This window comes from Euleptes europaea, chromosome 8 (genome assembly GCF_029931775.1).
Source record: "Euleptes europaea isolate rEulEur1 chromosome 8, rEulEur1.hap1, whole genome shotgun sequence".
Lineage (NCBI taxonomy): Eukaryota > Metazoa > Chordata > Lepidosauria > Squamata > Sphaerodactylidae > Euleptes > Euleptes europaea.
In genome coordinates, this window is record NC_079319.1 from 60921313 (window position 1) to 61065491 (window position 144179).

The following is a 144179-nucleotide window of genomic DNA, read 5'->3' on the forward strand; positions in this document are numbered from 1 at the left end:
AAAAAAATCTGTTCTGGGAAATCAGTCATCTTTTAAACTCTTAATAAAAGGAAAATACCCAGATGTGAATAGTATTGGGTTTTATGCAACATGGTTGATAACAATATTTAAACTGAATATTAATTCATTCTTTAATCTGGTCCATTTTTACTCTTATTTTACACTCTGCCTATGAGAAATTAATTGGAACTGTAACACATTTCTCAATAGTTTAATAAAAACTGACATTTAATTGTGAATAAATGTTGGCTGTTAGAGAAAACTATATTTTAGCATTGATCAATTACATTTATTTGAATATAAGAATTTTGAAAATAAATAATTTTGTTTAGGTGATATCAGTTTTCCTAATGTATAGTGTGGCTCTGAAGCAACAGACAAGGTCAAAATTATATATACATTTGGATACACCTGAAGAAATGTAGGATAACAAAAACCCAAGATTAAACAGTGTTCATAAAAATGTTTTGAAAAGACATTCCTAAAATTGGTCTCAGGGACATATGGCATTTTCTTCTGATTTTCCCCAATATTTCCATCCAGGTTTTCCAGGTTTCTAAAGTGATCCATAGTTTATAGTAAAATTATACAAAATTATGTTTCCGTTATAAGACACAATATATTTATATTAAATCTGTAATTTACAATTGTACTAATTAAATTGTAATGAAAACAGCCTTGTAACTAGTAGGGTGTCTTCAATTGTGCAGAATATTTACGACTAACCTTTGTATGTTTTTAAAATGCTGATAACATAGACTTCTTTTCAGCCTAGTACCAGTAGCTAAATACCTTTTTCATAATGTGAGAGTCCCATACTTGCTGAGGTACAAAAAATGCTACCCTAGCAGTAGGTACACAGTGACACAATTTCCTGATCCTGACCTCTTTCCTTCCAGTAGAAGTGGGCTACCTCATATTCTAATACCAGTTGTTCCTCACAGTACATTTCTGCTAAGCATAGGTCAGAAATACAGTTTCAACAATAAAATTTTATTAGGATTTGGCAGTAATTTATTATGTATTGGAACTCGGTTAAGCAGGAAGAGAACACTAAAGAGGAAATCCTGAGGTATATATGAATGTGTCATAAAATTATTATTACTGTTATTGTTATTAACTTTTTTCTTTTTGATAAAGGTAGTTACTTGGTTTAATAGATTTATGGTTTTTCAGGCTCACATATATTTGTTTGGTATTAGGACTCTATTATGTCCTTTTTATTGGTATGATAATGAATTCTTTATGGTTAGAATATAAATGTACATGATTTCATACAATTTTTTAAAATGTGCTGTATTTCAAAAGTGCTTGCTGTCTACTTCTCTCAGGCGCCATCCCCCAGCCTGCTTTGATAAAATAATACTGGTTTTGTAACTATTTTCCCAGTTGTGTTGTGACCATGGATGGTTCCTAATACCATTCATTATTTACAGATCTATCCATGCTTTCTTCTTGCTTGAAGCCCAGTGGAATAATGTCATCATAATTTGTATCCAGATCAAGTGAACTTGATCCCAGTGAGCTAAGAGATCCAGCCACTGACCCAGCCCCTTCAAAAGCATATGTCTGAAGGGAATCGTAAGGGGGAACATCTGGATCTGAGTTGGCTTCTTCTAGCTTTTGCGAAATGAATTCCCGGAACACAGCGCTCTCAGGGCCGACTTGCAGAGATTGCCTGTAAAGGCTCTGAATTTGTGTTGTGATGTTTCTCCGAGGCTTGTGTTCCCTCAGGACCGAATGGTTTCTCAGTGTTGCAATATCAAAGGCTTCAGTGTCTTGTTCTCCACCTCCTTCATCATCATACTTAACAATGTTCTCTCTGAACTCTTTGCCTTTCTCATGAAATAGAGATTTCTTCCTCTGCTGCCTGAAGGCCAGAATTGCCAGAACAAACACTGACAAGCAAACAAAAAAAAGGGGGAGAAAGAACATTGGTAAGGGTCTAAGAACAAGAAAAGTAAACCATACTAATAGCGATGCCACTGCAAATTTGAGGTCTGATCAATGTTACATGTGAACTGTAATTAGAGGGCATAAATGCAACATCATGTTGGCTTCAAAGGGATTTATAAATATGAAAAGTGAAAGGAACTATTTGTAAGGCAGTAAGAACTTGAAATGGTAAAACCACGTTGCCTAACTGTAGACTCAAAACATTTAGCACATAATGTACCAAATTCTGTTAAAATCTCAGACCAAGATTTGGAGAATGCAGTATAATTATCAATTTTAAAGTGTAAGCTTGTTTGAATCCAGTCTATATACAGGTGTTACATCTTTGTATATATATTCAGCAGTGGCCCCTTCTATGGTTCAGTTAAAACATGACTAGAGGATTGTAGAGCCCCTCCAGCAAATGGGAGACTGACAAAACAGACCTCTACTCCTCCCACACAAGCATTTGCCATGTGCTGCCTTTTATCCCCCACCCCCATGGGATACCATGAGATTAACTGGTCACTTCAGGGCCAAGAAGTTAAAGCGAGCTTTGGATAATCTGGAAAGGTGCAGCTGTGATCATAAAGAGAGAAATAAAAGTGTCACATTAAAGTACAGAATACATAGGCCATTGATGCATGGCTGTTTCCTCGTGGTCATCCCGCCGACTACTTTGGGACTTTGATAATGCATGTATTTTCTTACCATCAGAGACCCTCCCAGTGTGTTTCTGCACATTTTGCCCACGTTTGTTTTAGCCAGCATCCAGAAAACATGGGCAAAATGAGCAGAAACATGTCGAGAGCAAGGCGACCTCTGACAGTCAGAAAATGCATGCACAATCAAATCAAAGCCCCAAAGCGGTCAAGCGGGGTGCCAACGAGGAAACAGTCATGCATAAAAGGCCATAGACTACTGCAAGCCCAATGAACCAATCAGTGCTTTTGCCTATTTTCCACCTCACTTATGAAAATTCAACAAAAGGCAAAAAAAAAAAAAAAAAAATCCAAGGTAAACATAGGACACAACTAAGATTTCTATTGGTATTGGCTAAGATAATTCTTATTTCGATTGATTGAAATTACCCATCTCTGGGCACTGTTTTAGTAGGACCCTGGGACAGATGAGATTGCTCAAAAGAATGCTACACAATTGGTGGCAAGGATGAGAACAATATGAATTAACATCTGTGAAATGTCAATGGAGAATCTGAGCAGAGTGAATGGTTGCTGTGCACAATACAATCATACATGAATGAGGTGTGTGAGTAGTATGAACGAGTTTTGTGTGCGAGTGACAGAGACAGGGAGGTAATGGGCAATGAGCAAAGAGAGTACTGCAAGTAGGTAATGGACAATGTACTAATGGGAAAATTTCAAAGTTCCCTTGGGCAATGCAGTGAGAAAAGGTAATGGGCAATGTACAAATAGAATATATTGCAAGTATTTATCTCTAAAGCCAGCATGGTGTAGTGGTTAAGAGCGGTGGTTAGGAGCGGTGAACGCTAATCTGGAGAACCGGGTTTGATTCCCCACTCCTCCTCATGAGGGACGGATGCTAATCTGGTGAACCAAGTTGGTTTCCCCACTCATACACATGAAGCCAGCTGGGTGATGTTGGGCTAGTCACAGCTCTCTTAGAGCTTTCTCAGCCCCACTTACCTCACAGGGTACCTGTGGTGGGGAGAGGAAGGGATGATGATTGTAAACTGGTTTGATTTTTCCTAAAGAGGTAGATAAAGTTGGCATATAAAAACCTACTCTTCTTCTTCACTTCCAGAGGAATTAGGCAAACTCAAGCATGCATGCCAAACAGTGGAAAACCAGCCCATTTCATTCTGAAAGCAGGATTGGTTCTTTGCCCAAGCAATTAAGGTCGCCCCTTAGGGACTGGCGGCATCATTGGCTCTATAAAGGAGGTGGTGGTGGACAAGGCTTGTGTCTGTTATTGCCTCCCACATGTGCACAACAGCCAACCAAGTCCAATGTGAGCCCCTGAGCCACTGGAAGCACCAATGAGGCTTGGCTTGATTCCAATGGCTTGGATCCACTGATGTGCAAGCAGAAACTGCTTTCTGGATAATTCCACTTGTGCAAGATCCTGTGCAATACGTAGATTTTTTTACTCCTTGTTATATTATAATGCCCAGAAACTGGTTGCACAAGGTCTTGCACAAGTGAGGATAAATATGACTTAGCACAAACAGTTACCACAGTCTTTTTCTTACATTTCCGTTTGCACAAGAGCTGTAGCACAAGCAGAAATGTTGTGCTGCATCCAACTCAGTGTGTGTGGTGAAGTACAACTCTCATCTCTTCCCTTTTTTGTTGTCATACCACCATGTTTCCAGGTATACATTTGATGGGGGGTACTTGGGTCAAACTGGTTGACTATCACCAATTTAGGCAGACATATTTATTCAAGTGGAATGAAAGCAGCTAACTCGTTTCCTTACCTAATATAATCAATGTGCAAGCCACCACTGCAACAAATGCTTCCACACTGATGCCCAGGGCTCCGTATCTACAGAACTTGAGATTGGCTTTAGTGTCACAGTCACACACAAGAACTGTTAAGGTGCTTGTGCTGGTCAGGGGTGGAATTCCATTGTCTGCAATTAGGATCGGCAGGGCAAAAACGGACTGCTCTTGACGATTGAAGCCATTTCTTCTGGTAAGAATTCCAGCTGTATTATCTAAAAAGACAAGATGCATGCATCACTTACAAATCTTCCCAAGTTCAAGAAAATATTCTACCAATTCATATTCAGTTGGAATGTATTCTTATTTATAATGACGAAATTGTGCATAAATATATAGAGATAAAAATCATATTTACTACTTGGGTTAAGTTTTGATTAAAACAACAGAGAAGGATGTTGAAATGGCTCTTCCAATACTGGGAAACTACACATTCCATTAATATAGCACTAGATAGAAATGATGTTTATCTGTACCCTTCAGCATACTAAATACTGGCCTTTAGGTACTGTAACTATATACAGTGGTATTTGCATCCAAATTCCCTCACACCCTTGTGATGGTGTTTTGACATACCTCATTCCCTACACTGGAGAAGCTATATTCATTGGCTGTGACCGTCATAATGCACAAGTGGGGCCTAGGAGCACTGCACAAGAAGGTTTTGAATGGTAGGGAGGGTAGTAAAAGTAAAATGAGGTCACCCATAGAACAGCACTGTAAAGGTTTCAGTGGTGGTTCCAGAAGCATCCGTGCACAGTTGCAGAAACAAATTAGCATCGTAGAGTGCTCTGAAATGTATACTTATGACTATTTATGTCCCATCATATGTGTTTTGCTGCAGATGCTACTTCAAACTTGGGTAGGTTACAGCTCCCTAGCTGCTACCAACTCTACAATTATATGCTGCACCACAGCTAACACATTTATCCATGTATAAAATTGGATTAAGATATTTATCGTTTTTAAAGACTTGTGTTAGAGCCATTAGAGCTAGCAGACTGCAGTTTGGATGTGAATGGCAATGGACATGATTTGGCTAGTTAGATGTGGTGCATGTGCACACTGTATGTTTATAGGGTAGAGCTGTTGGATCAAGGTTTTTAAAGGATCATTGCACAATGTGTGTTTGTGTTGTGCTGTCAAGTCGCTTCTGACTTATGGCGACTTTATGAATCAGTGCCCTCCAAAATGTCCTATCCTTAACAGCCTTGCTCAGATCTTGCAAATTGAGGGCCGTGGCTTCCTTTATAGAGTCAGTGCATCTCTTGTTGGATCTTCCTCTTTTCCTGCTGCCTTCAGCTTTTCCTAGCATGATTGTCTTTTCCAGTGACTCTTGTCTTCACATAATGTGACCAAAGTACAATAGCCTCAGTTTAGTCATTTTATCTTCTAGGGTCAGTTCAGGCTTGATTTGATCTATAACCCACTGATTTGTGTGTGTGTTTGGCAGTCCACAGTATTTGTAACACTCTCCTCCAACACCATATTTCCAAGGAATCTACTTTCTTCCTATCAACTTTCTTCATTGTCTAACTTTCACACCCATACATAGTAATAGGGAACACTATGGCATCAATTAACTTGATCTTGGTTGAAAGTGACACATCCTTATACTTAAGAATCTTTTCTAGCTCCTTCATGGCTGCCTTTAAAATTCTCAATCTCCTGCTGATTTCTTGGCTGTAGTCTCCCTTTGGTTGATGATAGAGCCAAGCAAAAGAAAGCCTTGAACAATTTAAATTTCCTCATTGTCAACCTTAAAGTTGAGTAATTCTCCTGCAGTCATTACTTTTATCTTCTTGATGTTCAGCTATAGTCCTGCTTTGGAACTTTCTCCTTTAACTTTCAGCAGTAGTCATTTCAGATCTTCACTATTTTCTGCCAATAATGTAGTGTCATTGGCATATCTCAAATTGTTAATGTTCCTCCCCTCAATTTTCACCACACCTTCATGTAAATCTAGTCCAGTTTTCCTAATGATATGTTCTGCATACAGATTGAAGAGATAGGGAGATAAAATACATCCTTGTCTAACACCTTTGCCAATTGGAAACCATTCTGTTTCTCCATATTCTGTCCTAACCATGGCCGCTTGTCCAGAGTACATGTTGTGCATCAAAACAATCAGTTGTTGTGGCACTCCCATTTCCTTTAAAACCAGCCATAGCTTTTCATGATCCACATGTCTTTGCTATAATCTATGAAATACAAGCTGATTTTCTTCTGAAATTCTCTCATATGCTCCAGTAACCAACATAAGTTTGCAATATGATCTCTAGTGCCTCTTCCTTTTCTGAATCCAGCTTGAACATCAGGCATTTCTTGTTCCATAAATGGTAACAGTCTTTTTTGTAAGATTTGGAGCATCACTTTACTTGAGTGAAATCAATGTGATGGTCTGATAGTTGCTGCAAACTTTGACATCTCCTTTCTTGGGAACTGGGATGTAAATTGTGAACCATTGTTTTGTTTTTTTATATTTGTTGCCATATTCTTGTAAAGATATTGATGGACTCCATTTCTGTGGCTTGGAATAACTCTATTGATATCTCATCTGTTCCTAGTAATTTGTTTCTCCCAATTGCTCTCAGTGCAGCTTTCACTTCACTTTCTAAAAGGTTCTTCTTCAAAAGATTCTTCTTGGAAGGAATCTGTCGTCCTTTCATCTCTTCTGTATAGTTCTTCAGTGTATTGCACAATATTCAAGTCACATTAAAGACTTGCTGGATCAACCTGAATTGGCTTAAATCCTTCAGCGACAGTAGATGATAATAAAATAACCATACATGACATAGACGTTCTTGCAACCCCCCTGTAAGATAGGTCAGTACTGTCTCCAGACTAAGGATGGAAAGCATAGGAACTCAGGGTACAAGATGGTGGCTTTCATAAAGCCACTTATTACTGGCCAGACCAGCCTGAAGTCTAAAGGTGTAATTTCTTATTCAGATTACAGTGAACTTTCCAAAAGTTAGCTGTATTGATTTATTCACCTAGCCAGAACATTCAAATAATTAGCAAAGTCAATATGAGCAATGTATACTTCAGTTGAATTTGAAATAGCTCTTCTTCTAACTCTCAAATGGCTGCCTTTAAGTGGTCTTCTTTCCTACAGTTTCATCAGTTGTTGAACTTAGGTTTTCCCTTCAGATTAGTTTCGATTGGTGTCCCCCTGTACGATTCTTTCTTAGCCTCTAGGATCAATACCAATGCTGCATAACATTGCAACACAGAAAAGTCATTCATATGATGTCATCAGTATGTCGATGAAAATAGTGTAATGGGGAACAGGAAACAAAGTTAAATAATTGTGAACTATGCCTTTGTCTATAACTTTGCTTTAATAGAGCTAAATACAAGTACAGACTTTTACATTAATATTAAATGTTCATTTCATTTAAAAACCTGCTCATTTTCTCCCCTTTTCTAATATTACCAGCATTTGGCAGTTTAAGAGATAATGGGAAAGTTATCACTCCTACAATGTGCCATACTTAGAAAGCAATTATTAAGAGATAAAATAGGATTCTGAGATTGTTCTGAGTATTTTTTATACTTCAGAGTACTATCCCCAGATATATGAAAAAGCTGTTCAGTAACTGCTATCAGTGCTTTTTAAAAAAAGCTTAAGATCAATGCTGGATTAGTCCAACAGTCTGTGTACTCCAACTTCCTACTGCCTACAGTATCCAGGCAGGTGTTTCTGGCAAGTCCACAAGTTGGACATAATGGCAACAGCCTTCTCCAACCATTTGATCCATGTATTCTCTTCTACTCATGGGGGATCTATCTATTTATCTGTCATATATAACAGCCACTTATAGGGCTGTTGAAAAAAAATTCGGTAAAATTCAGATTCGGCAAAATTCAGCCCGTTTTGATTCGGACCATGCCGAAGTCCGAACTCCTCCGCTTCGGGCGAGATCCGGAGTTCGGGGGAAAATTCCCCCCCCCCGTGCGCGCCTTCAGGGGGCTTCCCTGAAGGAGCGCGGGGGGCCCTTTAAACAGATCTGTGCCTCCCAACTGGGAGGGCTTGGAATAGGCACGCCTCCCAGCACGGGGGGGGGGGGCTTGGAATAGATTTGTGCCTCCCGGCTGGGAGGCACAAATCTATTTAAAGGCCCCCCCCGCGCACCTTCATGGAAGCCCCGTGAAGGCGCGGGGGGACCCCGAATCTGCCGAATTTATTCACCAAACCCCCAAACTCCACGAATTCGGCTCCCCCGTTTCCCGCCTTTTTTGAGTTCGGTTCCTCCCGAACAAAAAAACAGCCGAATCGGGGGAAATTCAGCTGTTTTTCAGTTCGGGACGAACCGAATCGACAGCCCTAGCCACTTATAGGCCTGTTTCACAGTTCTATAGAAATCAATTATTGATTTCAATTATTGAATAGGCCTAGTGGACTTGGCCTAGTGGAGCCTTAGGAGTAAGATTTGGGGAGGGGAGAGACTCCGATGCCATAGATTCCAATTGCCAAAGTGGCCATTTTCTCCAATTTTCTCTATTGGCAGGAGATCAGTTGTAATAGCAGGAAATCTCCAGCTAGTATCTGGACGTTGGCAACCCTAATTTCATATGACATAAAGGATTTATACAGATATAGGACTGGTGTAGTCCTATAGTTAACCACTACACCAGCGTGGAGTAGTGGTTAAGAGCGGTGATTTGGAGTGGTGGAGTCTGATCTGGAGAACCGAGTTTGATTCCCCACTCCTCCACATGAGCGGTGGAGGCTAATCAGGTGAACTGGATTTGTTTCCCCACTCCTACACATGAAGCCCTCTGGATGACCTTGGGCAAGTCATGCTCTCTCAGCCTCACCTACCTCACAGGGTGTCTGTTGTGGGGAGGGGACGGGAAGGTAATTGTAAGTCAGTTTGATTCTGCCTTAAGTGGTAGAGAAAGTCAGCATATAAAAACCAGCTCTTCTTCTTAACATATCTGTATGTTTCTGGGAGTGGCTACAGTTCTATTCAGTGGCTATACATTTCTCTGCAGTACAGTTCTATACAGTGGCTATAGTGAGACTATATGTGATCATCAGTAGACAATAATCTTAGGAGTTTCTCATGTTCTACAAGAAGAAATGAGAGCTGACTAACATGACATGAGGGGAATAAACACTGCAAATGAAATTTGTCATGTAATTGCTATGCAGTGAGCATTCATCAGAAAAATTTCAGAAACTGGTGGTGTTGGTAATATAGAGATGCATTGAAAGCAAAATTCTCCTGGAGTTGCATTGAAACCAAAAGAGTCAGCACTATGCAAAAATGGTATGGAAAAGTAGGCTTGTTATGGCTGCCCCATAATTTTGAAAAGTTGCCCGTTTATTAGCTAAAATTATAGTAGTAGTAGTAGTAGTAGTAGTAGTAGTAGTAGTAGTAGTAGTAGTAGTAGTAGTAGTAGTAAACTTAATTTATTGTGGTTTTTATCATATTTGTTTCTTTATGCTATATACCAACATTATATTAAGCAAGAACCTGCACTCCTTTTCTCAACAGATTGGGGGTATTATTAAAGACAAAATATTCTTTTTCTGGATGAGACCAAGATGAGCAAATTTTACCCACCAGAGGGTTTGTGGCATACTTGAGTGCTGGATTTATTACCTTTCTGTCCTTCTGCTTCTCCAAAAAGTTCAGAAATAGCTTTACAATGATCCTACGGGGCAGTGAGAGGATGACATCCTAAAGCAAAGGTTTAAATGTGGCGTTCCCAGATCTAAACCCCACACTTTAATGACTGAACTTCACTGGCTCTCAAATTTGCTTTCTACTTGGTATAGATAATTATATGAAGGATGAAGCAGACTAATAACCAGTGTGCTTAGGTGAACAATTACCCTTTAAAAGAATAGTTCAAAAGCATGTCAACCTACTTTGATTATCTTTGACTGCAAAACTGGTGCTGTTTGTGGTGGCTTCAGCCAAACTGAAGAAGAAATGATGGTGTTCCACAGGACTGTCTTTATCCACTGCATTGATGGTCTGAATGAGCTAACATTAAACATTGGAAAACAGTATGTTTAGAACCAAATACTATTGTGCGCTTTTAAATACAATGGGCCACAACTGCATGTAAAACATTCTATTCAATTAACAAGGTTAGAATTTTCCTCTTTCTCTTTCAAGGGCAGGAAATTTGTAGCTGCTTCTACTAAAGTACATTACTTAGCGCAATCCTGTCGGGCTTGTTGATTTTCCATTGTCTTACAATTATGCCACTTGATTTTGTATTGATTGGAAGGAGATAAGCACTACATTCTGGGGCTAATGCAAATGGCTTCTGGGATTGAAATGCAAAGGTTAAATAAAGTTTCCATAAGCAAAAAAAATAAAAAGTATAAACTATTCTGCCCTTCTTTTGTTCTCCAAGGTGAAAAGTATATCATTCTGTATTTGAACACATCCTTCAATACAAAAACCTATTTCCTTCCAGCCCACAAACATCATAGGCATCACTCAAGTGATGTATTATAGTTGCCGTGACCGCGAGATTGTGACAAGTTCATGTGCTGAATTGTTGATTCTTGGAGATTGTAACAGATTGATTATGGAAACTGTTTGTTATGTTTTCAGAGAAACAAAATAGCCTGCGTTTCCAAACACATCGAACTAGATTGCCATTTGTAAGAGAACAAAGTCAAAATTACCATCTTTGCATTCAAAAATCATAGATTCTGTCTTCTCGAATAAACAAGGAATGTTGTAGTTGTTATAACGAGCATTCGTTCCACTCACAGAGGGTAAATATTTGTTGCATTATCTACTGATGCTGTTCTGCAAATCATATGCTATCAGTGATAGCATTCTTTTATCTTGCTCTTTCAGTTCAACATTATCTTGCCATTTCAATGCAAAGGCAGTTCATTGTTTCATTAGCAGGGTAAGTCTTCTAAACTAGTCTTTAATGGCTAATTATTTGGGGCTTAAAATAGGTGCAGGGTCAGAGAAGCATATACACTGTTACTGAAATTGCTTTGAGATTAAGCCATAAGCATAGTTCATTTCAGTGACGCTATGGGCTAGTGGAGGTTTTAGAAAGATCGCGAGGCCAAGGACTTACCACTGGCTGCCTTTGCGGGTGCAGGGTGAAATTTCTGCAGAGGAAATGGGGCCTAAGCAGCCAGGTAGGTTTCTCCCAGCTGCTTCTGCACTGCCCACATACTGGTTGCATGGATCCACCCCCTCTCATCTGGCAGCCTATTGCTGTGGCGGGGGGGGGTCTGCTACTCAGGGCTGGGGGTTGGGAGCATGATGCAGGCATGCCTGCATTGCTCCTGCCTCCTTTCTATTTAAGCCCTCTTCCAATCGATGCTCAGCCTTGCCTGCTGGCATAGCAGATATCCACCCTCCCTCCCTGAGTTCTAATGGTCCGTTCTGTTCTTTCGGCACAACTTTTGGCAGTTTTGGCATTGGGCTGGAGCCATTTATGGGTTGGGTTAGGGTTCACTGTTTTGGGGAAGTCAAGTCCTACTGCGGATGGCCTTGGGGGCAATCATTTGGCTCCTCTCCCAAGTGGCAAGGGTACCGCTTAGAGGTATGTGCCCAAGTGGAACCACTAATTTCCCACTCCGGTTTGCCCCCCCCCCCAATATTTGGGTTGGGGATCATTCATCGGCCAACAGGGTCGTCGCTTGATGCCTTGATTCATGCCGTATGCTTTGCCAATGCTCCATCTGCTGTAATCAATAAAACTGTGGCCTTTGTTAACCCAATTCCTGTTTTTATGTTGTTATTACCACTCTTCATTTCCATGCAGTGCTGCTCCTGCCCTTAGGACTCCAAATGCTTGTCTTAGTCACAGCTGAAAGCATAAATTTATTAACTGCTGTTTTAGTTTTTTGGTCAAGTACAAGTTGTGTACTTGTAAGAGCCCCGTGGCGCAGAGCGGTAAGCTGCAGTACTGCAGTCAAAAGCTCTGCTCATGACCTGAGTTCGATCCCAACGGAAGTTGGTTTCAGGTAAAATGAGGACCCAGATTGCTGGGGGTAAAGGGAAGATGACTAGGGAAGGCACTGGCAAACCACCTCGTAAACAAAGTTTGCCTAGGAAACGTCGGGATGTGATGTCACCCCATGGGTCAGGAATGACCTGGTGCTTGCACAGGGGACCTTTACCTTTTTTACAAGTTGTGTACTAAAGGTGTTTTATTGCACCTGTATCACTTGAACCAATATGTCATAATCGTAACAACTAGCTCTCTTGTTTAAGTCTGCTGATTCTTCAAGCAGTTTTCATCAGGTTCAACTCTGTGACTTGGATCCAGATTATCGTTTCAGACACCAATGCTAGTTGAGCTGTGGCAACTTGGGAAGCTGAAGCACAGTGCATGATAATGGCATTGTCGGCACCTAGCAGAAAAGTTGCATATGAAAGGCAATATAAGGAGTTTTTGGTTTTTCGCACTGGGGCAGGTTTGGAGCAAGTTCGGCTTTTGCTGGTTGCACATGTTGAGAGGTTTATGATATTCCTCAGAGAGAAAGGATTAGCACCCCAAACCATTAAGGGTTATCTAGCAGCCTTGCATTCTCTGCACAGGCAGAAGGTATAAAGAATACCTGCAGGGACTTTAGGATTCGACAGATGTTGGAGGGATGGTCTCGAGAGGAGCCTAATATTAAGGATTCTCGGTGACCATTCTCATGTGAGGTTATGAGAACATTGCTGCAAGGATATAGGGTCAGTGTGCCAATCCAAGGGAGACAGCATTGTTTCAAGTGACAGCACTGACAGCAATCTATGCCACATTGAGGGTTAGCAAGCTGGTTGCCTCTCCGTGCTGGGACATGTCAACAAACAGCCCTTAGGGTGAAAGACCTAGTGCTTTCCACAGTAAAAGTGATGCTAGTTATATGCAAATTAAGACAGACCAACATGGCAAGGGGTATCACATGAGCTTAAAAACTGCCAGGGAGCCTCAGCTATGCCCACTGAGGGCACTGACTGCATTTGTGAGAGTCAGAGGAGATTGTCCAGGCTACTTTTTCCAGCACAGTGATGGGTGTCCATTAACACAGTTCCACTTTTGGTCTGATACCAGGAGCATTTTGGCAGAGGAACCCATTAACCATACATAACCCCATTGTTAAGGAAAATGGTTATTTGTAGTCCTTCCTTCCTTCCTTCCTTCCTTCCTTCCTTCCTTCCTTCCTTCCTTCCTTCCTTCCTTCCTTCCTTCCTTCCTTCCTTCCTTCCTTCCTTCCTTCCTTCCTTCCTTCCTTTTTTCATTCATTCATTTGTCCTGTTAATGATGGGAAGCCCCATATCTAATCAATGCATCTCTGTGTACCTTCAGTTCAGTTCAAAAGTGAATGTTTCCATAGTGCACACACACCCTTCAGTTTTTCAACAAATCATTTAGATCTACAATATCTCACTGATAAATTATTTTATATATATATTTAAAACAGTTCAGATTTGCCTGAGTCAAAAAAGAGGAAAAAATGGTCCAGAAAGTTTTAGTTTAAAAGGTTTTACTTTTTCCTTTGTAATGTTCCTAAGCTTGCTGAAATGTAAATTAACAAAGGACAGCATATCTCTAGGAAAGCTAGAATCTCAGTTTGAAAAACAAAACGGTGCACTAATTGTTTCTAAATCAAGGTCTAGTGTCTGCATGTTTCATAATAAAGCCAAGTAGCAAACACAGTTAGATTTTGTGTTTGTAAGGCAGGATCAGCTGGTTTATTGATTGTGCTGAAATCTAATTGCCAAGAATTGTGTGATATCAAGGCTCATTAATCTGAAAACTGTAATAATCTACACGGCAGTGGGGAACACTAATAACTCAGGAACTTGGCAGGTAACTATTTACACAGAGAATTTATTAGTAGAGAAATTCAAATATTAGAATTGAGCAGCAAATTACACTTGCTTGGGGACTGTAGACTGGCTCAGTCAACTGAGAAACTCAGAGGCTCCCTGACCTCAAAAGGCAAGACGAAGAAGAAGAAGGAGGAGGAGGAGGAGGAGGAGGAGAAGGAGGAGGAGGAGGAGGAGGTCAACAACTTCTAGCAGCCCATTCCTGAGGGGGAGGGCTGAGCCAGTGGCTGGAGGCAGCGCGGCCGCACTGCCTCCAAACCAGGATTCCCTCCCCCCACTGAAGCCGACACTTTGCCCTTACCTGCAAGCCCCATGGAACTGCTCCATAGCATTCCACTGGTCTACGCCACCTAAAAAGGTGGCATAACTCCAGGTAAGAGCAACGGGGCATTCTTGTCCTGAAGGGGGGTTAGGAAGCTGCCTAAAGGACAACGGCACAGGGAGGTGCGCCATCTGGACACCGAGCTGGTGTCTCAGGGCTGCTCTGTCGCAGAAACGCAGGAAGGCTGGTGTGAGTGCCCCAACGGCAGTGTCCGTGCCATTGTCAGCAGCACAAGTAGCATAGGTGCCAGCACTAGCGGCCCGGATGCCAGCACAGGCCCTTGTGCACCTCCTGAGGACTTTCACCCTCCCAGCACAGGAATGGGCTGTTGGTGTCTTAAAGTTGAAAACTAATATCTTATTTACCAGATAGGTATGTAAAGGTATGTACAGAGGTTTACCAGATAGGTATGTACAGAGGTAGAGTATCCCTTATCTAAAAGTAAAGGCAAGCACCGGATCATTCCTGACCCATGGGGTGACGTCACATCCTGACATTTCCTAGGCAGACTTTGTTTACGGGGTGGTTTGCCAGTGCCTTCCTCAGTCATCTTCCCTTTACCCCCAGCAAGCTGGGTACTCATCTTACCAACCTCAAAAGAATGCAAGGCTGAGTCAACCTTGAGCCGGCTACCTGAAACCAACTTCCATCGGGATAGAACTCAGGTTGTGAGCAAAGCTTGGACTGCAGTACTGCAGCTTACCACTCTGCGCCACGGGGCTCTTCCCTTAACTAGACATCCCATATCCAGACTGATCCGAAAACTGGACCCTTCAAGACGGCATGCAGGCAGATCCATGCTGCCTGCTTTCAATGCCTGCTTCCTCTCACTGAAAAAATAAAATACAGTGTACGCTGCATCGTAGGTGGAGAATGAAAGTCTGTCATTGTTTGTCTGTTTGTTGTTTGTTTTTGTTATTATTTAACAGCTGATACAGGTATTCTGATGAGATAGTTACACCTTTGCTTTCTGATGGTTCAGTGTACACAAAATTATTTAAAATATTGTTTAAAATTACATTCAGGCTATGTGTATAAAGTGTATATAAATGAATTTGGGTCACACACACCCAAGTTACCTCATTATGTACATGCGAAAATTCCAAAATATTCATATATATATATATACATATATATATATACACACACATACATATATGTGTGTGTGTGTGCGTGTATGTGTATATATATACAGATGTCTTCCACCAATTTTCATCTGTACTCAAAGTCTCTGTTTCCTTATTCATATTTATCATTCACTACATACAGATTACCAGTATTATTTAATTTATTCAGATTGTCCCCCCCCCCAAAAAAAAAGATTGTACTTGAATTATGTAGAAGTTATTCTTCAGGAGGCTTGGAGAGACTATTTTATAGGTAACTAAAGGCAAGTAAGCAACCTTCCTTTTTGCTGTAATTGCTGACTATTTTATTTTATACTAAGTGCTGGATAACTGTCGCCTTGCTATTTGTGAATTAAAGGTCAGAGAACACAAGCTCATATACTTTAGGACCTAATAAGTAAATTGGCACACAAAGTCCTACATCAAAGTCAATTCACTGGTGATCTTCATATTATAGATATTTGTGCTAGAATAAATATGGATTAGAAATGACAGTACTAACCAACATATACGTGAACTCAGAAGTAGTATTCATGAGCTGAAATCTGTTTCTCTCGCTTCCTGTAAAGCAAGACTAATATCCAAAAGAGGCTGAGCAGACGGTTGCCCAGGTTTTCTTTTAGGTTCGGAAGTAGGGATTATTTTGATTAGATCCAGTTCTCTGTCCTCCATCGAACACCTTAAATCTACCTTTTTCATGCTTGCCACTGTTCGCAGCCATTTTTTTCTGTTTCATGCCTCCTCAATAGTCTCAAGCCAACTACTAGGCATTATGATATCATAATAGTTGGTAGTCAGTCAGATTTGGATATTTTTGGTGATTACAGTCAAATGAATCATGTCTGGAGAGTTAAGCATATGAAGCTGCTTTATAGTGGATCAAATCAATGGTCACTAAATGGATTTAGTGCTTAATGTTTAGTAAAAGAAGAAGAAAAGTTGGTTTTTATATGCCAACTTTCTCTACCACTTAAGGAAGAATCAACCCTCCCCACAACAGACACCCTGTGAGGTAGGTGGGGCTGAGAGAATGTGAGTAGCCTCAGATGGCTTCATGTGTAGGAGTGGGGAAACAAATCCAGTTCACCAGATTAGCCTCCCCCGGGGAATCAAACTCAGTTCTCCAGATCAGAGTCCACTGCTCCAAGCCACCGCTCTTAACCACTACACCACACTGGCTCTTTATAAATATAATATTATAAATATGAATAGTTACTGGTATGTTGATATATTGAGATGAGTTTTAATTAAAATGTTAAGTATATTTTACATGATGACAAACATGTTTCTGATGAAACAGAAGCTGGGCATCATTTTAGTAAGTCTTTCAAAATGTTTCTGTAGTCGGTTTTTTAAATTGTCCTGTGCATGGTTTAACAGATGTGATATATTTGAAAGATCCGTGTTATCTTTCATTAATTTTGGATGTAGATTTCACAGAAGTCACAAAATCCAAATAAAGGAAGAATAAGGACACAGTCATTTACTTGATGTAGATACAGAACTTTTCAAAAATATTGTGCCAGAGTGATGCACACTGAGTGAAATTAAGTAAAAGCATGTTTCTTGGGTACTTTACAGTGCTACTCTCTCCTCATGTGAGCTAAAGAGGTGGCTGTATCAGGAGGTTTCTTTCTATTGTTTGTTGTGACAGGGAAGTGTAAGATGCCTTGAATTATACCCATGGGACCCAAATCTCTGGGAAGAACACTCTTTCCCAGGGAATAGAGTAATAAGCTGCTTAAATTGCCAGCTAAGAGGAGATGAGTTTCCTGCAAGGAGATAACAGTTTGGCCACCTGCCAGGAAGGGGCAAGATGGACGGCTATTTGGACAGCCTGAGCTGGGCAATAAAGAAAGGAGATGTGCTCTCCAAGTTGATTGGAGAAAGAAGCGTCAGGTCCCCCAAGAGACCATCACTCCCCAAACTGAGGGCTGGGTAAACAGACTCTGACCCAGCTAGGGCAGGAAGGGTTAAAAGATTTGAACATTCTGTTAGTGGCAGGCAAAGAGCCGCTCAAGCTGCCGAGGAACAGGGGAGGGAATAGAGGGGCATCTACTTCTACTTCTTAAGTTCCAAATGACTTGTGTTCACCCCCGGAGAGGGATACCAAAGGTAACATCTGTGTCTCTAAAGATTATAGCCCAAAGGTTTTTATTTTTTCTTGTACTGCAATAGTCCTTCCATACTGTGATATCATTTCCCCCTATGCATAGGGTTGCCACCTCCGGGTTGGGAAATATCTGGAGATTTTTGGGGCAGAGCCTGAGGAGGGAAGGGTTTGGAGAGGGAGGGACTTCAATGCCATAGAACCAACCATTTTGTCAAGGTGAACTGGTCTTTGTTGCCTGGAGGTCAGTTGTAAAAGCGGGAGATGTGAACTGATCTCTATCGGCTGGAGATCAGTTGTAATAGTGGGAGATCTCCAGCCACCACCTGGAGGTTGGCAACCTTACCTATGTATACTTGTGCTAGAGTGTAAAGCAGTGTTGTAGTTAATAAAGATCTTTCTCATTCAAGAACTCAGACTGTGTGCAAAAAGCCTCACCCCAGTGTCTAACATTTCGCTCATGCTTATGCGACAACTTCCTGGCTAGGATGGGTTGGAGAGCAAACAAGGAGAGGGGAGTCGGTTGCTAGGAGCATCTTCACTCCATGCACATACATAGAACCCAACCAGTGCTACAAACTGATGGTAAACAAAAAAAGATTGTATCATTTTAGGTGGCGGGCAGGCCAGAGTACCCAGTGGGAAGAAGGGGAGAAGTAGCGGGATTTCCTTTCTCACACAGGCAGGAACACCGACCCCACTATAACATCATCAATGCAACATAAAAGAATATGGAAGTCTTAGGTACAATTCATCTGTTTGCAATGCAACCCTAAATAGGTCACTCTGCTTAAATCTGCACTGTTAATCTAGGGTAGACCAGGGTCTGGCATGTTGGTCTGCAGTAGAACAGCTAGATATAAGTCCCGTAGCACCTTAGAGACCAACACGCTTTTGGGGGTGTACGTTTTCAAGAGTTAAAACTCCCTTCATCAGATGAATGTATCTGATGAAGGGAGCTTTGACACACAAAAACTTATACCCAACAAAATGAGGTGCTACGGGACTCATATCTAACTGTTAATATAGGGTTAATAAAAATGTTAATATGGAAAAAAATTCAAAGCTCCTGTGGGGGCATTTTTGGAGGTAGTGTTTCCAAATCTTCAGGGTAGCTTCAAAGGACTCTCTTTGCATCAACCTCAAAGTTTGGTGAAGATTGGATCAGGGGTCCAATTTTATGGGGTCCTTAAGGGATTGTCCCCCTTCTCAGGGTCCATATAAAATTGGACCCCCTCACCCCCTTTGGGACCCCATAAAATTGGACCCCCTGACCCAACCTTCACCAAACTTTGGAGTTCATGCAAGGAGAATCCCCTGAAGCTAACCTGAAAATTTGGGAACTCTACCTCAAAAAATTCCTCCCACAGAGCTCATTAAAAAAAAATCCCATAGCGAAAAGCCTGGGGAAAGCTGAAGCCAAAAGAGGCCAAATACCTCTTTGGCTGATTTGGTGATCGACTACCCAGCTTTGGAAAGGTTTTTGTATTCAGTAAAACCTGAAACCCAAGAGGGGCTTGACAACCCACCGCCCACCTTCCCGGGACTCCCGGGAAGAGGAGGGGGGGTCTTTAAACCCTTCTGTGCTGCCTGCACAGACAGCACAGAGGGGCTTGACAACCCACCGCCCCCCTTCCAGCTGGAAGGAGCAGATCTGTTTAAAGAGCCCCCTGCGTGCCTTCATGGAAGCCCCGTGAAGGCCCGCGGGGCCCCCAAATTTTCTCCCGAACTCCAGATCTCACCCGAATTTCAGGGATCCAAAGCGGGGGAGTTCGGACTTCGGCACCGCCTGAATTTAAAAGGGCCGAATTTTGCCAAAGCCGAACTTTCCTGAATTTTTTTTTCAACAGCCCTACACACACACACACACACACACACATGAGCTCTGCTCATGACCTGAGTTCGATCCCGACGGACTCTGCACTCTGCCAAAGGCCCATCTCCTCGGGTTGCGATGAATGATCAGCACAGCAGCTTGTCAGCCACACACTTTGGGTGCTTTCATATATCCTGAATAAATGCACTTTCAATCCACTTTCAATGCACTTTGCAGCTTGATTTTACTGTGTGAAATGGCAAAATCCACTTGAAATGATGGTTAAAGTGAATTGAAAGTGGATTGAAAGTGCATTATTCAGGATGTGTGAAAGCACCTTTTATCTCTAATTTGGAGACTAGCATACACATCAGGTAAAGATTAGCAGTGGGCTGTGTGATGGGTATCGTGTGATGGGTATCATGTTCAAGCCTCTAATTTGGAGGCTAGCATACACATCAGGTAAAGACTAGCAGTGGACTGTGTGATGGGTATCGTGTTCAAGCCACAGAGGTGGCATGTACATGGAGAAGAAAAGCAGAGGAGAGTGAGGAAGGAAGTAAGGGTAGGTGAGTGGACCTGTCCAGAGCCCAAATTAATTAGGAGGACTATGTGCACTTTGGCAAGCTCTGGAGATGTAGATCGTTTATGCATGGATACTTTCACTCACAACACACACCTCCTGTCTGTCTCTGTTGTTCCTTGGAGTTATGCATGAGTTTTCCATTCATTAGAGATGACCTCACTGCCAGCTCTCACAAATCCTGGGACTTTCCATTCCTTTGTTAACCCAATTCTCCCCTCTCCCCTGAGCTCAGCCCAGGTGAAATCCCCGTGCATAAGGCAAAGCACAGGACACACAAGCTTGGTTTCTCTCACAGTCAATCACAAAGCAGTATGTAAAGAGGCGGGGATTCAAATGCTTCCTGCTTCCTTGGAGCTCTTTCTAAGCAGAAGAAAACCTTTTTAAAACTGAGGCTTGGATTTCTCCCACCCCTCCTTTCAGATTGTTCCATTTTTGGGGTTTTGTTCTTAAAATGCTTTTTTATGCAGCAATTGGGTTTTTTGGGGGGGGGGGACTTTTTCTCACAGTAAGCTCTACAAGTAAGCCAATTACAAAGCAGCATTTAAAGGGGCGGGGACTTGATTTGAGCTTGGAGACTGCTGGTGCATAGATTCCCAACAGAAAAGTGTGGGTCCAGCGAGCAACAAACCTCACGTAAAACTCAAATTCATAAACGACCGCATAGGGCCTGACTGCCCCAGGTTCCAACTCTGTTACCACAAGAAAGAACAAAAATAGGCAAAACAATTGAGTATTATGCTAAGTATATTATCTAATATTATTTCCCTATATTTATGAGATATACCTATCAACCATACAGCGATCTTACAATGATGAGAAGCAGTGATAGAGCAACATTCTGAACAGTTATTACATTTCCTACAATCAACCAAAGATGTGTTAGATCTCATCAGAGAAAAAAGGAATAAAGTAAGACATGCTAGTCTTACCTGTCCAAATATTGCATTTTCACACACGTATATTTCATAGTATTCGGAAAGTTCTGGTGCATATTCATTAACATCAACAACATGGATAGAAAAATTCACGTTTGATATTTGTTTGGGGTTCACTGAATGAAAAGGAACAAAAATCAGTATCAACGTATTGCACTAGATTCTACGGCAGGTGATCGGTTGTAACAGTTGTTACAAAAGCTCACTTTTTGGCCAATAACAGCAGATAGGCAGCCAGGACTAAACTAAAGGATGATGCTGGACTATGACCCACATCACACATCATTCCTCTCATTGCAGATGTGACACAAAAGAAAAAGACATATTGTGGGGCGTTTGAGTTATGGTGTCAAAGCTGCCCATATAGAACAGTGCAGGAAAGACTGCAGAGAAAAGCACAAACTCTGTTTGTGGAACAGCACATGCTAAGCATGCATGATGTCCCTGGTTCAAGCCCTGCATGAGGTTAGCTACCAAACATCCCTAGAGAAAGCTCCATGAGTAACTGAAAGTCTGGCGCCATCAAAACAAGTCACTGGGGACAGGCCACTCATGTAATTGGCTGCCCAAGACTCAAACGACTTGGCTTAGCCTCTTCCCATGTAGTCATCCCTCTGATGCACATGTATGATTCATTACTGTTGCCTGCCTCATGTAGACTGTATGGTTTATCACGCACCAATGATTAGGGGTGTTGTGAACCGGCACGAGTCTGACCCAGCTCCTTGCTAGAGCACCATTGTGCAAACATCGAAGCCCTTCTCAGTGTGAGTCCAAGGCTGAAGACAGCTAAGGTTAGTAATGAGTATGGAGAGGGCATAGATCCTATCTATCAAATCCCATTAAAACAAAGCATCAGGCAAGCCAAATGAATAGGGCTGCCAACTTCCTTCATCCATCAAGGCTTCTGAAAGCTGCATTGGAAGACCACTGAATCATGGGTAGAGGTATTCCTGTCACTGTTTGCCCATGATAGGTACAATGGTGGTTGTTAGACATCTGTCACACTGCTTGCAATGGTGCAGGAGCCAGGCTAGAATGGGAGAATAGGCAACAACACAGCAGAGCAGCCACACACACACTAGTCATTGCAGGTATTAGTTGTTTTGTACTGTTGATTGCTGGCTGGTACACCACTGGTAAGGTTGTCAACCTCCAGGGACTAGCTGGAGAGCTCCTGCTATTACAACTGATCTCCAGCCAACAGAGATCAGTTCACCTGGAGAAAATGGTCGCTTTGGCAACTGGACTCTATTGCATTGGAGTCCTTCCCCTCCCCAAACCCCACCTTCGTCAGGCTCCACCCCAAAAATCTCCCACCGGCGGTGAAGAGGGACCTGACAACCCTAACCACTGGACTATTACTAGGCTCAGGAAAGAAACACTATATTTGTGTTAAATAAAATTGCTTATAATACAGGATGAGTATCCCTTAACTGGACATCCGATATCCGGACTGATCCAAAAACTGGACTGTTTGAACCAGCATGCAGGCATTACTCACCGGCCCTCAGCAGTGCCATTGGTGGTTCAATGTACATAAAATTATTAAAAATATTGTTTAAAATTACATTCAGACTGTGTGTATGGAGCATATATATATAACATAAATGAATTTCGTGTTTAGGCTTGGGGCCCATTCCCATGAAAATGATTATGCAAAAATTCCAAAATATTCCAAAATACGGAAAGATCCGAAATACGGACCACTTCTGGTCCCAAGCAATCCTAATAAGGGATACTCAATCTGTATATTAGATTCCTACAGTTAAAAGATACTTTGTGTTTTTTTTTTCGTGCTGGATATTTATTTGCTTCATGTGCAGCCCGTCTTTCTTGCTGAGACTCAAGATAGATTATACAATGCAAAAAAATGCAATCAAATAGAGTGATCAATCAATAGGATGAGGATTACCAAAATTAGAAACAATCCCAAAAAAATCAGACATGATATATCATGAAGAAGAGCAGAAAATGGAATTATAAAAGTAGAAGAACATAATGTGTGTACAATAGACAGTGGAATCGTTTACAGTCCTGATCCCTTTGTTTTACAGTCTGCAGAATAATATTTTTTCTTTTGATATAATTTATTTTTTGAGCTCTCTTTACTCTGAATGCCCCAACTCAAAACTTTGAAAGAAAGAGCATCAAGTTATCATTAATGGATCAGCTGGGGTTTTTCCTTTACTCTTGTGTGGGTAGAAATAAATATTTTGACACCTGTTGTCCACACTCACCATTGGATATTGTGCTATCAATGTGCTATAGCAATCACTGTATTCTCCCCACAGGAAAACCCAGCAGCAAATGATTGCTGTAGCAATGTAGCTGCTGTAGCGCAACTATAGCATAATCTCTAAGGATGTGCAGATGCAGCTATTCTGTATTCCTCAGTCATAAATAAGCATTTGAAAAAAATCTTCTGAATCCAAAAGAATGGTAACCAATCTGCAATTTGAAACAAACTTGACAGATGAGATCTATATAAGGGGTGCCTTCCGGGTTTAATTGCAACTATACAGAAGTCTGACTGATTTAGGCCCTGCTTTCACACTTAATTTGAAGCATGGGTTTCTGACTGGTGTTAAATTAAACCCAGTAAAGAAAAAAAATCTGCTGTGAAATTAACCAAGGTCTAATTTAACATAAGATCTTCTACCAGGAGAGCAATTTATATGCCTTAATAATGCGTAAAAAGTTAGAGATCCCATTCTGTTACATTTCTCTCTCTCCCCATCTCTTTAGGCACTCTTTTATGAAAGAGTACAAGACCTTGAAGCTCAAACGCTATTTTGCTTCCACCAAACTCCTCATTTGAATAATATTCCATAATGTAGCGAGCAATAGCAACATAATGAGAAAAGGGCATATACACTCTCCGTTTCGAAAGCAGGGATATTTGCAAGATAATTGTAATGAAGGGATGCACTGTCTCAACCAGAGGGTGTCTTAACAATTCTTACTCACTTGATTCAGTGGCTGTAACGATTACATAGTGCAACGGTGCTAACTCTCGATCCAACGGTTTATTTACAATTATTGTTCCATTCTGTGCATTGATGCTGAACAATCTCTTTAAATAATTGCTGGAGACAATAGAATACCTGCATGACAAAGTGGGGAAAAATGTATGAGGCTTCCTCATGCACCAAAAGATTCCTTCTGAAAGAAGGAGATATAAACTATTGCCATCTGGAGAGAATACTCTCTTGAAATGAATATGGACGTGTGCTCCACAACACAGAAATCATGAAAAATGTACACTGATAAACATTTAAAATTCACTGCTGCCTCGATCGAAGTGCTTCTTTTAAGAAAACTAAATATGCCTCAGTCCGATATTAATGTGAACCGAATCTAAAATGCATTATTCATTCTTATTTCACAGGCAGGCTCATAGCAGGTGAATGGTTGGATGGAAAAGAAGCAGCAAAGGGCTACTAGTGAAATGTCTAACACCAGTGACTAAGTTAGAATGGACCAGTACATTTATTTCATCACTGGCTTGTTCCATGCCAAAAAAGCAACACCGGGAGGGGTGGAGTAACAAAACACCAATTTAAAAATGTTTTCTATTCCAATTCTATGTTGTTTTTTTACAGGAAATATTTGTAATGAAATGGAAATGGGTCTGCTTTTTAGAAAGTGCCTCATAAACCAGCAAATCATACCAGAAGAGCTAAAAAATCTACAAAAATCTATCCAAACATTCATGTCACAGAGAGGCAGTATTGTGTAATGGTTAGAGTGCTGGACTAGCACTGGTAAGACACAGGTTCAAGTCCCCAGTCTGCCCAGAGGCTCACTAGGTGGCCTAGGACCTGTTCCATCTTCTTTCCACCTAAACTGCTTGCAGGGCTGTTGTGAGGATAAAGAGAAGAGTGTAAACCATAAAGGCTAGATAAAATCCCCAAAGTTGCTACCTTGGATGCTTTGGTGATCTCTTATGGTTTTTATGAGTTGTATTGTTTACTGTATTTGGTTTTATATGAATTTGTTATACATTTTAGTTGCCTGGTGATTTCCCATGAGATGGAAAGGCCTAAGAGAAATGCTTTAAATAAACAATACAGTCTGTTTTCGAGCATTATCTTTCTTCTATGGGTTAATGGGCCCAGGAACTGGTTGAAAGGCTTGTGATACCATTGGCCTTGCTGAAGCTGAGTAGATCTGGGAGACCTCCTGGGAATATTAACTTTTATTAAATAGTTTTCTTTCTTTTTTAACTTTATGTTTCACTTTGCATGACAAAATCCTTACTTCTGTATCCTTACTTCGGCTATTTTCTAGACCCAAATCTGCAGCTATACCTTCTAATCCAGGTTCATGTGCTCCCACCCCTGAAAGGCTTGTTCCATTTTCCTTAATGGAGACAGAATCTTCAGGAATACATGTTTTGTACACAAGAAGCTCTATTGAAGTGAATGGGGAAACTTAGAATGTGTATGAGGTCATGCATTTCATTTGGAACATAGCTTTCATTGTGATGCAAGACCCTATGTTTCTTCAGCATTAGATTCCAAACTCACGTCTTAAGGAGTTTTAAATGTACCTGATTGGACTGTTGGCATTATCTGGATCTCTTGCACTCACAGCCCCTACAAATGAACCAACCGCCGCTCCTTCAGAAATTTCCATTGCATATTCCTTTGAGGTGAAAACCGGAGGTTCATCAGCATCCTCCACGCTGATTTTAACATTAGCTGTGTCTTCAAATGGCCCATCTTGTAGGAAACGCTCATCGATGTGTCTGTTGATACCTTTGACCCTAATATCATACCGACTTCTGTTTTCATAATCTACTCTCTGTAGAGAGAAAAAGTAGAAAGTGGAATATTTCTCTTTCAGCATTAGGAAATTAATTATAGATCAATGATGAGTGGGAGATTAAAGGCAAGAAAGAATGGTACGCTTCTTTGGGGACTGTTTTGAAAGTAGTTAGTGCTACATTTTTTTCCGTGCTGTAAAAACATGTTAATTATTCATCTGTGCTCTTCTTGAGTTCAGCATTACTACTAGGGTTGACTTTCAGGGCTTCATGGTATCTTCCCATGTCATGGCTGAAATATCATTGTGGCGGATGCAATTTTTCCTTGGTCACTTTCTGGATGATTTAATACTGACTGCTGTGTTAATGCTTCTTGTTTTCCAGGTAGACATTGTTCTTTGACATCTCACTGGCAATTTTGATTAAAAAACTCTACTGAGGAAATAGTTTCCTGAAATGGTCACTTAGCGATGGACTCATGTTTTAAGGAGTCTTAAATGTACCTGATTGGACCTTTTGCATTATCTAGATCTCTAGCACTCACAGCCCCTACGAATGAACCAACCACAGAACCCTTCAGAAATTTCCATTGTATACAAGTACCTTGGACCCTTGTCTCCTATAGAATTCCAAATAAGGGTTATAAGTGCTTGGCTGTAATCCAAAACATTCTTATGTGGAAGTAAGCCCTGTAACTGATGGGTAGAAATGAAGTGATTGCAGAATGGGAGTAATATGCATGCTCCAGCTAACTCCCTATAATAAGAGAGCTGCAGCTTTCTGTACCAACAGGAGCAGGGCCGGAACTGGGGCGAAGGGGCGAGGAGGGCAGCTGCCACCCCAGTGGCATGCAGAGAGGGCAGCAGAACTGCCTCTCTTATCCGGCCCGCTCTTCCTGTAGATGAGGCAGTTCTGTCGCCCACTCAGATGCCACGGGGGCGGCGGCTGCCCTCCTCACCTCCCCCCTTCCAGCTACAGCCCTGAACTGGAATCTCTGAATTGACTTGGAGAGGAGACCTATATAGAGTTCATCACAGTAGTCTAGTCTCCATGTTACCATACTGTGGGTTCAGGGGGCCAGATCAGCTGTTCTAAAGAAGGAAACTTATGGGCTAGACTGAGTTGGAAGAAAGCTTTTTTGCAGGTGTATTAACTTGCTTCTCCAGCAGCAATGCTGGATTCAGTATGACTTCTAGGGTGAGTCGGAAAGGGTCAGCTGAGCCCCATTGAAAGTGGGAATCCCAATGCCATTCAAGATATCCACCTCCTCAACTAGCACTGATTCTGTCTTGTCCCCTGGAGCTCCTCCCTTCCTAAACCCTGCCCTCCGCAGGCTCCACCTCCCAAATCTTCAGAAATTTCCCAGCGCAAAATTGGCAACCTGAATGTGAAGTGATTGTAACTTCAAAAAAGTAATTTGTTATGATACAGAGCATATGAAGAAGTGATACCCGCAATACATTATAATGCCAACAAGTATGTCCTGGACCTATGTTTTGTTTCTAACCAGAAATATATCTAAATGAAAAAAGGCTTCTTGAAATTAGAGGGAGCTACAAGTGGGGGCTAGTGAAATTCACAAGGGAGGATACCATCTCCCCTCATCGCAGCTCCAGGCCCCCTCCCTCCCAGCACCACTCTCTCGCTGGCTCACCTGGAGCCACTCGCCCGGAGCCAGAGGCCCGTGAAACTCAAGTGGGAGGGATATCCCATTTCCCCCTCCCCTTGCTCACCTTCCAGCCCGGTTGCAGCCAGACACACTTGCCAGCAGCTCCTGGGCAGTGCTGCCAAGGAAAGGCCCGGAACAGCTCCTGAGCTCCACCCCCACAGCAGCGCAAAAGCTGCTTACCCCATGCCCAACTGGGCCAGCGGAGGTTGGGGTTGGACTAGATGACCCTGGTGGTCCCTTCCAACTCTATGATTCTATAATAGGTTGGAGGCAGCCGCAAACAGTAGATGCATTCTCTATGCGTGTACAGAGAACACTTTTTTTTAATGGTGGAATTTAACCCCACCTCCAAGTCTGTAGAAACATTTGTTTGAGGTGAGTATGTCCCCTATCTACAGATTTAAGTATCCACAGGCAAAGGACATATTTTGGAATTAAATATATAGATATCCAGGTATCAGGTATGAAGTATCAACATTTTTTCTTAGCCAACTTATGACAAATTCATATTAAAAGAATAAAACCAGCTTTTTCCTGCATGCCACAACCACTCCAAGGTTCTATTTTAGGGGGAATGGGCACTGGAAGTCCATGATAGCCTCTCATCCCTTTTAATTTATTTTAATAGTAGCTGCAGCAAGCAACATATGGGATTGGGACCACTGTGCTGGAGAATGGTTACCTTTTCCTCTCATACTTTGGTCCCAATAAAAACCCTTCACCCAAATGTTATTTGTACCCACAGAGGAAAACATATGGGTGTGTTTACCTATCACAATGAGTAGCTGAAGGGGTTAGGAGATTTTCACAAAAGAGCTCTGAATTGTTCCCCCAGGGCTCATGGTTTTGCTCCAAGTTGGCCTCCTCACCCCTGAAACTGAAATGATTTAAACGCTCTTTAAATTTTAAAGAGAGAAGTGATTCAAGCACAGTCTCCAGTATCTGATCTAGTTTGGCCCATAGAAGCCGGCTTTTATATACATGTATAGCTAATCATGAGCAACAAGCAACATTATAACAATCAATGTATTTGACCATTCTATTGATTCCTAGGTTATTTCTTTGTTAAGTATGCATTGGCATCTTACCTTCTTTAATATGACAATTCCTTCTTGAGTCTCGTTGTTGGTAATGATGTAAAAGATGTGAGAAGCATGTCCTTCTATTTCATAATTCATTGCTGCATTATCTCCTAAGTCACTGTCTTCCGCCAAGAGTTTGCCTACAGTGGTTCCTATGGGTGCTGCCTCAGAGATATTCATATGATAACGTCCTTAAAGAAATGACGATCAGTATGGCGACAGTCCCAACCAACTCTTGAACATCAACACAAGATCAACTAAGAATAAGCCACTCTAGATTCCGAGGGTTAATTGGCCACACAAAGAATTACAGTTAATTAATGTTTCTAAGCTCCTCCCATGAATGCCTTTCTTTGGTGATACATGGCCTAGCAGGTTTCATGGATTAGTTCATGGACTTCAAGACAACATATTGAGACTGTACTTTTCTTAAGTTTTTTCATGTGTCTGAACAAAAGGATCAGGGCATAAACTAACTAGCATTATTTATCTGCATAGCCAACACATTTCTCAGCGTGAGCCGATAATTCTCCAAACGTACTTATTTGTGTTTCTATTTGGAAATATATGCTGAACTTCTTTGGCATTATTCAGGCTGCTTTGGCTCCACTGCCATTTTCCCCTTCCCTCCCCCCCCCTTACTTAACTGCCTCTGACAGAAATCCAGCCTGCGCCACTTCTCTGGAATCTGGAGAAGGCAGCAAAGGCTAGATTGCTGTCAGATCCACACACACACACACCCAGTCTTCTCCAGTCTCTGGAGAAGGCTGGCAGGGCATATCTGAAAGATCCATTCCCACCCCCACCCCCCGGTATTTGTTGGGTTCAGGTTTATCAAACCCAAAATATTTGAAAAATCCCAGGAAAAAATGGGTGCACACCCCTAGGGCTGAGCAACATCTTTCCAAACCTGGTATTGGCTGTGTGGTGCATCAGTTGTGGGGGACTGGGTTGGGCACCTCTCAACACATTGAGTGCAGGCAATGATAAATAAAGCTGTCAAAAGATGTGGGCTGTGTTTGGCGTCAGGGTGTGTCTGCTAGAAAAGGCAGCCACAGGCAAGCTGCTTTAGCACAGCCTGCCCATTTAAATGTGTTAGCATATTTAAATGACGAAGACCGATTTAACTATTTAAATAAACTAGTTAAGCCCAAGCTCTTGTCTCGCATCTTCTTTGAATGGTTGCCTGGGTCAAATAAGCCCCAATGAACAAAGTGGGACTTCCTTCTGGGCTATCAAGAAACTTCACATGGATAGAAATGGATAAAAAGTAATCAGTCACATCCATGTTTGCATGTATCATGTCATAAGATTTAATAATTGTGCTGTGATCCATCACCCAGCCTGTTTTATCAGGCATATTCTCTCAAGAATTCATTTTAGCATCTACTAAAAAGCAATCAAACACAGAAAAACTTGGTTCTTGTAGGTTATCCGGGCTGTGTGACCGTGGTCTTGGTATACCAAGACCACGGTCACACAGCCCGGATAACCTACAAGAACCAATGAACTCTTACCGTGAAAGCCTTCGACAATATACAGAAGAACTTGTCTGTAAGGTAGTAGTTTTCAAATTTTCTGTTATATGGGAACATTTTCTGCGCCAGGCTGTCCTTTGGAGCAGAGGATTCTGGGAAGTTTTTTTTAGGTAACATATGCACTCAGTTTGTTGGGCTTTAACCATCATACTGCATGACTTCAGAGTGTCCCCTTAACTGAACTCAACAATAAATAGCCTGCAGCTGTCCACTGAAGAAGATCGAAAATAGTGGGATGCGTGTCTTTCAAGGATGTTTATCTACTATTACCGTTCCTGTTGAGGAACACCTGGTGAATTAAGAAAGAACCACAGAGTTCACTGGAACACAATTTGAAAACCACTACCATGAAGCAGAAACCTCTGAGCAGCCAAGTATGCCTTTGCTAAACTAAAGGCATATTTCTCTGAGATGTTTTGCTTCCTACTTATTTGTTTGTTTGCTTGCTTGCTTGTTTGTTTGTTTGATTCCCCACTCTACCCGGCACCACCAGGCTCAGGGTGGCTTCCAATAGATAATGCAATAAGCATAGAACACATAAATATGACAGTATTTAAATCATATAATAAAAAATTAAAAACCCAATTGAACAAAGATGGTGCCCTGTCTCAACTGGACAGCTCCTATGATATGTCCTTGCCAAGGAAGTTTGCCAAGGCCCATCACCTCCAAAGCCCAACCAGCCTAAGTCGGGAAGACACCGATGGAAGGGATGGAGGAGGAGCAGAAGAGGGGCAAAAAAGATAGGAAGAATAGGAAAGGGAAGGGGAAGAAAGTTGGGAAAAGGGCAGAGGGGCAGGGAGGCCGGTCAAATGATGAAGCGTTGCTACTTTCAACCGTATGCCTGGTGGAACATCTCTCTTTTACATGCCTTGTGGAAGTGAGTTAGGTACCGCAGGGCATGGGTCTCATTAGACAGAGAGTTCTGCCAGGCTGGGGCCAGAGCTGAAAAGGCTCTGGTCCTTGTTGAGGACAGCTGGATGGTTTTAGGGCCAGGGCCCACCAGCAAGTTGTTCTCATCTAGCACAGTGCTCTCTGAGGAGTGTAACAGGAGAGAACCGGACACACCACACACCAGGAGTGGAGAAAGAGGAAAAGATGCTTTGGGCAATGCTGCCATTGGAGCAGCTGAGAGCAGAAGGCCTCTTAAAGCTGTTCCCTCATTGTTTGGCATGCTTTTTTGCTGCAGAGCTGACCACCCTTCCCTCCCTGTGGCAATGAGGGATCAGCTTCAGGGATAAACAGTAATTATGGGGTCTCTATCTGATGTTCTGCTCACTTCCAGATTAGATTACTATAGTGCAATTTACATGAAACTGCTGTTGAAAACTATTTGGAAACATCAATTTGTCCAAAATGTGATGGCCACATCACGGTCAGAGGCTGGATACAGGGATAGTGCTGAACAATCTGCACTGGCTGTCTATCTAGGGTTGCCAACCTCCAGGTACTGTAATGAAAACTGACACCTCTGTGTACACAATCGATAATGCAACACAGTAACACAGAGACTGGCACAATGCAGCAGATCAAATAAATATAATAAGCACAAATTCAAGCTAACAACCACTGGTCTGAGTATGCAAAAATAAAGATGCAGTACATTCAATATCACATCCAAAAGACCAAATAGGTACTCAGTATAAATGAAGTTTCTTTCTTATAAATGATGTTCCCTTCTTCCTGACAGGAGAGTATGCCAGTCACCAAATAAGACGATGCCTTTTCTCGAGAAATCCTCATTTCGAATATAAAATATTCTTCCTCAGTTCCTCATAAGGAAACTCTCCTAATGTATAATAAACAGTAATGTAATACTAGGCTAATATACTAGTGAAATACAATGGAAAACCTTATATACAAAATAAAAAACTCACCAGCATAATGTTAACAAATCATGCAGTCATAGCAGTTTACAGACCTCTTGCCTTGTTTCACCGCAGGATACAAAATTGCAAAGGTGGATCCTAATCTGATTCTATCCCATTTAACATCAAAATGGGTAACAGGTGTGGAGGCACCCACAAGCTGTTAAAGGTACATGCTGAAGTTAACAAAGGGTCAAAGGTCTAGATGATATATTAAAAACTAAGTCTTCCTGTGTCGGTATTGGCGTTTCTGAAAAAAATGCTGACCCCTATTTCTAGGGCGCAATGCATAGCTCCTGCTGGAGCCTGGTCTTCTGGTAGAATCACTGGTGGTCTCCCCCTCAGAGGATCGATCTTCCCCTCCCTGTTCTGCTCGACCCTCTCTGGGTCCAGTATTAGACCCATGAGAACGAGGATATTGGAGCATCGAGCATGTATACGCACCAGGGTCATAGAGACTCCACTTGTGGAGCATTTTTGGGAGAAAAAACACTCTCAGAATGATCTTTGTTATTTTGTGTTATGGCATCTTAAATCCAAAGCCTATGGCCGGGTGGATGTGGAAAAAATATTGTTACAAAAGGAGACTTTCTTCATTCATTTATTTGATACTGTTATGCCCAATGGCTTGAACCTTACTAATAACTTGTCTTGTTTCCTCAGATGTATTTCTCTCTTTGCTGTGTACTTTTTGACCCTGCATCTTTATTTTTGCACACTCAGACCAGTGGTTGTTAACTTGAATTTGTGTTTATTATATTTATTTGATCTGTTGCATTGTGCCAGTCTCTGTGTTATTGTATTGCAAGCTCCAGGTACTAGCTGGAGGTCTCCTGCTATTACAACTGAACTCCAGCCAATAGAGATCAGTTCACCTGGAGAAAATGGCCGCTTTGGCTATTGGACTCTATGGCATTGAAGTCCCTCCCCTCCCCAAACCGCACCCTCCTCAGGCTCTGCCCCAAAAACCTCCAGGTATTTCCCAACCCAGAGCTGGTAACCCTATGTCTATCTGTTTCTGAGCACAATCGAGAGTGCTGGCCCTTACTTGTAAGGTCCTAAATGGCTTAGGACCAGAGTACTTTGAAGAACCATCTCTTCCCTTATGGTTCAACCCACAAGTTCAGATGCTCTTCTCAAGCCATGCTCTCTGTGCCTCCACCTGCAGTGGTCAGGTGGCTGGCCACCAGATGTAAGGCTTTTTCAGTTGTGGCACATCACTTCTGGAATGTCCTGCCCCTTGATGTCCACCCTGCATTCCTTTAGGCACAAGACCATTTCTTTTTATCCAGGCTTTTAATTGAGGAGTCCATCTTTTAAAGCTGTCTGGAGGATTGTTTTATCAACATCATTTTTAAACTGCTAATGTTTTATGCTGATTTATTCTGTAGTTGTTTATGGTTTGTTTTTATGCTTTGGTTATATGATTTTATGGTACCATGTTATTTTGTGAGGTGCCTTAAGCAGGACAGGTGGTATATACATTTTCTAACAAATAAATAAATTTATGTCAAATGTTGTCAAAGTATTGCTGATTTCCATATGTAAAAATACACAATTATCCCCCAAACTTAGACATTGCTTTTTATAAGATTGGAATCCAAGATATTTTCTACTCACTGTGTGGAAATCGTGGAGGGTTGTCATTAACATCTGAAAGGCTGATAGTTACAGTTGCTGAACGTCCACCCTTTTGACCAATCATGTTTTGGGCTTGGATGACAACAAAATACTGATCTATAGTTTCTCTGTCCATTGGGGAAGATGTTCTTATCACTCCTAGAAAACATACAAATTTAATATGTTAAAAATACTTTCTTACAATGACTTTCCTCCTAGAGTGTCATAAATATGGCCCTTCATATTTCCCAACAGGCTTCCACATGTGAACTATTCTCTGGTTGCATGTAAAAGGTAAAGGTAGTCCACTGTGCAAGCACTGGGTTATTATTAACACATGGGGAGACATCACATGACAACGTTTACGAGGCAGACTATGTTTATGGGATGGTTTTCCATTGCCTTCCCCAGTCATCTACACTTTACTCCCAGCAAGCTGGGTACTCATTTTACCAACCTCGGAAGGATGGAAGGATGAGTCGAGCTGGCTACCTGAAACAGACTTTCGTCGGGATCGAACTCAGGTCATGAGCAGAGCTTTACTGCAGCTTACCACACTGCACCATGGGACTCTTGGTTGCATGTAATCCCACGACCAGTAAGAAAAAAATGGCATACATGGTACCCCATACTGGGGCTTTGTAAGCACTAACTGGGGGAAAGAAGGTCATTTCTAGTTGATAGCAAAGCAACCACCAGTTCGCCAGGAAGATCCCTGTGGATTGCAGTGTTAATCATTTGTGAGAAATTCTAAATAGGTTTTTTCTTTAGCAAACTCACTTGCCCTTTGCTCTCATTTCAAAAGTTTCCAGAACTCATGGGTTCAAAGGAAATCAAGGACACTGATCCTATATTCTGCTGTTGATGCTTAGCAGACTACAATGATGTAGTTAGTGTGTGCTGGACTGCGACTAGACTGTTTGGTTCATTTTGTTTTAACAAAAAATAGCTTTGAAAGAACTAATGTTTGAGTGGAGGAATGGAGAATGGAGACAAGGTGGAAATGCTCTTTCTCTCCAATTATTTTTCTGCTTTACCCCCACTGAGAAAGGACACCTCTGTGAAGAGAATAATTGGTATCCCCCCCGCTGCTTATCTGCTTAAATTGACAACTATATAAGGTTGTTTTTGGTTTTTTAACAATGTAGAAAGCATTGACTTCATGATATCACTACTCTGAACTACAACTATGAAGCTTACTAGATTGCTTTGGGTAGATCATCATCTCCACCAACAATCTTCATTGTTAGGACAAACTGCACTTTTAAGCTCTTTGGAGAAAGGTAGGATATATAAAATAATGCATAAATGTGATAATTTTCAAATGCTTTAAAAGTACCACTTCAAAGCAACTTTTAAAACATAGGAACATTGATGGTTCTTCTCCAAATATCTTGTTCTTTTTTCTTATAATGAATAGGACAAAAGGCAGTTTCTACCAAAGGATAGGTTTAGCCATCACAGTAGAAGCCATCTCTTAACCAGAGGAGCAATTGTCCAATAAAAATGGTCTGTTGGACTGAAAGTAATCTTACATTAGTGGAAGTAGGGGAAATTTTAGACCATTTCTACTCCTATTGTGGACCTCATCTCATGTGAGAATCTTGTGATCCCTAGGGGAGTGTCCTGGGCTGCAGCAGGAAGAGGGAAATGGGGGGGGGGGATTCGTCTGTTGGGAAAATGGGGGAAAATCCTTCCACAGTAATGTGCAAATACCAATCATCACAAATATAACATTGTCAAGGATCTGTCCTGCACAATTGCTTTGAAAGTGTACCTGGTTTTATATAAACTCTTATAACATCATAATTTCAAACTGAGATGGCCATTTTCTTTAACTTTTTTTTTAACCTAAATGGTTCTTTAGTCATACTCTAGTAGCTCTGTGCACAATACCCAACAATACCTGTTGTTCTCTCCACAGAAAAGTAGGGTTGTCCTTGAAGAATGCTGTAAAATAGGCGGGCACCTGTTTGGTCTGAAGCTGTAACCTGAATCACAGAAGTACCTGAGGAAACACAGTTTCTTATTCGCTTTCAGATCATGTTTGTCCAGCATATTAAAATAAACCTATTCTACAGTTTGCACATTTTTCTCTATAATACATTCTACACAAACATACCTGTTTTATGAGCTACTTTTTATGTATGGAAAGTCTTATACATTTCTCTTTTATGGTATACCTTTGCTTTCTCCATTCTCTCAGACATAAAGAGGAAAACCTGCTTCACATCACTTCTAGATATGTATGAATAGGCCCCCTTTCTGCTTTTATTTTGTTTTGCATACTGCAGTGAGTTCAAAAATGTGTAAATTTGATTGTAAATATTCTGGACAAGGAAACAGAAAATGGTACAAAACAACCTCGCCATTTCAATTTGCACAGGGCAGAAGTGCAATTGAAAGCAGATTTTTTTCACGTCACAAAGGTTGTGCTGCAAAATTTGGCAGCACCCCAGTGAAGCATGATCTGACGGGTGCCCAACAGGCCTTCTGTGGGATCACTCATCGTTTGTAATCATTTGTCTAAACATGGCTCCCTAATTATGAGAATGCTGGAAGTACGGAAAGAAAATTTCCATCTGGAAAAGGACTTCCTAGATTTTATTTAGTGAGGCACTTTGACATAAACGATTTTACATTCTTCTCCTATACTTCATTTATTTTTTAAATGGTTTTATAGTCCCCATTGTTTAAGTAATGTATATTTTTTAAGGTCTGGGTTTAGGCTTGGCTCTCTTTCACTTTTACTTTCTCTTTCTGTCCTCTCATATAACTCTTCATATTTACATCCTGTTGAACACAACAATTTCACTGTTCTGATGCTTGAGTACCTATTCAATTCCTGTACCCCTATATTTCCCTCAACAAATTCTAAATCTTGCTTTGGAAAAGATCTGGGTTTTTGTGGTTTCTGGTAGCCTAGCCAGCACAGTGTAATAGTTAAGAGCGGTGGTTAAGAGTGGTGGATTATAATCTGGAGAACCAGGTTGGTTTCCCCACTCCTACACATGAAGTTTCTGGGGTGACCTCGGACTAGTCACAGTTCTCTTAGAGCTCTCTCAGCACCACCTACCTCACAGGGTGTCTGTTGTGGGGAGGGAAAGGGAAGGTGATTGTAAGCTGGTTTCTCCTTAAGTGATAGAGTAAGTCGGCATTTAAAAAGCTCTTCTTCCTCTTCTTCTTCCACTTTGAACCTGCTTGCATGCTATCCAAGCAAAGATCCCTAAAATCACATCTTCTGCTCCCTCCAAGCTAGCCAGGCTGTGGAAATGGGAATAGGATTTCCCCTAACACTGAGCTTAATTCCCCCAAATTGGTTGTAGTTCTGTATGAGTGTCACAAACTCAAGTTAGAGAGTCCACACATGTCTAAGGATGCATGAGAAAGGGAGCTCATTCGGTAACACAAGGGATTTTTGCTTTTGCTTTTTTCTTGATGTGAAGGTAAAAAATGTTTTTACACTTTTGTCCTGGCTCTGAGAAGGGTGATGGAAGGAAATTCATTCAGAAAGGTAGAGTCCCCCCAATAAACTTACTTACCAAAAGAACCCCACAAAACTACTCCCACATTGAAGATAGCTGGTCTCTAATGGCAACCTTTGAGTCTTATCCTTTAGAAATGATTTAAACCAGTCCTCAACAGGGTGGCATGATCTACTGTATTAAAGGCTTTGTAGAGATTCAACAGTAACGAAAAAGCATGGTCATCAACTAAAGCCACCAGAGTTGCCCCATAGCCCAGCCTGAGATCAGAGCAAAAAGGGTCCAGAGCACATGAGTTATTCAAGAAGACCTGGAATCGGCCACTGCTCTCTCAATCACTTTGCCTAGAAAGAGTAGATTAGAGACTAGGTGATAACTGGCCACATCACTTTTGCGTAGGGATAGTTTTTAAAGTAGTGGACAAATAACTGCCTCTTTGAGTGGCTGAGGGAAGGTGCCCTGAGTTGGTGACTGATTTATGAAAGACATCAAGGGCTCTCTACTGTGGTCCTTACATGATTTTAGCAGCCAGGATGGGCAAGAGTCCAGTTCCCAGGATCCAGTCAATATTCATCATGGCAACTGGGCCAAAATGGTCCAAAAGCAGACCAGACAAAATATTAAGCACCAATACACTAAAAAGTGTTAGCTAAGAAGCCTCTTGGGATGTGGAATGGTATAGTATAGCCCAATCTCCTCAGATCTCAGAAGCTAAGCACAGTAAGTGCTTGGATAGGAGACCACCAAGGAGGTCTTTGCAGAGGAAGGCAATGGCAAACCACCTCTGCTTAATCACTTGCCTTGAAAACCCTATGGGGTCACCATTAGTTGGCAACAACTTGATGGCACTTTACACACACACACACACAAAGAGCCTCTTATTGCTTTCCTTTTGTACATCAGAATTTTTTCTTGGCCTTCCTGCTACCTTGCCTATGTACATATATGTGTTACTTGAATAATTTTTCACTGGATATAGTTTTAAGAAGCGAAAATAAAAGGCTCTGTAGGAAAAACCTAAACCAAGAGTACTGTAATTCCTAATTTAATGCCTGTAGCGTGGCTTAAAAGAAATAAACCCATAACAAGCAATGCATCCGAGACACACAACAGGACTCTGATAGCTTTTTATATCCTTGAGGTCTTTAATGAGCGTTTCCCACTGCATAACAGATAGCACATTCCGTCTACAGAAGACAATTTTGTCTCTAGTTGGGAATCAGTTTTGTCCTAGATCCAAATCTGACTCCACCCCCAAGGGTCTCCAATGAGATTATCCCCATGAAGGAAATTTTCTCCAGCAATCTCATTTCATAATGCAGTGTTTATGTCTGACTCATTTCTTACCTAACTTCTAAATGAAAATACAAGGCGACCTCCCTCCTGGGGGAAAAACACCTAGAGCCACTTTCCGTAGTTTTTTGTCATAGAATCACATTATCACATCTTATCCCAAGACACTCTGCTACTGAATGTTCCACTGATAAATTAGTCAGCAGTGCCCTGAGGATTTTTTGGTGCCGATATAAGCTATCATATTATCTGTAAATATGTTGATAGGAATTGTGGTTATTTTCAAGGCTCTAAAGAAAAAGGCTCTGTCATTCTTAAACTAATGGATTTTGTATTATGTTTTGTCTGGAATCCTGTTTGTAAGCCATTACATAAAGTGACAGAATACAATTAAAGGTCATACTGGCTCAGTGGCACAGGATTTTTCTTTCCATGCAAAGGTCCCGGGTTCAATTTTTGCCATTTTAAGTTAAAAGACTTGGGTGGTAGATGGTGTGACCCTGAGACCTAGTAGGGTTGCCAACGTCCAGGCAATGGCTGGAGATCTCCCACTATTACAACTGATCTCCAGGTGACTGAGATAAGTTCACTTGGAGAAAATGGCCACTTTGGAAGGTGGACTCTATGGCATTATACCCCATTGAAGTCTCTCCCTTCCCCCAAACTCCACCCTCCTCAGGCGCCACCCCCCAGGTATATCCAAACTCTGAGCTGGCAACCCTAGATTGTAGAGAGCTTCTGCCAGTTAACGTACACAATAGTAATCTTGTTGGACAAGTGGTTTGACTCAACGTAATCCTAAACATGCCTTATTTTTCTGCAGCAAACTTCCACTTTTTAAGTGGACATGTATTTTTTTACTGAAAAGAATAAACCGTACAATAGTATTTCCTATTCTGTAATTTATTCCAGACATAGCCATGTTAGGCTCAATTTAAATGTGACATTTTTTGGGTAAGAAATACTCACATGTATCACCTAAATGATTAACAGATTTATTGGAGCCTAAGTTTTCATGGGCTAGAGTCTATGCACAGAGTGTATACTGAGCTGGCAGATGAATAAATAAGGACAATGAGGGGACCTGCAGGGACTTGCTGAGGGCATTTCATTTCCTCTCTCCCACTGCTTCCTCTTTCCCTTCCCTGAAAGCTCCCATAGCCTCTGCCACCCAACAACCAACTTACATTTCTCTGCCCTGCAATCTTCAGTTTTTCTTCCTTTCCTTCCCCAGAAGCCTCTGACCAGGAAAAGTCTGGGCCAGTATCACGATGCCTTCTACAGGGGAGGGCTGCCCTGGACTGAGTTACATGCTGGATGAGCTGGGGCAAGTAGCATACTGGGGAAACTGCAAGGACCTATGTAGACACCTCACTTTCCCCTGTATACCCCTGCCCACACTATTTCCTCCTTCTCTGCTCCAGGCAACTTCCATATCTTTATTTTTCTCTGCTTCCTTCTTTTCTTCCCACCCACCAATCATTGTACCTTTTGGTTCTTGTAGGTTATCCGGGCTGTGTGACCGTGGTCTTGGTATTTTCTTTCCTGACGTTTTGCCAGCAGCTGTGGCAGGCATCGTCAGAGGAGTAACACTGAAGGACAGTGTCAGTGTCAAGTGTGTAGGAAGAGTAATATATAGTCAGAAAGGGGGGTTGAGCTGAATCATTGTCCTGCAAAAAGTATCAAAGGTAATGTGCTAATCATTGTCCTGTAAGTATCAAGATAATGTGCTAATGAGGGTGTGGTATGTTAATATAGAACCATTGTATCCTGAAGTGATCTGTTAATGTGTGAAATCCAAAGCTAATCTGCATGGCTATTGTGGACTGTAGTCTTTGTTAGTCTGGAGGTTTTCAGGACAGGAAGCCAAGCCTTATTCATTCTTAAACTCTCTTCTTTTCTGTTAAATTGTGCTGATGTTTTCAATGGCTTCTCTGTGCAATCTGACAAAATAGTTGGTAGAATTGTCCAGTCGTTTAGTGTTTTGGAATAAGACCCTGTGTCCTATTTGTGTCAGTTCATGTTCAGCCACTGCTGATTTCTCAGGTTGGCCAAGTCTGCAGTATCTTTCATGTTCTTTTATCCTTGTTTGTATGCTGCGTTTTGTGGTCCCGATGTAAACTTGTCCACAACTGCAAGGTATACGATATACTCCTGCAGAGGTGAGGGGGTCTCTTTTGTCTTTTGCTGATCGTAGCATCTGTTCTATTTTCTTGGTGGGTTTAAACACCGTTTGTAAGTTATGTTTGTTCAAAAGTTTCTCCATCCTATCAGTGACTCCTTTAATAAATGGCAAGAATACCTTTCCTATGGGAGACTGTTTTTCCTGAGTTTTCTGATTTTTGTTTGGCTTAATGGCCCTTCTGATTTCATTTCTGGAATAGCCGTTTGCTAGTAGTGCGTGATTTAGATGATTAACTTCTTCCTTGAGAAACTGTGGTTTACAGATCCGTCTTGCATGGTCCATTAATGTTTTGATTATTCCGCTTTTCTGTCGGGGGTGGTGGTTGGAATTAATTTTCTTCACCGTGGCTCCAAATAGTAAATGTATCATCTATGAACCTGAACCAGACTGTAGGTTTGTAAGGTGCCGATTCTAATGCTGTCTTTTCAAAATATTCCATGTAAAAGTTTGCTATTACTGGACTGAGTGGACTACCCATAGCTCCTCCATCAATCTGTTCATAAAATTCTTTTATGAAAGAAAAATTAATGGACCTTCTAAACCATCTTAATAATATCCATCCAAACATTCAATTTACCATGGAAAAGGAAATTGAGGGTAAACTCCCATTTCTTGATACCCTTATCATCCGTAAAACAAACTTTCAGTTAGGTCACAAGGTCTACCGGAAACCAACTCACACAGATCGCTATTTACACAAAAACTCCAACCACCACCCCCAACAGAAAAGAGGAATAATCAAAACATTAATGGACCGGGCAAGACGGATCTGTGAACCAGAATTTCTCAAGGAAGAAATTAATCATCTAAATCATGCACTGCTAGCAAACGGCTATTCCAGAAATGAAATCAGAAGGGCCATTAAGCCAAACAAAAATCAGAAAACTCAGGAAAAACAGACTCCCATAGGAAAGGTATTCTTGCCATTTATTAAAGGAGTCACTGATAGGATGGAGAAACTTTTGAAAAAACATAACTTACAAACGGTGTTTAACCCACCAAGAAAATAGAACAGATGCTACGATCAGCAAAAGACAAAAGAGACCCCCTCACCTCTGCAGGAGTATATCGTATACCTTGCAGTTGTGGAGAAGTTTACATCGGGACCACAAAACGCAGCATACAAACAAGGATAAAAGAACATGAAAGATACTGCAGACTTGGCCAACCTGAGAAATCAGCAGTGGCTGAACATGGACTGACACAAACAGGACACAGGGTCTTATTCCAAGACACTGAAAGACTGGACAATTCTACCAACTATTTTGTCAGATTGCACAGAGAAGCCATTGAAATTCATAAACATCAGCACAACTTTAACAGAAAAGAAGAGAGTTTAAGAATGAATAAGGCTTGGCTTCCTGTCCTGAAAACCTCCAGACTAACAAAGACTACAGTCCACAATAGCCATGCAGATTAGCTTTGGATTTCACACATTAACAGATCACTTCAGGATACAATGGTTCCATATTAACATACCACACCCTCATTAGCACATTATCTTGATACTTACAGGACAATGATTAGCACATTACCTTTGATACTTTTTGCAGGACAATGATTCAGCTCAACCCAACCCCTTTCTGACTATATATTACTCTTCCTACACACTTGACACTGAGAGACACTGTCCTTCAGTGTTACTCCTCTGAAGATGCCTGCCACAGCTGCTGGCGAAACATCAGGAAAGAAAATACCAAGACCACGGTCACACAGCCCGGATAACCTACAAGAACCAATGAACTCTGACTGTGAAAGCCTTCGACAATATATTGTACCTTTTATCTGCCCCTCATCTTCAGCTATATTTATTATTTATTTACTTCATTTATACCCTGCCTTTCTCCACAATGGGGATCCAAAGCAATTTACATCATTCTCTTCTCCACCATTTTATCTTCACAACAACCCTGTGAGGTAGGTTAGATTGAAAATGTATGACCGTTCCTGGGTCACTCAGTGAACACCATGACATAATGGTGGCTGAAACCTGGGTCTTCCAGATCCTAGTCTGAAATTATAATCACTACACTACGTTGATTTCTGTGGGGTTGCTGTTTTTGAACAAGAGTGAGAAGCTGGGACTGGGTGAGTTGTGGAAATCACTGGTATTAAGTTATCTGGTTGTTGTCACCTGGCCTGTTCCCAATGAGCCCTCCCTCAAAGATCAAACCAGCCCTAAAAATGGCCCTATCCTTCCTTCCTGCCTTTTATTGACAAAAACCAAGGTTTCAACTAACAACACTATTGTGGTTGCCTAGCAATGGTCACACAGGGCATTTGTTTCTCAAAGCTACTTATTTTAAATTTCATTTCCCACCCTGCAAACCTGGGGCTTTTCTTGGGATTGTAGAAATGTCTGTCTTGTCTGTTCATGGCTCCAGTCTCCATATTTAAGTATCCGCAGATTTGCCCATGTTGAGAATGTTATATTGAGGTTTATAGAGCAGGGCTTGACATTTTTTTTCTTTGAATCTAGGAACAAACTCAAAAATGTAGGAGTCAAAGTCTTTTTTCAGCTGTCAGGGTTTCATATTTTAATGACCATATTTTCTAATTATTGCTACCACAAAGCCCAATCATAACTTCTTCACAGCTTCTCATAATTTTATTAACGCTATTGCAAAAGTGTTGTAGTCTATAAGTTAATATAGTGGTAACCCTGGTCATCTCCACCGCAGTAAAACACTAACCCTCTAACCCTAACTTCAGTTTTTCATAATTCTGTTATTGCTTTTAAAAGCTCAATTTCATTGAATATTGGAGCCACTGTAGAAAGCAAATGATTAGGAAATGAATTCACCAACCACCACTGAATGGCTTAAACAAGCAACGACAACAGTTTCTAGGCATGTTGGCAAACTGGCACCTGGAATTTGTCAAGCCCTGATATGGTGACTTTAAAAAAAATCGGTGTTTCAAAGCCTTGAAATATAACAGGTACAGTCTGTAACGTTTCCCTGAAAAACTCCCAAATATACAAGGTACACATTTCAGAGAGGGAGCTGTGTTTGTCTGCTGCAGTAAAAACAAGAGTCTCATGGTTCCTAATGAACAGATGGTGGCACTAATTTCAGTACAGTAAATATATCTGATAAAATGGGTTCTGGATCATGAAAGCTTATGCTACAATACATTCTGTAGTCTTTAAAGTGCCACAAGATTCTCTGGTAAAATAAGCACAGCATCAGTGAACGGATGATGTGCTCATGTTATTCCCCACCACCACCCCAGAAATAACACCAAATGTATTTCATGGCCTTTTAGTCCTAGTGTTCACAATTTTCCCATCCTTATAGGTATATATATGCTGACTCAGAATTCATTATGTACATCTGATGAAGCTGGTCCTAGTTTACATGAAACCTTACATTACAGTGTTTTCTGTTTGTTTGTTTAAATTGTTGCTATGTTACAATCACATTGATTTGAATGGCCCACGAGACTCTCAAGAACATGGCACTGAAAAATCAAAATGCCAGGTAGGCTGGGGAGCTATTTACATCAGTGTGTACTCACCTGAGGTATTCTGGGAGAAACAATGACTTCTACAATCTGTCTTATAAAAAAACAGTCTGGATACTTGTTCTTCAAAATCACCAACACATTGCTACTCTCCCCGCACTTGCACTTCCCCAAAAGCAATGTCTGTAGAGTCTTTATGTCTCTAGTCAGCTCACTGGTCCTATAGCCGGAGTGAATATTGTTAAACTAATTGATCTGTATGTTAATTATGCATATCAAAAGCCATTCATGATTTATTTTTGTCTGACTGAAAACACTGTTGTAATGGATCCAAGATCTTCTTTAGCCTAAGTGAGGTGTTTCCCTCTGCAGATGGAGTTTTCCTTCACCTTCAGCCTTAGCAGAAGGAAGTTATTTAATACTGAAATTTCTAAAAGTGCGTCTTTGATACTTGCTGTAACTCTTGTCCCTTCACAGTGAATTTATTTACTTGTTACATTTCCCTTTTACAATCTTCCAAGGAGCTCAGGGCAATGTAAATGGTTTGCCTTTCTTCCATTTTATCCTTACAACAACTTTGTATGGCAGGTTAAGTTGAGAGAGATAGGATCCACATATTGGAGACTGAATCTCTGACTTTGGAGGGGAAATGTTTTTTTTTTGCAAGGAGAGAGCTAACCTGTAGCAGGGTTTTTTATGAAAGAGTTGTAACAGAAGAGGTAATAATGTTGCTGTGAATTTGCTACACTACTTGCAGGTACAAATTGTAATGCATTGATTAATACAGAGACACAAACATCCTCAATCATTTCCCCACTAAAGAAAACTGACCCATACAAGTTGCCCCCAACTCCCCGTGAGATGGTATACATAATACCATAAAAGCTACAGGAGAATTAAATGAGAAGGTTTTAAATCAGGCTCAAATCTACACAAATGGAATGTATGATTGCTGCATTTCAGTTTTGCTCATTTTGACATATATATTGTGTCTGTAGATGTTTAACTGCTGTATGGATTATACTTCATGCAAAATAATAAATGCCGGAGGGAATACTTTAGTCTTGTAGTTGCAGAAGTGTCCTTTTCCTATTGCACTTCCATTTAGAGTAGTGGTTGCACCTAAAATCCAAATAAAATTTAAATGATGCATACATAAGGGGAACAAGAACAGCATACTAAATCTTAACAAATGCATGTTTGCATTAATATTGATCCTTGAACCTCACTTCAGGATAAATATTCTGTTGAATAGGGGCTGTGTGCATGTGTGATAGTATCTGAGTGTGCATATGAATATACACAAGGAATTAAGCTACTTTTTACATACTTTGAGTTGAAGTATCAGAACTGGTTTGACTGATACTAGGATTGCCATTATCCAGGTGAGGCCTTGCGATCTCCCTAAATTGACGGCACTTAACACACACACACCATACTAAAGATAACAGTTGCCTTGGAAGAAATGGCAGGATTGGAGGGTGGAATGTATGACATTATATCCCACTGAGGTTGCTCCCCTCCCCAAACCCTGCCCTCCCCAGGCTTCACCCTCAAATCTCAAAGAATTCCCAAACCCAGAGTTGGCAACCCTAAATTTAGCTGAAGGACAAGGGACCACAGAACCAACAAGAGGATGAAAACATGATCTAGGCAGGCTAGAGTTCAAAACTTAGGATGCAAGCCAGTTCAAAGCAAATGGCCAGAAGAACGAGCAAAATCAAGTCACAGGTCAAATCCAGTGAAATAGGCCAAAGATGACAAGCAGGAGCACAGAGCAGGAGCACAGAGCACAGAGCAGAAGCTGTTGCAACTGTTGACTGATTTGCTAGCTGCTTCTCATTATGTAGGGTTGATCTGGAGCTAAGATCAAATTAGGATGTGGCTGTGTTTGGTTGCTGTGAGGATCCTCTAGTATATGGATATGAAAGATGAGATTAGGGTTGTGTATATTGATATATCCAAACCAAAAACAAACCTGAAATTAGCCATTTCGGCAATATTTGGGTTTCGGGTCGACGGAACATCAAAAGCCAAATACACAATTCCTGAAAAAGCCAAATAGATATTTCTATATTTCTATTTCGGCTATTCGCATTTGCTCAGGTGCACAGCTCTGTGCTTTCACCCATATTTCTATCTTTGACTGGTTTTGTTAGGCCCCATAGTTGGGGCCCTTTTGAGGTAGGGGTCGTGTAATCAGAACCAGCTTGGTCAGACCAAACTAGTCTGGAAGGGTCGTTTTAAAAGACGTGGCTCACCCAGACCCATCCGGAGCGATATACCCTCCAACTAAAAAAAAACCCGGCCACTTCTACAGCTACTTATTGGGCTTCTGAAGAAGACTCCTCACCTGTGCAGATGAGCAATCTCCTTCAAAAGAGCTGCCTTGGTCATGACTTTGGCTGGCTCCAATATCACCACCACCACCCTGAAAGCTTACTCTCAAACTGAAGGTCACTCCGAGTATAGGCTTCATTTCCCCACACTGTGATCATCTCTTGAAATCAGATTTTTGATTACTATAATAATTGACTGTTCACAGGAAGTCATTTGCCACCCAAAAAATGTTTTCTGTGCCTTGTTTTTCTTGCATTTAAGCAGTTTCCCTCAGTTTGGAAGCTAATTTGCATGGACATCATGCTATGCACCTCAGATATGAAGGGAGCCCCCAGACTTTGAGGCAGTGGCCTGCCAATTGGCTCTTTCCACCACTCATTGGCAATGCTGAACTTCTGAACCCGAAAACCAATGGACAGCTCAGCTCGCAAATGCCTAGAGGATGGGGGTGACTCTTTTGTGGGTCCATAAAATTGGACCCCATGTCCCAACATCCACCAAACTTCAGTATCTGTTTAAGGAGAGTCCCTTGCAACTACGCTGCAAATTTGGTGACTCTACCTCCAAAAATGCCCTCACAGGAGCTTTGAAAAAAATCCCCATAGACTATAATGGACCTGAATTTTTTTGGTAAACCTGGAAATAAAGCTGAAATACCCCTTTACCGATATGGGTATTCAGCTTATTCTGGGTTTACCGGGAAAAATCAGGCTCAATAAACCTGAACCCAAAATTTACTTCTCCCCCTTTTTTGCACAACTCTAATAGAGATGAGTGTTGATTCCTGACAATGTAATTCAGTTTAGGAGAGAAGGTCACACTTGGAAAGGTCTCCATTCACACAATTTAATTCAACCCCAAGGTAGGTGCAGTTGAACCAGCTTGCCACAGATTTAGGGTTGCCAATCTTCAGGTGGGAAGAGAACATCTCCTGGAATTTCAACTAACCCCCAGATGACAAAGATAAGCTTCTAGAGAAAATGGTGGATTGCATTTATTTATTCAGTCAAAACATTCTAATGCCACCTTGCCATCCAATCAGGGTCCACGAGGTGGAGTACATAATTAAAAAAAAATACAAATACAGTTAAAATTATAAAATAATTCAATTAAACACATAACACTAGAAGGAGGGCCAGTAACCATTATTGGGGATATGGCAGAGAAAACAAAAAAGTCTTCAAATTTAGGTAGAAGAAATCAATAGAGGGAGACAGACAAATCTCACTGGGAAGAGAGTACTGGTCCCATGGCCAAGTAGGGCCTTTCATTGGGTTGCCACCTACCTAACTTTAGATGGCAGGGGCTACTGAAGCGGGGCCTCTGAGGATGGCCACAGTGTACGGGTAAGTTCATATGCAAGGAGGCTAGCTATCCTTAAGGTATGTTGGTCCCAGGCCATACAGGATTTTAAAGGTCAATACCAGCATTTTGAATTGAGCCCTGAAACAAACTGGAAGCCAGTATAGATGGAACAAGGCTAAAATGATATGGTCCCTATGATCCAATCCAGTCAACACTCTAGCCACAGCATTTTGTACCAGCTTCTGGACAGTCTTCAAGGGCAGCTTCATGTAGATCCCACTGCGGCAGTCTAATTTAGATGTTACCAGGTCATGTACCACAGTGGCAAGATCTTTTCTGTTCAAGAAGGGCTCACCAGCCAAAGTTGGTGAAAGGTACCCCTGGTTATCACTGCCACCTGTTTGTCCAATGGAAGGCTCGAGACCAGGAGCAGCCCCAAACTATGAACCTACTCCTTTAGGGGGCATGAAACCTCATCAAGAATAATGATAACCCATTTCTTGGGTGAAACCTACCCCCAGCACTGGGCTGGATTTAGGTTTGATGAGGACCTAAGCTATTGAAGGTAATGGGGCCCTTTATATGTCCAGCTACCCTTTGTCAACAACAAATTGTTGCTGTTTTTTGTGTTGAATATATGCTATATGGTAATTTATGGACCTAATAGGTATCTAAAGCCATTTGCACATAACAAAATATGTATTTTATCAAAGTAATTGTTGAACTGAAATACAATTAAGAAGTATATTAATAGTGAAATAATTATTATTTCCTTTAAATTTTTTGCCCCCCCCCCAAGAGAGTGGGCCCCTAAGCTATAGCTTGTTTAGCTTATACGTAAATCCGGCACTGCCCCAGCAGTAGCATCTTTATTTTGTCAGGAGTAAATTTCAGCTTGTTAGTCCTCATCCATTCCAAAACTACCTCCAGACACCTGTTTACAGTTTCCACAGCCACCCTGGGATCTGCTGGTAGTGCGAGGTGGAGCTGAGTGTCATCTGCAGACAGATGGTAGCTCATCCCAGATCTTCAGATGACCTCTCCCAGCAGCTTTACATAGATGTTGAACAGCATGGGGAACAAAATGGAACCTTGGGGACCCTGCAGACTAAAGGCCAAGCTATTCCCCAGCACCACCAACACACCCTAATATCCCTTCTCTGACTTAGCCACACTCTGAAACCTACCTCGAGGTAGGACCAAAAAGCACTGCAAAACAGTGCCCCCAGTCTCAGTGCTAAAAGGTGATCCAGTAGGATACCATGACTGATGGTATCGAAAGCTGCCAAGAGGTCCAGGAACATTATTAGGGTTGCATTCCCCCTCTCCGTGTCTCAGTGTATGTCATCCACCAGGGCTAGCAATACTGTTTCAGTCCCATAAGCAGGCCTGAAACGAGATTGGAATGGATCCAAACAATCCACTTTATTCAGAAATCTCCAAAGTTGGCCAGCTACCTCTTGTTCAGTCACCTTGCTCAAGAATGGTACATTTGAGACTGAGCAGTAGTTATTCAACTCTCCTGGGTCCAGAGCAGGTTTCTTTAAGAGGGGATGCACTACTGCCCATGTCAAGACAGAAGTGACCACTCCATCTCTCAGGGAGGCATTTACTGTCTCCTAGACCCATTAGATTTAAGCAGCCAGGAGGGGCAAGGGTTGTAAGAACAGATGGTAGATCTAAATCATCCAAGAATCCTATCCACATCCTCAGCCTACACAAGCTGAAAGGTATCCCACACAACTGACCAAATCTGACCCTGTTGCCGCTAATGTAGAGTCCAAGCTGAATGGTTGTGAAAGATTTTATCCACAAAGTACTTAGCAAAATGATCACAGCAGGCTGCAGAAAAGTCCACCTTCTCTCACTGACCAGAACCCAGTAGGTATCTGACCACCCAGAACAGTACTGCAGGTCTACACTGTATGAATGCAATGGTGGTGGGAAAATATTGTTTCTTTGCCACTATCACTGCCACAGAGTAGGCTCTCAAATGAGTTCTAGCCCAGGCCTTATCAGATTCATCTCACTTTTTCTCCACCACTCCCCTGTCTTTTCATCATCCACAGCCTCTCAGTAAACCAAGGTGCTGCCCAGGCTCTTTGACCTGAGAGAGGGTGCCTAGGTACGATTTATGGCATCATACCTTGCTGACATCCCCACAAACCCTCCCCTCCCCAAGGTCCAAGCTCAAATCTCCAGGAATTTCCTGACTGGGAATTGGCAACCATACTCTTGGTTGGACAACCATCACTTGGACAACCTCTTCACTGTGTGAGTCTATCTTGAAATTCATCATGAACGAATACAAATACGAAAGTCTTTATTGGCATTAAAAGGGAAAACGTACAGTGTAGTTTACAGTAAAATCATGATATAAAGAATGCAGATATCATATGGTAAAGTTTACTATAAAATCATTTTATAAGAACATACAAATCCCACTGAAATTCATCACAGATACCACAGTACACCAAGCCATTTTTGGAAGCTTTGTGATGACGTAGAAAGCATAGCATCAAGTATTTGATACAGTACATACTATATGCAACACATATAGTCTCTTGGCATAGTCTCTTCCCAAAAGGTTTATAATCCAAAAGGGATGGGTAGGACAGGGCATGAGGTGACTTCCAATATCACAGTTACAGGAAAGGGGTGTGTATGTGTTGTGCCAAGCAATTGGCTCATAAGTCCATAAAAGGATTTTTTTTTTAACCTAATGAAATATTGCTAGATCATTCAGTTGGTTGGTCTAGGCCCAGATCAAATCTTCTTCCTTATATTTCCTGTTTCCTGAGTTGTCAGACTACCTCCATCAGTCACAGTGTTTAAAACTCTCTTATTTACAGCTACTACAATAATCTAAAGAGATCTTGAGGCAGTGATGATTCCAAACAATGTTATTTTTGGAAGATGCCAATGGGTGCTTAGGGACAGTTTACTACTCTGAAACCTGCCCCTTGGTAGCAGTGGCTTGTTTCACAGCATTGGTAGGCAAAATGCAACGCATGGTCCTACCTTCAGCAGACATTTCAGGAATAGTGGCTTCATAAGGTCCATTCAAAAACTGTAGCTCATTATCAGTAAAAATATATTTCTGAGACCTCTCCTGCTTGTCCAAGTTGGATTGCTGCTAGAAAAGAAAAAAAATTATGACAAGCTGATTTCCAGATGATATTCAAACAAGCAAACATTGTAACATTTGATTTCAAGACAGCAATGCTTTTTAGGTGTAACTTCATATGGAATGAGAAGATAAAGCACTGTCATATGTCCATTCAATTGCAATGAAGTTATAGTTTTTCCTCACAAATACTTGTATAGAATTTGCTGCCTGGAACAGGAATTGGTAGCTGCCAAACTTGACAGAATTCCTATTAGTAGATTATCCTTAAGTAACTATTTAATTATTCCTTATTGTCACAAAACAGGAAGAAGCGTTATTGAACCAATAATTAATTCGGTCCTGGATTTGGGTAAGGTGGGGGGAAGGATGGAATTATTTGTTGCTTTCCACTTAGCAGCCAAAGCCACAGCCCATTATAAAAATCTGTATGTTATAAATTTGTAAATTGTATATTGTAAATTTAAAGTCATTTGAAAAAATTATAATTATATATTGTAAATTTAGATAGTGTGATGGCTTTAGCTATTACTCTTATTTAATTATTGTAATAGTATGGTTTTTCCCAACAGGACAAGAAACACCCACCTTGGCACTATTTCAGGTTAAGAAAATGGCACAGAGGGAGGCTGAAACCTCTCCATGTTCCTAATCTCGTGGCAATTTTAAATGAAGTTCCCATCAGGAACCTGCAACTACAACGTGGCTGCAAGTACCTGTTGTGGACTCATGTACACTATTACATATAGTGTGGCCTTAATTCTACCAGACACAAAATAACTAAGTGATTCATGAATATCTCCAGATAGCAGAGAAATAGGGCTTCTGCCCCAGAGGGAGACTGGGGGGAAGGGACATGAAAAGTTTGGTCATTGGGATGATGTCACCTCCTGTCAGTCCTCTCTATGAATCGCCAAAAACTCTAGGGTGTGACCATAGGGTTTCTAGAGATTCCTAAAGAGAAGTCATACCACTTAGGGGGCTTTCTCAGAAATGATGTCACACCATAGGCCAGGTGGACCTTTTTCTCCCACTACCATTCAGAGTGGGAGTGGGAAATAGGAGCTGAGGGAGGAGGGCTCCCTACCCCCACTGGGGGACTGGAAGCCCTATGAAAGGCAGTAATTAGACTTTAAAACAAAGGAACAAAAGGCCAATAGATGGAAAAGCAGAACCTGTAAAAAAATAATAAACATAGCAACCAAGATGATGAAGGGGCTGGAGCACTTTTCTTATGAGGAAAAGCTAGAGTCTGGTATATTCAATTTAGAGGAAAAAAAGATGACTGAGGGAGGACATGCTAGAGGTTTATAAAATTATGCATATGGACAATAAAACAAATATAGAGAATTTTTTCTCCCTCTCTGGTGACACTAACACTTGATGAAGTTGATATGCAATTGATGGAGACAGACAAAGGAAATGTTGCTTTCTCAATGAGCAATTAACATGGAATCCAGTTCACCAGTGGATGCAGAGAAGTCCACAAGCATCGATGCCTTTAAAATGGGATTAAGACAACAGGTCTATCAATAGCTACTATTCATGGTGACTAAATGTATTCAGAGGTAGCAAATGCTAGGAAACAACATCAGTAGAAGGCCTTTGCCTATTCGTTGACCCTCCAACATAACTGGTTGACTGCTATGTGAAACAGGTTTCTTTAAAAAAAAAAATTTAAATTTTTTTTTCATTATTATATTGTAACAATCCAACATGTCAACAACTGTATGATATCCTTTAACATTTTAAAAATTTGACCATTGATATCGTTGTTGATAGTGCTTAATAATAAAACTATTGACCTCCCCTACATCCTCTTCCATCTACTAATAAATTGTTTGCTCTTTTTCATATCATTTCTAATCCCAGTATTACAATATACAACAGTTTTTTTATCACTTCAGTCTTCATCATAAAATCACCAAAAGATATAATAAAGAAATTATAAAAAGGATTAAATCAACGTATAACATTTAAACATTCCCAGATGAAATTCATTTTCACAGTAGTTCTTCCACACCTCCCATTCCCCCCAAAACTGCACATTTTCTTTCTGATTTATCAGAGCTGTAAGTTTTGCCATTTCCGTCAATTCCAGCATTTTTTGTATCCAATCTTTTTTACGTGGTATTTCCGCCATCTTCCATTTAGCTGCATATATCAATCTTGCCGCAGTGGTGGCATATATCAGAAATGTTCTTTGAGTAAAGATATTGTCCGGTACCATACTCAATAACATCATCTCAGGTGTCTTCGATTCATTACATTGTAAAATCAACCTTATTTCATTATATATCATGTCCCAAAAATGTTTAGCTTTTTCACATGTCCACCACATATGATGAAATGAACCTATTTCTTTGTTACATTTCCAGCATTTTGGAGACATTGAATTATAAGACATTGCCAGTTTTTTTGGTGTTAAATACCATCGATACATCATTTTATAAATGCTCTCTCTTAATGATTGTGAAAGTATGGATTTCATATCTTGTGACCAAAGTTTTTCCCATTTATGTAACATTATATTATGTCCCAACATCTGTGAAACAGGTTTCTGGACTAGATGGACCATTCTTAAGTTCAAACATACAGAAGAATCTGGCTTTTTTTAAAAAAAAAGGTACTATATTAAGAGGCATGTGGAACCGCAGTTTCATTTTAACTTGCACATGATTACAAAAAAGGAATGACTCATCCATCAAAAAAAGAAAAGAATGACTCATCATCAGCATAGAAGTAGCCAATGGTTTATCTTGGCTAAGTTTCTGATACTGAGAAACATACCAAAATGCAGTAGGATCTCCTCCCCCCCTTGACACAACAGAAGGTGTTTAGAAGTAGCCTATTATGCAGGGAAGAATCCTGATGTTATATAATGAAACAAAGGAGGAAACAAACCTCTTCTACATGTAAATCTTTTCTAAATAAATATAGACTCCCTGGCAGGGCTGGATCTAGGAGGGGGAGGGGGAGCAGCTGCCCTGGATGGCAGACAGTGAGGGGGGCAGTGGCAGCCAGGGGACTGAATGCTGTTGGTAGCTCCCAGAATCTCACCATCCTTTGTTCCACCCTCCGCATGGGAGACAATGAGAGGGACGAGACAGGAGCCAGACAGGCAGAAAGTGCCACTGGCGCCATGCTAGGCCCTGCCTTGGCCCCACCTCTATGTATTTGACCCCACCCCTTGGGGTGACATCACAGCACTGCTGAAACAAAGAACACCCCTGCTGGAGGTAGGGCTGTCAGGTCCCTCTTCACCACCAGTGGGAGGTTTGGGGAGCAGAGCCTGAGGAGGATGGGGTTTGAGGAGGATGGGGTTTGGGGAGGGGTGGGACTTCAATGCCATAGAGTCCAATTGCCAACGTGGCCATTTTCTCCAGGTGAACTGATCTCTATTGGCAGGAGATCAGTTGTAATAGCAGGAGATCTCCAGCTAGTACCTGGAGGTTCAACAGGTAAATTACAGCACTCTTGCTCAATATATTAACAATATTATCTAGAATTCAAAAGAAACCAATAGTCTATATTTTTTTTATGCCTATATGGGCAATTTTACTAAGTTAAGTGTTAATGTCACACTATAACCATAGACTATATATTCACCTAAAATTCTTTTCAAATAATACAGTAAATAATTCTAGTACCTGGAGGTTGGCAACCCTAGCTGGAGGCAAGGGAAACTTTGCAGGGTGCGGGGATGTGGCTGATTCAGCAACAAAGGTGATCATGTGTGTGGGAGGGGGATGGAGCAGGGCTGTCACTTTGGCTGCTCCTGGCTAAAGCAACACAAAGGCTACAGGGTCAGAAAGCAGTCGGACTGATGCAGGATGCCCCCCAGCCTGTCTCTGCCCCCAACTCTTCCCTTTCTTCCCTCCGCTGCTGTAACTGTCCTTAAAACAGGAGGAAAATAATGTTCCCTTCCTTGCCTCTGTGGAAGTGAGCAGGAATACATGTGGCTGGTCTTTCAAGCCCCCCCCTCCCGCCCAGGCTTACATTAGGTCCTGCCACCACAGACCAAGAGGGCACTGGACAGTTGGCAGAGCAACGTGGATGCAGCCAGGAAATGTCCAGGCATCCCTGGAACGGCGTGAGAAAGAGGAGGCTGGGCAAGAGTACCTTTCATTGCTCAGACTTCGTTGCTACCCTTGTTGGGAGTCTGGCTGAGAAGGGAGGCAACACCTTCTCTGGAATGCTGGTCAACAGCGAGGTTGAGGAAGAAAGATGGGGAAAAGGGTGGAAATGCTGGTGGCCTCCCATCCCTTTTCCTTAAGAGGAGGGGAAAGAGAGCTGCCAGAAATCCCACCAGCACCATGTGCAATCGTATGGGTGTGTTTGATTCTTCGTCCTTCCTTTTTTCACTGCTAGAAAAGGAAACAACTTCCCAATCCCTTGTCTAACCTATTTTTTTAATTAAAAGGGGAAGGAGTAGGGTTGCAAGGTCCCTCTTCACCACCGGCGGGAGGTTTTGGGGCAGATCCTGAGGAAGGCGGGGTTTGGGGAGGGGAGGGATTCATTGCCGAAGAGTCCAATTGCCAAAGTGGCCACTTTCTCCAGGTGAGCTGATTTCTATATGCTGGAGATCAGTTGTAATAGCAGAAGATCTCCAGCTACTACCTGTAGATGACCAACCCTGGGAAGGAGGCTTTTCTTCAAACTTGAGGCTTTTATTCCTTCCCTCACTTGCAGCTTTCTCTTACCCCCAAGTTCAGCTTCTCACTTGCCTACATTTTTTTCTTTGGTATCCTTAACTCAACTCATTTTTTCTAAGATGCTTTTCTCCCCCCCTCACTTTCCTAATTACATTTCATCTGAATTATCATTCCCTCCTCTCTCTCTCTCTCTCTCTCACACACACACACACACAGCTTTCCAATTTGAACAGTCTGAATGCAAATCTCTTCATCTTTTGCATTCCTCTTCTTTGTAATTTGCTTTTCATTACAAGGGGCAGACCATTGTCTGAATCCTCCTTTCTTCCTCTTCCCTAAAGGCAAAGGTCCCCTGTGCAAGCACTGGGTCATTCCTGACCCATGGGGTGACATCACATCCCAACGTTTCCAAGGCAGACTTTGTTTGGGGGGTGGTTTGCCAGTGCCTTCCCCAGTCATCTTCCTTTTACCCCCAGCAAGCTGGGTACTCATTTTACTGACCTCGGAAGGATGGAAGGCTGAGTCAACCTTGAGCCGGCTACCTGAAACCGACTTCCATCGGGATCGAACTCAGGTTGTGAGCAGAACTTTTGACTGCAGTACTGCAGCTTACCACTCTGCGCCACGGGGCTCCTCCTCTTCCCTGCTCACTTTGAAAGTAAGTATTGCCATTTTTGTCCTGCCTTTTTGTGCCCATCCTCTCACACTTCTCCTTATTTTTATTTTTTTGGTTAGAAAATGTATATGCCACCTCTCCAGAAACCTGCTTGAGGCCGTTGATAGCTAATAAAAAAACCTCCCGCCAGTGGCGAAGAGAGACCTGGCAACCTTAGATAGCAGGGGCACCTGAAGCAGGGCCTCCAAAGATGATTAGAGTGGACAGGTAGGAATGGAAATGCTTAGAGGTCTAGATAATTTATTCTATCAGTTAAGAGTTGTTGATTATATATGTATATTATATAAGTTGGTTATATATGTATATATAAAGAAAAATATGTATATAATATATGGGGGACATCATTTCTGTACTTTTGCCCCCCTTCAAAATAAATGCAGATCCGGCCCTGCTCCCTGGATCATGGACAAATGACGTACCTTCTTCAACTGAAAGTTCTATATCTGCTTCCTGCTACTGCTATGCTAATGTTCAAAGCACCCAAACTTCACAAAGCTGGGTAGATTTTTTGACCTTTCTTTGAAAAAAGTTGCCATGTTTGTGGAAGCACAAAATATAAAGTGATTCTCCATTTGTTCCCTTTGAAATGAGACATCATACTTCCAGAAGAGTTGCTTCGGAAGGCTGTGAAAAGTAATTAATGAATTTTGAAGACTTTACCCTTTGGGCCCAATTAAATTTTAGTGCTAGTTAATTAGTGGTTAAACTTTTTCTCCATGCATGCAGCTCAAAAATTGCCTTATAGGACAGGATGCAGAAGATTTAAAATGGCTTCATCTTTATTTGATTGTTTTTTTTTCTTCTTGTGTGTGTGTGTGTGTGTGTGTTTTAAAGGACCTAACTGATAACTAGGAAGAAGAAGAGAGAATTGTTAAGGAAATTATCGGGCAGTGTATACTTTAAATAGGGTGAAAAATAATTGCTTATTGTGCCAAAGCTACGTTAACGTAATGAACCGTGTAGGTTCCTGGAGCTTCCTCACTGGTAAAAGGATTTAGTATTAATCTGCTTCATTAAAAATCAATGAGGGGTAAATCAGCCACTACTTAGAATAATAGAATATCCAGCTAAAGACTATTGGTAAATGGTGTTGTTGTTCTGTAGGCTGGCTCCGATGCAGTGCCTCCCCCCCCCCAAAAAAAGGGGGTGAGGAAGAAAAAAGAAGAAGCATGTTGTCAGATATTGCTAATTGAGTCCCTGGACTTGTTTTGGAAGACAGAGGGGCCTTTCAAAGCCTCACCTGAAAGCAGTGCTTGACATGACTTTTCACTATATAGTGCATTTTACATTTAAGAACCTGAAGGGTTGCTCTGTGCTGCTGCCTTGCCAAAGGCCAGACATCCTGCAATCACATCCTTGTGACTCAACAGTTCAGCTCATTGGACATTCCACTGCAGGTGTAGAGAGGAAAGACAGACAAATACAATGCCCAATAGTGCAATGCTCTTCAGAGTTACTCCACCCTAAGCTCAATTATTTCAGTCGGCCTAGGTCAGCCTAATTGTGCACAGACTGGTTTTGTGGATCTTCCCACATGCTTTCATATTGGTGTATAATCCTATATAGGTTCTTACCTGAAAGTTCTCCAGAGAGTTTTTGTTCAGCAGGTCCAAATAGCAAAACACTTAGAGAAACCAGCGGACACTAACCAATAGGGTTGCCAGGTCCCCCCGCACCACCAGTGGGAGCTTCATTGTGGTGGGGTGGAGGGGGGTGATCAGTGCAATAACATCACTTCTGGGTTTACCATAGAGGTTTTTTTTTTAAAGGAATGTGCTAGAGCAGCGGTTCCCAAACTTTTTGAGTCATGGAGGACTTGTCAGGAGATAAATTCATCACAGAGCACTAATTTTCACCTAGCACCTATATACGAAACCGAATGACAGTAGTATTTTTCTTTCCAATCTCTTCACGGAGCACTAGATGTTTCACGGAGCACCAAGTTCTCCGGGGAGCACAGTTTGGGAACTGCTGTGCTAGAGCATCTCTGTCACTTTGGGGGTAAACCCAGAAGTGACATTAATCACCACCCCTTCCGCTGGCCTGCTTCGGCCCTCCTGAGGGGCAGCTTGCAGTCCCCTTAATTGCTCCCCTTAATTGCCTGGTATCTGGCAACTCTACTAATCGATGCCTCAGTTCATTGCTACACCTTTCAGAGAAAGAACTAACCTGGTCAAATTTCAAAGGATGTGTCAACTTCAGCTCTTCGTGCACCACCATTGGGTTCTGAACCCATCCATGCCTGTATCTCAGAGACGTTCCAGAAGTTTGTTCCAAGTTATTGGCGTTCCAGCTGTACACACAGGGAAAACATGTCCAATGCTGAACCAACGCCAGAGCAAGAGAGAGCCATGGGTAACAATGCATGCTGAAATTTTCTTTGCAATCAATATGCATCTGTGGAAAGAAAAAAAAAGTTACTCTTTCAAAGCAGTAGAAATATTGACTTTGTGTCAAACCTGAGGCTCAATTTTCACTGTTAGTAATTCTTTCTGTTCTTAAAAGAAAAGAAACAGAAGAAAATCAGAGGTTTGATTAGCAACTCAAAAGGCATAAAGACAAGCAATCTTTTTTCTCTCTCTTACTGTATAAAGCCCTCACAGACATTTTGCTCATAAAGGAAAACCACCCTTCAGCTAATCCATCGTGCAAATTAAGCTTGGTCGTTCTATTGTGCATCTTGGCAATAATTCTAACTGGAATAACTGCTTAGCCAAAAATTCATTTTGAGATCTAGCTGCCTAAGGGGTGAATAAACGATTTCGCTCACTCCAACAGAAGGGAAGAAAAACCGTATCTAAGTGTGGTGGCGTGGCATGTACACACGCATTCTCTGTCCTAAACTCAAATTACTCCATGGGGTATTTACTTCATCACAGGCACTGAGGAACTGCAGTGCAAGAACCAGGCAAGCAGAAAGATGGTGTCGGAGCAGCACCAAGCAGTGTTTTTTCCTCCTTACAACTAAATTATCTTCTTTTTTCTGAAGACCATAGAACAAAGACATCAACTTTTTGGGTTGTTTGTGCTGCCGTAAGTTGTTTGGTGAGAGCAAGGGAGGCTGATTAATATTTTGGAAAGGGAAATTAGATAACCGGCTCTAATCTTCCAAGAATTTCAAGGTGTGGGTGCTAAATAGGGCTCGTTTGTAGCCTTTATTGTTCAAGAACCAAAGATAGATGAAAATAAAGGAAAGAAATCTCCCAGCGTACAAAGGCCTACGTTAAAGTCCTCGATATTGGAGTGCTTTGTACTCCACAATGCCTTTTGGGCCAAGGCTGTACTTTCCATTGAGCTTCAGAGGGTTAGTTGAGGGTTAGTTTGCTAGGCTCTCCCAGCCTCCTGGAAGCGTTGTTGCTGGGTACCTTTCCAGCATCTCTACCTGGCTTGCTGTTCCTCAGCTGTTGCTGTTTGGGACAACCAACATCCACTATTCTCCTGTGAGGATGTCAAACTCACGGGCTCCTGCCACACTATTTCAGTTGCTCCACCTCTTCTCAGTGCTGTACTTTCCACAGCCATCTATATCACCTTGGTGATTTTGTCAACTAGCCAGTAAGTGATGGTGAGCTGCCATGACCATTCTTACGCACAATGGGTAGGAACTGGTCAAGGCTGAATGGGGCAGCTGCTGAAGAATTATGCCTGGGAATAATCTTGGGGCTGGATTGAGAGGGTACAGTGCCTTGCTATGCACATTATTTACAATATCCTTCCCTCTCCTAAAACAGAGGGAAATATGATAGAAGTGGAATTCTCAATATTTTGAAATACATATTTGAAGAAGAAGAAGAGCTGGCTTTAATATGCCAGCTTTCTCTACCACTTAAGGAAGAAACAAACCGGCTTCCCTTCCCTTCCCCTCCCCACAAGAATCACCTTCCCTTCCCCACAACAGACACCCTGTGCGGTAGGTGGAGCTGAGTGTGTCTAGCCCAAGGTCACCCAGCTGGCTTCATGTGTAGGAGTGGGGAAACAAATCCAGTTCACCAGATTAGCCTCCGCCACTCATGTGGAGGAGTGGGGAATCAAACCTGGTTCTTCAGATCAGAGTCCACCACTCCAACCCACCACTACACCACACTGGCTCAACTTGTCTACAAAGTACTGTTGAATCATAATCATCCTTGTGGATATTATATTTTATTCTCCTGATCAATACATTATAATGGCAAGAGGAAAACATTATTGGAATGCCCTGTCCCCAGTATAAATGGTGATCACTACTAACAAGGAAAAATGAAATGGAAAGGAAGACTGAAAGGGAAACAGAATTCCAGTAGAGCAAATGACGGTGACTCATTTGATATGACTATGCTGTTCAGATCCTGTCAAGTGCCAATCTAAGGCACTATTATGTTCACAGCTATCGAACAGCAGAGCTAATAGATTATTAATTCAGACTGCCCATATTTGATGCCCTGTATACCCACTAACTGGCTGTTAAGGGGCCTCAAAAATTCCTGTTTAGTAGCCATATCTCTTCCTTCTTCACCCTAACTTTTTAAACAGTTAGGTATACAAACACCAGACTTCAGACAGAAGGCTTGGGTTGTTCTAATGGAAATTTCTCCTATTCATTTTTCCCGTTTCCTAGCATTTTCTTTCTGGTGTACCTTTCTTACAAGTTCTTTCAGCTCCACTCCTCCAGCAACTACACTTTATGGCTCTTAGCCAGCGTTGCACATAAATATTCTTTAGAGGGCTTGCCTCACATCAAAATCACAAGGGGGGGGGAAGCCTGAACACAAATGATCTTCCAAATAAATATATGTTTGAGTGAAACATGTATACTATAAGGAAGAACTTTGCCCTGCGTTATCGTATTGGACACCACCTCTGTAATTCAGATGGGCAACGAATCCTTCATGGATTGAATTCCATCATGAAGTAAAGAAATGTGATCACGCTTGATTGACAACTAGTGCTCAACATATCATTTCCAGCAGCTTTGCAAATGAAATAATTTCATTTTCTCCTCTACCCAGCAGACAGGTGTCGAGCTTCAGTTCTGACCTGGAGAAAATATTTTCAGCTGTAAATTAGCTGAAATGTTGATCATCTATTTTTGACAACAGTTCTTTTGCGCCACCAATTCCAAGCATGTTCTTGTAGTGCATGGAAAGGAACGTCAAGAAAGACGTTCTTGGTCTGTTTTGATGACACAAGCTATCAACATATCTATCAGTTTAATAAGCAGAATATGACATCTCTCCAATGTAAGCAGCCCTAAAGGAAGGCATCCAGTGAACGGCCATCAGTGGCAGAAAATATAAAGAGTATAACTAGTGCATGAGTCATTTGGATCAGTGATAGATATGTATGTTCTGCAATAGATCAGAGAAGCAGATGCACTGAGTCAGAACAATGCTTAACCTAGGCCAATGCTATAAATTGAATGAATGGGATCTTGAGAGGTTCAGGCACACATCAGCACCGTTTTTTTGCAGATAAAATACATAATCTGGGGACCAGGTCACAGATCACCAGGGATTTAGTCCCCTAGTATATCAACTGCCTCACTATGAACTAACACAAGCAATTAAAAAGACCAAGTTAATGAATAAAGCTCTTTTCAGGAAATTGTAAATGGTGGTGACAGTAGTGTTTCCAGCTCTGGATTGGCAAATACCTGGAGATTTTGGCAGTGGAGTCTGAGGAGGGCGGGGTTTGGAGAGGGGAGGGACTTCAGTGTCATAGAGTTCAATTGCCACAGCTGCTATTTTCTTCAGGGGAACTGATTTCTATCAGCTGGAGATCAGTTGTAATAGCGGGAGATCTCCAGTCATCACCTGGAAGTTGTCAACCCCAGGTGACGGCATATTTGGGTAATGAAAAAATATTTCTGTAGGCAATATCAGAGGTTTTTTTGTGGTGGTACTCACTTGTACTGAGTACCAGCACCTTGTGAGGACCTAGGGTTGCCAACCTCCATGTAGGGCTGTCAAAAAAAAAAAATTCGGTACAGTTCGGATTCGGCCGAATTTGGCCCTTGTGGGTTCGGTACGTGCCGAAGTCCGAACTCCCCCACTTCGGATCCGTTCAATTCGGCGGGAATTCAAAGTTCGGGAAAAAAATTCGGCCGAATAAAGCCATTAAAAACACAATCGCGCCTTTCAGCGGCTCTGGGGGGGCATTTTTGGGCTTAGAGGTCCCAAACTTTCAGCAGAGCTTCAAAGGATGTATATTGAAAGACTCCCCAAGTTTTGTAAAGATTGGGTCAGGGGGGGCTGAGATATGGGCCCTGAAAGGGGTCCCCCCACCCTTAATGTGCATCTCTCAGCAGAGCTTGCCGCCCACGCACAAAGCTCTTAGCCCTGACAACAGTTTGCAAAGCAACTCAACTTGTAAAACAACACCTTTGCAACAGGGAAAAACCAGAAGACACACAACTGAAACCTCCCCCCTCAAACCAGGGAGCGAGAGACTCGAGGGGGAACACACACCCCAGGCAGAACCGACGAAAGCCCCCTTTGGCTTCCCCCCCACCCACAGAAACTGCTCCCTCCCCACACACACACTCTGCTTCCCCCCCACACACACACATACACAGGAGAAAAATTATAGATTAAAGCCCCCAAAGGGGTCTTACTGTGGCTGTCTTCTGTTCCATCAAGAGGGGCTGAAGAGGACTTGTAATCCAAGATGATTCCAATTAGGCACGGGAGGTTTTCTCTGGAGAAGATGCACAGGATCGGCTGATCCATTCATCCCAAAAGGGGAAAGGGGAAAGGGGAAAGCCCATATCTCGAGACCCCCTGACCCAACGTTCACAAAACTTGGGGGTATCTTAACAACACTGGTCTGAAACTCCGCTCAAAGTTTGGGATCTGCACCCCCAAAAATGCGCCCCCTGCAGCCATGGAAAGAGAAAAGGGGGGAGGCGATATTTCTGCCCCCACTGAACCCATCTTTACAAAACTTGGGTAGTATCTTAAGAATAATTGACTGAAGCTATGCTAAAAGTTTGGGGGCTATATCCCCAAAAAAGCACCCCCTGCAGCCACATAAATGGAAAAAGGGGGGAGGGAAAAGGGGGAGAGCCCATATCTCGAGACCCCCTGACCCAATGTTTACAAAACTTGGGGGGTATCTTAAGAAAACTGGTCTGAAACTCCGCTCAAAGTTTGGGATCTGTACCCCCAAAAATGCACCCCCTGCAGCCATGGAAAGAAAAAGAGGGAGAGCCCATATCTCGGGACCCCCTGACCCAATGTTTACAAAACTTGGGGGGTATCTTAAGAAGCTTCATCTGAAGCTCCAGTGAAAGTTTTGTGTCTGTACCCCAAAAAATACACCCCCTGCAGCCACAGAAAGGAGCAAATGTGCACAAGCACCCCCCCCCACACACACACGAGGATTTCGCTCTCTCTCTCTCTCCCCCTGGCTGGGCCGCACATCAGCTGATTCCTCCAGTACTCAATCCTGACTGATTGGCCAGAAGAAGACCCAGCTTGGCCACCGATTGGCCGGGGGAGGAGAATGCTGCTTACTGATGGTTATGCTGCTTACTGACGGCCGAATTTGCTGAATTTATTCGCGAACTCCCGAACTCGCTGAATTCGGCCCCCCCGGTTGCCCGCCAGTTTTGAGTTCGGTTCCTCCCGAACTAAAAACCACCGAATCAGGGGAAATTCAGCTGATTTTCAATTCAGGCCGAACCGAATTGACAGCCCGACCTCCATGTACTAGCTTGAGATCTCCTGCTATTATAACTGATCTCCAACCAATAGAGATCAGTTTACCTGGAGAAAATGGCTGCTTTGACAATTGAACTCTATGGCATTGATGTCCCTCCTCTCACCAAACACCTCCCTCCTCAGGCTCCACCCCAAAAACCTCCCACTGGTGGCAAAGAGGGACCTGGCAATCCTTTAAGGACCCCACCCCCTCCTCCAGCTGAGACCCATCAGATAATAGGGTACCCTTCTTCTTTTGGACTCAGTTGTTTTAATCAGCACCCCCTTTTACAGCCTAAGTGCCAGGGGATTTGAAATTTGGAGAGTGTCATAAAGGTACCAGGGTTCAACCATGACATTGGAAATTCCCAGTAATGGAGACGAAGGGAGTTACTGCAAGGAAAGCAGAACAAGTACAATCTCCCCCAGCTCAGTGGCATATCTTTCTCAATAACAAAATATTTTTCAATACTGGGGACGTAATCCAATATCCTGACTAACCCCTGAGGTGTCTGCCCAGCCCAAGGAGGTTGCTGTTTCATTAACCAACTCCCAGTTACTCTTTTTTTTTATTTACTCAATCAAGAAGGGCCCTCAAGTTATTAATTTGCCCTCCTTCCTGTTTCAGGAGATACATTGCCTCACCCAGACTTTTGTGTCCATGCAGATTCAGTTCACTTCAACCAAATTAAAGTATGTTGATCATGTTGCCCCACCCAGGCTCTTTGTGCCCGTGCAGATTTAGCTCACAGTAGCCTAATCAAGGTATCCCCCCCAAAAAAAAAAATTTCCTGCCAATCTTTGACAGTGGCTAAATTTAAACCAGTCAGTGAGGTTTAAACTTTTTATCTTGACCCAATCCAAAGTTGGAATGGTGAAACTCCCACCTTCTGTCTATAAAAGAAGGACCCCCAGACCCAAAAAATGGTTCCTCAAATTTCTGACCAAGTTCTCTGCTTGACAGAATTCTAGCCTCCTTCTGAGAATGCCAATGCTGCATTCTGCAGACTTCTTTCTCTTGTTTTGCTGGCTTCTTGCTCTGCTCCTTGGGTCTCTGCTGCATCTACCCCCGGACCTCTTCAGGCCTCAAGCCCCAGATTTAAAGTTGCATGTCCCTTCCCTAAAACTTGCAAATTTCCTCCCTTCTATACTGTGCAACCTCTTGCTGATACGTGCATGTGCAATTGCTCAGGGAATCAGTCCTCATGTGCTTAGTTTAGGTTCTTTACATTTGTATCATATTCTGCTGCCGATGGGTCTGACTCCAGGGCTCATGAACACATGAAGCTGTCTTACATTGAATCAGACCCTTGGTCCATCAAAGTCAGTATTGTCTACTCAAACCGGCAGCCACTCTCCAGGGCCTCAGGTAGGGGTCTTTCACACCACCTACTTGCCTGGTCCCTTTAACTGGAGATGCCTGGGATTGAATCTGGGACATTGTGCATGCCAAGCAGATGTTCTACCACTGAGTCACAGCCTGCCCCACAGGGCTGGCTCACACTTCAACTCCAGGGTTATTTTTAGTTGGGCAAGTGCCCCAGGATAGAGCCTCAAAATAGAATAACAAGAGGATGTTCCTCATCACCCAATTTCCCTCTGCTCTTCCATTTGCCTAGTCCTCCATTAACTGAGAATGAATCTCCACCCCACTGCTCCTGGGCATGCCCTTTAAATGCTTCCCTAAGGGAGGGCCAGTCCTGGGCTCAGCCAATCCTCCCTCCCCAATCCATCCCTGGGGAGTGACAAGCCCCTGGGCCAATGGATGCTTACCTTGTAGTGGTGAGCTCACTGGCCCTTCCCCCTGGACTTCTTGAAATAGCTGACTGCCCCATCCAACCTCCTCTAAGAATGTTAGTACTGCTGAACCAGCTGCTGAGAGTTGGCTGGGCTCATTCAAGCTGGCTGACTCCTGAGTAGACTCTGCCAAGGCCAGGCCCTGCTGCAACCTGACAGGCACCATTCCCAGCTGTGGGGTTTACTGTCACAGCATGTCTTTGGAGGGGCTTGCAGTCTCCTGGAGTGAGTATGGGGGCAGAGTTGTCACCCTTGGACAATTTGTATTCTTTTCAGTTCTATTTTGTATACAATAAAGTTTTTTGTGCATTTACAATTACTCTCTCACTCTCTTTCTTAATAATTTTGTTTTGGGGTGCCCCTACTGAGATACACCCTGGTATACAGAGGCTACAAGGTATCACATTATTCCTTTCTGGAACCTTTTTTAAAGCTAATTTCCCCTTCCCTGGGTCCAGTTTGGGTAACAACCTTGGAGGGGAGGTTCTCTCAAGCCCTGAGGGAAGAATAGTGGAAATTGATGCAATCTTATATATGAGTATTGGCTAGGGTTGCCAGGTCCCTCCGCTATCAGCAGTAGGTTTTTGGGGCAGTGCCTGAGGAGGGCGGGGTTTGGGGAGGGGAGGGACTTCAATGCCATAGAGTCAATTGCCAAAGTGGCCATTTTTTTCTGGTGAACTGATCTCTATTGGCTGGAGATCAGTTGTAATAGCAGGAGATCTCTAGCCAGTACCTGGAGGTTAACAACTCTAGTACTGGCATTTTTTTAACAAAAAAAAAAAGGGGGGAATATTATCTAAACACAGATTTTTGAGCTATAGATCAGGTAAAATGTAATAATAAATGTCATGGCTGAAGTCAGAAAACCACATTTCCCTACCTTCAGAAGAAATATAAGCATTAAGAATAGACCAAGGAGTTCTAAACACTGAGTCATTAGACTTAGAGGTAAGTCACTGGATTTTAGGCAACAAATTCTTAGAACGATCCATTGCAGTTGCTGTTAGTCTTGGAAACCACCAACAAGCAAACCAAGTAATACCTATTTAAAGTAGAATGGAGAATGGCCAGATGCCTAGGAGCACTTCTCAGTATAGACATCCAGGTGAGTTCTCACCTGCTAATCTGACCTGGCCAATATTTACACATGAAATGAGGATTATTTATTGTACATGCGGAACATTCCCCATCACAGGAAAAAGAAGGCTTCTGGATGGAAGAAGTTTCATGGATCAGTTGGAACCGCACAGAGTATGGATTAGATGCGATATGTTTTCTAGTGTGTGATTTAATGGCACAGCATTAAGTTTCATTACAAGAAAAACTCTTCTGCTACGCAGCAAAAAATTGCTATTATCTATCAACACCTGCAGATGATTTAGAAAGCTTATATTTATGCTTTAAATGTCATCTTCATTATCTCAATAATCCCTAAGGGGAGACACATACATAAATCAAGGCATGTCATTAATGCATTTGTTAAGCTGGTTTTCTTTGCAGCATACTTAGAAGGAGACATAGATCAATTAGGAAAGCTGGAACCGTGTGCCAAGCAGGGAATATAATGCCATCCTCACTATATTGTATGGTGAATTCCACCAGGATAGTAAATAGCAATTACTGCATCTGTGGTGCTGATTAATTATCCTTTTGATTGCTTTTCAAACACACTATTTAATCCCCCCCCCCCGTCATTCTGAATGAAGGGCTGCTATAGCATGGATTCCTTTGCTTGGATTAGGGATATTGTACACAGCAAGGTAGAGGATTGCATTCAAATGTGTAGGAATTCCCATGGCATTCTGAATAATGGAGTTGCTTGATCCCTGGTGTGCTGGTGAATTTATTTATCTGATTTATAACCCTCCCCCCTCTTCCCACCAGAAAACTCGAGGCGGTCTACAACACACAGAGCACAGCATCAATTAAAAATTAAGCTAGAAATATCATGGCTACACTGGGCAATTATTTGCTTTACACCATATTTCAAATGTTAAAGAAATCCAATTGGATGCATACTTAACATTAATATTATTCATATTCATATTAGGGATATATGAAACTGTCATCATATTCCATGGACAGTTCTGCCTCACTTTCAGTACAATTCCCTGCAGAATTATTTCAATGAGTGTGACCTTGCACTGTGAGCATGGACAGGACATTTGTTGGTAAAACTATATAGGTCAGTTTAATTCATTTACAGTCATTTGACCAGCAGAACAAAAGCCCTAAAATTAATCAAGATTGCAATTGATTAAAATTAATTAATTAAAATTAATCAAGATTACAGTTTTGTTACACCAACTGGAGATCCCGCACTCTAGTGGCTATATAACAAAACTTTGCCACTGTGTAGGAAATAATGACATCTTTATACTCGAGTAAATAATTAACAATAAAAGCATCTGACTATCTAAAAATTTTGGTCAACAAGGGCAAAATCAGCCTATTTCTGACATCCCAATAAAATTTACAATACAATAAAAATATGGGAAATTGTCTCAACTACATCAGAATTACAAGGGCACAACCCGGTCTCCAAAAGTAAATGCTGGAATCTCCCAATAAGCAAAGCTGATACAAAGGCATTAAAATGAGCCCTTGAGAAGGCCCATCTAAATTTAGAGATTATTATTCAAATTTATATAAACAAAATGCTGATTTGGAGAGAGAAATGGATGTTTATTTAAGCAAGCTAGATTGGGAGGGAATATCACAGGAACATAAGGATTTATTGGATTCTACTATATCTATGGAGGAATTAAAAATTGTTATTGGTAAAAGTAAGTTAAATAAATCTCCAGGAGAAGATGGTTTTACAGCAATTTATTACAAAACTTTCACAGAACAGCTATCTCCGCATTTATTAAGAGTGATGAATCAGTGTTTGCAGAATGGTTCCATGCCACATACCTGGAAGCAAGCAAACATAGTATTAATACCTAAACCAAATTCGGATTTATTGGATGTAAAAAATTATAGACCAATTTCATTATTGAATAATTACTATAAACTTTATGTAGCTATTTTAGCAAATAGATTGAAAATCGTATTGAATCAGGTTATACATGAGGATCAGGCTGGCTTTCTCCCAGGTAGACAGATTAGTCAAAATGTGAGAGTAGTATTAGATCTCATAGAATATGCAGAATCTAATGTTACACAACTTGCAATGATATTTTTGTACGCAGAAAAAGCGTTTGATAATGTAAACTGGAAATTTATGAAAAAAGTAATAGAATATATGGGCTTTGGACAAAATTTTCAATCAGCGATTGGGAAAATTTATACTTATCAAACTGCTAGTTTGGTAATTAACAGTAATTTGACATCACAATTCGAAATTCAAAAAGGTACGAGACAAGGTTGTCCTCTTTCACCTTTATTGTTTATATTAATACTAGAAATTGTATTGAGAAAGATTAGAAATAATACAAAATTGATAGGATGTAAAATTGGGAGAAACCATTTTAAGATTAAAGCATATGCAGATGATTTAGTCTGTTTTTTATCTAATCCTAACAATCAAATTGAAGAGTGGAACTAAACAATAGAAGTTTATGGAAAATTAGCAGGTTTTAAAATAAATAAAAATAAAACAAAAATGTTGGTAAAGAAAATGACATTGTTGCAGCAGCAAGAATTATATTATCGTTCAGGATTTTCTATTGAACAGAAAATAAAGTATTTGGGTATTTGGTTAACCTCTAGTGATTTAAATTTGTTTTAAAATAATTATATTAAGATATGGCAACAAATTAAAATAGATTTGGAAAACTGGCAAAAAATACCATTATCATTATGGGGTAAAATTGCGGTAGTTAAAATGATGGTTTTGCCCAAAATGCTTTCTTTGTTTCAAAATTTACCAATTATAAAAGGGGTTAAAGTATTCAAAAACTGGAGAAGGGATATATTAAAAAATTGTATGGGGAAAGGAAAAACATAGGATTGCATATAATAATTTAATTGAATTAAAAGAAACAGGAGGATTAGGGTTACCGGATTTAAGAATGTATTATGAGGCAGCCTGTTTCACTTGGTTAATGTCTTGGATATTGTTAGAAAATATTAAAAATTTAGAATTAGAAGGCTTTAACTTACGTTTTGGATGGCATGCATATTTATGGTATGAAAAGGAGAAGGTAAATAAGGAATTTAATTTTCATACTATAAGAGTTGGATTGTTTCAAGTTTGGAAAAGATATAAAAGGATTTTGGAAAATAAGACACCAGGATGGATTAATCCAGTTGAAGCATATATGAAGAGAGGAACCCATTTAAATTTAGACATGGAAGAATATAGGGAAATTACAGAATTTAAAGAGGGGGGATGGGTTTTAAAAACTAAAGAGGAACTTAATATTAAAGATTGGTTTGTGTATTATAAACTAAAATATATATTTTAAAAAGATAATCAACTTGGATTTAATAAAACCAAATCTAAATTGGAAAAAATATTATTGAAGGGAAATAAAGGATTGATTGGAGGAATATATAAATTATTAATTGAATCCAATTTAGAACAAGAAAGAATTAAACCAGTAATGGTGAAATGGATGAGAGAATTAGGATTTAATATTGATTTGGATATTTGGGAAAGACTATGGAAGAGAGAATTTAAATTTACAATAACTAATGAAATCAGGGAAAACATGAATAAAATGTTTTATAGATGGTATATAACACCAGTGATGATATCTAAAATGAAAAAAGGGGAGGCGGGTTTATGTTGGAAATGTGGAAAGGAAAAGGGTACATTTATGCATGCATGGTGGACATGTAAAAAAATTAAAAACTTTTGGAAAAAAGTTATTAGGGAAACTAATAATTTGATTACCGACAGAGTAAAAAAGGAAACCGGCATTTTGTTTATTGGGAATCCCACAACAGAATTTGAATAATAATGATAGAATAGTTTGTCAATATAGCTTTGTGGCTGCAAGAATAGTAATTGCAAAAATTTGGAAACAAGTGAATAAACCTTTAATTAATGACTGGAGAGAGAAATTATGGATTTATATGAGGATGGCCAAATTAACAGAATTCCTACATGGAAAAGGACATGGTAGAATTTAAGAATACGTGGATAATGGCCACCACATATTGGGATAAACTGGCAAAAATGGATTTTACTAAGTTATTTAGTGAGTTATAGTAATTAGTTTTTTCTTAACGTTTTTATATCTTATGGGTAAAATTTCAAAACTGTCAGACACTTCTGCGGAAGTCGGGTGACGGGTCACTGTTGTTGGTGGGTGGAGGGTTTAAGGGGTATCATATTAGATTAAATAATTGTATAATAAAGAAGGTATTAATGAGTTTATATAGATACTCATGAGTTTTTTTCTTTATGTTTATTCTTTTTCTTTTTTACTTTTTATTATTGTTGTAGTTGTTTAATTTGTTTTATGTTATAAAAATTCAATAAAAATTTTAAAAAAGTAATATATATGGTCTTGGAAGAAGGGTCATCTCATTCTGCAGTTTGATATCTATAAATCGTTGACAAGCCATGTTTTTTCTCTGCTCAAGCCCATTTCTAATAAATTATCAGAGACTTAAATGGCATAGAGTCCAATTGCCAAAGTGGCCATTTTTTCCAGGTGAACTGATCTCTATCGGCTGGAGATCAGTTGTAATAGCAGGAGATCTCCAGTTACTACCTGGTGGTTGACAACCCTACTGTAGATAATTCTGATTTTTATTACACCTATAGAAGTTGGGCTTTCCCACTGCTCAAATAAGGGGGAGTGAAAAAATCAAAATGCTGCAGCTCAAAGGTTGGACCTACCATTTAAACACTACCTTTAAAGACCTTGGATTCTTATAAGAGTTCGTTTACCAAGTCAGAACCATGACTGTTCCAATGCTTTACAAAAGCCAGAGAAAGGAGCTTATGCAGCTATACACCTGGAGAAACCAAATGTAAATGCAGCTATACACCTGGAGAAACCAAATGTACTTTTACTTACATTGCTTTTGGCAGCAGACATTCACATCTGGAAAAAAGAGGCTTAGTGCATTTGATTATGCTTCTGATTAAACTATGTTTGTTTCCGAACACTGATTAATGAATAATTAGCATTTACTTTTCCGTGCAGATTACACTCGAACACAACAAAATCATATTACAGACAAACTGCATCTGAATGCAACCAGTGAGCTAAAGGAAAATGGGAAAGGGGACTGGTGTAACTGGAAAGTGGACATTATGAAACCTGGAATTCATTTGCTGTTATTTAGCTATCTCAAGTCAACTTACAAACTCAATCGTGGAAGCATGTGAGGTCCTAGAGTCATTGAAACAGGATTTGTAACACATAAGCAGACTGGTCCCTGACAATGGGTTCTATCCGGTCACCTTTTCTACTAGTGAGAAAGGGAGGAAGGGCCCATCATAAAAGCTGTAACCAGCTTCCCTCTAAGTCAGGGGTGTTGAACTCATTTGTTATGAGGGCTGGATATGACATAAAGGTCACTTGGTCGGGCCGGGCCATGCTTTGCCAGCCCAGATCTAGAGTGGGAGAGTGGCTGCCTCAGCTGGCAAGCCCGCATCTTGATCCCCAGCCCAGATCGAGGGGGGGGGATAGCTGCCTTGACTGGCTTGCAGGCCCGATAAGAGCTCTCAATGGGCCGGATCTGGCCCCCGAGCCTTATATTTGACACCCCTGCTCTAAGTGTTTGCATCTAAGTGAATAAACAAGCCTCACAACATTACAGAACAAAAGGCAGCGAACCAATACAGGAAGCAGGACCACACCTCATTCAACCACACTAAGTGGAGTAGAACAGACAACACAGCCACCTGAAAAAGGTTTACCTGTCCATAGCCTGGGATCCTGACCATTTATCATGGACTCACAGTAATTAATCCCTGAGTCATTAGCCACTTGTAGAACCTGATACTATAAGCATTTCCATTTCCAAATAAAAAGATTCATGCCCAAAATACCTAATTTCCATGCCCTATTTCTCCCGTGCCTCTTACCCTGTTTCTGTCTGAAAAGAAAAGAATCTACTGCTTGTCCCGTAACTCACGAAAGAACCCTTCCCCAAAGAGTGTTTCATATATTGTAAACACTCTGTGCATTTTATGTGCCCTCAGACTATCCTTGTCCTGTGAGCTGTTTGAGGTCCTATTGACACACAACATGTGTTATCGCTGCCAGCGTGGTGTAGTGGTTAAGAGCGGTGGTTTGAAGTGGTGGACTCTGATCTGGAGAACCAGGTTTTATTCCCCACTCCTCCACATGAGTGGCGGAGGCTAATCTGGTGAACTGGATTTGTTTCCCCACTCCTGTACATGAAGCCAGCTGGGTGACCTTGGGCTAGTCACACACTCTCAGCCTCACCTACCTCACAGGGTGTCCGTTGTGGGGAGGGGAAGGTGATTGTAAGCCAGTTTGATTCTTCCTTAAGTGGTAGAGAAAGTCGGCCTATAAAAACCAACTCCTCTTCTTCTTCTTGGTTTTTCTCACTGTCAGACACATGGCGCTCAGATGTTGGACCTCTCTGCTTGAACCTTCAGGGTTCCATCTTGGTTTCCCTCTCTCTTCTGACTCTTGCCTCCTCATTTGGGTTTAACTTGCTGATTATTTGGGTGCTGGAAGTAACTCATTCTTTAGTAGGAAATTGGGTATCAGAGATAATTACTATTATTTGGCTGCTGGAAGCTAGCTAAATCTCCTGCTCAGGTATTTGCATTGTTCCACACAATAAACTTTATTTCTTATTTTCACTCTTAGTTCCTTCCACATTGTAGTTGTGTCTTGCCACTTAGTGACAGATCTCTTCTCACTAGAGTGTGGGTTACTCTCTCAATGAGACGGTTATATAGCCAAGTGTAGAACCTAAGCCAACAGCTCCATAGGCATGGAGCGAGAGACAGCTAGTGTTTTAGTATGGATCTGGGCTCAAATGAAAGTGCGCCTGTCAACTGCATGTGTCTCATGGCCACACACAGTAATACTGAGATGTTAAAGGTGTTGATTTGGTATTGCCTCTGTAAATGTGTCTGAACCTCGTTATACCTCTTTGGTCTATACAGTTACAAATGAAGCAATTACTGTGAAAACCAAGGTATTGTGCTGTGTTCTCCAAAGGAAATTTTCCCGGTAAAGGCTACTCTGAACTATTACCAAAAGACAAAAGGAAAGAAGGAAACGATATGTTGTGTGCAATTTGTACAACTCTATTTTTATGTTCTTTTGCAATTTAGCTTCTAACCTACAATGTATGGAAGCTCTAAAGCTTGACAAAGACAACTGGGAAAATGTCACATCCAGCATGATGAAATGCTTCTTTGCCATATCATTAAAAGTCTGTCTGTGGCATGTCAGGAGGAGAGGCAGAGGGAGGATAAAATAAATGACCATGACTTAATGCATTCCTGCTCTTATGGAAGCCAATAGCAAAAATCCCATTGATATCAGTTGAATAGAAGCCCATAACACTGAATATGTCTCCATAGTTAATGTTAAACAGCTGATTTGTATTTTCACAACTCAGATGCTTGTATTTATGTATTTTCAGTGTGCATATAAATGTAGTAAGAAGTTGCATTTAATAATCAAAAGGATACATGATTAATGGCAGAAAATTTCCTCCTGTAATGAATTAAAGTCTATGGTAATGAGATCCCAATTAGACTGAGACAATTTCTTTTAATGCATTTTGAATTTGGGGGTCAAAAATTCTCTGTTCAATGAGGGAGACTCTTTTGGATAGGTAAGCAAATGATAAGTTAACCTTTCTTAGCTTTTAATCTAAGTCCTTGACACTCTTGACTAATGGATGAAAATTTCTACTAATGGGTGAAAATTCCAATGCTCAACCGAAAATGATTTTCATGTGTTTGTGATCATTCCAGTGGAAAACTCAAAAATATGTTCACTGGGCATTTGCAGGCATGTGGTTGGATGCTTACAGTAGGGCTGTCAATTCGGTTCGGCCCGAACTGAAAATCAGCCGAATTTCCCTTGATTCGGCGGTTTTTAGTTCGGGAGGAACCGAACTCAAAACTGGCGGGCAACCGGGGCCCCCGAATTCAGCGAGTTCGGGAGTTCGCGAATAAATTCGGCCAATTCGGGGCCGTCAGTAAGCAGCATAACCTTCAGTAAGCAGCATTCTCCTCCCCCGGCCAATCGGTGGCCAAGCTGGGTCTTCTTCTGGCCAATCAGTCAGGATTGAGTACTGGAGGAATCAGCTGATGTGCGGCCGGCCGGGGAAAGAGAGAGAGAGAGGGAAATCCTCATGTGTGTGTGAGGGGGTGCTTGTGCACATTCGCTCCTTTCCGTGGCTGCAGGGGGTGCATTTTTTGGGGTACAGACCCCAAACTTTCAGGGGATATTCAGACAGGTTTTCTTAAGAGACCACCCAAGTTTTGTAAACATTGGGTCAGGGGGTTCCGAGATATGGGCTCCCCCCCTTTTTCTTTCCATGGCTGCAGAGGGTGCATTTTTGGGTGTGCCGACCCCAAACTTTCAGCGGAGCATCAGACAAGGATTCTTAAGATACCCCCCAAGTTTTGTAAACATTGGGTCAGGGGGTTCCGAGATATGGGCTCCACCCCTTTTTCCTCTCCCCCTTTTCCATTTTCGTGGCTGCAGGGGGCGCTTTTTTGGGGGTTCAGCCCCCAAACTTTTATCATAGCTTCAGAGAATCCCTCTTAAGAGACCACCCAAGTTTTGTAAAGATGGGTTCAGTGGGGGCTGAAATATCGGCTCCCCCCTTTTCTCTTTCCGTGGCTGCAGGGGGCGCATTTTTGCATGTGCCGACCCCAGACTTTCAGCGGAGCTTCAGTCAAGGCTTTTTAAGAGACCACCCAAGTTTTGTAAACATTGGGTCAGGGCCCCCCGAGATATGGGCTTTCCCCTTTTCCCTATTGGGATGAATGGATCACCCTCGAGAGATGCATACATATGGATCTTATATTGGATACAAATGGAATCATATTGGATTACCCAGCCTCCCAGCCTCTCCTGCTGGAACAGAAGACAGCCACAGTAAGACCCCTTTGGGGGCTTTAATCTATAATTTTTCTTTTCTGTGTGTGTGTGTGGGGGAAAGCAGAGTCTGTGTGTGTGTGTGGGGAGGGAGCAGTTTCTGTGGGTGGGGGGGGAGCCAAAGGGGGCTTTGCCGGTTCTGCCTGGGGTGTGTGTTCCCCCTCCAGTCTCTCTCTCCCTGGTTTGAGAGGGGGCTTCATTTTTATTCTTCAGGTTTTTCCTCATTCATAAGATCAGTTAGGTTATTTTGATGCTTGCTCAAAACTGGTTTTCAAATGGTGACTTAAAGAATGCATCTGCCTGGTCCCAAGTCCAATGCAAAAGGAGAAATTCCACCCCCTCCTGCTCATTATGCATAGCTAGCTGCCTCTGTCCCTTTCCATGGTTTGCAAACTCCCAGGTGTCAGGTGTTGCTTTGCACTGTTGCAAAGGTGTTGCATTGCGTGCTTGTGTTGCTTTGCAGTTGTATTGTTTTGCAAAATTCTTCACACCTGCCCCGCCCTTTGCATGTTTGCAAAGGTGTTGCTTTTCAGTTGTGTTGCTTTGCAAAGTTCTTAGCACCTGCCCCCCCTTGCTCTCATCAGCTGTTTGTCGGGGCTGGGAGCTTTGTGCGTGGGCGGCAAGCTCTGCTGAGAGATACACATTAAGGGTGGGGGGGGCCTTTCAGGGCCCATATCTCAGCCCCCCCTGACCCAATCTTTACAAAACTCGGGGAGTCTTTCAATATACGTCTTTTGAAGCTCTGCTGAAAGTTTGGGACCTCTAAGCCCAAAACTGCCGCCCCCAGAGCCGCGGAAAGGCGCTGTTGTGTTTTTAATGGCTTTATTCGGCCGAATTTTTTTTCCAAACTTTGAATTCCCGCCGAATTGAACGGATCCGAAGTGGGGGAGTTCGGACTTCGGCACGTACCGAACCCACAAGGGCCAAATTCGGCCGAATCCGATCTGTACCGAATTTTTTTTTTTGACAGCCCTAGCTTACAGTAATGTGTGTGTGTATACTAACATACAGGAAAGTGCCTGTCACCGGGACCCATCCATCTTAAGTTTTAACCCGTACCTTTCTGAGGAGAAGAGAGAGTAAAATGTGGGGAATGGATGTTTAAGCAGGACCAATCCTTCCTATAAATCAGTCTTTCCAATCACTCATGACATGACTTCCTGCTAGATTTGACAGGGATTTGGGGTTCTTTGGCCATCCAGACTGAATCAGAGGGTCAGGTAATTTATAATTTCCATTGGTTCCAGGAATCCATTAAATTGTGAGCACCAATGGCTACTGGCATCCGGCCTCTTCTGATGATGACCGCCACCAAATGCAAAGGTAGAAATACAGTCAGAATACTGCTTGGGTTAAATTTGAAGGTATTAGTGTCCACTCATGGAGAACATGATGAAAGGAGAAAATGGGCACTGTGAGCAGACAAATTTGATTTGCAACTAATGTTTTCCTAATATTACAAAAAACCCCACAAACATTAGTTTTTAAGGCACCAGGAATCTGTGCGGTCTTTCCCTTAGTGTTCTAGGCCAGGTCGTCTCAGGTTACTGCTGGCTACTGGTCTTGAGAGGAGGCTGTTATCTCAGGAATGCAGGAATCCGGGGGAGTCCCGCCAGGAGCTGGCAACCAAAATAAAGTTGGCGTGCGGAGGCGAAGTCAAAAGTCCGGTCCAAGGGTCAGAAGTCCGTTTATCAAAGACTAGGAGCTTCAGCAACAAAAGTCAGAGATCCTTTTGCAACAATTGCTTTCGCAACGTTTGTCTGTTCCAAGCCTGGTTTTAAGCTGTTTCCCTTTGCCTTAGTTCTCATCCTCAGACAACTCACAGTCTTGGAGCCAACTCTTTAGTGCCTGGAGGCACGCACTTCTCCTTTTACTTTGCAACTCCATTCTTCCTTTTTGCCTGTGCTGTTGTTGAGTGGCTTCAGGTGAGCTGGGTGGGCCCTGCTTCGGTGGAGTTATAGCTGCATCTGGTTATGTCGAAGGAGGTGATTCTGCGTTTACTTCCAATTCCTCAGGAGGGCTATTGTTTACTCCTACCTGTTGTCCTTCACCCTGTCCTGCATTCTCAGCTGCCTGAGGTGCAATGCCCGTTATTTCTCCCTGCTCAAGCTCTTCCTCTGATGTTGCTTCACGTGTTGAAGTCTGGGCCATGACACTTAGTATGTATGGGCATGGTTCAGCAAGTTTGGCTACTGCTCCAAGTCTATCTAGAGCAGCGGTTCCCAAACTGTGCTCCACAGAGCACTTGGTGTGCCACAAAGCATCTCCTACTGTTCTGTGAAGAGATTGGAAAGAAAAATACTACTGTCATTCTGTTTTGTATATAGGTGCTAGGTGAAAATTAGTGTTCCATGATGAATTTCTCTCCTGGAAAGTGCTCCATGACTCAAAAGGTTTGGGAACCGCTCATCTAGAGTTTCCGTTATTTTGCCTCCTGGCAGCTGAGATTGCTTAGGTAGCTCAGAGAACAAGCCTTGACTAGAACCTTTGACTTTGTTGGTACTTCTAACAACATCAGAAACAACTGCTGAAGCTGGAGGGTGAGAGATTCAAAACAGATAAAAGGAAGTATTTCTTCATATAATGCATAGTTAAATTGTGGAACTCCCTGCTCTAGGATGTGGTGATGGCTGCCAACTTGGAAGTCTTTAAGAGGAGAGTGAACATGTTCACGGAGGATAGGTCTATCCATGGGTACTGGTCAAAATGAATACTAATCATGATGCATACCTATTCTCTCTAGTATCAGAGAAGCATGTCTATTATATTAGGTGCTGTGGAACACAGGCAGGATGCTGCTGCAGTCGTCTTGTTTGTGGACTTCCTGGAGGCTAGGGTTGTGATATTGATAAACTTGAACCGAAAATAAACCCGAAATTAGCCATTTTGGTAATTTTCAGGCTTTGGATTTACTGAACACCAAAACTTGGGGGTCTGCCCAAAGCTGAATAGGTGATTCCCGAAAAAGGTGAATAATTATTCAGCTTTTACGGGTTCAGCCATTCACCTTTGCTCAGAGGTACGGCTCTGTGCTTTCTCCCTTTTTTCTTTCTTTTTTTGACTGGTTTTGTTAGGGCCCCATAGTTAGGGCCCTTTTGAGGTTGGGATTGTGCAATCGGAGCCAACTTGGTCTGACCAACCTTTCAGTGGGTTGATCTGGATCAAGCATAATGGCTTTTTTAAAAACATGGCTCACCAAGTCCCATCCAGAGGGATATACCCTGCATCTAAAAAACCCCGGCTTCAACAGCTGCTGACCACCAGGCTTCTAAAGGAGAGTCCCTCACCCACGTAGATGAGCAATCTCCTTCAGACAGCCCCCGTGGTTGAGACTTCAGCCTCGATATCACCCCCTCCCGAAAACCTGATCTGAAACTGAAGGTCACCCTGAGTAGAGGCTTTGTTTCCTGCACCGTGATCATCTCTTGAAATCAGATTTTTTATTATAAAGGACTGTTCACAGGATATAATTTGCCACCAAAAGAAATGTTTTCCATGCCTTATTTTTCTAGCATTTAAGCCATTTCCCACAGTTTGGAAGCTAATTTGCATGGACATCATGCTATGCACCTCAGATACAAAGGGAGTCCCCAAACCTCAAGGCACCAGCCTGTCAATCAGCATTTTCCCCCAGTCCTCGGCAATGCTGAACATCTGAACCTGAAAACTGATGGACAGCTCGGCTCACAAATTCCTGGAGTATGGGGCTGACCCCTTTGCGGGCCCATAAAATTGGACCCCCTCTCCTAAAGTACACCAAACTTTGGTGACCATCCAAAGAAGAGTCCCTTGCAGCCACACTGCAAATTTGGTAATTCTACCTCCAAAACTGGCCCCCCAGGAGCTTCGGGAAAAAATCCCCATAGACTATAATGGGACCACATTTTTCAGTATACCTGGGAATAAACCGAATACTGAAATTTACCGGTATAGGTATTCAGCTTATTCCGGATTTACTGGGGGGGGGGGAACTCAAAATGTATATTTTTTGCACAACCCTACTAGAGGCACCTGGTTGGCCACTGTGTGAACAGTCTGCTGGACTTGATGGGCCTTGATCTGATCCAGCCTGGCTTTTCTTATGCTCTAATTGCGTCAGATTCAATCTTTATTTTACGGTCATTTGACCAAAAATAGAACACATTTATTAAATCTGTAATAAAACAGTATCAGTCAATCGAAAAGTCCACAAAATAAAATATATCAATAAAATCCCATATCTAAAAAGGTAATCAATGGCTCTTCTCTGGAGTTAATTGTAGAGAAAATTCATATTGGGCATTATTCTGTGGAACAGAGACAAAAGGTAGAGGAATTCCCCATTTTCTTCCCGCAGTAGAACAAATCCCCTGGCCTCACAGACAGCACTGTGATCAAAATTCCGGGCTTTTATTCCAGGCTGCTTTAAGCATTTTATGATTTCCTGTCTTCTTTCAAATACTATGTTCGCTGTTCATATATCAAAGTTCCTGTTTGTCTGAAATGATCTCGGAAATCATCTTTTCACAACAGTTTCCAGAACTTCCTAAATGTGCAAAGAATAATGGAACCCCAAAAATGTCTGCAAATAACACCTTTATATCCTTCCGTTGGGATACTGCTACTTGCATTATCAAATTCAACTGGTAGGCTTAACAATGAACATAGTGGGTATGTAGGTATACAACCCAGATCCCCTGTCGGACTCCTCCATGCTGTCCATGCATCCCACTTGCTCTATCATAACTGTGAATGGTGAGTTTCTGCTTGTTAGCTTCTGTGGAGAAAGCATCCTCTAGATGTTGAGATAAAACTGTGGCAATTGTCTCAGCGCAAGAATCCATCAACTGTGGTAATGCAAAGAAGTGTTCTGCTGTTCATCACTGATGTAGCAGTAGATCAGTACAGATGGATAGTGCATTGACCCATATGTGTAGGGTAGCCAGGTCCTTCCTCCTCATTGGTGGAAAGTTTTAGGGGGCGAGGCTGAAGTGGCAGTATGCACGTGTGAGGGCGCATGCACGTGATGACGGCAGTTCCGGTTTTACTTCCCAATTTAATACTCAAACACGTGGGTGATTTAACACTCAAACCCCCAATCCACCCACCTTGCAATCCTACACATGTGGCGTAATTATCTTCAATGGCCACAACATGTGTACTTTCCCACTCCTGCCTAAAATAATCTCTGGCCACTGTGAGCATGCAGTCAAACAGTTCATTCTGAATTGTTTTCAACAACATCTCAATACCGTGGCAGTTTGCAGGTGAAGTTTCATGGCAGAATCAGATGAAGCCACCGGGTTCACCAGGCCCCTGAACACTCCCAGATTTAGTTAATTCTCAGTCTCATCATGGTCATGAAGCACAAATGCAAATGTATCGCAGAATCTCATGCAATCTGTTATTTTGAAAGTATGTACCTGTTATTCTCCACTTCCGTGTAGTGCTTTCTGACATGTATATGATACCCTGTGTCCATTTGTTTAGAATTGTTGACACTGCCTAACATTGCTAGCTTCAGCAAATTGTCTCTGTGACTTGCACATCCCTCATTTAAAAAAATATATTTTCAGTGAAGCGCTTCACGTCACTCTGTTCTTGACCCATGTCTTCTCACCCCCAAAGAAGAAACAGGGAAAGCAGAACAATGAATTTTCTTTGTCATACTGGGCTCTGTTGAGTCTTTGCATCCAGTCCTATCCTTTCCCTCACAGGATTTGTTCAATGTGTACAACTGAATAGTCAGGCCCAAGTTCTTTAACAGGACACTTTTCAGCCAAACTCAGTCTTGAAAAAGGAATTTGCAGCAATGCATCTGTAGAATTCATCTTTAAAACTGACTTTGAATAAACATCAAAAACCAAAACCAAAGGGAAGCAAGAAAAACACAGTTCCCAACAAGCCTTGCTGTGCTCCATAAAATTTAATAACAGAAAAAAAGCACCATTGAAAGTGAGGCTTCTATGGAAACATGTGTAGAATTGTGTTATAAAGGCCTTTCTAGATGCGACTTTAATTCTATATATCTTAATTTCAATAAAATGTTATTTGCATACCCACACTTGGTCAATTTGCAAAGGAATCTAACCCTTAATCCCCTCCCTGATTTTGCTAATGACACTGGTCTGATGGGTAAGAAATGTATATTTTTGTTGAAAAGAGGCTTGTTTTAAAAGAACATATTTGTTTTCAACAGAAAAACAAAAAGGAGGTACTGAATCAGACCCTTGGTCCATCAGTCAGTACTGTCTATTCAGACCAGCAGCAGCTCTCCAGTGTCTTTCACATCACCTACTTGCTTAGTGCCTTTAACTGGACATGCCAGGGATTGAACCTAGGACCTTCTGCATGCCAAGCAGATGCTCTACCACTGAGCGACAGCCCCTCCGCAAGGCAAGCATTTTGAAAGAGGAAATAGAAGGAAGTGGAGTCAAGACATTTGCCTCCATGACTGAACTCTCACAAGAGCTTCATTAATCTACAGCTATTTACAGACTGATATTTAGTTTATTCATGCACTTCATGACATTTATCAGATCTCTCTCTCTCAAAAAAAAAAAAAAAAAAATCCACCTTGACATTATTTGTATTTTCTGGGTGTTTTTCTCTGCATACTTTCCTCCTGTTCAAACCTAATATTAGGATGATGATTGTCTGTCTTTGTATAAATTCATGTATCCAGTTTTGACTGCTTACAGATACCAGTCATGCATGAGTGTTCCAAAGGGTGGTGGTAATAACAATAACAATAAGAACAACAATTGCAATAATTTCCCTGCTTTTGTTTCCTAATTCCAAAGGCAGCAGTGGTTCTAAAGTAATTTTAATGTATCTACTACCCATGAAAGACGCTAATATTAATAAATGCCAAATAGGCTTCCGTCCCTTAAAAAAAAAAAAATGTCAGATTTGCTTTGATTGTTCCATGCTGGCTCAGAAGCTAGTTGGTGTTTGACAGGCAATCAAGAAATCAAGACAGATGAACAGGAAAACAATTCAGGTCTCGTATTTCCTCTTGGCAGGTTGAAGAATACAGAGCATTTTAAAATTTATTATTGTTTTATGCTTATAATTAACCAAACCCTTCCCCCAACATCCCTCCACTGTGGATATGTTCATTAAGAAATTTTGCAAAATACAGTGTGCAGCAGGAAATAACAGCAAGGAGAATGCCTCTGCCTTCAGTTTTTAGTGCTAATGAGAACTATGGATATGTACCCCAGTTTTCTCTGCTCCAATTCACAAATACAATATTTGGAGACTAAATATACAGGAAAGTGGTATGACAGAGAGGAAAATTTGCTTGAGAAACACTTGATGCATCACCTCAGTGTGTCATGAAATGTGCCATTTATTTTGATGCATTTTATTCCCTTATGTTCAAATGTGCATGATGTGATGCAGTCTGTATTATATGATGCAATATCTGAAGGAAAGTGTCAAAATCAAATAATAGGAAAAATGGGCTCCCCCCCCCTCCACCAGACAAATGGCCAACCTTGGCTCGTTTCCTGGAAACAAAGAAACTACAGATGTATTCAGGTGACTGAGTTTCTTATAATTTGGTATGTGTATGTACTGCATCATTACATTTCTGGGATATTCTAACCATTGAATCTAATTCTGATAGAAAAGTATTAAACTCTAGTTGTGAAGAGATGGTTAAGCACATGATTATGGCATAACAGTAAAAGGGGTATGATAACACAAAAGAGAAAAAAAGAATTCTATCCAGAGTAAGTGAAGTCAAAAGAGACCATCCTTGATAAGAATTATGATAAATTTGAATACAAATATTATCAAATAATTTAGAACTTATATACACACTAGTGGGGGAAGTGGCATGGTATCACCCCATCTCATTGCATCTCAGAAGCTAAGTGGGGTCGGTACTTGAATGGGAGACCACCAAGGTCTCTGCAGAGGAAGGCAATGGCAAACCGTCTCCGCTTCTCACTTGCCTTGAAAGCCCCTTGCCGGGGTTGCCATAAGCCGATTGCTCCTTGTTGGCACTTTACAAACACAATATACACACTTGTTTTAGAGATGGTTTACAAAATCTTCCTCTGCTGATTTTTGTCCCCAGAATATCTACTGAAAAAGAACTCAGCAGAAATCAAAGGTTTGTTTGGCATAAGATTCCTAGAATGTGAGCATTAACGAAACAAAAAATCATATTACAACTACTGTTTTAGAATGGGTTTACTTTATTACTGTTTTTCTGATGCACAACAGTGCTCCTGGACAATGTAACAACAACAATAAAAAAATTCATGATAGATTTTACCAGTGTTCCTGTAAAACATAAAAACAACAAAATAAACCATATTACAATGGAAGAGCTTTTTTAAAGGGTTGGCAAGTTGCTCTTCACCACTGAAGGGAGTTTTTTGTGGTGGAGCCTGAAGAGGGTGGGGTTTGGGGAGGGACTTAAATGGCATAGAGTCCAATTGCCAAAGCGGCCATTTTCTCCAGGTGAACTGATTTATATCGGAGATCAGTTGTAATAGCAGGAGATCTCCAGCTAGTACCTGGAGCTTGGCAGCACTTAGCAACACTATGTCACTCCAAGTTGGAAAGTCACTTCAAGAGGCCTCTCCTGTGCCTAATGCACCCTCTTCCTCTTCACAAAGATTGCTTGGGAAAGGACAAATTGTCAGCAGGGATTGTAGTCACAATGGATTTGTGGGAATAGGGTATCATTTTGAGCTTTCTGAACTTGGAAGGTTCATGTTATGAGTTCCCAATTTAAACTTCATCACTATCTTTAACAGTGAACTTCTACTTTCAGTTTTAGCTGCAAGATATAGCCAAGAAGACTCGCAAATGCAATGAACCAAATACATTTATTAATGTTGTAACAAGAGGGTGATGAAGAGTCATCATGAGGGAGGGGTCCATTTTTGATGCTATCCCCATAAGAAAACCAAAGTCCTTAGTTCCTCTCAGTTGTCTATTGAATTAAAAGTTCAGATTCTACTTAATTAAGCTACCAAGTGGCTAAATTAATCATCATTAATTTCAGTCACCTTTATTGGCATGATAGTCATCATTATGTTCAAACAATTACAAAAGTTGATTCTAAATCCAACAAATCTGGCTAAACATGTAGCACAGAAAAATACTTCTTCAAAGACTAGGGTGGCCAAGCTCCAGGTAGTAACTGGAGATCTCCTGCTATTACAACTGGTTTCCAGCCGATAGAGATCAGTTCACCTGGAGAAAATGGCCACATTGGCAATTGGACACTATCCCATTTAAGTCCCTCCCTTCCCCAAAACCTGCCCTCATCTGGCTCTGTCCCAAAAATCTCCAGGTATTTCCCAACCCAGAGCTAGCAACCCTATCAAAGGCTCACTTAAACAAGATAGCCTTAACAGGTTTTCTGATAACTGGGTCAGAATCAGGCAGTTGGGCCTTTCTAGGTGAGCTTCATTGGAACTGCCCCAAATTTAACCATTTAAGCTCAGATCTGGAAGCATTCAATCTAGAATTCCCCATCACTCTTGTCCACTCTTCTCCAACCTGTCTCTCCCCACCCTGAAAGAGTGGTGAGAAAAAGTTCTGGATGACTTCAAGACAGTAAGAACATTTATTGATGGTGGGAAATATGAGAAATTATACCATTAACACCAGAAAACAGGAAGAAAAAGGAGGAGGAGAAGGAGGAGGAGGAGTTGGTTTTATATGCCGACTTTCTGACCTTTTAAGGAGAATCAAACCAGTTTACAATCTCCCTCCATTATTCTCCCCACAACAGACACCTTGTAAGGTAGGTGGGGCTGAGAGAGATCGGAGAGAACAGTGACTGGCCCAAGGTCACCCAGCTGGCTTCATGTGTAGGAGTGGGGAAATCAACCCAATTCACCAGATTAGAGTCTGCCGCTCATGGGGAGGAGTGGGGAATCAAACCTGCTCTCCAGATTAGAGTCCACTGCTCATAATCACTACACCACACTGGCTCACTACCACTCCCAGTACCTTTCCCATGTTTTTGACCTTAGTGGGTTTTCTTAGTGGGTTTTGCCACCAACAAATTTGAAAGAGTATCACCTGTTCTCTGGAGTTTGAGTGCCCAGGCCTTAAGGCTGGCTGACTCTTGGAAAAGATACATTTAGAAAATGAGTGCTAGTGATGTGGAGAAATGTGTGTCAGAAATTTATGCTTTCTAACTCAAGCCCAGTCTTTGACGGAGCATGGATTCCACTCTGAAGTTTTATCTTGTCAATCTGATGCCCTCTTTATGAGAATCAGTGTCATCGGTTCCCAAGTCAGGAAGCTCAAAAGAAAAAAGAATCCTACATGTCACTGCCACAGTCCATACTTCCACCAGAGAAGACTGACCCATTTCCTTTTTCTGCAAATCTTAGGACTAGAAGGAGTATATGGGAGAAGGAACTCATTCAGATGTTCTAATTCTAGGCTGCTTATAGTATCATTGGAAGTGAAGGTAATACATTGCAATAACATCCTCAGTTAAAAGATTTTAGCCCTTCCCCATAAATACTATGATGTGGTCACATACTACCTGATACATGCAAAGCATTCAATGAAATCTTGGTGTCCCTGGGAATGCACAAAGGGTCATGTTTGCCAACCTTCTCAGTTTACCATGTGGAGAAACCTTTATGGTGTATGCAAATCAAAGCTTTCTACTGAAAGGAACTGGAATCCTTTCCATACATTGTGTGTGTGTGTGTGTGTGTGTGTGTGTGTGTGTGTGTGTGTTTCAGCACATGTCTTTGAAAATGAGTACTGCTAAAACAATTTGGTTACTATGTGCATATTAGTAAAGGTCCAATATTTTCACAAATTGATCCAGCATAATCACTTTAGAATTGTCCCCTCATATAGAGCTTTCCCATTATTACCTATTACTTTCAATGGCAAAAATCTGCAGTCCATACTCTTTGAACATGGGAGAGGCTCAGCAGTGCATTGACAAAAAAGTAAGGGATCTCTGCAAGTTAAACCACTGGGCAAGAAGCAAAATAGTATATCTTTCCCCTACCACAATAAATTAAAAAAATTAAAAAGTTTAAAAGAAGTTCCATAGTTTTAAATGTTTGATTGATTTGAGTTCTTATTCAGACTTAACTATCACAATAATATTTTGATATTTCAACATAAGAAAGCAAAGCATTACAGAACAAAGAGAAAATATTACAACCTAGAATAATTGTTTTTGCTTTGAATGCACATAGAAAGTCTTAAATTAAGCTGATGCCAAGTTAGTTTTGAACAATACAGAATGAACCCTGAATTTATGAACAAACAAAAAGCTTTATATAAACTTAGATAAGAGATGCCATTATTTTTACTACTCTGAGAACACAATGACAAATGCAGACACACAAACTAATGGAATTCAAAATTAAAACTGCAGAACAAATCAATGTGTATTATATTTCCAGTCTGTCCTTTTAAAACTATGTTCCTTACTGCTTGAAAACGTATTAGCGGTAGATACATTTTGATTAATGAAATGTTATAATCAGTATGTTTACTCAGCTAACAGAACTATGGGCATTAGGGATGTTCCCACAACGTTTAAGTCTGAGAGATTTTTCACTCAAACAGATGTGGGGCATCCGAGGCTGTATTGTAATATTGGCCATTATTTCATAATTGCATTGGCAAATATGCTGTTAATTGCCAAGGGGAAGCCATGTTAGTCTATTATTCCAAAAATATGATAAAAGACTAAAAGGCTAACAGCATTCATTTCTACATGAGCTATGAATGGAAAGACAAGCTTCATTCCTTTGGGTTCTGGGAGCTCAGAAAAGCCCCATGGCCATCCCAAGTCTATGGCTGGCAGCGCTATCCATTTTCCTTACTTTTGCAGCATGGGTACCAATTTGCCTCTGAGTAGTAACCACTGCCACCAACAAATTTGAAAGAGTATCACCTGTTAAATGGATTTGTACACCTAGAACTCCATATTCTGCATTGCCATTTAAAGGATGTGCTTGGTTGATGGGTCTCCCACTTCACTCATGCTAGCATGGGGCTGGCAATAGGGCTGTCGATTTGGTTCGTCCCGATCCAAAAAACAGCCGAATTTCCCCCGATTCGGCAGTTTTTAGTTCAGATGGAACCAAACTCAAAAAAGGCTAGAAAACGAGCTGAATTCAATGAGTTTGGAGTGTTTGGTGAATAAATTTGGCGCAGCAGCATAAACGTCAGTTAGTAAGCAGCATTCTCCCGCGGCCAATCGGTGGCCAAGCAGGGTCTTCTTCTGACCAATCAGTCGTGATTGAGCACGTGAGCCCAGCTGCTGTGCGGCCCGGGGAGAGAAAGAGAGAGTATCTGTTTGTGTGTGAGAGAAATCCCTGTGGGGAGGGGGGTGCGTGTGCACATTCGCTCCTTTCCGTGGCTGCAGGGGCATATTTTTGGGGGTAGAGCCCCCAAACTTTCAGCGTGGCTTCAAAGGACCCTTCTTGCAAGACCCCCCAAGCTTTGTAAAGATGGGATCGGGGGGGCTGAAATATGGGCCCTGAAAGGGGTCCCCCCTTAATGTGCATTTTTATTCCATTTACAGCACACATTCGAGCCATTCCGTGGCTGCAGGGGGCACATTTTTTGGGGCCCACATTTTTTGGGGTACAGCCCCCAAACTTTCAGCGTAGCTTCAGAGGAGTCTTCTTGCAAGAATCCCCAAGTTTTGTAAAGATGGGATCGGGGGGGCGAAATATGGCCCCTGAAAGGGATCCCCCCCTTAATGTGCATTTTTATTCCATTTACAACACACATTCGAGCCATTCCGTGGCTGCAGGGGGCACATTTTTGGGGATACAGCCCCTAAACTTTCAGTGTAGCTTCAGAGGAGCCTCCTTGCAAGAACCCCCAAGTTTTGTAAAGATGGTATCGGGGGGGCGAAATATAGCCCCCGAAAGGGATCCCCCCTTAATGTGCATTTTTATTCCATTTACAGCACACATTCGAGCCATTCCGTGGCTGCAGGGGGCAAATTTTTGGGGATAAATCCCCTAAACTTTCAGTGTAGCTTCAGAGGAGCCTTCTTGAAAGAACCAAGTTTTGTAAAGATGGGATCAGGGGGGGATGAAATATGGGGTCCTCCCTTTTCCCTATTGGGATGAATGGGATCAGCCGATCCTATGCATCTAGAGAGCGGTAAATCCAAGGCAAAACCTCCCGTGCTAACCATTGCAAGGACTCTACCCCCAAAAATGCGCCCCCTGCAGCCACGGAATGGCTGGATTGTAGTTTTTATGGCTTTATTCGGCAGCATTTCCCCCCCGAACTCAAATCTTGCGCCAAATTCCATGGATCCGAAGCAAGGGAGTTCGAACTTCAGCATTTCCCGAATTAAAACAGGCCGAATTTTGCCGAATCTGAATTTTACCGATTTTTTTTTCCAACAGCCCTAGCTGGCAGTTCTTGCTTCAAGCTTTTGGGATGGCAAGCTCAACTGCTGTCCTTCCCCTTTACCACTCTTTGGAAAACAAGACCCAATAGGTGTGGTGCGTTTACAGTGATCAGGCTAGGGCAGCCTAGAAATTCCTGAAGTTTATCATTACCTTAGTTCTCAGAATTTAGATTTCTCCCATTTCCCCTCAACACACGGTCAAGATGGAGTCCCTAGATAAAGGGGTTCATAGCTTTATGGCTTTTGCACATCCAAGATAGATGAACATGGAGAAGAGGGCTTATTCCCTGTGTCCTGAGAACTTGTCTGTCCCCCTCTGGGGTCATTTTCAATCTTCCTGTCCCCAAAAGAAGAAAATACAATCTAACCTCTGTTCCTTAGATGAGACAATTCAGCAAGGTGTTAGATCAGGGGTGTCAAACTCATTTGTTATGAGGGCCATATATGACATAAATGTCACTTGGTTGAGCCAGGCCATGCCTTGCCAGTCCAGATTGGGACTGGGGGGAGGAGGGCTGCCTTGGCTGGCTTGTGGGCTGGATAAGAGCTCTCAAGGGGCTGGATCCGGCCCATGGGCCTTATGCCTGACACTCCTGTGTTAGATAGTCAATAGGGCTGCCAACCTCCAGGTACTAGATGGAGATCTCCCACTATTACAACTGATCTCCAACCACTAGAGATCAGTTCACCTTGAAAAAATGGCCACTTTGGCAGTTGGACTCTATGTCATTGAAGTCCCTCCCCTCCCTAAACCCTGGCCTCCTCGGGCTCTGCCCCAAAAATCTCCAGGTATTTCCAACCCAGAGCTTGCAGCCCTAATAGTCAACCTTTTTGTCTGTTCTGGCCAGCGCCATTTTCATCAGTAAGTACTGAAGCGTTCTGTGTTTGGGATTTGATATCTCAACACTCAGTATCTTTCCTTCTTGCCAGCAATGAGCTTGTAGCTGTGTCCTAACTCAAATCCCAAATCCTAAATTATTGGGGTTAACTCTAGGGTAGAAGGCCTTTCTTCACATGAACTTACTTACATCACTCACTTCCTCAGATATATTTTGCACAACCTTACTCACTGTCATTTTGTTTTTGGCTCCATCACCCGCAAGAGACATTTTGTGGTTGTGCCCACTACTCTGTGCCAGCAGCCTCAAAAAAGTTGGGTCCCCCTGGTCTAAGGCAGATTCAGATTGTTTATTTGCGGCTCTTGGCCAGATAAAACAAGATACATGGACTAATATGGTCTTACCGACAAAGGTTTACAGTCCGAGTCTTAAGTCACTTAAAAAATTAAAAATAATAAAATAAATAACATCTGAGTTACATCTGCCATTTGGACTAAGAGAGTACTGTGTGGCAACAAATTGTCATTGCAGCCGTACAAAATTTTGCTACCTGAGAGGTGATTGAGGGATTATCTCCTTGTAGGAGCTTTTCTAACTTTTCTCTTTCTCTGATGGGTCCCATTCTCAGTATGAGGGCCTCAATAAACTTAGAGCGGGGTATAGTGTAGTAGTTACAATTCAGGAGAACATGTTCAGTGGTTTCTAAATCCCCGGATTTACAGGGGCATAGTCTCTCTGCCCTGGGTATCTTTTTGAATTTCCCCTCTAACATAGCAGAGGGTAAGGCTGCGCACCTAGCCAAGGTAAAAGCCCTCCTATATTTGTTTATCTTTAGGTAACAGAGATAGGCTGCCGGTGCAAGGATAAATTTGGAGTGGGGGGGAGCCATAAATAGGGGTGCTCTTGCTAGATCTACTTGTCGCTCAATATCTTTAACTCTTTGGTTTATAGTTGACTTAGCTTGATCCCACCCTAACTGAAGTAGTACTATGGGGGTAAAACCCAGTTTATTTAGTTTGTCTTCAATGGCTATTATCCACTTAGACCTAAAGGTATCACAAAGAATCAGTGGAAGAAGACCCTTGGGGTTGAAACCTGGTTTAAGGCATTAACAGAGTCTGCTTATGAACAGGGTTGCCAGTTTCGGGTTGGGAAATACCTGGAGACTTTGGGGGTGGAGACTGAAGAAGGTGGGGTTTAGAGAGAGGAGGGCCTTCAATGTCATAGGGTTTAGTTAAGGCGGTAACTCTTTCCTTTTGAGCTTCCCAAGGGCATCTGGCTGTCTACTGCTGGAGATAGTGGCTTGTATCATATAGCCTCGCTCAGCCAAATTTGCAGCCTTCTTCCAGACTAAGAAGGCTTCCATCCAAGACTCTTCTTTTGAAGGAAGGTTTCTTAGTCTAGAGGAAAGCTTCAGAGTTTCTGAGTCAATTGGTAAGATATAAGCCAGTATTGTAGGCTCCTATCTTTTCCAGCAAGGCGTTCTCATTCCTGGCATCCTTAATTGAGCTAATCATTAAGGAGTTTCACTTCAAACTCTGGTCTGATCTCATCTTTTCAAGGACTGTGATATTTACATGCAGGTTATCTCTATCTTAGTCGCTTTAAAAACGTTACTGTCATTAGCATATTTATTTGTACGTGCAAACAAGAAGATGAGCAATCAGCACAGTTTATCTTTGCCTGACATTTTCAAACACTATTCATGCATTTCATGGGTCAGTTTGGTTATGAAAATGGCCAGGTATTCCAGCTATCTAATGATCTGGCATTTGAATCCAAATTCAATTTATATGTTAAATGTGAGGTGAGGAGGAAAAATAGCATCCCCCCCTGTATTTATACTTGATTGCCATCCTTTCATTTTCTCAAACAAAGTTTGAAATATTGTTTAAAAACTGATATGCATTTTATTTAAAGATCATGTAGGAACCTTCATGTCTTCAGCACTGAGAATGATAAAATTACTCTATTTGCTCCCTAGTCAAATAACCAGCAGCAATATATGAAGATGATGGGGGGTGGGGTGGATTTCAGTCTCTGCCAGTAGATAGTTACAGTTCTATTCACACAAACTTCCTTTGAATAAGGGACTTCCAAGTAAATGTAGTTTTAGTTGAGATTAGCCCTATTGTAGGTGAAGTGCAAGAATGTTAATGGTAAGTAGATGGGGGTTATGACCTCTATGGAGTTTTATAACTATTCCCACAGTTCAATGTGCATTCAGTACAGCAATCTGCAATTCAGAGAACACTAAATATTCCATCCCAAATATGAAGGGAAAACAGGGCCAATGGTTTGATTTTGTGTAAGGCAGCTTTATGTGTTCAAACTAGACAATACTTCTGCCACAAGTCAAGACTTTAAATTGCAGCTTGAAGAAGAAGAGTTGGGTTTTTTACCTGAGGACTTTCTCTATTTTGTTTTTTAAGGAGAAGCAAACCATTTTATGAACTCCTTCTCTTCCTCTCCCCACAACAGACACCTTGTGAGGTAGGTGGGGTTGAGAGAGTTCAGAGAAAGCTGAGATTAGCCCAAAGTCGCCCAGCTGGCTTCATGTGTAGAAGTGGGGAAACAAACCTGGTTTACCAGATTAGAGTCTGCCACTAATGCGGAGGAGTGAGGAATCAAACCCGGTACTCCAGATTAGAGTCTACCAATCTTAACCACTACACCATGCTGGCTCTCCTGCTGGATCTAGAACAGTGAATTTATTGTCCAGTCAATAAAGCATTCTGGCTTAAGTTTCCCTTCCCAGGGGAGATTACACTGAAATAAACTACTGCACAGTCCTGTCATTCTGCCTTCTGTATAAAGAAGTGATCTCTTTCTTCAGGGAGCTTCCTGTCACTGCCTACCAGTTGACTGACTAGCAAAAGACTGAGCTCATCATGGGTAGATGCATCACAGCAGTGACACCCTCAGCTTACCCACAGACACAAACTTCCTTGTCTTTCTGAGCATGGCTACCTGTCACTGTGGCTGTTCAGACATCAAACCCTCCCTTGTCTTTCTTGGGAAACTAAAACCAAACTGAATCTCTTTGCTGAGAAAAGGGCCAGTCCCAACTTTCTTCTGCTTCTGTGGAGCAGGATGTGCTTCAAAAGAGCCCAAAGGGCATCACCTGTGTATCTCCATGGAACACCCATCTGGAAGCAGCGTAATCTATCATAGGATGATGCTTGTGTTGGAACTCCCCCTCCCCCCATACACACAATTTGTGATGGTGCCCACCAAACTGGCAGGCACTTCATAGTGGTGACTCTCAAAATTCCAAAAGTTCCTAGCAAAACCAGATTGGGGGCCCCAGATATAAAAACTCCCTTGAGGCATAGAATCCTGTGTATTCTGTATAATTTTCTAACCCTTTTTCATCCTGTCTGTGATTGAAAACGTAGCAGAAAAAAAAACCCTCATTTGTCTCTTTGATAGGAGCTTGGCCTGGGTTAGGGTTAGCGGCTACTTATAATTGTCTGTCTCCTTGTAGCTGCAATGGATCAAACTGGTCTTAGATGGACAGCTGGAGAGCTCTACTTTAAAAACTGAAAACTCTTTTTTCCCCCTCTTATTGATCAGGGTTATTAGATTGTACAGGGATCCTCTTATAAAATTAGCATACATCTGTGATTCTCCAAGCAGAGAAAGTTACAGACTATTGTCTGCACACGTTTATGTCCAACATATATTTCTCTGAATGGACCCACTTCCCATTCTAGAACCCAATTTCTACTAATTAACCAAACTAAATGAAGATAATTTCCCTTTATCACCTCTAGTTCCCACGAGCCGCCGTCTTAAGTTTTAACAATTGGGTAGATATGGAAATGGCCAAATGTGGGCTAAGACCATTGCAGTACAATTATGGGATATGTAAGAAAATAATAGAGTTCTTTAGAAAGTTGGAACAGAAAATGAGGCCATGCAACATATTAAACTGAGATAACTTATCGAGGGGAAACAAGATACAGTTGCATAGTTGAACTGATAGCAGGCACATGAATACTAAGGTCAGAGGTAGAGACCCATGCAAACCAAGATCCACAGAAGCAGTGAGGAAAAGCAAAGACAGCATTCGACAGGAATAGGAATCGTCTCTAGTTACATATGAGGTTATAGGGTTGCTAACTATTACGTAGGCTCTGGAGTTCTCCCAGAATTATAACTGATCTCTAGTCTACAGAGATTAATCTCCTGGAGGAAATGGCAGCTTTAGAGGGTGGACTCTATGGCATCACAATCCCTCTGAATTTCCTCTCCTCCCCAAACTACACTTTCCAGGTCATTGCCCCCAACTCTCTAGAAATTTCCTAAACCAGAGTTAGCAAAAATGGACACTCTGGCTTCAATCATAGAACTTGGAGTTGAATAGAATATCAGAGATTCTATTTTCCTGGGCCTGGGAAGGAGAAGAAAAATCCATGTGAGCTCAGAAAAGGGGTTCCTGGGGAAGCATCCAGGACTTAACTAAATGAGTTTCCTCCTGCTGAGCTATGTAAATGCGTAAATACAAACTTTGAAAATAAAATAAAAAACTTTTAAAATGAACAGGTGCAAGTATTTTCAAATTTAAAAAGGGTTTGTTCTTTAACTACTCTCCCCCTCCCCACCAAGGAGAAGTCATTGTATTTGATGGAGCTATGATCATTTTCTCCACTTTACTCACCTTGGAAAACAGAAGTCCATTTTCAATCCACCAAAAACATATTGTAACTGAAGTAATCTCATGGTGTCAAATAAATTAAATTTAAAAAATGTTCATTGTTTCAAAATTTAAAAGAAAACTATTTGCTGTTGACTGGAGAACCTACTGCTAGTGCTTTAGGTAAATCACTCTAGTTTGTCTTTCTGTATCTGGGATTAAGCTAGTACTGAATGTTTAAGACTAATGTGCCAGTTCAGATATAACACATGACCATTGTTTAATTTAATTAACTGTGCTTTGTCTGATTGTCTTAATGCAGGCCACTTCATTAACCATGATTAGTTAGGGTCCATCAAACCAGACTAGGTAGTTTTATCATAGTTTAAGCTCTGACACAAGGGCTGCTAGGCTTCCCACCCGCAGCCCTTATTGCCCATTGCAGCACTGACCCAGGAGTGACATAGGGTAGCTCTAGGAATCAACAGAAACACTATGGTTTTTCCATATAAATGTGTGGTAATTCCAAGAGCTACCCTGTGTCACGTCTGAATTTTCACCAGAAGGGATGCAACAGCATAGTCAACGCTGTGTCCCCCTGTGACAGATAAGTGGTTAATCTGCAGCAAGAGCTGACAGACCAAGAGTGGGCGGAACCAAAAAGCTGAGAGACAGAAAAGGATTCGAAGCTTGGGACCCAGCCTGGATAGAAGGCTGTGAAAGCATTCGAAACTTGGGGCCCAGCCAGAGAAGGCTGTGATAGATTGGGAGCTTGGTAGCGAGACTGAGCGGAAGCCAGACTGTACTCTGTGAACCTGAGGGGCTCTGTTAAAGCCGAAGCTATTGAAACACACAACCTGTGGGAGTGACAGGAGTGAGAATTGGGTTAGAGAGGACCCATTCTCAGGTCACAAAGGGGAATTAGTCTCTGAGGCAGAGCTATTCCGGAAGCAGGGAGGTGTGGAGGATTACAGCCACCGAAATGGGGTAGTCAGAGAGAACTGGAAGAGGGATTATGGATATTTTCCCAAACTTCTGTGAGTTCTCGGAGGAGGGAAAGGAACTCAGACTTCCTTCGCTCCTGTGAGCTAGGCTAAGAACAGTCTGAGAGTCTGAATCTGAGTAACAGTTCTGAGGGACAGAACTAAGCTTGAAAGTAAGAACTGAAGGAACTTGAGTGAAGAAAACATCTAAGCTATCTCTCTGAAGTAATCTTATGTGGATAAACCTGACTTTGAGTTTCCCCTCCAATTTCTGCCTTTTCCTTGAAAATCAATCTCTGTGAGTTCTGTTCAATAAACTTCCCTGTTTTGTCTGTTTAAGTTTAAAAGCCTCTTGTGTCCTATTTCTCTCTGAGGTAAATACTGGTGTGGGACTGGAGGAGAAGGAAAATAATCTCCTCACAAATATACTCAGGCCAAATCATTTTCCCTCAGCATATACAGTTGGGCTGAGAGAGTGGGATATTGAAGTGGTTGAAAGGGGTGTGCGGCACACCCCCATATCCCAGCCTCCACCCCCCACACTGGTTTCCAGGCATGGGTCTGGCAATTTTACCTGACTCTGTCCTCACACACTTGCTGGCTACAGAAATGCCTAACCAAAGTGAAGGCAAAGAAATCAGTACTCGTCAAAGAAAATACGGTTTCAAGAGCTGAATCCTGGTTTCCCAAACTACAGTTAACATAACTCATAGGCTCACATTATGTCTAAGGTTAGGCAAAATTATTGTATTCATGCCTCACTTTAACTGTGTGGTTGTTGATATACTTTTGTATGAAAGCTTAATTAAAATGGCCACGATCCAAATAAAATAGGCACTTCTAAGCCACTCTGATTGAATCAGAGTATTAAGCAGTATACTCTAAGTATGCTAAACCTTTGTTGAATTTTGCCCCATATTTTCAAAGTTATCAGTTATCATAATTCAGGTATATCCATAAGGTCAAGAAAAAGTTTTAGCAACATAACCAAGACATACTCTTCTATATTAAAAGAAAAATCCATAATTCATATAGGTCAATAAGATCAAAAAAATGCAAGAGTAGCATAACCAAGAAATATTTTTTTTCTTATTAAAAGAAAAATATAATATGCTCCCAGTTAAATAATTTAGAGTATCTATTATCGCACTGAGGCACTGAGGCATAATTAGGTACAGTTTTCCCAGTACGCATTATAAAAAGCTGAAATTAAATGCTCAAATTGTTCATGGCACAGAGCAATACACCCTGGTACGATGTGTTGCTGTCCATCATCATTATAAAATGCATGCTTGAAAATGCCTGAGAGTAAGCCTTTCTTCTAAATTACCACATTGTCTGTGGTAAAATGGCAATTATACAAACATTGTTTCACCCTTTGATAGTAGTTCTGTACACACAACTCTTCCATGTGTTGACTGAACGCATGGAGAAGGAGCAACTGTACAGGCAATGGCCCTTCCCCCACCTCTGCATGATCACTGGCTCATGAGCATGGTAACTGTGTGGAGAGTAAAAGTCTGCAGGTATGCTCCCTCTTTGTGAAAAAGCAACATTTGGATTGGAAAGCAGTATTTCTGTTGTGGGGAGAGAGTATACACTTGTACACTTCCTCTGAGTCTTCACACCCAGCAGACAACCTGGCAGTTGCACACAGGTGGACTGTGGGTAGAGTTGCCAGGTCCCTCTTCGCCACCGGCTGGAGATTTTTGGGGCAGAGCCTGAGGAGGGCGGGGTTTGGGGAGGGGAGGGACTTCTATGCCATAGAGTACAATTGTCAAAACAGCCATTTTCTCCAGGTGAACGGATCTCTATCAGCTGGAGATCAGTAGTAACAGTGGGAGATGTCCAGCTAGTACCTGGAGGTTGGCAACCCTAACTGTGGGGCTAGTGTGTTCATGCTCACTTGCCATCCCTGCATGCTCAGTAAACACACCAGAGGGGTCATGTGCGGAGGGCTAGTGTTGCTCTTTGTATATTGGAAGTCCTCTCGAAGGGGAAGAGACCTAACTATAATCTTATTGGTTTTACAGACAACATGGGCCTATCTTGTAGCGTAATATTTCAAAACTGTCAATTAAGGAACACATTTTTTACCCTGGGATATGAGTACAGGCTGGCTTTCATTCCAAAATATGGTTCAAGTAGGAAGTATTTGAAAGTTAGTATCAAATTTGTATTTCAGTCTAATTATATAATGTCCAGTCATTATATATCCATCTTAGGGCTTTTCCTGATGTTCTAGTATAGCATCTTAATTCTGATACAACCTTGTTTTCTGAGCCAAGTTCCTAACTTCACATTTGTAACTCAAATAAAACAAGCATTCAGTATCAAAGGTCATGGGAATCTGATCATTAGGTACTAAATTATAAAGAAAAAGAAAAAGAAAAAAGTATATCACTTGCTGAAATTGACTGGTGCTGTAAAAAGGATGCTGAATTACCAAACCTATTAGGTATCAAAATGTATGTAAAAGACAACAGAGAAGTTTTCATCTCTGTCTGCAACAACCATAAGATTCAATGAAGTTTTCCTCAATGCAAAGAAGAAGTAGTGAATATTCTGTGCATTTTCTCACAAGTTCTAGTGGCTTTCATGAGTAGGGATGAGCAAATGTTGCCTCTTTTGTTATATTATCAATACTTTTGTTTCCCTGTTTTCTCTCTCTCACTGTAAGATTATAGATCCATTCGTATCAAATATGCAGATTGCATTATCTGTGCCGTTTGCACAATGTTGTATGCTATCGACGTATGCAGTATGTGTGATTGATATGTATAGCATATGGGAAATGGATAAGGAATTATGTTAAAATGCATATATTTTATGAGAAAAAAATTGGTGTGAACAAACAGACAGTGGCATAAACGAAAGCATGTTCTATTTGCATAAAGAATCAGCAAAATCAAAGGAGGGATTTTGGGGCTGACCCAGCAGGGATGAAACATTTGAAACCAACTCTGTCCATGAACAGAAACTGCTAACAGCCACTCCAAATATAGGACACAAAGAAGTACAGAAATTACTCCCACAAGAAAGAGTCTGGCAGTCAAGCCTCAGGATATTAATTCAGACATTTCCAAGTATGCTTAAGATGCAGTTGAAGCTAATTGAAGTGGACACTCAACATTTACATACAATTTCTACACCCGGTATGAGAAATATAAGAACATGTGAACATGCTTGCTTATGTAAACGAATTATGCCAATATAACCATGGATAAGTCCTAGTGGCAATCACCAATAAACCACAAAGTTCAGTGACACTTAAGGCAGTCTCCCCCACACCCCACCCCAAAAAGATAATGGGGTTATGATAGAGCTATCTTTGCTTGTTTTCTACCCCATTATCATCTCCAGCAGATTTTTTATAGTGCTTCCAAAACCGCTTTGAACACAGGAGGCTAACAGTTTACACACCTTGTGCCACAACAGCTCTGTCATACTTCTTTCAACTTAAAAGAAATCCTATTGTGTGTATCCAGGCACTGACATTAGCCAAGTCGCTGCCTCTCATCCCACTAAGTTGTCGAGAGAAAATAAATGACAGGATTGTAAGCCACATGAACTTTGGAAAAGTGCTATAGAAATAAACAACAATAATAATAACAAAAGATTTGCTCTCTGATCCAAACAGATTTCCTTGAAAGTTAAACTTCCATCCAAATCAACAGAACTCACTTCCAAGCCAATGTGCTTAGAATAAGGGTGTTTTGTCTTTCAAGAAGTCTCATTCCAAACGGTTTAGATTTGATTCTTCTAGTCAAACCAGTACTGTAATTTTAAAAGGGATTGAAAACTTACCTGTGTGGCCACTGGGCCCTCCTAGCTTTTGAAAAAGGAATAGGATAAAAATTGGCTTAAACGCCAGATGAAAGGAAGGAGAAGTTCTTTTGACTTCAGAGCCCTCTGAAAGCTTTTGGAAGCTACAATTTCCTGCCAGTAAAAAGCACTTATGCTTGGGGGTTTGAAAAATCACTGTATGTCACTGCTTGCTGCTTGCTATTTTGGGTGCTCTAAGTAAAACACAGGCCCTTTTGTGCAAAACATCATAAAGCTCTTCTGATGTTCATGCTCAACCCAGAATTAAAATGCAGAAAGATGGCTCTAGCAAGCAAAATACAAGTTGGTTTTCTATCTTTATTATCCCCCCCACCAGAGGGGAATAAAAAGTAACTTATTGGCAAGTACCAGAGGTGGTAAGGAGGCCATTCATCTTCTATGTAAGAATTTTGCAAGTGAAAGGGATATGCCCTCCATTTAGAGATTAGTCAGGAAAACAAATGATCAGTTCTGAGCAACTGCAAAAATTACATGAAGGAAGAGAAGGATGCTGCGGGCTGTTTTGCTTCTTTCCCTTTTTACTCGAAAGTGATAACTTTCCCGTAAAATAGTTCAACAAAACAAAGTACACTAGGAGGAAAATTGTGCTTGATGTTTAAAATCAAGCCATCTAATATTCCTGCTTCTATTTTCTGGCAAAAATGAGAAGGGGAAAAAAACACCCTTATTTTTATTCCCCACTGCAACTGCAGAATGTAATGTTGATTTTTTTAAATGGTCCTACCTCTTTTCGGGGGGGGGGTATACATTGTGTGTGTTTCTGTTTTACTATAGATGTACAAATATTTCCTATTTTATTCTTTTTTTAAAAAAAAAATATTTTTCTGTGGTTTCATTTATCAATTTTTCACTGTTGATTTGGTAGATTCAATTGCATTGCTTATACACGTTGCAGTTCTTATAAGCAATTTACATGATATTTGTATGTACAATGTTTGGCATTTAGATGCATTATATACACACAATCCTGATTTACTGGTATACAAAACCACTGGAAAGAGTGTAATGTAATGGGATACTTGGTGCCAAGAAAGAGAAAAAAAATAGTGAGTTTTGGGTTTGATTCACTCTAGGGTTGTGCAAAAAAAAAAAGTAATTTCGGGTTTGGGTTTATTGGGCCTGAAATTTTTGGTAAACCCAAAATAAGCCATACCAGTAAATGGGTGTTTGGCTTTATTTCTGGGTTTACCGGGGGGTGGGGGATTGGGGTTGATGATAGTCTATGGAGACTTTTTCCCGAAGATCCGGGGGCATTTTTGGAGGTAGAGTCATCACATTTGCAGCGTAGCTGCAAGGGAATCTCCTTATATGGACACCAAAGTTTGGTGGAGTTTTGTACAGGGGGTCCAATTTTATGGGCCCACAAAGGGGTTGCCCCCATTCTCCAGGCATTTGTGAGTTGAGCTGTCAATTAGTTTTCAGGTTCAGAAGTTAAGCATTGTCAAGGACTGGCAGAAAGAGCCGATTGGCAGGCTGGCACCTCAAAGTCTGGGGGCCCCATTTGTATCTGGGGCACATAGCATGATGCCCATGCAAATTAGCTTCCAAACTGTGGGAAAAGGTTTAAATGCAAGAGAAACAAGGCATGGAAAACATTTCTTTTGGTGGCAAATTACTTCCTGTGAACTGTCCTTTATTATAGTAATCAGAAATCTAGTTTCAAGAGATGATCACAGTGTGGGGAAATGAAGCCACTATTCAGGACAACCTTCAGTTTGAGAGCATGTTTTTAGGAGGTGGTGGTGATATTGAAGCCAGCTGAAATCATGACCAAGGCAGCTCTTGTGAAGGAGATTGCTCATCTGTGCAGGTGAAGTGTCTTCTTCTGAAGCCTGTTCAGCAGCTGTTGAAGCGTGTGCTTTTTAGTTGGAGGGTATATCCCTCTAGACGGGACTTGGTGAGCCCTGTCTTTTAAATAATCCTTCTGCCTTCAGACTATCCAGATTACTCCACTGAATGGGGATGGATAGTTTGGTCAGACTAAGTTGGCTCTAATTACATGATCGCTACCTCAGAAGGGCCCCATAGTTGGGGCCCTTACAAAACCAGTCAAAGATTGAAAAATGGGAGAAAGCACAGAGCAGTTCATCTAAGCAAAGGTGAACAGCCAAAACCTGAAAAGCTCAATATCTATCTGGCTTTTCGGAAATCGCTTATTAGGCTTCGGGAAAATTCCAAGTTTTTGGTATTCGGCTGAAACGAAACCCGAATATTGGTGAAATGGCTAATTTCAGCTTTATTTTTCAGTTTGGGTTTATCAATATGCACATCACTAATTCACACAATATAAAAGTGAAATCCAAACAGAGATTTTTAGCTCAAGTCAGCCAGGATGACAAATTTTGAAATTTTCTTTAAACTCTGAGTGGGGACAGTACTCATCAGAGCCTTAGGGCTGGGGCACCCTCACTCTGGTGCTATCCTCTTTCCCCCCCCCCACCTTCGTCATCAGCCCTGGTAACTGTTTTCTCTCTTTCTCCCTACTGTTAATGGGTACTGTCCCTTTAAATGTAGTCCTTGTTGTTCCTTCCTTAGGTTTGGAGCCAGCCTGTGCTAGCTTCACCTAACCTTGAAAGTGGTGCCAACCTGTTCCAGTCCTCATATGGGTGTCCCTTCTCCTGGGCTGCTTCTTATGCTTCCTCTAGAGCTGAGTTTCTCCTGTGCTCCCACCAATAAGCATGCAGTCTTCCACAACCTGCTGCCTGGAAGCCTCTTTTCATTACTGTTCTCCTTTCTCCCTGCTGGGCCTGTGCCCTTATCAGGTCCCAGGTTGTGGGAATGGAGGAGGCTCCACCTGATGCATCTCAGCCCCATCCCCATCCCAGCCATTAAAAAAAAATTGGTTGGGCCAGCAAGAGCACATAGATGGCTCATGGCTCCCTTCCTTCACACTCTGCAAAATTAATAATATTATAATATAATATATGGGAAAGATATGTTAGGATGATGAAATTCATGGGCATAATACACTCATACTGAGGGCATGCCCTTCTATGAGCTTATTGCCCTTATATTTAAGGTAAATCCAACTAAGGTGAACCTGCATCCAAATCACAGCAGTATTCGTTACTGAAATGTGTAGTACTTATAGCTATGTAAATGCATGTTTAGCCATTTATGATTGTAGCTGCTTAGAACTTTGACACAAACATGATTGCCAGCAGAACTTGCCTTGATCAACTTCCCATTTACATGTGAGCTGAACTTCTTTACTGAATTGTCTCTAGGTTGTTGTTCAATGTCTTGTCTCAAGCACTTTCCAAGCAGCACAATAGCAACGTGCTACAGGGTTATGGTTGAGTCATGCTTTGGTCAATAAGTTACACCTGTATTGCCCCTTGTGGCTTCTTTTCAGCTTGCACAATCCATAAATGAAATTTTCGCAATCACTGGAGAAAAGGCATATACTCCGCAGAGTCATGGCCAGGTTATAAAGTGACTTACTTGCTAGCCACAAAGTTACTCACAGTTCACCCTTCTACAGGATCCTTTCTTTAAATGTGTATCATTGGCTACATGCAAAATTTGATTCCTGACTGGAGTAGTTCAGGAGCCTTTCTTCTTAGTTGTCACGTACACATACCTTTATTGGCATCTTCTTAGTTGTCAATCTGTGTGCCAGGAACACTGCATTGTGAGAGGCTCTGAGATGTATCTTCTTAGTGTGGAATTAAGAAACAAAACAAAGCAAGGATTTTGTAGGGCATGGGGTAGACTGTGATTCCCATGAAAGGATCTGGAGAGCTTGGCTGCTACTAGAAGACACTGAGTTGCATTAAGATTAATAGAGACAACACAAGAGTTATTCTCAAGTGTAATGCAAAATTAAGAATATCATTCCCCCTCCCCCTTCAAAATATGGATTTTAAACTTGAGGTCATGTTGGCAGATACAGTGGACAGGGGACAACAGCTGCACCAACAACAAAAGCATGTAACTGTGCATGTTTGGTCATCTTCTTACATCAGGGGTGGGGAACCTTTTTCCTGCCAAGGGCCATTTGCACATTCATGACATCATTCAGGGGCCATACCAGGTGTAGATCTCCCAGTGGGGGGAGAGGCTAGGGTTGCCAGGTCTCCATCCACCACCTGGAGGTTGGAAACCCTAGGAGAGGCCACACAGAGAAGGCCTGCAAGGTGCCCCTGCTCCCCCCTCCCAGGTGGGAGGGCAGCCAGAGGTGGGCCTGAGCAAATGAGGCACCAGGGAGGCGCAGCCCACAGTCGATTGGCAAGGGAGGAACGGGGGAAGGAAAACAGAGAAAGAGGAAAAGGGAGGGGGGAGAAAGTGAGAAAGAAATGGAAAGGGGGAGAAAGGAAGAAAAGGATGGTGGGAAAGAAAGAAAAGGATGGAGGGAGACAAAGAAAGAGAAAAAGAGGGAGAAAGAGAGGGAGAGAAAGGAGAAAGAGTGGCAAAAAAAGAGGAAGAAAAGAGAGAAAAGCCTTCCCCCCCACACACATGCTGGCCCCATGCGACCGGGCCCCAGTCTCCATACCCTCCCCCCCAGAGTCCACAAAAGCCCCCCCCCGAAGCCCGATCGGCTCCTGCATGCATGCTCTGCCGCCGGGGGCCACTGGCCTCTTCCCCCCCTCTTGCTGCTCAACAGCCGACAGGCAGCGAGACGGGCTCACAATGTGCCGCGGCGTTCCTGCATGCTGCGGCTGTAGGGGGCAGACTTGGGGGAAGTGTCCCTCCCCCTCCCCTCTTCTCTCGCCGACCAACAGCCGACAGTCGGCGAGAGGAGGTCCAAAGGGCGCCACAGCGCCCCTGTAAGCCGCGCCCCCAGGAACAACCTCGGGGAGGGCCGACCTGTGCCCCCCCTCTGCGGCAGGGCCCCAGAGCTCCCGAGGGCCACAAAAAGTCCTCGGGTGCCGCATACGGCCCCCGGGCCTGAGGTTCCCCATCCCTGTCTTACATCAACCAAACTTTTTGAACTGTTTTTGAACTGTTCAAGTGTGGATGAACTGTGTATCAAGCACTCCACTCGAACCTGTCTGAAAGCAGGACATATGTCAAACTGATCATGTCCCCTTGATTGTCTTATCTCATTTCTAATTTCTGATGATCATGTCCCCTTGATTGTCTTATCTCATTTCTAATTTCTGAATATATTATCCAAAGTATACATTTCCCTTCGTCTATTGTATGAGATTTCAATGAAATGTCCAATTTAGCTTCCTGCAAGAGTCAAGTAGAGTTTATGGGTGCTCTCTAAAAACTTTTACATAATAGAAAACATGAACAATGCAATGGTTCTTGTAGGTTATCCGGGCTGTGTAACGGTGGTCTTGGAATTTTCTTTCCTGACGTTTCGCCAGCAACTGTGGCAGGCATCTTCAGAGGATTAACACTGAAGGACAGTCTCTCTTCAGTGTTAATCCTCTGAAGATGCCTGCCACAGTTGCTGGCGAAACGTCAGGAAAGAAAATTCCAAGACCACCATTACACAGCCCGGATAACCTACAAGAACCAATGAACTCTGACCGTGAAAGCCTTCAACAATATCATGAACAATGCAAATTTCACCAAAGGTTCCTGTCACTGTATTGAAACATGCTGTAGGGAATGTGCAGAGCATCTGCTTGATCATACCATGGACTCCAGAGATTAGTTAATATATGCTTCACTTTTATCTTTATTGCTTAATCTATTCTTCCAGTTTACCATTCTTGGAAAAGTTCATACAGCAGAAATTCACTCAACAACACATTACTGAACATGAAATCATAAAAAAAAGAACACAGACAGGAAAATGCTGCTGCAGTTGTCTTGTTGGTAGGCTTCCTAGAGGCACCTGGTTGGCCACTGTGTGAACAGACTGATGGACTTGATGGACCTTGGTCTGATCCAGCAGGGCCTTTATTATGTTCTTCTAGAAAAAAAGATGAGGACAAAACAAAGACAATTAACATGGAAGAGCTGAAAATACTCTGTTGCATAAAAGCTTTTTGTAATATTTTACAATTTATGAAACATGCAGGAGAACCAAGGAGCAAGAAACACAAGTTTCTGGGGAAGCTTGTACATAGCTGTTGGTAAATTTAGGAGTCAGTCATATGAAACATAAAGAAAAAAAGCCAATACTGGTGGGCTATCAATAAAATGAACTTTGATAACTGTTGGCTACTCATGGCACATACTCCATGCTTAAGAACATGCTAAAGGAAATGGTTTTGCAGTTTGAATCTACCAACGAAATCCCTTTTTGTTCAGGAACAGAGAATTTAATAAAATACAATTGAACATAATTACTTTCAAATTGAGTAGCCTTAAATATGACGTGTGAAAATTCTTTAGAAATGGTGAAACAGCATTTATAATTAATTGGATCTGAACACTCAAGTGAATGCAAGTCTCCAGTGAGTTGAAATATTATTTCTAAATATTCCAATCTGTATAGTTTTTACAGAACACCATGGGTCATGAAAATTACCCTCCTGTGACCTGCCAGTCTTATCTGTTTACATTGGGATATGTAAAATTATTTACAACAATGCAAATCTCCTGGAAGCTATCTCTAATAAACCTCTATCCTGTTTTGTTCAAAGCATAAAGCCATTTACTTCAATGGACTTAGAAGGTATAACTTTGCTTAGGGTGACACAGGTAGGGCCCTGAAACTACTTGTTATCATGCATTATGAGGAACTGCCAAAAGCAGGAGCATGAAATAGTTCATCATTTTTGTTCTTCTGAAGGAATACAAAAAAGGGGGCATTCCACATTCAAAGATCATTTCATTGAGACACTAGTGATATGCATCTGGATAATGACTAATAAAAGAACCAACTGAGCATGCCCTGGTCATTAACCTTGGAAGGGTAACTAATCCAAATGAATTTCCTCTGATTTTCAGATATGAACTAGTTAGGACAGATTGGACTACTTCCCCAAAAGTTTGGTGGCATCTGTGATTGCACTCAGCTTTCAGTTTACATTTCCCCATGCTGTATTTACATTTACATTTGCCTCGGACAATGAGGGGTAAAGGAAGGGCAATATGGGGTGGGACGATTCCTCAAGGGCTATAAAGGAGCCAAATATATTCAGATTCCCAGGGGGGGAAACCAAAAACCATATCAGTATGGGAATTTGGGAATATTCAGTGATACTGATATTTTCCAGCTCCAATATTCCTGAATCCCTATCCCCCAAAATACTCATTTTTTATGCACATCCCTCATCATTATAATGACCTGCTATTTATTCAGGTATTTTCTTATCTGTCTGATATTTGGCAGGAAGGATCTCTTGGATGAAAACCAATACTCTTGAGCATTTCATCACAATGAAGGGAGGGGGGAGTCAGAGCTTGAAATTACTTGTGCACTTCAATGCCTCTGGTTGTGTTTACTCATGTTTGAAAACTGAGCCCTCAATGGATAAGCCCAATGTTCTTAGGTTTGACCAAAACAGATGAGGTACTGGGAGTTCTATGAACAGAACTCCCAGCACTTGTACCGTATATACCCATGTATAAGCCGATCCGGTTATAAGCCGAGGTGCCTAATTTCTTCCCAAAAATGGGGGAAAATTAGGCACCCGCGTATAAGCCAAGGGTCGGCTTATAACCCCTCCCCCCCGCAGGCTTACCTGACAGGGCTCTCTAGCGGCAAGGGTCTGGCGGCGGCGCAGCCCGGGGGGGCCTGGGCAGCCTTCCTGCGGCTGCAGGAGGCTGCCGCAGGCCGCTCCCGGCGGGAGGAAGCAGCGGCGACGCCCAGGGGGACCCGGAGCAGCCTTCCTGCAGCTGCAGGAGGGTGCCCAAGGCCCCTCCCGCCCGGGAAAAATGGCGGGGGGGCGGGGCAGCCTTCCTGCGGCTGCAGGAGGCTTCCCATGGCCCCTCCCGGCCAGGAAAAATGGTGGCAGGGGGCAGGAAGGGCCGGGGCAGCCTTCCTGCGGCTGCAGGGGGCTGCCCAAGGCCCCTCCCGCCCGGGAAAAATGGCGTGGGGGGGGCGGGGCAGCCTTCCTGCGGCTGCAGGAGGCTTCCCATGGCCCCTCCCGGCCAGGAAAAATGGTGGCAGGGGGCGGGAAGGGCCGGGGCAGCCTTCCTGCGGCTGCAGGGGGCTGCCCAAGGCCCCTCCCGCCCGGGAAAAATGGCGGGGGGGGGGGGGCGGGGCAGCCTTCCTGCGGCTGCAGGAGGCTTCCCATGGCCCCTCCCGGCCAGGAAAAATGGTGGCAGGGGGCGGGAAGGGCCGGGGCAGCCTTCCTGCGGCTGCAGGAGGCTTCCCATGGCCCCTCCCGGCCAGGAAAAATGGTGGCAGGGGGCGGGAAGGGCCGGGGCAGCCTTCCTGCGGCTGCAGGGGGCTGCCCAAGGCCCCTCCCGCCCGGGAAAAATGGCGGGGGGCGGGAAGGGCCGGGGCAGCCTTCCTGCGGCTGCAGGGGGCTGCCCAAGGCCCCTCCCACCCGGGAAAAATGGTGGGGGGGGCGGGAAGGGCCGGGGCAGCCTTCCTGCGGCTGCAGGGGGCTGCCGAAGGCCCCTTCCGCCCGGGAAAAATGGCGGGGGGGGCGGGGCAGCCTTCCTGCGGCTGCAGGAGGCTTCCCATGGCCCCTCCCGGCCAGGAAAAATGGCGGCGGGGGGCGGGAAGGGCCGGGGCAGACTTCCTGCGGCTGCAGGGGGCTGCCCAAGGCCCCTCCCGGCCAGGAAAAATGGCAGCGGGGGGCGGGAAGGGCCGGGGCAGCCTTCCTGCGGCTGCAGGGGGCTGCCCAAGGCCCCTCCCTCCCAGGAAAAATGGCGGGGGGGGGAAGGGCCGGGGCAGCCTTCCTGCGGCTGCAGGGGGCTGCCCAAGGCCCCTCCCGCCCGGGAAAAATGGCGGGGGGGGGGGGCGGGGCAGCCTTCCTGCGGCTGCAGGAGGCTTCCCATGGCCCCTCCCGGCCAGGAAAAATGGCGGCGGGGGGCGGGAAGGGCCGGGGCAGACTTCCTGTGGCTGCAGGGGGCTGCCCAAGGCCCCTCCCGGCCAGGAAAAATGGCAGCGGGGGGCGGGAAGGGCCGGGGCAGCCTTCCTGTGGCTGCAGGGGGCTTCCCATGGCCCCTCTTGCCCGGGAAAAATGGCGGCGGGGGGCGGGAAGTGCCGGGGCAGCCTTCCTGCGGCTGCAGGAGGCTGCCCCAGGCCGCTCCCGGCGGCAGGAAGCAGCACGGGCCCGGCGGCGGCGACGGCGGTAAGTTTCCCTCCTCCCTCCCCCTGTATTGACCCGCGTATAAGTCGAGGCCGGCTTTTTCAGCCCATTTTTGGGGCTGAAAAACTCGGCTTATACGCGAGTATATACGGTATTTAACTCAGTTATCAGGAATGTGAAAGCCAAATTCTGATCAGAAAGGAAAATATCCATAACATTACCTGTATATTTCCAACAACAGGGTAAATAATTATTCCTCTGGACTATTTCTGCATGGCTAGAAGGCTTAAATCCTTCCTTCATGTCATGGTACCAATTGAAATCAGGCCCTTGCAGACTTTTATGCATCCCCAATATCTTGTCTGATCTGCCTCTTTTTAAATCCTTATTAGTAGGATTTACACAAACAGTTGAAGAATATGATTGCACTCTCTTTCTTTGCTTGTGTCTTGATGACAACAGAAGAGGAAAACATTTTATGGAAACTCCGTCTGCAATAACTTTTTTTTTACGCCGTCAAATTGCAGCCCAACTATGGCGACCTCGTAGGGTTTTCAAAGCAAGAGACTTTTGGAGGTGGTTTGCAATGCTTGCCTCTGTGTTGCAACCCTGGTATTCCTTGGTGGTCTCCCATCCACATACTGACCAGGGCTGACCTAGCTTAGCTTCCAAGATCTGACAACATCAGGCTACTCTGGGCTATCCAGGTCAGATCCTAAAATAAAATAGCATTTTATTATCTGAATTGTCACTGATACTTAGATTTTCAGGAAGCTAAGAATAGAAAGCAGAGGCCTGCAGAGGCTGGATCTATGGTAGCCAATTATCTTTGTCAGGGCAGTTTCTTCCTCTAACATTCCATGTTTGGTCCTAAGGATGTTTTGTTTGTTTTGACATAACTCTTCCAGTTCAAAGTAATGGGCTTCTGCAACATTCCGTTGTGAAGTGATAACTTATCTCGGCTGATCATGTTAATGAATATATCAAAACATCACATCAGATCTGACACTTGTTGCTAGAAAGTTCACTATTACACCTTAAAAAAAACCTTTCATTGCAATATTCAGTGGCTACCTCCATGTTCTAAATACGTCTGTGATGGATTGCAGAGGAATAAAAAGCGCATTTGCAAGGACAGCATGGGAATGAAGATAAAGAAGGTAGAACATTAGTGAAAGCTACTGGTGTGAACCCAGTGGGTTATCCCAAGACTCTGCCTCTGCATGCAGAAAAAGGATTAAGATACTGTCAATGGAGAATATATGGCAACAACACTGAGAACAGAAAAAATGGTGAAAGAGTTATAATGAAGCAGCAACATCACTTAAAGCTGCCAAGAATAAACCAGATGGGAAAGCTGCAAGTAGGTTGGCTTGGCTGGCAGTCAGGTGGAAAACTACCTTAACCCAGCAGATACAAGGGAATCATCCTAGGGACAGAAGAGTCCCAATTAGCTCAAAAGCTGGCAAGCCCAGCAGCAAGGCAAGTTGTTTCTGGAATCAGTTATTCACTGGCCAGATGGAGAAACCACTTGTGTTTCAGTCTGGCCCTTCAGTATGAATTTCAGCTAGACAACTAAGCACAACAACTAGCAAAGTCACAGGATTTCAAATTAGATATGGCTATAATTTACCAAGTCTATTAGAACATTTTGAAAGTTATTAACAAGCAGCAATCTGATTATTTAGCTAACCTGGAAGACTGCATTTCTTGGTCATGAGACATATCCTAAAAAAAAAAAAAAAGGTTAATAGTTTGTAAAGTTGTTTTTCAAACTGTCAGTCAATGATGTCTTTAGTGGCAACATCTTTTTCCCCCCCCCATCCCTGTGAAATTTCTAAAAATTCTCAACAAATGGAGAAATCACTTAGTTGATTTTAAACTGGAGGAGCGGAGGTATATGAAAAGTATTTCTGTCCCAGAAGACTATTTCTAGAAATGCTGTCTAAGATTCAGTATACAATATTAGGCTTTGATGGGCTAAACTCAGTTCACATACCAGAGAATAGTGCTATTTTTTCCCGTTCCAACTCCTCTTTCCCCCTCCCCTTCCTGTCACTCAGACAATATCTTCTTTTCTGTATTTAAACCAAAGACTTCTGTGGTGTTTGTGACAACTCTGTACCTTCAATCTGGGCCAGTGTTTTTGACTGCCCATGTCCATTCCGAGACGTAGTGCAGGCAGAGGAAAAAAGGAATTTCTTTTTACTGCAGTTCTATAAAGAACCTGATTTATTAAACTGTGCTCTTTTTTAAATTATGCTGCCTCCTTGTTCTGTTGCCTGGTGTTAAGGACACAACAATTTTGATTACCTTTAGTTCTTTGGGTTTAAAGCTGTTGGCCTTCCTTAAATTCAGTTAGTAATTAACTTGCTACTAGATGTAATTCCATATCAATGTGGTTAGGATCAAAAGATCAATTAGTTAACTTAGATTAGTTAAATGTAAGCTAAAGTCTAGACCATGTAATTAAAAACTTCATATAGATAATGGAAGAGTTGTGCTAACAGAGCTACACTGTATACAATGCAGTGTGGAGGAAATATCTGCCAAGCAGAGATCAATTTCATGGCAATGAAAAAAATTGCCAGGCAAACTTATTTTGACTGATGTTCTGCGGGATGAACTCCTCAGGGTATCACATCAATAGTATTTGTTGAAATGCATCTTGAGTATTGCGGCAAGCCGTTTTGTATCTGTGCAATGCCCACTTGCTACTGGATCAGGTTGGACCATGGTAATGTAACAAATAAATTGCAGCTTGTGGCTGTTTTTGTACTTTCACATTCTGCAAATTTTTTATTCTTGACGACTGGAGAGGAGGACATGTAGTTGCTTGGGTCATGCTTGGGTCATTATATTGGTATACTCTTCAAACATAGAATCACTTGCACTTCATTTTCTCTCCCTGCCTGCACAGTTCAATGCATCCCTTAAACCACCTATATTGGATAAATTGCCTGCTTGTTGTACCTGGACAGTCATCACAATGTATTTGTGATATGACTGTAAGAAGAAGAAGAGTTGGTTTTTATATGCTGACTTTCTGCACCTTGTAAGGAGAATCAAACCGGCTTACAATCTCCTTCCCGTCCTCTTCCCACAACAAATACCCTGTGAAGTAGGTGGGGCTGACAGAGTTCAGAGAGCTGTGACTAACCCAAGGTCATCCAGCTGACTTCATGTGTAAGAGTGGGGGAAACCAACCCAGTTCACCAGATTAGCGTCTGCCGCTCATGTGGAGGAGTGGGGAATCAAACTTGGTTCTCCAGATTAGCGTCCACCGCTCTTAACCACTACTCCACATTGGCACTCAAATAAGTAAAAACTCATTGCAATATTAACAATGTTTATATGGGCAGGCACTGAAAACACAATGAAACATCTAAGTAGTAAGTTGCATCTCAGTTATTTTCAATGGAGAAAGAACTGAGCACATGCAACCATATAAAATAAACTACAAATGCTCCAGTTAGCTGTTTGTGGCAATTGCACATTATTTTACAGGGCAATTAAACTACTGTGGCTGGATTAGTCTTGTGAGTTGCACATATAGCCTCTATTTATATACACAAATCTCTTTCCAATTGTGAACATGTGTGGAAAAACAGCTTGTTTACACACATAGCTTCTAGTTAAATTGGGGCAAGAACATATGACTAAAGCAGCATTCACTCTTTGGGAGCAATCCTAGCTGGATCTACTCAGACGTTAGTCCCATTTTAGTCAATTGGGCTTAGTCCTAAAAAAATTTGTAGGATTACAACCTTAATGATGTAAACTGCAAAGGCCTGTGGATTTCAGGCATTCAGGGAACCCTTTTAGTTTTCCTTTCCACATATGATTATCTGCTCTATAACTCTACTGAGGACCATTTACGTATCACCACTGCAGTAATGTACATATAGGCCATTTATGCAGGGTCAATTTTGATGCTCGCTCAAAACTTTTTTTAAAAATGCGACCTTTAAAATGTTTATTCACGGTCCCAACAAAAAATGATAAATTCCATCCCCCTTACTCACCTACTCCTTTGTTCCTTCCATTACCCAACCACCGTTTGCATAGCTAATGCATGGCTGTCATTTTGCATGCTTCCTTGAGGGGATTCTTCGGTGTGGGGGCGGAGCAAACACAAAAGATCGTATTAAAGGGGTTCTTAAGAAATGCCAAATAGGTATACGCCAGCTTCGCAGTCACTTCTTGAATGACTGTTCAGTGTGAAAAACTCCAGGCACTTCAGCCTGGAACGCGCTGTTAATTACCAAGCATAAATGGCCATAGTATCATAAAAGAAGGTTTGTGATTATGACAGGCTGTCTTCTAGGGAATGTCTGCCATTACTGATCTTATGACTGAAGAACCCTTGATATGCTACAATATTTCCTAGGATAGGGTTTAAGAATCGCTGGACTAGAGGAATGGGTTGGATGACTGAGACAGATGAATGGAAGAACTTGCATTTCATTACAATATTAAATATGCCTACATGTAAATGGTCTACTTTAACTGTAAATTGAAATGGTTGTCTGCCCAGTGTGAATTAATGACATTGTGGGGAGGCACAACTCAAGAATTCACACAGAAAATTTCTTTAGTCCAGATGCCATTGCACTAGGGAATTGGACTTGAAGTTACTCTGCTTCCACTTAAACAAATGGGAACAAATTGGTTGACATCAGTACTTTGGTTGGAGTGGGTTAAGGCTAAGACTGCAATGTACTGTATTAGAGTAGTTTTGATATATGGTGTAGTTGTGATATATGGACTAAATTAAGGCTCTGAATTATAGAATTAATCTTTGTAGAAATTAGGACTTAATTAATAATAAGAATATGTAAAGGCAACACTCTTTAAAAACTACATGTTGCAAATAAAGTACCTCAATAAATTAAAAGATAACAGGTTGAGGAGCTCATTATCATGGTTCCCTTAACTCTATTATATAGGCAAATCAAACAAAATAGTTTTTACATTTTGGCTTAAGCTGTTTGCATGAAACGAATCGTGACTCAGTGTCCATGATCTGAGTCAGGGACTTTTCCCCCCCTCCAAATGGGCAAATGAGATATGTCCCTGCAAAGTGCTAGAGGAGCATTTTTCCTTTCTGTTCCGCCATAGCATGCTTCCATGCCTCTTTCTCACTGAAATGGCAGGCAGCCATTCATCAGAATAAACCCTGCGTGGAAAGCGGAGAGCTGCCTTTTGCCCCCTCCTGCTATAAAGACTGACTGCCTCTCAATTTAATGCACCTGAAAGAGACGTCTGCCTGTGGACAGCTAAACAATTGTCTAAGTAGACAATTGAACAGTGGGTTGGTGAAGGCCACAGTGAAGAGGGACAGAGGTCTGGCTTCTGTTATAAGGCAAACAATGACAGTTTGACACGTTCTGTGCTGTTTCCCCCCATCATTTGGGGCACTTTAATCACAAGGTAATAAATTTCACACTTACCTGTATAACCACTTAAAAAAAAAGATGTGCTGGCTTAATTCTTTGCTACTGTATCACAGTATCTCCTGAAAAATATCATTATTTGATTACTTTTATTTTAAATCAAGGCTACTAACTGCACCATAAGAAATCAGATCTTAATGCTGTCATACTATGCCAGTGTGCAGTTGCATTTTATTTGTAATTTTATTTGTGATATGTGATTGTGATCACATTTTATTTGTGATGCTTAGATGGGATGAACTACACTTATGCACCTATTTCATTTCTGCTTTGAAAGTTTTTCTTTCTTTCATTTACATTATCTGCTTTGAAAGTTTTTCTTTCTTACATTTACATTATCCTTATTAGATGTTTTGGCATTCATTGCCATTGTGTGTCCATGTGAAGCTGTCAATCATTGTCCAATGGAATTCATTATATTATTAACACAAGTGGTTAAAGTTAAGTTAAACTAATGGAGAATAGAATGCAACCCCAACAACCAGGAAAAGCATAACTCTGACTGGCAGAGATTCTGAGAGCAAACACCACAGGATTGCTCTCATCATTCTTGCCCTTGCTTGCAAACATTCCTAGAACATCTGCCTGACCAGTGCTAGAAAGGGGCAGAACTTTGATCAGACCCAGCATGCCATGTACATGCTTCAAAAGACAGAGTAAGCATCTAACTTTTCTACTGCCCAAAGAGATAGATATAGATATAACTATAGATATAGATGTAGATTGTAGGGTCGTGCAAACAAAATATTCGGTAAATTTTGGGTTTGGGTTTATTTGGCCCAATTTTTTGGGTAAATCCCAAATAAGCCAAATACCCATACTGGTAAAGGGATATTTTGGCTTTATTTCTGGGTTTACATTAAAAAAAAATTGGGTCCATTATAGTCTATAGGGATTTTTTTCTATGCTTTTTGGGGCATTTTTGGAGGTAGAGTCACCAAATTTGTGGCATAGCTGCAAGGAACTCTCCTTAGATGGACACCAAAGTCTGGTGAATGTCGGGGTAGGGGCCCCAGTTTTATGGGTCCACAAAGGGGTCACCCCCATTCTCCAGGCATTTGTAAGCCAAGCTCTCCATTGGTTTTCGGGTTCAGAAGTTCAGCATTGCCAAGGACTAGCGGAAAGAGCCAATTGGAAGGCTGATGCCTCAAAGTCTGGGGGCTGCTTTTGTATCTGGGGCGCATAGCATGATGTCCATGCAAATTGGCTTCCAAACTGAGGGAAATGGCTTAAATGCAAGACAAATAAGGCATGGAAAACATTTATTTTGGTGGCATAGAAATCTGTCTGTCTGTCTGTCTCTCTCTCTCTCTCTCTCTCTCTCTATCTATCTATCTATCTATCTATCTATCTATCTATCTATCTATCTATCTATCTATCTCAGGATGGTAAAAATAAAAGAAGACATAGGAAAGGTGAAGATTTATTTGTTGTTAAGTATTCCCTTAAATGTGTAAATGTGAAATCATGGATGGATTTGCATGAAATGCTTATAGATACACACAAGAAAAAAGAATGTTCAGAAGTCAGATGTAATCTAAAGTACAGGTTCATTGGATCTGAATGAGAACCCTTGCTTAGCTCTCCCAACTTTTACATATTTTGGCTTGAAGATAAATAGCCTAGCACCACTTATTAAATATCTTAAAGCGCTATGCATCAAGAAAAATTACTATCGGAGAAATCTGAGCAAATTTGTGTATCACGTTACATTATTTTTTATGTCAGCCCTAAAGATGTATGACTCCTCCACAACATATCTTCATGAAGATTTAATGGGTTATTTTTAATGAGTAAGCTTTTCTCCTCCTGGTATTTTTATGTCATGTTAATTGAGACTAGATAAAGGTGATAAAACTATTTCCCTCCTTCCACAATATTTGGTTAAAAGTTTAAACAGAGTTTGTCGTTGATTTTTCAGTAAAGCACACTTCTTAGAAATATCTCTAAGTTGGGTGTTTTTTTTTTTCTGGTAATGGTTAGAGAGAATCCTGAGGTAATGAAAATGGTAAAAGCAAGGAAATAAAATGAACTTGAAATAACTGGTCTTGTTGATAATAAATGTTTGCAGCACTATGAAGTGTAGGGTGCCCAAGATTCTCTGGGGATTTCAGGTGTTAGTTTCAGAGGGGAATTATTTGAACACACATCCCTCATGTAGATCTATCTGGGATTGTTGCCAGGACAAAAACAAAACAAAACTATATTAGTCATTGGTTCTTGTAGGTTATCCGGGCTGTGTAACCGTGGTCTTGGTATTTTCTTTCCTGACATTTCACCAGCAGCTGTGGCCGGCATCTTCAGAGGAGTAACACTGAAGGACAGTGTCTCTCAGTGTCTCTCAGTTTTGACACTGAGAGACACTGTTTTGACACTGAGAGACACTGTCCTTCAGTGTTACTCCTCTGAAGATGCCGGCCACAGCTGCTGGCGAAACGTCAGGAAAGAAAATACCAAGACCACAGTTACACAGCCCGGATAACCTACGAGAACCAATGAACTCTGACCGTGAAAGCCTTAGACAATATTTATATTAGTCATGGTTAGCATCAAAGATTAATGGGATTGTGTGGGTATTTAGCCATCAAAAAGCTGATCAATTAAAAGCCATCTTGGTTATCTATTGGTCAAGGGACCAGCCAGATCAGAGGAAATTTGTTTATTATCTCCAACTGTTCAGATCCTGCATGAAAAGCATGAATAATATAGTTCCCTCTCATAGCGCAAAACATTGAGGGAGATTTCTCTTCTCATACACTCGATCCTCCCCAAATCTCAGGAACTAGTCTTATCTTCCCTTCCAGTTTTCCATGTGGTTCTAGGGTCATCCTAGGAAGATTTGTCAGATCACTCTCAAATGGTGGAGATGATCTTCATACTAGTGGCCAGCCTATAATACACAGTATTGTTCTTTTGTTTAGACAAAGCTGACCAGGAAATCCACATTGCTCCTTAGTGATACTTTTAATGGACTAAAATGCCCCAGAAGATGTTGTATGTGACCTGATTAATTGTTCATTACCAGCTGATCTTCACAACAATAGGTTATGCACAAATGATATCTTATGTGTGTTGTAAGTGCTGCATAGAGTCTCCAGCACATGGAAGGGAATTGTTTTCAGTAGCAGCCATATTACCACTGCAACACATGAAATGACCCCTATCTCTTGGCCAACATGTCAAAATAAGTCTTACTAGATAGGTGTTTCTGTGCTCCTTATGAAAGCATCCACAGGTGTCCATTTAGGGTTCCCAACTGCCCACTTATGGCGGGCAATCTGCCGCCTGTTGCTCCTGTTGCCCGCCGACTTTCAGGTGTCAGCGAGCGGAAACAGGCGGGGGAAGGGCGGGGAGTCATCTGGCATGATGTCATCATGAGTCCAATTGGGCTGCCAGAGGAAAAACCCAGCCCCAGACAACCACCTGAACGAGGGAGGTAACAAAGGTAAAACAGGCTGCAAGCAGCGCCCCGTCCTCCTGCCTCGCGCAAAACAGCTGGTTGGGAAAAACAGCTGATCAGCAGCGAGGCTCTGGGAGGCACAGGGAGGGTAGTTGGAGGGGAGGAAACAAGGTGGATGGAGGGGGCGCTGCTTGCAGCCTGTTTTACCTTCATTGCCTCCCACATTCTAGTGGTCGACTGGGGCTGCTTTGTTCCTCCAGCGCCCTATTTGGGGCCACCATGAAAAACTTGAGGTGACATCATCATGTAGATGATGCTGATCTTCGCCTCAGCCCCACCTCCCTAAACCTCCTGCTGGTTGCAAGGAGGGACCTGGCAACCCTATGTCCATTAACGGCTGCCAATCATGACTATCCTCTCACTTTTTCATGAATATTGCAGATCCCTTCCATGTCCACAAAAATCTTTTCCCCAAAACTTTTAGACTAATTAAGGAGATGTGCTTCAGGTCGTTTTAACTCAGTATTCCTCTCACACAAGACCCACACTGAAAGATAAAACAGAAGTTAGCTAAACTAATCTCATCAGGGACAAACTCATACCTGTGTATTCACACACTGCCTCATGGGAGTTGTAGTTATTTTTTCCCTTGCTGCAGGAAACATGCTGTTCCATTTAAAGGATGCATCTGACTGTGCAGATATAAAGAGGATGCAAACTGTGAGTGATTTTGCACTTGATAAGAATTATGACCTGACCATTACCCTGGGACATATGGGCTTCCTTCTTTGGTGGTCAGGATGATTTAGTTCACTTAATGGGAAGTCACAAAAGTTGTCACAAGCTGCAGTTCATAGGTTTAGTACATGTTGCTACTGCACAGGTACAAAGCTACAGTCATGGTGTTCAGGCCAAACTTTGAATAACCACATTTAAATGATCCAGTGAAGGAGTTCAACTCATGTGTTAACAAAGACACTGATTACAGTAAGTATGATTGGCTATCATGTTTGCATCCCTGCTGATATTTTGCAGAACTCAGCTATATGCTTCCATTCTATCACTCGACTGTGCTTCAATTAAGCTTCATGCAGGGTTGCCTATAAAATACACAAATAACCAAGTACTATCAAAGTTCTATAGCAATTTTTGCTGTTCAAGCTATGTTCAAATTATGCCTTTCTTTCTTTAAACTTTATAATAGTCAAATGAAAACAATAATTTAAAACTCAGTAATATTAATTTTAAATCCTTTTGTTTTAAGCTCTGTCTGTCTATCTATCTATCTATCTATCTATCTATCTATCTATCTATCTATCTATCTATCTATCTAGTCCTGCATAGATTTCTTTGCAGACATCAAAGATCCATTATCCCAACAAATGTGGTATAAAGGTTTGAAGGCATAAATTGTGTAGAAGCTGATTGACTTTATCGTGAAGCAGGATTGTTATCAATCCTAGCAGGCATCTGGCAGTGTTCACTTTGATTTACACTGCTGAGCCTTTTTACAGATGTAAACCTGTTTTGCCAAGACAAATGGAGTGGTAAATATAATAAACTAGATGTCCTTTGTATAAGAAGAGGAATTGTGTCAAGGCTCAAGCCATGGCAGAAGGGAGAAAAAAGGGGTCTCTAAGATACAGCCTTCATCTCCCCTAAAGGATGGGCTGAAGACAAAATAAAAGTTTTTCTGGTGAGAAAGGAACAGCCATAAAGGCAGAGGAAAAACAGCCCTGCTGAGGTTAATCTTGTTATTTATTCGTCCCCCTCCCTCCACAAAAGGCATCTCAGCAAACACTGGCAGATGTCACCCTGACAGGAAAAGTGGCAAGCAGCCATCTCACTTCTGTTTGTGACTTCTTTCACCAGAGTCAAGCTGTTTTTTTCCACTCCATTCAGCATGTTTGTGAATGCCTGATTTGGTGGGGGGGGGGGGGAGGAACAGAAAAAAAGAAGAATTCAATGGAAGGTCAAAATGGCAATCTTTTTGCTGGGTCCAGCTTCCTTTTATACTCTGACATCTGGTACCCATTACCCGGACAAATTGGAGCCATTCAAATCGTTAGCAAGGGGAAAGAGTGTTTCTCTCCTTTTCATGCTGCTCCGGCTACAAATTTTGAGAACAGGAACTGTTCTCTGAACAGGGCAGCACAGCAATAGATTGGCCACACTTCTTCCACAGACATACACTGCAACAACACAGTAAGTGATTGCACCAAAGATGGACACTCCATGGTACATTCCTCCCACAAAAAGAAGAAAAGAAAGAATTATCCTGATGAGTTTGCACTTATTTTCCGCCTGTTACAAAAGGGTGTTCAAGCTTTAGGATTCATGTAACCGGAGCCAATAGCCTTGATTTTTCTGCTCATCACAACTAGTAATGTGTCACTAGTAAAACTGCATTTTGCAGCTATGGTTGAATATATAATATAGTATCATTGCACTGGCAAGCCAAGCATACTTTCCGTATACCAATGCTCAGCTTCATATAGTTTCCCTCTTCCCTTTGCATGCTAATATGTTACCTTTTCTCTTTGACATCATTAAAATAGGATGTGAAAACATTCATCTGAGGGCCCAAAGAGCAGAGTTAACAACCCTACTCAGTACAGCTTGCTACAGACAACAACGGATCTTAAACATGCAGTCTAAACCTAAAGTGAGATTTGCTTCAGAGAAAAGGCAATATATTATGCTCAATTGGGTTGGATTTCACCAGGGAGGTAATAACTTATCCATTTACACTCTTTTCATGGAAGTGCACATCCAGGTTCCATATATATGGCTGGGATTAACTGTTCAGCTCAGACAGGCCATCTGTGTGAATATCGTCTACCAGTGACTCTTCATTCCAATAATGTAAAGTCTTGAGGAGATAAAACGGAAAGAATCACAGACACTTAAAACTGACTACCTCTTAGACAACAGATTGGAATGAGTAGTGAACTCTAATTATGTAGCAGGGCTTATACTATGCTTCTGAGAAATCATGTTGGTTATTGACATTGTTTTATCAATTGTATCCCCCCCAATTGATTAGGGAATGTGTAGAGTTGCCAGCTTTGGGTTGGGAAATACCAGGAGATTTTTGGGGTGGATCCTGAAAAGAGTGGGGTTTGGGAAGGGGAGGGACTTCCATGCCACAGAGTCCAATTGCCAAAGCGGGCATTTTCTCCAGGCGAACTGATCTCTACTGGCTGGCGATCAGTTGTAATAGCAGGAGATCTCCAGCTACTACATGTGCATTGGCAACCCTAGGAACATTAGAAGTCTCTCTGTAATAGCGGGACTTCAAGGGGGAAGCAGTTTACTTTTGTCACAAAGTTTTTAAATGGCTTTTCTGCTGATTTGTTTGATCATCATATATTAACAGGTTGTGCTTTATTTTAGATCTGCACTGTAACTTTTAAGCATAGCTGTTGTCTTGCAAGTTATGGTGTGTGAAAACACTTCCGACTTGCAAAATGGATGCTTGCATCACTGTTTCCCATAAAACACAGCAAGTGAATACCCTTTTAGAAGGATTTAGTCACCCAATAGACATAGAAATCTGCACAGGGGCTGCATCTATCCTGTGTCTTAATGTGAAAATGAGTGGCTTGTTACAAGAAAAGACCAAACAGTATTTCTGTTCTCTGGTTGGAATGTGGCATGCTGCATGATGTGTTTGAATGAAATTCTAGTCTGGGTTGCTGTTTTGCAATCTTTCATAGCAAATAGGGAAGGGAATAAAGTGTGTGTGTGTATGCAGAGAAGGGGCTCGATGATTCTACGACTAATTAGATCAATAAACAGAAAGACAGATAAGTATTTACTCAATGTCCATGATGAATCATGCTGGCTCTTTGCATTGTCAGGACAAAATGTATGCCTCTGAACAGCCAGTTCTATAGAAAGAGCTGTCAACTGAAATGAGATGCATGTGCGTGCATCCACAGTTTCAAGACAAAGATGATTCTTCATTTCTAGATTAAGAAGTACATTTTCAGACCAAAATCTGTGGGGATTTTTTTTGCTGGCAGATACTTTTTGTGTGTTCATTCATTTTGCGTAAGAAAAGATCTTTCTTGTTGGGAAAATTTGGAAGGCTCAGCTAGACTTTACTGATGTGTGTGTATGTGTTAAGTGCCATCAAGTCACTTCTGACTCATGGTGACCCTATGAATCAATGTCCTCCAAAACGTCCTATCGTGAACAGCCTTGCTTAGGGCTTGCAAACTGAGGGCTGCAGCTTCCTTTATAGAGTCAATTCACATTGTGTTGGATCTTCTTCTTTTCCTGCTGCCTTTGACTTTTTCTAGCATTATTGTCTTTTCCAGTGACTCTTGTCTTCTCATAATGTGACCAAAGTAAGATAGTATCAGTTAAGTCATTTTAGCTTCTAGGCTAGGAGAGGGCAGGGACTTCAATGCCATATAGTCCAATTGCCAAAGCGGCCATTTTCTCCAGGGGAACTGATCTCTATTGGCTGGAGACCAGTTGTAATAGCAGGAGATCTCCAGCCACCACCTGGAGGTTGGTAACCCTAATGCTGGGTAAAGTAGCCATATTGACAAGGGAGGAGGGGGCTTCTCTTCTTGGTTTACTGAAGATGCACTCTAATTCTTCTTTTCTGCTTATTTTCTCTTCCCAGTACTTTCATATGGGAGGCAGCTATCATTCTTATGAGTTTATGATATTCCTATCAGGAAGAAGAAGTAAACATGATACTTGAAACAACACTTTCTGGAAAAAGGATATCCCTCTATATTGCTGAGTATTGAAATAACTTTGTTAACAGCTGAAACGTATCCTAAGTAGTAGAAAGTGGATGACCTAGGCTAGCCCAATCCCATCAGATCTCTGAAGCTAAGCAGGGTTATTTTTAATTAGTATTTGCATAGGGGACCACCAAGGAAGTCAAGGGTTGCTATGCAGAGGTAGGCAATAGCAAACCACTTGTGAATGTCTCTTGCCTTGAAAACCCTATGGGGTCACTACAATTCAGCTATGACATGATGGCACTTTCCACCACAGAAGGTGAACTTTCCATACTTTCCCCCTTTCCCCCCTTCTGAGGCTCTCTCTTTTATTTGTTTATTTAAAACATCTATCAGACCCCTTTCTACCTTGCAGAACTCAAGATGGAAAAAACCTTTAAATTTGTGTAAAAAGAGCAATGTGGGGAAAGCACAGGGTTGGAGTGAGGTGAACTCCGAGGGATGGGGAAATCATGCAGAACTCCAACGAAGAACCGAGAGAGTCCAGAGGAGAAGTCGAAGTAACCATGCATAAAAGACCTATGTTTGTGTCTATACATACACGTAAACTTTTGTATTCACAAATGACAATCCTGTTGTCTTAAGAAAAGATGTCTGGTGTAAAACAACTTGGCTTCACTGTGGGCTTGAAGCCAAGTACCTTATATAACAAGCTAACAGTAGCAAATGGTTTTATAAGCATGGGACTTGCCCTTGAGTTCTGTCAGAGGCTTTGACTCATTTGACCCATAATCTCCCAGTCCCACTCAAGCCCCTTCCTTGTAGTCTCTCCTTCTTTTCCGAACTCTATTAATGATCAAACCAATTATAGATTTCCGTGTAATATATTCCCACACATTCTTCAGGCAAACTAGAGTTCCAAAATAAATATTTTCAGCTGCCTCAGAAAAAAAAAATGCAGGGAATTATACTCTGGAGATAGTACACGTCTCACCTACCCTGATAAACCATTCTGCCTACACTTCCCATTGGCTTCACTTTCTCAAAGCTATTAATACTGTCATCACGCCAGCCATTTGAATTAAATGGCAATTCCATGAGGAGAGGCAATAAACCTCTGAATAACAGATTGTAGAGAAAAAAAATAACAGGGGAATGCTGTCGCCTCCTGCCCTGCTTGTCAACTTTCCAGAAGCTTTTGGCTAGCCATGATATGTAACTGATTTACTCAAAGACCACACTGTACAAAGAAGAGGTGAGAGCCCTGAACTTCTTTAGAAGTCGGAATTTGCTGCTGCAGGATACAGAAAGAAAGCTAATATGGCTGAGAGGCAAGGGTCTAAACCAATAGACAAAAAGGGAGGAACAAAAAAGTTCTGCTCATCCAGCAAATAAGCAGCTACGTGTTCATGGCGGCCTTCAAGCATATTTTCACTCATTTGTGACATTGAAGAAAAACGTGGCAGTTTGGGACATGACATGGATTGCAGAGACACAGCATTCTCTAGCTTTCAGTGTTTTTTCCAAATGTTTTTGACAGCAGCAGTAGCAGTAAAGGCTGTAGAATGTTGGCAGTAAGCACACAGAGAACTATTGAACAGAAAGGAACAGAGGAAAGTTCACATTCGTCTGAGTCATCAGTTCCCTGCCTTTGGGTAAAGAAGTGTGTCCTAGCTTCAGCCGTTTCATAGGACTGTCATTGTGAGGATAAATGAGTGGGTTTTATTGTGACCTGCCCTTCAAGAATGGATGGGAAAGAAACCTTAGTCATGTCTGGCGAATAGAGGGTAACTGATCCTCTGTGTCATTTGAATGTATGGCCAAGAAGAGAGTCACATAACCTTTCCTTGCTGTTACAAGATCCCATTTGTTTCTGAGTACTGGCAGAGGAACATATAGTGGAAGACAATGCCCTGATGCTGAGTCTCTGGTGAACGGGGAAAACTCAAGTCAAAATTCATAGTGTTATGATGGGATTAGAAGTGCAGACCAAGTAGTCACCAAATCCTAAATGACAAATTGTATCTGGGAGCGGGACAAACCAGCATAAAAGCATGGGAGCCTGTTTGGAAAGGGGCAGAACCCAATGAGCATACGAACACCCTAGAACCACATGCATAACACAAGACCAAAATAGATAGCACTTCTTGCATCCAGAAGGGCACCTACATCTCCAGCATTAAGTGTATCTTCTTTGATCATCCGTGAATATGGTTTAAAGTGAAATCTCTTGATAATTTTTTCCAGCTTCACATCTAGGGTTGTCAGCCTCCATGTACTAGCTGGAGATCTGCTCTTACAACTGATCTCCAGCCGATAGACATCAGTTCACCTGGAGAATTGCTTTGGCAATTGGACTCTGTAGTATTGAAGTCCCGCCCTTCCCCAAACCCCACCCTCCTCAGGCTCCACCCCAAAACCTCCTGCTAGTGGTGAAGAGGGAACTGGCAACTCTATTCACATCTCACATCAAGCTCCATTTAAAAAATATATATGTGTCCTCCAATTTGAGCAAAACCATGATCTACAATAGAAAGCATAGCTAGCCGATCAATGAAACTAATGAAGATGCTTACTATAGGCAACAGATCCCCTTAGAGATGCATTAAAAAAAAGAAAAGAAAACAGCACATATTTCTTTGTTGCTATAAAAACCAGTTGCAGGTTGATTTTTTAAAAAACAGACTTTCTTTTCAAACCATGTAGAGATGTATTGAGTTGTAGATGAAAGTTTTCTGTATGCTATTTTCATAAGAGAGACTCCGACATGTAGCAGTAATAATTTTTTTGGAAGACTTTCTTAGATACAGACAATATTCTTGATTTGTCTATATATTCAAAGCACAATAACAAAAACCAGTTGACTTGGTGGCAGGAACTCCTTGAATAAAACTATAATAATATCTAGAATGAAACTACAGCTAACACATGCCGGAAGCAGAGGTAGCAGCAGCTACTAAATCTGATGATGACGATGACAATGATATGCCAAAATGATATGTCAAAACCAACATCTTTGTATAAACTGCAAATATGTAATTTTTATGACATTAACCTAGGAAATAAAATAGAACGTCAACACATTTTATAGAAGTCAAAAAATAATGGTTCCATGTTTCTGATCTCAAGGCAGACCTGTGCTTCCCTTTGGATGAATGCAATACAAGCTGAAACTCAAATGGTAATAAGCAGCTTTAGGCATATACCACCACATTCTAGATAGGTTTAGGGCTATACGGCTGATTAATTTGCATCGATGAGTTGCCCCATGGTTGGTGTACATGGAATGAAAATATTAAATGTCTGAAACACTGGTAGAGCATACAGAATATGCCGAGAACAAGAGAGGGAACACAGAGGCCAGGGGGATGAGGCAGTTTGAGCTTGTAAATGTCAGCATTATTTAGTTTGCACCAAAAGACCTTTGAGAAATAATATAGAAGAGCTCAGCAAGCAAGGAGGTGACCAGAGATAGAGAAACCAAGTCCCTGAAAATGTATAACTGTCCACTTTCTTCTTCTGTGGTATCTCCTAAAACTTAATGCCTGAAGCCATATTTTAGCAAGTACCTTGCCTCGGTCTGTAATTTGAGGTGGGTAGGTGGGTGGCAGAATATTTTAGACTACAGTTTGTCATATTTTCTGACCTCAGCCCTGATGCAAGCAAAACTTGGTTTGCCCTCAATCAGGGCCCGTGCTCACTTAGCCCTGTTAAGATCTTGGAGAAAGCAAAGCAGTGACATCACCAACTTACATCGCAGGCAGTGTTTTAAACTGATGATGCAAAATAATGCTGACAAGCTAGTCTACTTTAACAACATCCTACATTGGTACTCCATATCAGATGACACCCAGGCTGTCCCCATAGCAGGTACCAACATTCAGGATTGGGTGTTCAAATGTGTTGCTGCCTCGGACAGGCAATCAATCTCCCAGTCCAAATTCTCACCATGGTTTAAACAGTTTAAAAGGGATCATGTCAGAGCTTCGTACCTGGTCAGTACCCCCTTCAATAGCCTCAGAATAGCTTTTACCTCCCTCTGGTTTCAAAGCATGCCAACGGCTTGGATAGCTGGACATTACTCCTGAACACCATGGGCCTCTTGCCTATGTATTTGTGGGGCCGCTCCAGAGGACCTAACTCATTACACCTTATTCTGTCCTCTTTACAAAGAGCCCAGACTTAAATTCCTCGGAGCAATTCTAAAGGGCCTAAACCTTTCTCCAGATCCAGAGAAGCTGCTCTTTCTCCTATCAGACACCAATCCTGATGTTTCTTACAAAGTGTCACTCTTTGCTTTAGCAGCTAAGAAAATCTGAGCTAAAGCTGTTTTTAATCAGGGAACTTAACATATTTAAATACTAGTTTCTTGTGGGTCAGACTGTTTTAAAGTTATTTTATGATCTTTTTATGTTATTTTAATGTTTTGTATGGAGGATTGTGATGGCCTTTGGCCAAAGACAATAAACTTTATCACATCACATATTTTCTGAACTATACTCTAATCCCAACCTGCATTTCAAGCCCAGTTCCATGGCCAACAGCAGTTAAGTGGCACTGACAGACCAGCATATTGCCCTGACTCAAAGGCTTATTGTTATTAAAGGCTGATGATATCATATGAGTCTCTGAAGAAGTATATTAATCTCATCGGGCACAGTCTCATGGGGCTCATCGGAAACCAGTTGCAGGCTCCTGGGATTCCTGTTTGAAATTAACTCCTATGTTGATAAAACATGTAAGGCTCAAAGAATCTCCCTTTGAGTGCTGGTCTCATATTACAGATGGTTTTTGTGTAGGCAGAATGTTAAGCAAGAATGAAAACATGTTTCTGATAGCCCTGTTATTATACTTCCCAATGTGTCCTTTAGCATTAAAAACCCAGCTGGGAAAGAAGTTTTATTTTGGTCAGGGCTCTTGCACCAGGGAAAATTTCCTGGTACTTTCCCCTCTTTATTCAGTTTTCCTAGTAAAAAATCCCCTTTCCTTGAGTTGCAGTTTTTCCTAGTAAAAATAATCCCATTTCCTTGAGTTGCTATGAAGAGCAGTGTGGGGAGAAAGTCATTTACAATATGGAAAACTCCCCCACCCAGGGTTGCCAGGTCCCTCTTCACCATTGGCAGGAGGTTTTTGGGGCAGAGCCTGAGGAGGGCAGGGATTGGGGAGGGGAGGGACTTCAATGCCATACTGTCAAATTGCCAAAGTGGCCATTTTCTCCAGGTGAACTGCTCTCTATTGGCAGGAGATCAGTTGTAATAGCAGGAGATCTCCAGCTAGTACCTGGAGGTTGGCAACGCAATCCCCCCCAGTGTAGGTGACAGCCCAATAGAAACTGCTTGCTGGATCTGCTAACAGTTTTGCGAGAAAGAGTTAAAATGCTCTTTCCGTGGCCCTGATCCAAATTGACCCCAGATGTTAAAGGAACATCAAAAAAACCTGATCAGGGATGTCCCACATAACATGGGGTGTAGCCTTGACACAAACACTGCCTAAAAACACATTAACCAAAGGTTTTGGCTATTGAGCAGCTTCTGAGAGGATGTCTGCTGCACAGTCAAATGTGAGGAACAGCTCTTGCACTTTCAGAGGAAGACTGTACTAAGCACAAACCCATTCAAGGTGGGCTGTCATCAATGCCCGCCTCTAAAGGTGGTCTACAATCCTGTCTTTGAAATGTTGCCTATCATTCTCCAATCTACATGCTTGAATAGAACTGCAAGTATCTGAAGTTTGACACTTTCCTTCAGTTAGTTTTAACTTAAAATGCAGTCACGTTCTTGCTGATTCTGGCACTGGCAATCTGACATCTCTAAGCCGAGGAAAGTTGTTTCAGATCTAAGTAGAATGACATTGTCCCTTTAAGGGATCATTTCCCCCTGCAGCCTTTCAGAGAAATTCTGTTTTCAACAGATAAGGGCATCATAAAATATTTTGCAGGTTTGTACATTTTGTTTTCTTTGACGGCATCATTTTTTTTTTCAAAGATAAAGAAGAAATGTACTTTCAATGAGTCACCTGTGTTTCCTTTGCTTCTTTTTAGTACTGAGATTTAAATGGCTGGCATCATGGTCAGGCAGCAAAGCTACATTATATTAACATTGTAGTTTTAACTTTAATAACAAATACATTTTACATTGCTTTTCCTTGGTAAATTATAGGCATAAAGAGGAGGGGTCCAGATTGGAGCAACTTTATAAATAGCTGTTCATTTCTGCATATATTTTTATAAAGCTCTGCTGTCACTTATCCCTGTACCTTAGAATGAAAACACAAAACTCCAAAACTTGGGTTAAATTGAGGTTTATTAATTACTGGTTTGTAAATATGCCCTTATTAACTTCCAGTTTCACTGCACCCCTTCAGAGTGGGATATCCTATTGGGCAGCCATAGGCTATCAGCAAATACACAACCCTTCACTGGCTCAAAGCTTGGCACAGCAATGGCTCTAATTCTTGTTTCTCATTTCTTGCACACCAAATGTGTGCTGAGAGAGGCTTGACATCAGACTTATCCCACATGTGCTAAGCGACATTATTTGCATTTTTACAAAATTTATATATAAAAACTCATAAAGACAATAACATAATAATAGTAATATTAAAATATAAGCAGGGTATAAAATATAGTTTCCGTTCTTGCTGATTCTGGCACCAGCAAGTATAGTTCAGCTATTGTACTTTGGTCATATCATGAGAAGACAAGAGTCACTGGAAAAGACACTGGAAAAGACAATCAGCTTGGAAAAGTTGAAGGCAGCAGGAAAAGAGGAAGACCCAACAAGAGATGGATTGACTCTGTAAAGGATGCCACAGCCCTCAGTTTGCAAGACCTGAGCAAGGCTGTTAAAGATAGGACGTTTTTGGAGGACACTGATTCATAGGGTGGCTATGAGTCAGAAACAACTTGACGGTACTTAACCCACACACATAAAAATAGCATAAAACAGTATTCAGCAACCTAAAATGCTATCCATAAAACTATTCTTAGGTGAGAAGAATAAAATCAGCAAGAAAGATGGTACCCTCAATTAAAAACATGGTGGAAATGTATAACAGCTGAAAAATATTGGAAGATGGCAACTGTAATGTCGACAAGAAGATTAGGGGTAAATATTATAATTAAGCCAGAAATATACTTGTTAAAATATGTAGCTCTAATTCTAAGGTAGCCTCAGGTAATTGCTCTGTATACCATTTCTGCTGCTAGATTAATCTTTGCTAAGGTATGGAAGCAAAGAGAAATTCCAATGAGAAGCAAATTTGTGGAAAAAGTAAAAGGCTTTTATTTATACATTAAACTCTCAGCTCTCTATAGAAATGAAGATGATAGTGAATTAGATGTAAATTGGCATGATATGTTAATTCGTTCGGAACAATTGTTGTAAGGTATGTTATATTTGTGCTCTCTTTTCCTTGAATATTGTTATTGTCAATCATGAACTATTTATAATAAAATGATAATTATTATAAATAAGAAAGTGTATGACAAAAACATAGAGTTTTCAGTGATTCCTAGATAGGAGTGACATCACTTCCGGGTTTTCCCTAGTTGGGGTGTCACATCATTGGCCTGGTGACCATTTGTTTGCTTATCTTTCTCCCATTGATGCTTAAGGGAGTGGTGGGGATTGGCGGCCAGGAGCAAGTAAATTGCTGATTTACTTAGATACAGTCCCCCCTCCCCTGAACCTATACTATTCTTACCTTTCCTAGACTTTCATTATGTTTAGAGGGGGGGAAAAGCTGCCACATTTTTTAGGTTGTGGATGTTCATTTGTTTTTTAACAGATATTTGCTTCTCATTAAGTTTTTGGTGTGCTGATGACAACTTGTTCTGAACTTTCACCAGTGTACCTTGTATTTTACAGTCTCAGTCCTCACTATTTTTACCCTTATCTTCTCTTTCCATGTGTTGCAAAAGAATTTGCTACTCAAAAATCACAGGGATTCCACCTGCCATGCCTTCTGTCAATACTGCAATATATTTGTGGCATGAAAAACAGACGTCTCCCTCTGGAATCACATTGAAGTGGGTAGTGAGTGTGTATGCTGATACTTTATCGTTATTTTCTATTGAACTGTGAACACCCCAACCTGTTCTCAGAGTGCCCCTGGTTTCCTGACTTAACACTGAAAAATAATGTCGGAATAGCAATGAGTGTACAGAGATGGGGGATCCAGCTGTGATCAATGGCTTTGCAGTCTGGAAAACAGCACAAGGGGACTCAGCTGAAGTTAAGCTGCATTGTAGCTTATGTTTCACACGTGATTAGGCTGCAAGATCACTGAAGAAATAGGTATGTGCATAAACCTGAGAGAATTTATCAGTGGGAAGCTTAAATTTCAGCCCTTCACGATCTGGAGCCATATATTTGAAGAATCATCTCCTTCCATATGTCCATGTGCACTAGGTACAGTTGTCAGGCAGCCATCTTTTGGCCATCACACCACTTAGGGTGGCCCATCTGGCATTGACCAGAGCCCAAGCTTTTTCCATTGTGGCTCCGGTTCCATGGAATGAGCCCCCTGAAGAGGTGGAGGGGGGCCTCCCTGGATATCTTCAGGAGATGCTGCAAGGCCCGGCTGTTCTCCACGGCTTTTGAGGGGATAAGGAGTTTACAACATGTACAAACACAGGTTCTGTTCAGATCTTCAGGTGAACATGTTAAGCTTTGGAGGAAGAGCCAGTGAGCGTAATCCCACCGTGAGCCCTTCCTCCAGGTGTTCAGTGAGCATGGATATGCCATCTGAATCAAGCTATAGCTAGTTCTATGTGAAATACAAAAAAATAAGCCCTGAGGTTGAAAATCATCATCATCAAAATTTATTTCGATACAATCATCTCCAGAATATTAACAAATGGTCGGAATAACAATAAAAGTAAAAGTAAACCCATATAATGTGGCAAAAATAATACAGTAAACATAAATTGAGGGGAAAATGGAGAAGAATAAAGAACTCCCCCATCAGCCAGGCAGAGTTGCTAAGACTTAGCCGCTTTTATATCCCATATGCCCACAAGCAAACTTTAGCAACTTTCTAAGTTATCTCCTGGGAAGAGTCAGCAAGAAGAAAAGAGGCATAATTGTTCAGATCTTCCCAGCCGGAGCTATATATTGATGTCGAATGTCATAAGAACATAAGAAAGGCCCTGCTGGATCAGACCAAAGCCCATCAAGTCCAGCAGTCTGTTCACACAGTGGCCAACCAGATGCCTCTAGGAAGCCACAAACAAGACGACCGTAGCAGCACCATCCTGTCTGTGTTCCACAGCACTCAAAATAATAGGCATGCTCCAGTGATACTAGAGAGAATAGGTAGCAGCATGACTAGTATCCATTCTAACTAATAGTTATGAATACCCCTTTCTTCCATGAATATGTCTAATCCACTCTTAAAGCCCTCCAAGCTGGCAGCCATCACCACATCCTGGGGCAGGGAGTTCCGCAGTTTGAATCTCTCAACCTCCAGCTTTAGCACCCTGTGTTCTAGTATTATGGGAGAGGGAGAAAAATTTCTCCCTGTCCACTCTCTCCAAACCATGCATAATTTTATAGACCTCTATCATGTCTCCCCTTAGCCGCCTTCTTTCCAAGCTAAACAGCCCTAAGCGTCTTAACCGCTCCCCTTAGGACAGTTACTCTAGTCCCCTAATCATTTTGGTTGCTCTTTTCTGCACCTTTTCAAGCTCTGTAAATCCTTTTTTAGGTGTGGTGACCAGAACTGCACACAGTATTCCAAGTGTGGTCTCACCATACATTTGTACAAGGGCAGTATGATATCAGCAGTTTTATTCTCTATTCCTTATCTAATTATGGCCAGCATGGAATTTGCCTTTTGACAGCAGCCGCACACTGGGTTGACATCTTCATTGAGCTATCCACTACCACCCCAAGATCCCTTTCTTGGTCTGTCGCTGCCAGAATAGATCCCATCAGTGTATATGTGAAGTTGGGAATTTTTGCCCCAATATGCATCACTTTACACTTACTCACATTGAATCTCATTTGCCATTTTAATGCCCATTCTTCCAGTATGCAGAGATCTTTCTGGAGCTCTTCACAGTCCAATTTTGTTTTAAACACCCTAAATAATTTGGTGTCATCTGCAAACTTGGCTACTTCACTGTTTAACCCCAACTCCAGGTCATTGATGAACAGATTGAAAAGCACCTGTCCCAACACAGATCCCTGAGGCACCCCACTGCTCACATCCCACCATTGTGAGAACTGACCATTGATTCCTACTCTCTGCTTCCTATTTTTCAGCCAGCTCTCAATCCATAAGAGGACTTGTCCTCTTATCCCATGACTATGAAGCTTGCTTAGCAGTCTTTGGTGGGGGACTTTGTCAAAAGCTTTTTGGAAATCCAAATACACAATATCCACAGGCTCATTCCTGTCCACATGCTTATTGATGCTTCCAAAAAACTCTAATAGGCTAGTGAGACAGGACCTACCCTTACAGAAGCCATGTTGGGTTTTGCCCAGCAGACCTTGCCCTTCTATATGCTTGACAATTCTATCTTTAATAATGCTTTCCACCAATTTACCCAGAACAGACATTAAGCTAACAGACCTGTAATTTCCTGAGTCCCCCCTGGAACCTTTTTTATAAATGGGTGTTACATTGGCCATTCTCCAGTCCTCTGGTACAGAGGCAGATCGATGTCATTATAAAATGTCATTATAAAATGTCATTATAAAATGTCATTATAAAATGACATTATAAAATGGGCAGTACTGTAAGACATGTTCAATGGACTCTACTTTCCCAGTATCACATGGACAGAGTCATTGAGAAAGTGAGACACAATGGTATATGCCTTCCAGAAGGGCTGAGGGTAAAGCATTAAAACATGCCAGTGTAAAAATCTTCTGATATTTGGGGATTTCAAGGGACCTAAAATAAGCTGTTGATTGAAAATATTTACTGCGCTGCAAAATAACTGGATATTTCTGTATCTGTGCCCTGTCTGATTGCAAGGCATGATCCAAAGCCACTGTTTAATCATTTCTTTTCCTTTTGGGGGCCCAAGACACAGTAGAACCTGGTGGGAAAATACTCCTGGAGTTTCTCCTCAACTGCTGTTATCCAGGTTGAACTGTCAGTAAGGATCAAGGGCAATAGACCCCTTGGATTGAAAATAAGCCTTAGCCAGTAGGTGAATGCCAAGAACCACAAATGGTTAAAAGTAAAAGGAGAGCCATTGTGGTGTAGAGGTTAAGAGCAGTGGTTAGGAGCAGTGAACTCTACTCTGAAGAATCGGGTTTGATTCCCCGTTCCTCCACATGAGCGGCGGCCTCTAATTTGGTGAACCAGGTTGGTTTCCCCACTCCTGCACATGAAGCCAGCTGGGTGACCTTGGGCTAGTCACAGCTCTCTTAGAGCTCTTGCAGCCCACCTACCTCACAGGGTGTCTGTTGTGGGGAGAGGAAAGGAAGGAGATTGTAAGCTGGTTTGTTTGAAAGTCGGCATATAAAAAAACAACTCTTCTTCTTCTTCTTCTTCTTCTTCTTCTTCTTCTTCTTCTTCTAATATTTCCCCTTTTCTCTTCAACAGATGGGTAATGAAGTGAGTCTTGATCAAAACTGGCTTTGTTTCACATTCTTTTCCCACATAGCTCATCATAATTTGTCAGGGACCTGAACATATAGAAGAACAATCACTATGGTGCTTCCTTGCTCTTTTGGAAAAAGCACTCTTTACCCTATTTACCACACCTGGCATTTGCTGTTGGGGCATATGGACTGGGCCTCAGTCCTGTGCTGAGCAGATAGTACTACCACCAGAGATTAGGCAAGTAAAGAAGGAGAAAAGTAGCAGTGACTGTAATGCAGTCAGGAGTGAATGATGCGCTACTTCTAACACTGCTAATTTATTTAGTATTCAGACTTCACTGAGGAACCTTTTGTCACATCATCCATCACAGTGTGGCACTGGAGAGATGGAGTTTAGAAAAATTAAAAACCTGTTTGTTACTGTAAACCAAAGAGCATGAACAACATCCATCAAACACAGACAGAGGTGGAAGATAAACACAAGTTGGTTGGAGCCAATTGATGTTCACTGATTTTTGTTAACTCCAATTTATTAAAAAAAGCTCCAGATAGAGATTAACTATCTATAATGCAATATTTATCTTTTTCCCAGCTGCATGAGTGCACAAAGAAATCCCAACTACTTACAAAAATTAATTGGTGAAAAACCGGTTCCTACTTGGTACACAGTTTTATAGCTTATTCTGGCACCTGTATTTTAGTCAACAACTACATTTTTCAGTAGAAGTGAAGACAAATATGCCTCTCACAGCAATATGATCAGGTGCTTTCCTTATCTTTTCCCCTTGTTTGTATAGGTAATCTAATAGATGATTTGTTGATCATGGAGTTCTAGGCATCAGGCCTTAACCAGGGGGGACCTCTGATTTGCCTTAGCTAAGCTTTGTTGATAGGATACTTTCCATGTAACAAACAAACAATGATATCTTGTTTATAGAATAGGTATACATCATATTAAGTTTTGTTTTTAAACTAGGAATAGTTGTCCTCCAACTTGCCCCCATCTCCCAATTGACAATTGATCCATATTCCATTTATCTGATCCACCAAGTTCTGCCTACTCTCTGGCTCGTCCCTATCACCCATAGGTTTAAGTGGCCCTGGGGAAAATGCTGGTTTAGCTACTATGTGAATGAGGCAAGGGGGTTATTTGTTCGTTTATTAATTAAAACATTTATACCCTGCCTTTCCTTGTGGTTCAAGGCAGCTTACAATAATAGTTTAAAAAAAATTCCAGTTAAAACCAGAATAAAATAGCAAACCTCCAGATCTCTCCCTCCCACCCATCCCTTAAAAAATGCTTGCCATTCAAACCCTCTGAAAAGCCCTGGCAAACACAGGCCTTCTGGCACCTCCTAGAGATCTATTACCTCCCTATTCCCATCTTTTACTCCACCGTTATCATATATGAGTGTAGTCAGGGCACCATGTTATATATTGTATTAATTCACATTAGGATTATGGTTTTAATTATGTTTTAACTTGTATTTTTATATGTATATATTTATTATTGTTGTTGTAAACCACCCTGAGCCTGGCTTGCTAGGAAAGGGTGGGGCATAAATAAAATAAAGGAGGGGGCTCCCTTCACCTCTTCCATCGAGCCGGAGCCATGATGGAAAAAGCCTGGGCTCTGGTCAAATTATTTATTTAAGAAAGGTGCTTGTTATTAGTCAGTAAAAGTTTCAGATTAAAAAAAATCTCAAGCATTTCTGACACTAACAATTCATATAAATATTAAAATTCATACAACTTGAGTTTGACAACAGTGTTATAAACTTTTATATTGGTTCTGATTTTCCATTCCTTTCTGTTAAGTACCATCTGGAAAATGTGTGACCCATCTAAGAGAAAGTGGGCTACAGCCCCTGTTGAGCAACCTTTTCTCAACTTTCAGCTCAATTCTTTTTATGTAATGGAGAAATAACTACAGCTTTCCAATCTCATGGGATAAATGAATGGAATATCATGACTAGCGCATTCAGTGTCATTATCCATCCAAGCATGCTCACTGGATCTCTTTGTTGATGACCTGGTGTCCTTTCTCTGCCTGTGGAGTCAGTGGGCGATATTAAGTGAGCTAAGTAATATAAGAATGTGCAAAGCTTGTCCCTATCCAGTTTTCTCTTGTTAAGCTAATCTTATCAAAACTCTTTTGCTTTTCTTTGGAATTCATTATATATTTGTTTTGGGGAGGAACCTCTAAATTTATTTTGAGTTTGGCTTTAGGCAAAATCTAATGACATTCTAAGGAGTTACAGGCAGTGGCAGACCTACATTTTTGGGACCCTGAAGCTTGAACTGTTATGTGGGGCCCTTTGCAACCAGCAACAATAGGGCAGCATCCAACAAGGTCCAAAGGGCTTTGCTGCCCTTGCAAGGACCTCAAGGCCCAAATGGCGGTGAACAGGGTGGTGGGGTGGAGTCCTTGAAACTGGGCCATACAGTTGTTGACTGGTGACAGTTTTACAATCAACAGGTTCATCCCTTAGTGTCTTTATAGCCCAATAAAAGCCACTGAGGCAGGGTAATATTTACAGCTTTATTATTCAGCTGAATAACCGGCTTTAGTCCAAAGGCAGAAGCAAGCACTTTTAGTCCAACAAAAGATTATATACTCACCAAGATGTCAATCATTACAAACATCATATTCTCCTCCTCTTTACACCATTCTTTCACCACCTCAGACATACAATGTCCTGTAACACCCACAACATACCTCTTCATAGATCCCATGATCAGAAAATGGAGGCGATTCTTCCCCTTAGGGTGGGCAATTTACGATGCTAATGAGGTAATGCCTATACTTCTGTCCTTGACCAAGTTAGCAACCTAATCCACAATTGCTGAAACAATGAATGCCCAGAGTAGTTCTCTGGGAGATGGGCATACATCATCCTTTTCTTATCTCCTTGCAGTTACTTTTTGCAGCTACTATTTACCAAAGTATCCTTCATTCATTATCTTGCAGCTTTATGGCTGCCTTTTAGCTCAGTTTAGCAAAAGCCTTTATTTCTTTAGTTCATTTTCTCATTAACCCTTTGGTCAAGCCTACACAGTGACCCCCTTCCCACCAGCAATGAGGTCTAAGTAAGCGCGGTTATCTTCTTCAGGAGAGTTGTTCTATGGCAGATGTATTGGTTCATTCTCTAATAGGGAGGGGGAAGATCATCAGAGGGGGCTTGTTAGGATAAAGAAGTGAACATCTGATTTTTGGTGTTAAAACGCACAAGCGAGATGAGTGCAGCCTGAATTGAGAATTCAGATGTCTTGGTTCCAATTGGCTTTAGCCTAAGGACTGAGCTATAGAACTATTATGCCATGCACCAACGAAGGATTCGAGGATCCAGCTGCCAAAATGTAGCATATGAATAGATTCTGGAAAATTCAGCAAGCCCATACAGCTGGGGGTTCGGGTGCTGCAAGCCCCCGAGAAAATTTTGAAATTTGACCAATTTCAGGGACATTTTGAGGCCATATAAAATGGGTATTAGAGCATATTCTAAGGTCAATATTAAGTACTTTAACCCACTGGGTTTTGATTCTATCACTAAAATATCCTTATTTAAATAACAAACTTTGAAAAACTCCATTGATTTTGTTGAAAAATTCACTAATTAAACAAAAAGTTGCTTCCTCTTGCCCTCCAGGATTAGGGGCCCTGAAGCCTAAGCTTCATTAGTTTCATAGTAGATCTGCCACTGGATACAGAATCCATGTCAAGTAATTTTCCTTGTCTCATCAAAAGTATTTTTTTTACTTCAAAATTTCTCGGATGTTTCAGTTGAAGAAAGAACCAAGAATTTGCATGTGTGTGTGAGTGTAAATGCTTAGTTCCTTCTTCAACTGAATATATATATAAGAAGGATGGATCACATCTCTCTCGATAGATAGATAGATAGATAGATAGATAGATAGATAGATAGATAGATAGAGATATAGATACTCAAGGCAACTTGAGTAGTGATCCATCCTTCATTGGCTACCTCTGTCATCTTTCAGAAGTTCTTCTCAGAAATAGTACACAGCCATTTTTCCTTTCTTTTATCTCTAAAATTCAGTCATTTGCACAGATCACCTCCATGTTTCATATTTAGATGCATAAAAACCAATTCACAGAAATAAGTGGGTACAATTATATTGCAAAACATATTTTATTTTGCTTTCTTTTTCCTTTCCCAAAAGCCTCTTGCCAGATTTGTATCTGAACTCTGAGCATATCAGTGAATTAACCTCTAGATGCCTTTCCCTGTTACTAGGATGTGAGTATCATTTACTTGATTATAAAGCCTGGTTTGATGGAACACAATCACAATTCTGTTCTCAGTCATCCACTGGAAGTTGTATTACTCAAAGATCCTTTTGATTGAGGAAAATGATCTCTTGGATTAGTGCTCTGCCATGGAATTCAAATGTCTGCCTTTAAATCTCATATAAAACTTATCCCACACTTTATTAAACTGAAGGTAAACAAACAACAAACAACTGAATTTATTATTTTACCAGTTCACACACTAACAAAATGAGCAGTCCTGTTTATCAGAAGAATCAGGGGAACACATGCTACTATGTGTTGCACATATAATATATCTTGTGGTTCAAATACGATAGCACAATCCTTTCAACCCTTTCATGTCCCAGAGGGAGAAAATAATGGTTTAAAATGCAAGGTTGTAGCCCAGTCTCACATCAATATCATCCAAATCCCAAATACCATTCTGTCTGTGTGTATAATCACCCTAATCATCATTTTGCAGAACTGATCTGTCCCAAATTTTCTAATTCACGAACACTGAAAAGTGTGTTGGATCAAATCATTACCTTGAATTCTTAGTAAGAGAAAGAGGCCAAGAGATGTTTTAAATACCTTCTGGCTTTCTCTGCCTCAGTAAGCCTCTTCACTTCGAGAAAGAGAGTTGTTGGATGCAATCCAGTCTCTCTGCATTCAAGTAGTCCCAGAAAGTCTGTATAGCTTAATGTGCAGGACTTTCTAAATCTATATTATACCATACAGTGTTAAAGCAAAGCCCAACCATTTAATTATCACTTACTACCCTCATATTCCTTGGGCCTGCTTCTGTTATTTTCAGCCCTTCCTTTATTTTCTCTCTGTTAAATCTGAAATGGGAGTAATTAATTTTAAACTCCCTTGAGCCTATTGCAACAGCCTTGGGAATTGGATAACAAACGGTCTACAAAAGGCAAACCATGTTGTCAAGATAATTTTACTGCAGCCTGATGTTTCTTGTGCAGTTCTAATAAAGATCACTCCATTTCACGCACATAAAACTATATTGACAATCAATCCTGCACACTCTGGCTATTCCTCCCATTTGCTCTCTTCCTTTAATGCCCTAGGACACCTCCACATTAACTGATACCATGGCAAATCAGCTGCTTGCATGCTTAAGATTTTAAACAAGTACAATAAAATTCAAAGCAGCCTGTCAACCAAGAGAAGGGCAGGATATTTTCCCCTTTAAACTGCGTCCATCAACAGGAAATGATGAATTTTCAGACTCTTTTTTAGTTGATTCCCATTGAGCATCATCTATAATTCATCACATCGCTAACGTGAGTGGAACCAGATGAGAGCCAGTGTGGTGTAGTTAAGAGCCAGCGTGGTGTAGTGGTTAAGAGCGGTGGTTTGGAGCTGTGGACACTGATCCAAGAATGGGGTTTGATTCCCTACTCCTCCACTTGAACAGCGGAGGCTAATCTGGTGAACGGGTTGGTTTCCCCACTCCTGCACATGAAGCCAGCTGGGTGACCTTGGGCTAGTCACAGCTCTCTTAGCCCCACCTACCTCACAGGGTATCTGGTGTGGGGAGGGGAAGGGAGGTGATTGTAAGCCGGTTTGATTGTCCCCTAAGTGGCAGATAAAGCTGGCATATAAAAAACTCCTCCTCCTCCTCCTCCTCCTCCTCCTCCTCCTCCTCTCCTCTTCTTCTTCTTCTTCTTCTTCTTCTTCTTCTCTTCTTCTTCTTCCTGTACGGGCACCACTTAAAAAAAATCCACATGGGAACTTTTAACTATTTAGAGTGGAGGTGGTCATCTGTGAGGTCCATTTTTTCCAAGCAAGACATCATCATCATCATCACCACCACCACTACCACCACCACCACACCAGGATTTCCAGTTGCAAGAGAATGGTAACACTAAGGTTACCACATGACAGCAGGCTCTAGATAAACCAATCTCAAATGGTGGGAACCATTAGAAAGGGAATTTTAAAATGCTTATCACACGGAAAGTGATCATTTGATTCCAAGGTCATTTATGCATGGTTGTTTCCTTCGTGGTCACCCCTGCAATGACTTTTGGTCTTTGTTTTGATAATGCATGCCATTTCCAACCATCAGAGGTCACCTTGCTCTTCCCCTGCGTTTCCCCATGTTTTGCCTGCATTTTCAAATTCGAGATAAAACAGGTACCTGAAAACCCGGGCTAAATGTGGGGAAACGCAGAGAAAGAGCAAGGTTACTCAGTGGTAGAGCCTTTGCATGCCATGCAGAAGGTCCCAGGTTCAATCCCTGGCATCTCCAGTTAAAGGGACTAGGGAAGGAGGTGATGGGAAAGACCTCTGTCTGAGATCCTGGAGAGCCGCTGCCGGTCTGAGTAGACAATACTGACTTTGATGGACCAAGGGTCTGATTCAGTATAAGGCAGCTTCATGTGTTCATGCATGTGACAGTCAGAAATGGCATGCATAATCAAAACAAAGATCTGAAGTCATCAGAGGGGTGACAGCGAGTGAAACAGCCATGCATAAAAGACCCAAATGTCATTGTTTTGACTTGAGTATATGATTGTGGTGCTTTTGTGACATGACATCAAAAATCGTTAAAAGGGGTGGGGAGTAAAATCCCCTAAAATAATCAAAACAATGTCTGTAGGTTTAAGAAAAGAATGCCCACTGAGCTCACACTGGCCGTTTCAGAGATTGCTGCACAACTGTAGCAATATTGCTAAACTTTCCTGTAAAACAAAGCAAAACAGGTGGGGATAAAGAATAGATTTGGAGGCCAAAACAACTCTTCAAAAGGAACCTCTCTCCTTTTCTGTCATGTCCCCTGATACAGGAAAAATCACTAGGAACAGGCCTGGTGGCAACCACTGAAACCTCACTACCAACACACTGGACCCAGATGAGGGTTGTGAACCTCCAAGATGTGTCTGGAGATCTCCCACTATTACAACTGATCTCCAGGTGTCAGATATCAGTTCACCGGGGGGGGGGGGATGGCTGCTTTGGAAAGTGGACTCTATGGCATTATACCTCATTGAAGTCCCTCCCCTCCCCAAACCCATCCCATCTTCAGGCTCCATCCCAAAATCTCCAGGTATTTTCCAACACAGAGCTGGCAACCCTACCCCAGACCAGCCAACCCACAACTGGCTTCCTGGACTGGAAGCCACCATGCAAAATGCCCCCCCCCCCAATCCTTGCAGCTTCCCCTGCTTGTAATCTCAAATTAGAGACACCAGAGTTTACCCCAATCCCCCCCCCAGATTCTCCATATACAGATGTTTGTTGGAAAGATAAGCATAAGTTTGTCTTTTATAAAGACATGTGGTATTTAACTCTCAAATTCTGGACAAATGAATGGGGGCTCCACAAAGAATTGCAGTGTGTGTGCCAGATAAACTATTGGAAAACTCACTCCTGACTTAAACCCACCTTTAAAAATAATATATGTTCTTAGGATTTACATAGGCCAATTTTTCTATCCCACCAGTGGCTCAATGGTGATATTGTTTGTGTCACTTGTAAGTACCTGGTTTTTTGTGTCACTTGCAAGTACCTGGTGTGTTCTGGTTTGATATTTTTCTCCCCCCTTTTTTATTCATTTCCACTTGTCAATTCACCAATGAGACTTGCCAGGGTGACCTTGAGCTAATCACAGTTCTCTCAGAACTCTCTCAGATTGGGCCAGTGAAGTGAAAATCTTTGGGGAATTTACATTCACAAGAATGCTTTGCTGTTTGCCATTTGCTTTAAGATTTTCAGCATTCACTGTTCATTTTGGCTCCTGTTGTTTTTTATTATTATTATTATGTTAACAGGGAAGGGATTTATCTCTTTTGATTCTGTTCCGTTTACTTTGGGAGTTCATTTTTAAAAGTTAGTTTGTTTTAAAAAAGGAAAAAAGCTGAAATCAGACTGCTTTCTTTAAAAAACAACAAAATCCAGACAGTACCATCTGTAACTCCGTGGTGCTAATTTAGCCCTGCAGATTTCAGAGAAACTCTTGCTGTAATCCTTTGTGGAGTTATTCTAGTCTAAGTGGATTAATTTCAATGGGTTTAGACTGGAGTAACGCTGGAGTAAACTGCAAAGTAGTTTAAATCAATGAATTTAATTATGTTATTTCTTTCTGATCATTAAAGAGGAGAAAACAAAACAATAGAGAGAATGATGTGAAAAGGCAAACTGAAAGTGGCACAGTGCTACCAAATTGGTACCCAAATCCTATGCTATCACCTTCTAATGAAGGTATGTCACAAATCATTATGTTGTGTGTTGATGGTATTGTGTGCCTGTGGATTAGAATCCCTTACATAACAGACACCAAGAGTTATAGATTTCAAAAGTCAAACAAGTACTGTTTTTAAATGGTACCAGGTAAAATCATGCATTCATCTAATAACAGGAGAAAATTTTATGAACCCTCCTTCACCTCCTGCTGCAATAGTCTATCTTACCCATGTTTTAATTCTAATCAATGTCCATTTTGAAACCGGCACTGCCAGATCTATGACCCAAAGCCAGTGTGGTCTAGTGGTTAAGAGCAGGGGACTCTAATCTGGAGAACTGGGTTTGATTGCTTTCTCCTTCCCATGAGTGGGCAACTCTATTCTGGAGAACCAGGTTTGATTTCCCACTCCTCCACATGAAGCCTGCTGGGTGACCTTGGGCTAGTCACAGTTCTGTCAGAACTCTCTCAGCCCCAACTACCTCACAAGGTGCCTGTTGTGGAGTTGGGAAGAGAATACTGGAAAAATGGGAAACTTAAACCTTAGGTGCTTCCTCTCCTAGCTTCCCTACTGATCCTCTCATATCCCTTGCTAGTCCTACACTCAATAGGGCTGTTGAAAAAAAATTCGGTATAGTTCGGATTCGGCCGAATTCGGCCCATCTGGATTTGGGATATGCCGAAGTCCTAACTCCCCCGCTTCGGGTCCGTGCAATTCGGCGCAAATTCAAAGTTCGGGAAAAAAATTAGGCCGAATAAAGCCATTAAAAACACAACAGAGCCTTTCCGTGGCTCCAGGGTGGGCATTTTTGGGGGTAGAGGTCCCAAACTTTCAGTGGAGCTTCAAAGGACCCTTCTTGCAAGACCCCCAAGTTTTGTAAAGATTGGGTCGGGGGGGCTGAGATATGGGCCCCAAAAGGGGTCCCCCCACCCTTAATGTGCATCTCTGAGCAGAGCTTGCCGCCCACGCACAAAGCTCCCAGCGCCAACAAACAGCTGAGAGCAAGGGCAGGGCAGGTGCTAAGAAGTTTGCAAAGCAACAGAACTGCAAAGCAACAATGAAAAGCAACACAACTGCAAAGCAACACCCACAACTGCAAAGCAACACCTTTGCAACCATGCAAAGCAACACCTGACACCTGGGAGTTTGCAAACCATGGAAAGGGACAGAGGCAGCTAGCTATGCATAATGAGCAGGAGGGGTGGAATTTCCCCTTTTGCATCGGACCCGGGACCAGGCAGATACATTCTTTAAGTAACCATTTGAAAACCAGTTTTGAGCAAGCATCAAAATAGACCTAACCGATCTTATGAATGAGGGAAAACCTGAGGACACACAACTGAAGCCCCCCCTCAAACCAGGGAGAGAGAGACTCGAGGGGGCACACACACCCCAGGCAGAACGGGCAAAAGCTCCCTTTGGCTTCCCCACCCACCGACAGAAACTGCTCCCTCCCCACACACACAGAGACTCTGCTTCCCCCACACACACACACACAGGAGAAAAATTATAGATTAAAGCCCCCAAAGGGGTCTTACTGTGGCTGTCTTCTGTTCCATCAGGAGGGGCTGGGAGGACTGGGTAATCCAATATGATTCCATTTAAGCATGGAAGGTTTGGCCGCAATGGAGATGCATACAGTATCGGGTGATCCATTCATCACAATAGGGAAAAGGGGAAAGCCCATATCTCGGGACCCCCTGGCCCAATGTTTACAAAACTTGGGGGGTCTCTTAAAAAGGCTCATCTGAAGCTCCGCTGAAAGTTTGGGGTCTCTACACCCAAAAATGTTCCCCCTGCAGCCATGGAAAGGAGCGAATGTGCACAAGCACCCCCCCATGAGGATTTCCCTCACTCTCTCTCTCCCCGGCCTGGCCGCGCAGCAGCTGATTCCTCCAGTACTCAATCCTGACTGATTGGCCAGAAGAAGACCCAGCTTGGCCACCGATTGGCCGGGGGAGGAGAATGCTGCTTACTGACGGTTATGATGCTTACTGACGCCCCAAATTTGCCAAATTTATTCATGAACTCCTGAATCAGGGGAAATTCGGCTGTTTTTCAGTTTGGGCCGAAC

General features: G+C 41.9%; 1 protein-coding gene across 1 annotated transcript; it reads right to left on the reverse strand.

Annotated features, from left to right (window-relative positions):
* Positions 1–1391: 1391 nt before the first annotated feature.
* LOC130481435 (cadherin-19-like) lies at positions 1392–99479 on the reverse strand. The gene is made up of 12 exons (XM_056854071.1): positions 99353–99479; positions 58393–58620; positions 50787–50901; positions 35599–35700; positions 33693–33851; positions 28673–28857; positions 25700–25953; positions 24115–24251; positions 21139–21260; positions 10306–10423; positions 4397–4636; positions 1392–1898 (listed from the first exon to the last, which is right to left on the reverse strand). The coding sequence occupies exons 2-12, from the start codon at positions 58618–58620 to the stop codon at positions 1414–1416; spliced, it is 2145 nt and encodes a 714-aa protein (XP_056710049.1). The 5' UTR covers positions 99353–99479; the 3' UTR covers positions 1392–1413.
* Positions 99480–144179: the final 44700 nt, after the last annotated feature.

Coding starts and splice junctions, on each gene's coding strand:
- LOC130481435 (XM_056854071.1), bottom strand. CDS start 58,620: ATGCATATTGATTGCAAAGAAAATTTCAGCATGCATTGTTACCCATGG. Junction 35,701..50,786: donor TCCTGAAATGTCTGCTGAAG/GTAGGACCATGC, acceptor GTGTTTCCTCAG/GTACTTCTGTGATTCAGGTT. Junction 4,637..10,305: donor TGCAGTCAAAGATAATCAAA/GTAGGTTGACAT, acceptor TTGTCTTTTTAG/ATAATACAGCTGGAATTCTT.